General features: G+C 44.0%; 1 protein-coding gene across 2 annotated transcripts; it reads left to right on the top strand.

The window, feature by feature from the left end:
- Positions 1-20,631: 20,631 nt before the first annotated feature.
- Cd86 (CD86 molecule) lies at positions 20,632-82,271 on the top strand. 2 transcript variants are annotated; one of them, XM_075964854.1, is made up of 6 exons: positions 20,632-20,786; positions 55,984-56,030; positions 66,093-66,428; positions 69,022-69,324; positions 71,787-71,933; positions 80,623-82,271. In XM_075964854.1, the coding sequence occupies exons 1-5, from the start codon at positions 20,773-20,775 to the stop codon at positions 71,927-71,929; spliced, it is 843 nt and encodes a 280-aa protein (XP_075820969.1). In that variant the 5' UTR covers positions 20,632-20,772; the 3' UTR covers positions 71,930-71,933; positions 80,623-82,271. The 2 variants fall into 2 exon arrangements, with proteins under 2 accessions (XP_075820969.1, XP_075820958.1); XM_075964843.1 differs by lacking the exon at positions 20,632-20,786 and adding an exon at positions 41,696-41,912.
- Positions 82,272-132,445: the final 50,174 nt, after the last annotated feature.

Here is a 132,445-nt window from a genome sequence, read left to right as displayed (position 1 = left end):
GTCTGCTCAGGTTTTTGTTTTGTTTTGTTTTGTTTGCAAACTAATAGAGCATAAACCAGAGGCCATAAATTTATTTTTTCACACTTGTAAAATTAATTGGTGCTCATAGGAAAACAGGAAAAGTATAATGGAAAAAGAAAAATCCCTCCCGTGTGATATAGATGCAGTTAATAGTTTCTTCATAGGTTCCCCACCCACATTTCCTCGTAGCTCAGCAACTACTCACAGATCTCAGTCAGCCCAAGACCACAGTTTAGATCTTTGACCTTGTGATGACAAGTAGAAGTGAGTGGGGACGTGGGAATGTGGTACTACTAAGGCAAAGGAGAGGAGGGTACACTGGCTTTCTGGAACCAACCAAGATGTTAATGCGGAGAGTCACATATGATCCGGGCAATGTAAATAGATAGCAAGGCATTTATTTATTTATCTACTTATTTACTTATTTATTTAATTAGTTAAGATTTCTGCCTCCTCCCCGCCACCGCCTCCCATTTCCCTCCCCCTTCCCCAATCAAGTCCCCCTCCTTCGTCAGCCCAAAGAGCAATCAGGGTTCCCTGCCCTGTGGGAAGTCCAAGGACCACCCACCTCCATCCAGGTCTAGTAAGGTGAGAATCCAAACTGCCTAGGCTCCCAGAAAGCCAGTGCGTGCAGTAGGATCAAAAACCCATTGCCATTGTTCTTGAGTTCTCAGTAGTCCTCATTGTCCGCTATGTTCAGCGAGTCCGGTTTTATCCCATGCTTTTTCAGACCCAGGCCAGCTGGCCTTGGTGAGTTCCTGATAGAACATCCCCATTGTCTCAGTGTGTGGGTGCACCCCTCGCGGTCCTGAGTTCCTTGCTCGTGCTCTCTCTCCTTCTGATAGCAAGGCATTTTACACACCTTCTCTTGCCAGGGATTTTCATTGGTTTTGTTTTCCTACCTTCTAGGATGGATTATGAAGTGTCATTAAAAGTTCAGGCGGCTCCCACCCTGTCACTGAACTGGATGTAGTCACTTCTCATAAGCACCGCTCCTGTCCTGCTTCGTTTTCAAGGGCATTCTTTTCATTGGTGCTACTAGGGTCCTTCATCTCATCCTCACCCAAAGAAGCATGCTTGCCCTGGATCTAATTTTAGGTCAGAACAACACACACACACTCACACACACATACACACACACACACACACACACACTCACACACACACACACACACTCCTGCGTTAGCCCTCTGGTCCCCTCGGTGGGCCTCTTTACTTTAAATGTTTTTTTTCTCATAGCCTCTTCTCTTCCAGAAAATAGGAAGTAGATTCAGGAAGTATGCGGCCAAAGGCAGATGGTGAAGCATGTGTAGGAGCTTTAAGATCTTTCAGGGTGGAGAGCTTCATGGCAGCAGGTGGAGGCAGTTGTGTAAGGCGAAGGCTCCATCCCCTCCAGAGATCCTCCATATGACCACTGGTCATGCCAGATGTCTGTGGCACAGAGGGATTTGTGTGGTTTTGGGATTTGGCATTGTCCTCAGAGAATTTGCAACCCTATTCTAAAGGACATGAGCTCTCATCCATTCTCATTTACCTCCCAAACCCCTCTGACCCCACCTTGGTAGGCAGATCGTTTTAGTTTTCATATAAGCAATCACTTCTCCACGGTTGTTCCATAGGATTTTAGTAGATACATAATGAGTGGGCCATGGTTTAACTACCAAGTTTTGAGTCGTGATCTCATTGTTCAGAATCATCTTTCTTTGAAACTTTGTCCATACATCATTCTGAATACCGTGTGCTTCCTGAACACTGTGCATGTACCTCCATATGGAAAACAATGCAGCAATTATTTTTTAGTTTATTTATCAAGAATGAAAATTACCCAATCCACATTTTAAAATAGAATCAGGTGAGTAAAATCACATTCCAGATGCTTGGAACCAAAGGAAGGAAATAAAAAGTAGTTAATCAAATACTAGAAGACAGACAGTGCCTTCTGCATTTTATAGAGCTAAGCTAGATGTAGCACAGTACCTACCAGAAAGAGAGTACTTAGCAAATATTTGCTTAGTTCTCTTGGTAGGTCCTGGAGGAAGTGACATCCGAGCTGGGATTGAATGGATAAACCATTGCCAGAGTCACACAACCAGAGACACCAGAATGTACAGAATTCTTGGCATGAGGAAACAGCAGCGCTGAACTCTGAGCACTCCAGTTTTGCTAGGCTACCATGTTAGAAAACCAATCACATTGCTTAAAAGGCCTTGTTTGGGCGGCTAAAGAATCATGGCTTTATATCATAGACAATGAGCATAGTGTTTTAAGTTGGGCGAGGCATGGTCAGGGGTGTATTTTAGGAAGAGAAACTTGGCAGTAATAAGAAGAATGGTGGGTAGGCAGGTGAGAGCTGCCACCTAAAATAAGGAGACCAATCAGGAAACTAGTGTTGTAGTTAAATGGGAAATACTGATGGAAACACCGAGGCCCTAAGCCAGCCATTGCTCTTTAAAACGAAGGTGAAAGAACACTTTGGCAGATAATAGAAGGCAGAACTGATAAGATCAATCAATATGCATACCAAGAAAGAAGTATAGGTGTCTGCCTGTTGGTTCTGGGTAGGTAGTGTCATCTGTAAAGGCTACACAGAGAGAGAGAGAAAGAATACCACCGTACTGCCCTAGTCAGAACAGTGGATTATCAAAATAAAAGTCCTGTAGGTTAGACACCTTCATTAGTGGAATTGTCTGAATGAGGTTGGTATGGGTTTTGAACATGACCGGGAAGGTCTGACTCATCAGGGGGTTGGGAACCTAATTACTGGATGTAACTAAGTCCAAAGGTGGTATAATCCAGAGAAAGAAATTTTAGAACACGTGTGTGTACTGTTTTCACTCTTATTTAGCATCCTATTGGATAGCAGCAAATGAGAAGTGGTAAAGACCCTGGAAAGGAAGAATGGAAGTGTTAGTACAGTTTCACGACTATCCACACAGAAGAACAAAATGAACCTGTATGTTTGATATAAACCTGGCAAGAGAGACTGCTAGAACGAGATCATTATAGTAATGTGGCTAGAGTTTATATATGCCAACAAAGCATATGTAGAAGATATTTTAAAGTAGACATTTACAATAGAAGACAACCTAGAGGTAATAGAAAAAATAACAAGTATGTAGAATACCTTAATTAAAATCTTAAGCAGTAGTAATAGGAGCGGCGGGGCTGCATTCCCAGCACCCCGGCCGCCTGCTCGGCTAGCTTATGCCCCGAAATAATTACACACAAACTGTATTCATTTAATCACTGCTTGGCCCATTTCTATCTAGCATCTTCTAGGCTAACTCTCGCACCTGGACTAGCCCATTTCTTATCATCTGTGTAGCACTGGTCTTACCGGGAAGATTCTAGCCTATGTCCATCCTGGGTCAGAGATTCATTGCGTGCATCTTCCCAGGAGCGGGTAGCATGGCGTCTCTCTGAGGCGTCTGCTCCCGAGAGGAGAGCTGTCGAGTCTGAGCTCACTTCCTCTTCCTCCCAGCGTTCTGTTCTGTTTACTCCTCCCACCTATCTTCTAACAAATGAGGGCCAAGCAGTTTCTTTTTATTTAACCAATGACCTTCCTCCATCAGTGAAATAATTTTTTTAAAGACAAATTAATTCCAAAAATGTGTCTTGTTCTTAGAGAGCACTCAGTAAGACCAAGGATTATTCTCATTAGATGTGTAAGTTCTATATCTTTCTAGTAAAAAGCGGAAAACAATTTTAAGAATTTTACAAATCATCCCTAAAACTGAATATAAATTAGAGGTGGTTAATTGGCCAACATCTATTTTAAGAAGGCAGAACCAGGGGAATTTTCTTTTCCAGACATCAAAGCCAGACAATATGACAAATGAAAACAGTGTGGTGTTGGATAAACAGACAAGGGGGACATAAAAGATTCCAGAGGTATACATGTGATACATACTTGAGATAGATGCTCAGACATTATTTGAACCATAGGTCCCTACTTAGTGTCACTGGTTGGAGAGAGTATGGGGGAGGTTCAGCCTTCCTGGAGCTCTGGTAGGGCCTACCTGCTGCCAAGAGTCCCACCATGACAGACTCCTATTGTTCTGGAACCACAAGCCTTTCTTTCAGTAAGTTGCCTTAGTCATGCTATTTTATCATTGCAACAGAAAAGAACCCACACATACATATATGTTACACACACACACACACACACACACACACACACATATATATTATGATAATTCAGTCAGAACACTATAAACTATCCAATAAGGGCTACCAGGACAAATAATTTTTCATGTGTTTAAAGAAAATAAAATGTATCTTTTCTTCATTCTGCATAAAAAAAAACCAATCCCCAACTGATTAATATTCAATGGATGAAATAAAACATTTCAAGTTTTAAGACTAGCATATGGCCAGGCAGTGGTGGTGCACACCTTTAATCCCAGCACTCGGGGAGCAGAGGCAGGCAAATCTCTGTGAGTTCCAGCCCAGGCTGGTCTACAAGAATGGGTTCCAGGACAGGCTCCAAAGCTATAGAGAAACCCTGTCTCGAAAAACAAAACAAACAAAAGAATAAAATATGATAGAATATGCATGGGACCCCAAAAAGAAGCATCATGGTTGGAATGCCTAGTGTGCCCCTGAAAGGTACATATGTTGCAGACTAAGTACCCAGCTTCTGTGGTAGTGGGATACGACTGGAGTATGATGGGGCTGACGTCATCAACGTACTAATCCACTGATGAGTTCAATGGCTTATTAGAAGATGGACAGGTAAATACCTGATGCAATATTTGTAAAGGCGGATCTTGTCCCCGGAACCTTCTCTATCTGTTTACTTCATGACTGCCAGAAAAACAGCGTCCTCTACTATGCTCCAGCCACCATGATAGTCTGCTTCACAACAACTCCAAAAGGTGGAGTCCCCTGACCATAAACTGAAGCAGTGACCCCAAATGAGTCCTTGCTATTAAATCATTTGTCTCAGGTATTTGTCACAGAAAAGAAAGAAAGAAGGAGGGGGGGAGGAAGCAAGGGAGGGAGAAGGGAAGAGAAGGAAAGGGAAGAGAGGGAGGAAGGAAGGAAGGAAGGAAGGAAGGAAGGAAGGAAGGAAGGAAGGAAGGAAGGAAGGAAGGAAGGAAGAAACCCAACTAACACAGAAAACCAGTCCCAGGAACTGAGTTGTTGCTATGGACATGCCTGACTACCAGAAGCCTTTGGAACTGGTTTCCAGAAGAAACTGGAAAAGTCTAGAGAAGTAAGCAAGCAAAAGCTTAGAGTCCTATTGGCAGAGCTTACAGAGTGGCTGGGGTGTGAGCACAGAAGATCACACTGCTAACAGGAGTGGAGACAGTAAAGACTGCCCTGAGGTTTCAGACAGAATAGAAGACGCTACTGAGAGTTGGAGCAGAGGCACGAATGCTGAATTCTGGGAAAGAGCTTGTACCCATCTGTCCATGCCCTGAGACTTGCAAACGGTGATGCACTAATTGATTAACCTGGTAGAGGGCATTTTTAGAGGAAGGAAGCATACATGCTGTCGTATGGGTTTTACTGGCCACTTTTAGCAAATATGTAATGAGTATCAGAAGCAAAAAGCAGAGCAGAGAGTTTTGAAGAACTCACAGCTTTTTCTAGAAAAGTGTGTTTAAAGTTGAGGCCAAGGCAGACATGGATATTAAAGACAGTAACACAATCCTTTGAAAGAAGTCAAGTGCCTTGTACTGGGACAGTAAGATGGATGCGTTGAGAATCAGCAAAACACCTTCTATCCCAGGCTCAAGGGTAAACGTGTAAATTTCCTTTAGAGGCTAGTGCCTCTGGGGTGCTCTGTTGGTTCAGAAATGCTTAGGAGGTTGTTGTCCCATGATTCTTTTCTCTCATCCAGCCATTCAGATACTCACAGGTCACTACACCCATGATCCAAGAAGACGCGGTTATTGCTTGAGCTGGCATCACCCATGTGATGCTGGTTTTATGAGAACGCACAAAGCAACAGTGGTGGTGACCTCATGGTTTCCACCTAGACTGGAAAGGAAAGTGTGGGAAACCAAGCACTGTGTAGGAAGGTCAGTGTCCCTGCAAGAAAACCTTGAAAGGTAATACACAAAGCTTTGACAGCGAAACCTTGCTGCAATGGAAGCCCTGGGAAGTCAGAAATGTCAGGAAAGTGGAATGTCTGCCAAAGAAAGGCACAGGAAGCAGATAATGCCATCCTAAATGAGTAGCCATGCCTAAAGAGAGAGCTAGGAAGACCCCAGCTGTGTTTTCACTTTCGCTTTTCTGCCACAAGGACAGCTATTTGTGCCACCATGTGCTCTTTCCATGATGCGCTGTGCCATCAAAAGCCCCAAATGATGCAGCAACCAACCATGGACTGGAATCTCCAAACCCCTAAGTCAAAATAAACATTTCCTTTTTAAATGGTTGATTTATCTCAATTGCAGTAATGTAAGTCTGCACAGCACTGTATGGAGTTCTCAGTTACAACAGCAGAGAGAGAGAGAGAGAGAGAGAGAGAGAGAGAGAGAGAGAGAGAGAGAGAGAGAGAGAACACAGAGACTACAGAGATAGCAGAGAAGCAAATACGCCACTCAAGTGTTTCTGTCCCCAGCCTGTGTTTCTCTATCCTCTTCTGGACCAAAACAGAAGATGTGAACGTGAATTCCTCCTATTCAGTCTTGCTGCCACTCACTGCAACCAGCTATGAGTAATCTAATGGTTCCCTTTCCAGTGCCTGTGAGCTCAGCCCTGGAACAAGGGATCGAGGGAAATGAGGGGAATGTCCACACCACCATCGCCACCACGCTGGTGCTTTTTGCTTCTCTAGCAGGACCGTTTGCTCTCAAGCCATTTTAATGAGAAGCAGCCCCTGTGTGCATATTTTCTGTGAAGTGGGAGGAGAGTCAGAATAGCTATACTCACCAGTCAGCTTTAGAACGTATGATTCATTCAGTCTACGGGAAGGCCCAGGCAAGTGTTCCAACGTGCAGAGTTGAGAATCTAATGAAGGATGAGTTGAATGAGAGAATGTCCCACTACACATCCAGATAGGGCATTCCCCAGGGCAGTCCCTAGGTGGAACACTTCCCAACACACATTTCCTAGCAGCTCTCACTAGAAACCATGGTGCCAGCTTCTATGCTGACAGAAGGGGAGAATTTCTACCCCTAAGACCAAGACTTATGATATGTAACTTTTCCCCTTTCTTGCTCCTCTACCAGGACAACATGACGTACTCCTCATATACGCCAACGGAAGTGACTCTCGGGACGTTTCTATCGAGTACTTGTGTAATTCACCACAACTCAGATTCAGAGATGTCTGGTTGGTTCACTGAACTGCCATAATGCAAAACCCAGTCCCTCCTTCCTATTCTGAAGGTAAATGTCATCTTTTTTTAAAATTAACTTTTTTATTTTTATTTATTTTTTTGAGACAGGGTTTCTCTGTAGCTTTGGAGCCTATCCTGGAACTAGCTCTTTTTTTCTTATTAATTTTATTGAGCTCTACATTTTTCTCTGCTCCCCTCCCTTCCTCTCCCCTTCCCTTCTACCCTCTCCCATGGTCCCCATGCTCCCAATTAACTCAGGAGAGCTTGTCTTTTTCTACTTCTCATGTAGATTAGATCCATGTATGTCTCTCTTAGGGTCCTCATTGATGTCTAGGTTCTCTGGGATTGTGAATTGTTGGCTGGTTTTCTTTGCTTTATGTCTAAAAACTACTTATGAGTGAGTACATATAATTGTCTTTCTGGGTTATCTCACTCAATATGATGTTTTCTAGATACATCCATTTGCCTGCAAATTTCAGCCATCATGGCTTCTTACATTATAGATTAATTTTGCCTCCGTTTATATAAATGTTTATATAAAATAATCTAGTTCAAATTCTGGGTGTGTCTATTTTGCTTAATTATCTATTCGTGAGCTCCATCTATGTTTAGGATTTATTTATTTATTTATTTATTTATTTATTTATAGTTTATTTTCATTTCTGAAGCCGTTATATTAGAATACACAAAAAATTTTAGCGAAGCTATTATTGACAGACATTAATGTTGTTTCTACTATGCGGCTATTGTGAATGATGGCATAATATTTTGTACGTCTTTCCAGATATGCACCTAACTATTTTTGTTTCTGAAGCTAAAAGTAAAAAAAAATGGGTTATTGGGTATGTGTCGCAATTTTTAGGATAGGTTCATAGATTCCACAGTCCTCCTCCCTTCAGAAGAAAGAGGATAAGTTCATACTCTCACATGTGAGCCACAGTCACTCCCTTCTAATGAACAGAATAGGAGAAGTTGGGGTGTGTTGTGTCAAAGTAGAGCAAGTAGGCATTGTAGCTGTGAGAACCCAGTTGTCATTTCAGGAGAACATTTGAGCTGATCTATACAGAAATCTATGTGGTGAGAAGCTAAGGCCTTCTGTGGATAGTCATGTGACTGAGTCATTGTGAAAGCAAAGTCTCCAACTGCAATTGAGTCTGCAGAAGAGCTGCTATCTACTGAAAACTCACAAGAGACCCTTAGCCCCAAATCATACAGTAGAGCCCTTCCACAGCATTGACACAAAGAAACAGCAGAAACATAGATGTGCATGTTGCTCCCCGTCACTAAACTGTGGAATCGTTCATTACCCATATGCTTACTGTGCACGCATTCAACCTTAGTGGACATAGCAATTTTTTTTTCTCTCAGACCAGTGTGTTTGAGACTATTTTACCTTTCCAAATACTTGGCCAATATTCAGAATCAATAGAATTGCCAATTTTGGCTCTACTGAGCGGGCAAGTTACTTACACTGTGGTTTAATTTGCATTTCCCTGATGACTAAGGAAGTTGAGTGTGCTTTTTTGGTGGTAACTGAACTTTTAGATATCACTTTTGAGATTTTTGAAGATTTAGATATCACTTGCTCCAGTCTTTTTTATCTTCCTATAAGGAAGTTTCCTATAAGGGTTTGCAGGACAGCCCTACACATAAAATAAAAATAAAACTTTTTAAAAGATCTTCTGGCTTATGTCTTGCTTTTTTGTTGTCTGACTAATACTGGTTGATGAGCTGATACTTTTATTTATTTTAAAGACATTTAACATTTTTTATTGTGTGCATGAAAACATCTTGTTGTATGTATTGAACTTATATCCAGAGAACTCATGTCAGAATATACTTTTGTCAATTAATTTTTTTTTTGAATGGTCTCATTGGCTAACCTCACTATGGAGACCAGATTCGCCTTTGAACTCACAGAGGTCCACTTACTTCTGCTGGAATTTAAGGGCATATAACACCTGGTCAGGTTTTAGAAAAAGTATATATGGAAAAGTATTGAGATTAATTCTGGCTTTATCTTAAAGATGTAAAGAGCTAGAAAGAGTTGCTCATGCCCTTATCGAAAAGAAAAGGTGTTGGACAAAATGCAAGCTAATGGAACTTCTTGAGCCCTTAAAAGAACTGAGGTCACAGAGTAAAAGAATTTAACCAAATCTGGGAAGGCACTGGTTCATACCTGGGAAACTGTGTGACCTCCTTCAGATGCCATCTAAACCAGTAACAATCATTGCCGGAAATGTACTTATTTTTAATGATTTACTTATTTTTTTTTATGTGTGTGGGTATTTTGCCCAAGAGGGCATCCAATCCCCTGGAACTGGAGTTACAGAAGACTGTGAGCTTCTGTGTGAGTGCTGGGAACTGAACCCCGTCTCTCTGGAAACGTAGTCACTGAGTGCTCTTAACCACTGGGCCACCTCTCCAGCTCCTCACCTAAAATCTTGTAATTATTACTCCAGGTTGAGTGTGGCTAGTGAGAGAGTGAGCTCGCTGGTGTTTACCCCTTGCAGTTTTGCTGTTAGAATCCTGGTAGGAGTTCACAAGGAAACTTATAGGAAATCATGAGGAAGGTTTTCCTCATTAGGCATACAAAGTTCCTTGGCTGGAGGAGAAGAAGAGTAACCACCATCCTCTGCCAACAATCCATCTGTCCAAGCTAGGCGGTGGTGGCCCACGTCTTTAATCCCAGCACTCGGGAGGCAGAGGCAAGTGGATCTCTGTGAGTTCTGGGCCAGCCTGGTCTACAAGAGCTAATTCCAGGACAGGCTCCAAAGCTAAAGAGAAACTCGGTCTCAAAAAACCAAAAAGAAAAAAGAAAGAAAAAAAAATCCATACGTCCAATCTGTCCTATCTTACCCTATGTGTCTAGGAAGAGTGCTTACACTGTTTGCAAAGACACGTGACAACATTTCCTTTGGTAATCCAGAGTCTCACTGCTGCTGGGACCAGGAAAAGGGAAAAAGTGTTTTTCCCTGAGAGAGAGAGAGGCAAGAAAGGGAGTCTAGAATTAGCAGTAAATGTGGAGGAGGGATGGGAACATCAGTGGAGGCTTCTAAGAAGCCGTGTCTGATTAAAATGGAAACCTAACTGGAGTATCAGAGACCCTCCCGTTGCCATGGCGACTACTCTAACGGAGTACCGCTGTAGAGAAGATGAGTGGAGCTGCAGCAGAATGGACCACTAGAAGCGGCGGGGCAGTCCTCTCTGTGCTAGTTTCATTTTCTGTTTCTGGTGCAAAACTCCTCACCATCGCAACTGGGGGAAAGAAAGGTATCTGAGCTTTACAGTGTGAAGGGCTACAGTCCGCCATGGGGGGGGGGTATGGTGGAGGGGGCGGCAAACCTAATCTAAATAACCCCTCACAGCTGTGTCTGAAGGCGTGCTTGCTAGATGATTCCAGATCCAATCAAGCTGGCAATCAAGTAGGCATCATAGTCTCTATTAGGGCGGACCACCCGAAGAAACCATCCTGCTGCAGGGGCTGAAGCAGAGCGCCCGCCCGAGCACAGGGAAACTGAGGCAGAGATGCTGCAGAGCGTGGAGCTGCACCACGGCCTCACAGAGAAGGGCATGAAGGGCACGACACAGTTCCACCTTCTAAGTCAGGGACCAAGTCTGAATCAGAAGGTGTTTGCTTAATAGAACACCCGAAGGAGCTGCTTTAGGAGAAGCCTGCCGCTCTCATATGCCCCTTGCCAAGTATGGGGAGCTGCTAGGGATGGAGAATGAGCTACGTGGTGCCCACCCCATCCCAAACTCCTGCTGCACTGTCACATTGAGAGCCTGCCTACCCACAATCCTCTGAAATGGTGGGGAAAGCTGTCCCAGAGGCTCGGTCAGCCCAGTCTACTACTTAGCTGGACCTGCCAACTCTTACATCTGAGAACAGCCAGGAAACCCATCCACCGTGAGGATGTTGGCCTCTGAATAGCAGCGAGGTGGCCCTGTTCACCAAACTTAACCAAGAAAAGGAGCCGGGTGGTCCTCAACCATTAAGCCTTGCAAAGGCATTCAAGTGGCCTTTGGACAGAAAAGCTTCCCCCTTCATGGCCCCTAACACTACATGGCCTATGAGAATTTGTTCTCACTCTTATGGGTGCTGCACTACACCTGTCTGGGCCCCTGCAGTGACTGACAAGTGGCTGTCCTGTTCCTGGTACCGTGTACTGCTCTGTCAGAGTGATCCTATCCCAGTGTGGCCTGTGGAGACAGAAGGCCTCCTTTGCCCTATTACTACACACCCTGCACCCAAAGTCAGCAGCTGCAGCTAAAGAAGCTATACAGAGATGAGTCTACTGTGTCGAGTTAAAGCCCACGTCAAGGCAATCAACCGAAATGATACCCTAAGATGCATCTTCAGGAAAAAGCCTTTTACTAGAAGGCCACCCTATAAAACCCATAGAGATAACATATCAGATGTCCAAATGCTATTTATTGACACCAGAACCATCCTAAAGCAATTAGCAGGGTGTCTCAAAAGAAAAGGAAACGACAACAGGAAAAGGACATTGATGAGGTGCCCCAAAATCATTCCAAGTAAGACGCCTAAGGAAACGTTTCAGGATCCAAAGGAACAGACAATTCAGCGACACCAGGAAGGCAATTCATGATCTGAATTAAAAATTGAGCACAGAGATGAGATCATTAAAAACAGAACCAGATTGAAATCTCAGAGCTGAAGAATTCCATAGATCATATTTAAAAACAAAAGTCTAGTTGACAACCTCAATAACAGCCTAGATCAAGCAGTAAGAGTTTCTGAACCTTAAGATTAGTTCTTTGAAAATAACCTGAATCATGCAACCACCTCCAATATACCAAGAAAAAATGGGATACAGCGAGAATTATGGGATTCAGATTTTTTCTGGGGAGCACTACAAAGCGGTGACTCAGAAAAAATATGCAGAGAAACCCAAAACCAAGCAGACATTCAGAGAACAGCTTGGGCAAGAAACCTCTACCCCAGTACAGTATTTCTAGAAAGATCCGAGGCTTATCATTCACTGGGGTTAACCACAGCAACAGCAAATTTAGGCTCCAACGTGAGCGTGATTCCCTCTACCACTGTCTGAACGAGAGATTTTATTCCATTACTAGGAGGAATTTTAAATTGGTGGAAGAGAAAGCCAGAAGTGAGCAGAGGATATTGGAATGACTTCCAAGGAACTTAGCTATCTCTTAGGTCTCTCATCTCAGACAAGCTAGTGAAACCAATGTCACAGGAGCTAAGCCTCAGGCTGAACTGCAATCTCGGAACAGGGTCTGGCTGGAGAAGCAGCTCATAGGGGGATGTATGCTGAGGGGCCATCTTTTCCCAGGTTCCTCTCCCTTGCTGGTCCTGTTTCCTGTTGAGATGACTTGAAGAATCTCCCTGTTCCCACTACCACAAAGCTCCAAGCCACCAGGGGAACATGGGTTGGGCCCTTGGAAACCATGACCCTGAATAAATTTCCCTCCTTTAAATTGTTTTATCATATAGTTCATACAGAAATGTAACTAAGACAGAAAACTGTTAGCAGAGAAGCAGAACATCAGTTACAGCAAAAACAATGGCCAAGAGAACTCTTGCTGTGGTGTTGCAGGCTGCTCTTGCCCATCCTAAACCATGGCTGAAGCTTCATTCTTCTGGGTCAGGAAGATGCAGCACACCTACCCCAACCCCAGTCAGATAAAATGAGTTTCAGAAAAATGATCTCTACCCCAGAACCCTTCAGAGGTGAGGAATAAAATGTTGGGGAACTGATAATTTATTTGGTTGCTAAGGGAGGCAGACATCTTTAGAGAAAATGTTAGCTCCCCTTTGAAGTACCCTGTCCTTTTGTTTCAGCTCAGACCTTTTTGGGGGAGGGGAAAGTGAAAGAAAAAGTAAAGAGCAGAAAGTAAGAAATTAAGAAGTAAAGGAAATGGCTGTGTGCTTTATGGCGGGCGGTTCCCTCAAGGTGCCCTTAAACTCCCTGCTAAATCTCTCATCATTCCCGGCTCTCTTCTCACCCTTCCTTTACAACGACCATGTTTTCCCTGTATGTTGGAAACATGTAATCTTTTTATTTTTACAGAAGATCATGGCTAAAAGTAGGTTTTTAATCTCTGGGGAGACTTTGAACATGGAATTTCGAGAAAAGGTGGAGCCGTGTGTTTATGGAGATTTACAGGGACAAACATTATGTTTTCACATTGTGAGATGAGCATGAGTCATTGGGGTCAGAGATAAAATGTTAAGGTTTGGAAATGAAATATCACCTATGAACCCTCATCCTGAGGGCTTGTTGCCAGCCGATGAGGTCTCGGACTGTGACTGATTGCATCCTGAAGGCTCTGATCACTGCTGGATTCATAGTATAATGACAGGGAGTCAGAAAAAGGAAATACAGTCTTCTTACAGGAAGTAGGCCTTCTTAGTGAGATGGCGTCTCGCCCCTTTCCTTCCCTCCCCTCCCCTTTCCTTTCCTTCCCTCCCCTTCCCTCTGTCTTGTGGGTTTTAGCTGCTACCACGCCCTGCCTTAATTCACAACTTAAATGTGGTCCAGCCAATCCTGTCTGGATATCTCTGAAAGAGTGAGCCCAAATAAATCTTTTCCCTTTAAAACATTCTTTCCAGGTGTTCTCCCCAGTGAAGAAAAGTCTGAGGAACACAGTCCCTCTGTCTACTGTCTGCATCACGTGTCCAATAATAATAACACATAGTGCAAAATTTCGGCTCCTAGCACACTTTGGTCATCTAGAGTACATTATGCCCAGTCACTGCCTGATTTTGAATTACACAGAAACACGTTTCATATGGTTAATGTTAACCACCAGCTTGATTGGATGAGATTATGTCAGGAAGGGCGTTTTCAGAAAGGAAATGAGGGTCATGGATGAGGTCCATGAGGGTCATGAGTTCTTGAGGGTCAAGACCTAATAGTGTTATTGTTGGGAAGGGGTGTAAAATAAAAGGTGTGACCTAGTTGGAGACTGTAGGTCAATGGCTGCACATTTTAGGGGTGCATCTTGCCCTGGCCTCACCCACATCCTTATACTGTTTTCTGCCCCTGTTAAAATGAAAAACTTTGCCCATTTATTCTTCCACTAGAGCTGTTCTGCTCAAGGTCGTGAGGGTAAGGAATCACAGACTGAAGCGTGAGTCAAGAATAAATTACTCTTCCTTGAAGTCGCCCCCCCCCCCCAGCATTTTGGTTAAAACAATTAGAACAGTGATTAATGCAGAGTCCCTCAGCCAGACTTTGAAAAGGTCAGAAGATTGAATGCACGTGTCTCGCTTATTTCCCCAAAGGAGGGGTGTCACTAAACTGTATTGCCCCTGAGGTACTCCAAGTCGGCCGGAGCAGGGTCCCACCCATTCATATCTTCTCAGCAGTCCTCGGGTATCTACAGTATGCTAGGTCCCATAGGTGCACCAAGGCATATATGAGAGAAACCAAAACCTCATATGTACCCCTCCCCCACAAGATAGGCACATTAGATGTGCGCTTTAGTCTTTCCCCCTGAGGGCAAGTCTGTCGCAATATCAGCCTGTGTGTGGTAATGCTGAGGGCACTCTGGAGCAGTGGGCAGAGCAATTTCCTCGTGTAGCCCTTCTCCAGAATCAGAGCTTTGCAAACATGGTCCATCTCTGTCTCTCGCCAGGGACTATTCAATATTTGGAACTTTTTCCAACTCTGTGGTGCTGGACCAAGAAAGCAGATTCCTGCGCCAATATGCTGTGAATTTTCCCTCTGGCTTTGGTGTAGCTGGGTTGCGCTCACCTGGTGTGAAGGAGCCTTTTCACTGACTTCCAGATTTCTCACACAGAGGACTGTGAACTGTAGTTTATCATTAGTTGTAGTAAAGAGGCTGCTAGTTTGTTCCCAGCCGCTTAGCCCCAAAATAATCACACAGAAACTGTATTAATTAAATCACTGCTTGTCCCATTAGCTCTAGCTTCTTATTGGCTAACTCTTACATATTAATTTAAACCATTTCTATTAATCTGTGTATCACCACATGGCTGTGGCTTACCGGCTAAAGTTCCCAGCGTTTATCTCCAGCGGGCTCCATGGCTTCTCTCTGACCCCCACCTCCTTTCTCCTAGCATTCACTTTAGTCTTCCCTGCCTACCTATGTTCTGCCCTGCTATAGGTCCAAAGCAGTTTCTTTATTCATTAATGGTAATCACAACAAAGAGAGGGAAATCCCACATCAATTAGTTTTACGTTTTCATGTAGAGTAGTTTTTGTTATTGTTGTTGTTGGTATGTGTATGAGAAAGAGAGGGGGGGCATTACTTTGGCATCTGAGTGGAGTCAAAAAACAACTTTCATGAGTTGCTTCTGTCCTTCCACTTGGAATCACCTTTATTTCCTGAGCCATCTCAGCCGGACCATGCGTGCTGCTCTTGAATGGACATCTTTGTGGGCGGAGGGAAGTTTCCTATTCTGCCAACTTGCTGACGTTGCTGTGGTCATGATTTGTATTTCCCTGATGATTAGTACTTTTGAAACATAGTTTCCACATGCTCATTGACTCTCTGTATACCTTCATATCTGTTTCTTTGTCTATTTTAAAGCTGAATTTATTCTGGATATCAATCCCTAAGCACTGCTTGTTTTGAGCAATTAAGTTTTAGGATAACTGTTTATGTAGCAATGGATGACAAACAAATACTGGAAGTTCATATATAAATATCTTGATACAAAGTTGTTAATTTAAAAAAATATTAAAAGTTATATACTGCCTGACATTTGGGAAATAATTTTATTATAGTATTTCTGTTTGATATACTATTATATTAGTCACTTTTCTTTTGCTGTAATAGGACACCATAACCAAGGCAACTTACAGAAAAAAAAATGTTTGTTTTGACTATGGTTCCAGAGGGAGATAAAAATCCATCAAGGCAAAGAGTCATGGTAGTGAGCACAGGCATAAAGGAAAACCTGGCAGCAGGAGGAGGAAGCTGAGATATCATGGATTCAATCACAAACATGAAACAGAGGGGGTGAACTGGAAGTGGGACCAGAATATGAACTCCCAAAGCTGGTTCCCAGTGACCTGTTTCCTGCATCAGATACATGAGTTTATGGGGGACATTTCTCGTCGTATCACATCCATGAATACACTAACACAGCACATACATAATCCTCCTTTAAGCATTCCTTAGTTGCCTTTAGTTCTTTGTCCGTGGGTGGAGCTCTGTGAGATTGCCCCCTTCCGTGTCAGCATGTCTATCCGTATACTTCTTCAGGTCTTGTTTAGGCAGCCATATTGCTGAGGTATCATGCAAGATGCTCCCCCGTAATTTCTGTGAGACATACTCTCACGGCTGATTTTCCCGGTTCTCTGGCTCTTACAGCCTTTTGCCCACTCTTCCGTGATGTTCATAGATGTGCGAGTTGTGTTGCAGGTGTGTCAATTCAGGCTGGACACCCCCCCCCCCCATGCTCACCTATTTTCTCTATTTCGGCCCGCTGTGTTTTCTGTAATGGTCTCAGTTGCAGGGAAGTTTCTTTGGTGAGGTGTGAGAACTGAACGTGTCTTTGTGTGAGAGAATAGGTGTTTAAAGCACAGTTTTAATTGTCTGGTTTAATGAAGTGGAGGAGGTTCTCTTCTAAGGTCCATGACCTCACTAACCTCATGTGGTTGTCTAGGTTTCCAGTACCAGGCACAATTTCCCTCTTGATGACTTCAGCGAAACAAACACTACCTTGTCCCTTCATTCAACCCCAATGGGCAGAAAACAGCAGAAAAAATATCTATAGTTCTGAGTTTTAAATTCTTTACCTAGCTAAAATGCCAGGCAAGTGTGAAATTGCTAGAAATAGACCACCAAGCTGGTAAGAAAACAACAGCCAAAAAGACTGTTGCCAGTGTTCTTTCCAAATTATTTTTAAAGGGTGCATTTTGGGGAAGCTGGATGAGAGAATGAATTCTCGGAATGCCAACATTCTGGAAGTGGGGGAATGGAGAGATTGGGGTTCAAGGTCATTCTCAGCTGCATAGCAAGTTCAAGGCCTACCTCAGACTACTTGAGATACTGTCTTTTCTTTTTAAGGCCCCACACATTCCGGAAAAATTAAGGAGAAAGAAAGCTCATTAATGACAGCATGATCCTGGTCTGACTAATGTCTGAAGAGGAAGCACTGCAAACAGAAGGTTTTACTAACTTACATAATACACCTTAGGCTGATGTATTCCACAATGCTGGCATCCATAAATCTCTTTCCGGTGCTTCCTCTCTCTGGTTTATACTTTGAACAATTTAAACAAAGACAAGAAACTGCGAGACTCGCTACTTGGGCAGATGGGAGATTACACAGGAAAAATATTAAATATTGCCGGAATCATTTTAAGTACATCAATGTTCCTCTTTTTCAAATAGTTTTTACCCAGGCTCATCTTGTCCGCCAGGCAAAAATATGCTTTTCTCAAAAAGGGAACTGGGGCTTTGTGGCAGTCCAGGACTTAATGACAACTGTCACCCTGTGCTGCTCAGTGGAGCTGCCTGTTAGATGCTGGTCCTCAGATGGAGAAATGGGGATGAAGGCTGTTTGTAAGTCAGGGATGTCTCCCTTTGTTATGGGAATGAACTTGAATGACTGGTGAATCCCCGGAAACAAACATTTACATCCTGGCATCCTAAATCTTTCTTGCCTCTAACAGGCTTAGCTAAAAGACCATTTACTTTTGGAGTATTTTGGAGACAGTGCTTAAATTCTACTTTGTGTGACTTAATGTCTCCTAAGCAAATCTACTAATAGCCTTTATAATATCATTCCTGTTACTTTCAATCTCTTCTGCATCGTGAGAAGCACACAAAGTGGATTAAGATTGAAAGCCTTAAAATGAAGAAGCTGGAGTGGTACCCAAACAAAACTGTGCTAAGTCTTAAAGCGGGGCTGGGGGCGGGGGGGATAGTTGTTGTAAAATGTTTGAAGTAAGCTATCTATGTCATTTTAATGAAGCTTGAAAACAGCGTGTCAACGTTAGCTGGAACAAAGAAGCAAAATCTTGTTTTCTTAAAATAAATATGTAGGAAAGTTATCTTAACTTCAATAATTTCATCTAGATTTGAATATTTTTTTAAACTATGAAGATAGTGAAATACATTTGAAATAGAATAAAGAACCATATTATTTTTATTTACCCATAATTGTATACATGTAAGTCTACATGTATATATATACATATATACAGTTGAAATAACAATACACCCTACAAGAACCATAAACTGCCTAACAAAAACCCCAATGATAGAGTGAGAAACCCCCTTCTAGTTGATCAGAGCAGTTCAAGGAATCCCAAAACAGTGTAGGTTGTTGCTGCTGCCTTACTGTCTTTCAGAGGTTGAATAAAGGTAAGTCTCTATTGCTGAGAACACTACGCACATCAGACACAAGACTCAGAAGACCCTAACTAAATTATGAACGTCTGTTCTCTGAGGACCAGCTGTCATGGGTTCAAAGGTGCTATTAATGTTTCCAGGGAGGGAGGTAATCAATAGTCTTACAGAGCTCTAATGCCTATGAACCATGACAAAGACCACATGGCCAACTGACCAGTTTTGTCTAGATAAGAATCCACTTCATAGAATTCTCAGTAGAGGAATCTCAAATGGCTGAGAAGCACTTAAGTGTTCAACAGCCTTAACCACCAGGGACATGCAAGTCAAAATTACTTTGTGATTCCATCTTACACCTGTCAGGATGACTAAGATCAGTAACACAAGTGACAGTTGATGCTGTCAAGGATGTGGAGCAAGGGGACACTGCTCCATTGCTAGTGGGAGTGCAAACTTGTACAGTCACTATGAAAATCAATATGATGGCTCCTCACTCATAAGTGGATATTAGCTGTTAAGTAAATGATAATCACGCTACAATCCACAGACCCAGAAATGCTAAGAAACAGGAGGTTCTAAGGGGGACACATGGACCTTCCTGGGAAGAGGAAGTGGAGATTTTGGTGGTGACTGGAGGTGTGGTAGGGATGGGAACAGGAGGAATCAGGTGGAGGAGGGAGAGACAGAGGAGGGCAGTACAGGGAGAGACAACTGGAAGAGGGGGCATTCATGGGGTGATGTGAAGGCCAAGTGCAGTGGGAACTTCCTGGGACCGATGAGGATGACTCAAGTGAGGGTTCCTAGTTGTGGAGGATAGGGAGCCTGAACCCACCATCTTCAGTAACCAGGCAAAGTTTCCACATCTGCCTGCCTGCAAGATGTACTGGGGGGCAACAGTAGTTCAGAACTTGTGGAAGTGGCCAATTAATGGCTTGTCTAACTTGAGGCCTAAGCCCTGAGAGGGAACCCATGCTTGACACTCAGGAACCAGAAACTTGATGGCTCAGAGACCTAGGGTAGAACCAAACACGGCTGACAAAAAAAAAAAAAAAAAGTCAATGAGTTACTACCTAGTGATATTCTGCTATATTCATAGATTGGTGGCTTGTCCAGCTGCCATCAGAGAGGGTTCCTCTGGTAGCGATGGGAGCAGATTCAGAGACCCACGCCCAAAGGAGCTCAGGGAACCCTGTGGAAGGAACAGGGAGGAAGGATTGTAGGAGCTGGTGGGGTCAAGGACACCAGGAAGGCACCAGGAGAACATGGCCTACAGAATCAAGCAAGCACGGCTCAAAGGGACTCACAAAGACTGCAGCGGCAATCATGGGGCCTGCATGGGTCTGCACCAGTCCTCTGAATATATCTTGTGACTGTTTAGCTTGGGTTTTTTTTTGGGATCCCTAACAGAGGTGGTGGTGGGGTGTCTCTGACTCTTTTGCCTGCTCTTGGGAGCCTTTTCCTCTGGCTGGGTTGCCTTGTCCAGCCTTGATTTGAGTCTTTGTGCCTAGTCTTATTGTAACTTTATTGCTGCCATGTTCAGTTAAAATCCCCAGGAGGTCAGCTCTTTTGTGAAGGGAAGCTGGAGACTGGGGGGGGGGGGGGGGGCTGAGAGGTGTGGAGGGAGGAGAGGCTTTGGTCAGGATGTATTGTATGAAAGAAGAATACATAAAAACAGAAAAGAAAAAAAATAGCACTCATTAAAAAAAAAACAAAAAAAAACCCCACTTGGTAAATTTTGTTTTGGCTGTTTTAGCACAGTTTCCAGACAGTGTCTTTGTTCATTCAGACAAGAAAACTCTATCTTACGTAGTTCCTGCAGCCTATTGGTTTCAGTGTCCTGGGCTTCCGAGTTTCCCTTGAACATCGTGTCTGGAACCCAAGGCACTGAACTGTTTTTTAAAAATTCAAGGTTTAGACCCAAATCAAATAATCTACAAAGCAAGGAAAGGGTTAAAATATCTTCCTCAAGTCTAAGAAAAGAGGAAGAACTCTTAAGTAAAAGTCAACGGGGCACACAGTCATTGCTGAGGAAGGCAGAGGAGCGAGCAAGCGCGTAAGAGTGACTTTTTGGGGGCAGCCACAGACTTGAACAACTGGACTCGCGGTGGGCTTGTGCCAGAACTTTCAGATGCCCCAAGATGGATCCCAGATGGTGAGTGATGGCTTCTACTCTTTGTGCTGTGGCTTCTAGGTTATGACCTCAGCGGGAGGCTGAGACTGGAGATATACTCTCGTCTCTGTCCTTCCTGCCAGCTGCCCCAAGCTCTCAGGAGCAATGCCCAAGGGTGGCCCAAAGTGAGAGCCCCAAGAAACGAGAGGGTAATTTATTGAAAAGAGTAACTGGAAAACGTTCCTTTTTTCTTTTTCCTACAATCACTCTGTTTCTACAATAAAAAAATAAGGGGGGGGGTAAATGCATAAGCGTTGTGGTGAGAAATTAGAAGCAGATTTCTTTTCCTTCCTTCTTTCTTTCTTTCTTTCTTTTCTTTCTTTTTTTTTTTTTTGTACATCAGAGTTGTTTGGTCAAATAGAGACTAAGACCAGATAAAAGGAGAAAGGTCAAAGAAAATTTAGAGGAAGGGCATAGCCAGTTCTGTGAATGCGTAGGTTCCACATCCATGGACTCAGGGGCCAACTGTGAGCATCTTTCCATTTAAGACAGAAATGTAGCTGGCCTACAGCTGTGCTTATACTGAGTGGGCACAGCGCTCCTGCTGTAGCTCATTTACATGGTATAGGCATTGTATGTAATCTAGAGATCATTTAAAGTATGTGGGGGTATGCAAATTACTGCCCCTCATTTTTATTGGAAACTTGAACGGCCAAGATTTTGATATTTGTGAAGATTCTTGGGGGGTGACAAAGCACAAGAAAAAAGAAAAACAAAGCAAAAAAAAAAAACAAACCCTGAGACACAGGCGACTGGGAGGAACGACTGGTTATGTACTGTGTTCTTAACTAGAGTCTTGTATTAATGTCACACTTCACAATGGTGTCCAGACAGACAGTATAGAATGTTCATTAACAGCTGAGTAGAGAAAAGGGAGAGGACTCTCTCAAGGCTACAGAGCTCTCGCCTGCTCTGCCGTGGCAGGTTCCCAGGACATGGACTTCCTGGAGGGAAACATGCCTTCCCTTCTCTTGCTCAGGCAGCTGGAGACATCATCATTTGCTCCCCTTTATTGTTACAGCGTTTTGATGTTCTCCCGGGTACCCCAGCATTTACTGGTTCGAGAAGGGCCTTTGCTGCATTGGGTTTCAGAAGATTAAAGACTATTTTCCAAGTAAAACTTATTTTCCTCTCTAGGAAAAAATTTTAAAGTTTCATGCGTATGTGAAAAAATTTCAGGATTCTGAGTTTTCGTGGAGCTGTAGGCGTGATCCCTCTGAATTGTGCTGATACTGCCTGCAGATGTCTATACAGTCACAGGCCTTCGTCTATATGGTTCTTGTTTAAGTCGTTCTTTGTTTCAATGCCCCAAGCCCGTTATGAGCAATAAATAGTGTTGAATCTTAGCAGAAATAAAACTGATTTAACTCATAGGAGTAAATTATCTTTTTTCTCTGTCAAGGTGGCAGATGTTAAATTTCACAAACAAGAATTTCCCCATGCTTCTAAGGAGAGAGAGCTATATATCTTTATTGCCCCCATGGCTATGTACTCCTGGCTAATAACCCACCAAATACACTAGCTATCCTTTAAGTTATATGCTGTCTAACAAAATGGTCCGTCTTTTAGGATGCAATAATATATGTCAATAAAAGTTTGATGATATAAAAATTGTTCATGCCATTTTTATAATGAGAAAAACCATAGGAACAATTATTTGAAAATAAATGTCTATTTATGAAGCCTCCATAATGGAAATCATGAATTTATTTTTTTAAAAAAAACCTCTATTAAAGAGCAATCTCTAATATGCTCAGCTTATGGGGGAAAGTAGAAGGCATGGTGCTCTCTGACCCTTTGGTAAACGACACTTGCGTGTGTACAATATTCATTAGAAGCATGGGAGGGTTTACCTTTTACTGCACTTTTAACCGTGAAGCAAGTCTGTGGGAAGAAAATCAAAGCTGATTTTTAAAAAAAGAAACCAAGAACTACAGTGATTTTGTTTTTGTGTCTGTGTCTGCATTCACTCAGAAATGGTGCGAGTCCACGGCTAGGGCTCCAGCCTTTTGCTTTGAATTGTGCTTTTCTGGTTTTGGTGGTTGCTGGGTATTTGAATACCAGACCCCACATAGACACATCTTCTGGCTCTGGGCTTGGACAAGCTGCTCAGCCATTCTAATCTTCAGTTTCTTCCAGTGTGGCTGACAGTGAAGTCGTGTGTGGGTGTGAGGTTTAAATGTGATGTTCTATATGAAGTGCTTAGAATTTTGCTTTAGTAATTACCTTTATTCCTCACTTTATTGTTACTGTTATGGTTAAGAAACAGAAAGGAAATTATGTATCAAAGATTAAATAGCCATATAATGACATTCTTGGGACTAGAATTCAGGAAGCTTGGTGTCCTAAGTCCTGTTGTCCCTCCCCAGGAGTGTTCAGTGTCCTTGGAGCTTGGTAAGACAGTCCCTAGCTGTATTTCTAGAGGGCAGACCTGAAGCAAGCTGGTCCCAAGGACAGTGATAGCCTCCATCGAGTGGCTGGTTCCAGTGGGAAGCTGAACACTGGGAAAGGAAGCAGAGGGCGAAGAGGGTGCAGGGAGAAAGCGTGAGCAGAGGGTTAATGGAAGACAGGAAATGGCTCAGAAACTAGTTATGGCAGCATCAGAGCAGAAAGGACGAGTGAACACTGGGATCCACAGGATTTGGTTGGGCTTTGTTTGTTCTGGTTTTGTTTCTTTTGTTGTTCTTATTATGGTTTTGTTTTTGGAGACGGTCTCTTTACCTGGCCCTAACTGTCCTGGGACTGACTGTGGAGACCAGGCTGGCCTCAAACTCACAGACATTGATTTGCCTCTGCCTTCTGAGTGCTGGAATTCAAGGTGTGTGCCACCATGCCAGGCTTTGTTTTTGTTTGTTTAGTTGGTTGGTTGGTGTCTTGTTTGTTTGTTTTTTATGTGCATGGAGGCTAGAAAAGGGAGGAGAAGATACAGGCGTGTGGTAGCATCCCTTATAATGGAGAACAAAGGCACGGAGTGAGTTTGGGGCATGGAGACAGGAGACTTATGAGGGGTTCATTTGCTCACAGGGAATTTGAGCGGCTAGATAGAGATGCCTGCATCGCACACATGTTAGTGCAGGCCCAAGGAAGACCTGGGGCAGGGTAGACACTGAGAGTCCTTAGCATAAGTAGAATTGGTAGTCGAAATTCTCATAGGGGTGAGTTCTCAGGGAGCAGGCTAGCGGGTTTAGAAGTTTCGATGGAAACTGGAAAACCTTGACAGGGAAGAAGATAAGAAAGAGCACTCTAGAATGAACACAAAAGAGGAGCTGGGAAGTTGGAGTAAACCAGGTCTAAAGTGGGTATCGTGGAGGCCGAAATGCAAGAAGAGAAGAGCAACGATGTGTTCACGGAGGGACAAAGCATATTGGCCAAAATTCTGCACTGAGCGATATGCACATGAGCTGTAATGGAGAAGGTGATTCCAACGATTGTGTTAAGGGCCCTCCTCCCACCTCTCAAGCCACATGTTGAAATCTAATCCTTCACTATCTCAGAATGTGACCATATTTGTAGATAGGGCTTTTTATGAAGATAAAATAAAATGGGGTCATGAGAGTGTGTCTTAGTCTAAGTTTGTAAATGAGGCAAGGAAATTTGGGTAGAGAAACAAACATTGGGGAAGAAAATAAGCCAGCTAGTCAAAAAGAGCAGCCAGGAGCAGGGTCCTCCCTGACAGTGCTCAGAAGGAGCCAACACAGTAGATACCTTCATCTGGTAGGTTTGGATTCCAGAAGGAAAAAAGGAAGAAGAAGGAAGGAAAAAGAAGGAAGGGAAGGCAGGAGGGAGGAAGATGTATTGTTTCTTTATTTGGCCTTTGCTACTCTGTTACCACAACCCTAGCAAAGGAAGACTCATGTTGACAGTGAACAGTGCAGCCCCGGAAACTGAGCAAGCGCGTCCGAGAGATGGGTGAGACACTAGAAAGGGATTAGGTCGTCTCGGAGGACAAAAACATTTCACCAAAGAGAAGGTAGTCTCGGTGTCAAATTCCATGGAAAGGTGAAGAAGTAGCATGACCAGGAGGATCCAGACTCTCAGCGGCCTTTTCAGTGTTCTCGGTTGCACAGGGAGCCTAGAAAGGGGAGGCAGCCCAGAAGGACGCCTTCTAGAGAAAGTTTGATACAAAAATAATACCTGACCCCTGAGCAAACTGCACAGGGCTGACACAGGGTTGGGAGCTCCAGAGATAGCTCAGCAGTTAAGGGCACCCATGCCAGGCAGCTCACAACCACCAGTAACTCCAGCTCCAAGCAAATCTAATACCTCTGGCTCTGAGTACTCATATGCTCGTACACACGGATAAACATGATTTAGAGTAAATCTTCATAGAAATGACATAAAGTCTTCAGCTGGACCTGAAATACCCTATTCCCACGTTTACAAGCTAAGCAAAGAACACAATCAATAATTCCTTTTCAACCCAAAACTGATTTGGAAAGGATTTCAGAAACAAAGGAATGTGTACAGCTACCATTTCGCATGGTTGGTGTACCGACACAGATTCTGGACTGTATTGTGGTGTTTAAAGAAACATGCTTATCTGAGGCTTCTCGAAAAAAGATTTTGGTGGTCAAACAGGCTTAACTGAAACCTCAGGGAGCGTCCATAGTTTATATCAGTAAGCAGACAGAAAAAAACACAATAGAACTGGAAGACAGAAGTATGAAATCATTTCTTGGAAAGCTTCGAACAAAAAAGAATGCCTGGGCCAGATGTGGTGGCCCAGGCTTTAACCCCAGCACTTGTAAGGCAGAGGCAGGAGGATCTCTGTGATGCTGGACACTTGACTCTATCCTGGTGAGTTCTAGGCCAAATGAGTCCACCTAGTGAGTGAGACCATTTCAAAGAAAGTCCAAAATTTGGGATGGAAAAGTGGCTACAGGGTTAAAAGTACTTGCTGTTCTTCCAGGAGAACTGAGTTCAGTTCTCAGTCCCCATATCAGGCAGCTCACAGCTACCTGAAACTACAGTTCCAGGGAATACAGCAGCCTTCCTGGCTTCCTTAGAAGTACTTGCACACACCTGGTGACAGGCACACACACACACACACACACACACACACACACACACACCAGTAAAATAAGTCTTTTAAACAGGAAGCATCTGTACTAATAGGAAACCTGATTATCATAGATCCATATCGTTCAGGTTCAAAGTATTCAGATTTAATGAGAGTAAATTTCTAATAAAAATAGAAATGACTGAACATGTGGTTATGTGAGCTGGTTAGTAAATGACAGCCCAAAACTGGCAAAACTGGGAAAACCTACAACACTCAAGAAGGTAATCCTAGTTTGTCCTCCCCATCTTACAGTGAGTTTTCAACCAACTAAACAAATATTTATCAAGAATCTGAGAGTTTGAAAGCACCAGAGGAAATACATACGAAATGAGTGGCCTTTTATTTTATAGTGTAATTGGAAATAGAAGCAATTATAGAATGGCTAAAGAAACCCAATGGAGTTAATTATTCAATAGGCAATATCTCTCTTGCAGGTCTCTGTCTCTCTGTGTCTCTCTCTGTCTCTCTCCCTCTCATGTGTTTGTTAGGTAGGTGAGTCTAGGCTTAGATCCTTGTACCTCTACCTCTCAAGGGCTGGAACTCCAGAACTGTGTCACTATGCCTGGCTCTCTACTCACTTAGTTAAAAAAAAAACAACAACAAAATAACAAAATGTTCATCTTACCAAAAATTAAATAAATAGCAATCAAACACTATAAAGACATTTTCATTCATCAGCCAGAACAGTAAAATAAATAATCCAATTAGAAATAGACAAAGCATATAAAAGGAGAGTCCTCCAAAAAAGACAAATCACCACATGGCAGGATGATCAGAATTATTAACTCTTGTTGAAATGAAAGTTAGCGCCGAAGCAAACTATTATCATGTCTCTATTAGTGTCTTCAAAATAAAAAAAACAAAAACAAAACTAAACCAGCCACTGGCCCCACCAGTGCTGGTAGCATGCAGAGAAACAGGACCGTTCTGTTTGGGGAGGGTTGAAATGACACAGGCCCATATCTTTGATGGTTTCTTACAAATATAAACACACTCCTACTCCATAACTGTGTGACTGCAATAATTGCCGTTTATCTCAGAAAAACGAAGGCCTGTGTTCACACAAGCATTCACACCAGGTTTATTTAAAACAGTCAGATTCAAAAAGAGAAGGAAGAAGACAAAGAAATGGCTCTTAGTGTGAGGAGTTAGACAAGCCTGGTACATGTCCACCATGGAATAACACTCAGCAATGAAAAGGGATGAGCTATTTTTACACCCAAAAACTCCGATGAATCTCTAAGGAATTACCCTAAGTGAAATGCCAGTCCCCACGTTACAAGCTTCTTCTTCCACTTACCTGCCATTGTAACAAACAGAGACAGAGACCAGATTGGTAGTTGCCATGGTTATGGAGATGTGGAAAGTAGAACTGGGGGCTACTGGGATACACGGTTATCAAAAGTAAGCACAGGATACTCAGGGGGATAGCATCATTCTGTGTCTATTAAATATTTTGTTAACAGTTTTTTAAGCTGTGTGTGTGTCTGTGAGTGGGTACGTGAACGTGAGTGCAGGTGCCCAAGGAGATCAAAGGTAGAGTTGGGTCCCTGGAACTGGAGTTGCAGGCAATTATGAGCCTCCTGACATGGGTGCTGGGAACCTAGCTCAGATCTAATGCAAGACCAATGCACCCCTTAACCACTGAGCCATCTCTTCAGCTCCTTGTTCTTGGCAATGGCACTCATTACATGAGCCTACATTACCGATGTGATAGAACTGCATAGCATGTCACACAGAGAAAGGTGAGCATGTGTAACATTGGTGACATCGGAATAGGTTTTGTGAATTGTTCTTTGTTGAGTTCCTGGCTTTGACACACTAAAAGTCACTTCCATTAGAAGACATCGGAATAGGTTTTGTGAATTGTTCTTTGTTGAGTTCCTGGCTTTGACACACTAAAAGTCACTTCCATTAGAAGACACTATCATTAGAAGTAATTGGTGGAAGAGGAGGTCTAGGAAAGAGAATCTTACCTATAATCTAGAAAGGACACCAGCTGACCTCCTAACTGTAGACATGAGGGAAGGCTAAATGCAGGTGAATACGCTGAGCCAAACCACAAAGCCACCTAAACTTCATTTAGTAAGGTGGAATGCCCAAAACATTGAAGTAAAATCCTGCCCCATAATCGGGGACCCTGTTAAGATTTTCAAGAATTGCTTATGAAAATCTGTTTTCCGCCTTTTGGACTTTAATATTTACATCCGCTTCAAGGTTCTGTGAGTGCTGGCAATCACTACAGCTGAGCTAATGCCTCTTAGTCCCTTCTATACAGTTTCAGAACTCACTAGTAATCCAGGCGAGTCTTGAACCTGTAACGTTCCTGCCTCAGGGCTTCAAATATCTGAGATTACAGGCTGTTGGATGTGTGTCCTGTGTTCAGCTCTCTGCTTCGATCTTGTAGTGACTTTTAAGCGTTAGTTCCTATGGATGGCTATACCCACATTTCTACTTCAGTTCTTGGAGACAGATGAACAGCCATTTTATATGCTATCAAAATGTGTATGCCTTGCTGTAAGTTCACCTCCGTGGAAGCTCGTTAAATAATGAGAAACCAAGAAACAGATTTATGTACAGAACTATCACATCATTATTTAATATAATAAAAACCAAGACTCAGCCTAAATGGTTAATAGTGTTTAATAATTGATGGATGGATCCAAAAATTAACCATGAAGCGGAAAGTAACATTTTAATAACAGAAGATGGCACGGACTACGTGACGCAGATACGGAAGCGGCAAGCATGTCACAACTCAGTGTCTGCTTCTAGACCGTGCAGTTATGAAACAAGGATTCTTTGACAGCAATTGCCAAATCCACAGTAAACTTACATCATCCTGCTAAACTCAGGGCAAGGTTGTTTATAGCAATCTTGTGGTCAGACTGGAGAGTTGGCTCATCGATTAAGAGCACTTGGCTCCCCTTCCAGGTGACCTGGATCTGATTCCCAGCATCCACAGAGTGGCTCACAACCATCTATAACTGCAGTTCCAGGAGGTCAGACAACCTTCCTCTGACCTCAGGCACCAGGCACATGTGGTATGCAGACATCCACGCAGATAACACACCCACACCTATAAAGTAAAGGGAAGCTTTAAATGTAAAGTACTTCCACAGTGAAGGTGAGCTTCTACACAGGACTGGCCATCAAAGACCCTGAGATGCTCGACGTGAGTGTGTGGGTCTGTGGTTTCTGTGGAGCCTGTGAGGTGTGAATGGCAGAATCTGCATTACCCCTGCCAGTCTGCCCCTCTCCAAACTAGCCTCCACACAGTTGTCCTGTGTGTAAGGACAAGGCAGGACAGCCTGGGCTTGCTTTTCGGGAGTTAGAAAGGTAAACATCATAAACATTTGATGAGATGCCCTGACTTTTACAGACCGGCTCACTCAGTGTCTGGAAGGGTTTGCTTTGGCCTCTGATACTGGTTTTACCTTGACCTCTTGACCTCTGTCAGGGCAACAGGGATCCGAGGGAAAATGAGGGAGTGTGAAGGAAATGGTTTGGAAAGATCAGTGGGGCCAGGCTGCAGTGAGTCAGGACCAGAAAGGTGGAGGCTGAGACTGATTGCTAATTAGTTTACTCAGTAATGTTGGGGGAATTGAGGGTGAATCAGACAGGGATCCTGTGTAGAAGCTACGGCCACTCTACAAAGGGCGAACACCGGAGCTGACAGCTCTTACTCTCTGGCAGGAATAATATTACTTGATACAATATCATGCTATCTTATTTAACCTTCATAACTGCGGATGTTGTTTCCTAGTGGTCACAGGTAAAACTTCAGTCTCGAACATCACTAAACTATTAGTTCTGTATGTTATGTAAGATTGGTGTGTGTATGCATGAACATGCGTGTATATGCATGTACGTGTGTGTATGTGTGTACATGTCTGTGTGCCTGTGTCTGTGTCTATGTGTGCCTGTGTCTGTGTCTATGTGTGCCTGTGTGTCTGCATATGCCTGTTGTCTGTCTGTGTGTGTCTGTGTCTATGTCTGTGTGTATGCCTGTGTGTCTGTGACTAACTGTGTATGTCTGTGTGTCTGTGTGTGTCTGTCTGTCTATGTCTGTGTGTCTGTGTGTGTATCTGTGTCTGTGTCTATGCCTGTGTGTGTTGGGGAGGGTACTTCTAACAGCACAAAATATTATGGTTATGTGCAGAGATTTGAACTCAGGGCTCAGGAAATGGTTTAATGGGTCAAGTTCCTGTTGTGTAAGAAAGAAGACCTGGATGTGATTCCCTGTGACCATGGAAAGCCAGCCATGGTGCATGCCTGTAATCCCAGTGCTGGGGAAGCAAAGACAGGTGGATCCTCGAGCGTCCTTGGCCATCCTCAGTCTAGTGGGGTCAGTGACTCCCAAGTTCAGAAAGAGACCTTGTCTCAAAAATTAATATGGAGAACGGTTGGGGAAGACACCAAGTGTGACGTCAGGCTTCCACATACGCATACATACATGTACACAAAACATGAGTGCTCACGTACACAGCACACATACCCCCGCCATGGACTAAGTGGCATGAAACATGCTCTGGTGACCAAGCAATAGGGACAGGAGCCGTGAGAGAGCCAGTAGTCTGGGACAGGAACAAAATTAGAAAGAGAGTGGACAGTAAAGGCCATAGCTAAGAAGTGGTTCCCAGACAGTCATCAAAATTGCAAAATAAAACAAAAGCCTTCATTAAAATTAATGGCCAATGTTTCTTGTAATCTAGAAAATCCACATAAGCCTGAATCCTGCCCCCCCCCCCCCGAAGGATTCGAGTGTCTGTAGCTACAGGCCATATTTCCCACAGAGAATGCAGTCAGTCAGTAGAGCCTGCCCACCTTCAGTGGAGACAAGGGCTCCACACCCACGTGGCTGCTTCCACCCGAGTGTATGACTTTCTTAGACTTTCTGTACATGCATCTAAGAACCTTCGAGTAGAGAGCAGGAATAACCACTAACCAGGGCAAAGCAGGCAGGAAATCTGTCAGAGACAGCTGCACACACGTCAGGATCCAGTCAGACCACCTCCTCAAGGGAGTCAGCCAGGCTCTCCTCTGAGATCTCTGCCCTGGAAGGAAGTGACTTGGGGGTGGACAGGAACTAGAATGAGAAAGCAGTGAAGGAGGTGAGAATTGGAAAGAAAGGGAGAGCTCGGAAAGCAGAGATCAGAATAGTGAACATGCTTGGCCTGGCTGATTCCTGGTTTCGTTTCCAGGCTTCTCTGACTTAAATGTTCATGACCGTCAGGGAAAATAGAGGTCAGGAAAGAGGAGTGGAGTAGGGGATCCAAAGCCCAGACTCGTAAATGCCTGTAAATGTATTTTTACATGAACTTACAGTATGGTCTATTTACTTACTTACTTATTCATTTTTGGAGGGTCTTATTCAGTTCTAGGGGGCCTTAGGAAATATTTCCTCAGATTGAAGGACATTTACACAGGTTGTTACCTTCTCTGAGCTACAGTTTCTGTGTCTGTTGGAAAGCTGAGTGGCTCCAGACTTCGGAAGGATAAGGAGAAAGTGAGGGAAAGGTGAAGCATCGAGGGTGGGAGGAATGCGATGGAGCACGTAGTTTCTGTGATGCCCAGGGCCCATGCTGAAAACTCTCTGTGGTTGTCACCCCCCAATCCTGGCAGCTGCCTAATAGCTTAGATCTTTTCCACCAACGGAAAAGAATTTATGATCCAGCTGCCAGCTCAAGGTGGCACAAATAGTAGGCAGAATAAAGGGGCTCGTTTGCAAACTGTCGAGCCATTCAGCAATCACGTAACAGTTTAAAAAAATAAAAAGTATGATGTCATCTTTCTGTCGCTCTGACTCGAGTCATATAGCATGACGTGCTAGCAGTTAAAATAGACCCAATCCCATACCCTACTGGCTGTTTGAAGTCACAGGTTGTGGCTGTGGCTGTGTCTAGTAAGGGAATTAGCATCCTTGAAAGTCAGTTTCCTCACATGTCAAACATTTTACATTCATGATGAAGATGTCATAAAGAACTAGAGGCCTAGAGTAACAGCAGGATGCCCACCTTGTTGGTTGGCAGAACCCCGCCTTCCATCAGCAGATACACTGAGCCACATTCTGGACCTACGATTATGTATCGAGTAGCATGAATCCAAAGGGGAGAGAACAATGGTCCCCACCCTGTGGCTTGCAAAACAAGGAAATTGAACCCAACAAGAAACTGTTGTGACAGGTGAATAAATAGTGTTGTCTGAGTGTGAGGGAGACCCAGATATCCTGAAAAGAGTGGATGAGGTCAACAGAGGCCGCAGGGATAAAAGATCTTTCATTATGAGGGCAAGGAAGGGGTTCCAGGCATGAGGGCCTACTTAAGCGACAATAACAGAGGCAAAAAGTCTTCACGGGGCCTGGAGGTCAGAAAGGAGCAAACACAGGACATAACCAGCAGGTACCTCGTAGAGGATGATTGATGAAGCCAGAAAAGTGAATTTGGGTTTAGACAGTGAACAGCACTGAGGGTCTCGCTCAGAAGAGGGACCTCACTTATGAGGAACAAGGAACAAGTCATGTAAGCAGGGAAGTTTCATGGCCAGGAGACTGATGCCATAGTCCAGCAAGAAGTGACGAGGAATCCAAAATTAACCAGTAATGGATTAGAAGTTGGTGACGAGGGGGAAAGGAGAGGAAAGAGTGACGTCAACACAATGCATGCGAGCCAGTGTATGAAAATGACCCCCCACTCCTTCCTGACCACAGCCATCCCAACGGACCAAAACAAAAACAAGAGGACCCCTCTTTCAAAAATAATCTCTTTTGTTTGCATGCAAATAGGCCAGGCATAGTGAAAGTGTAACCTAGATGCCGTGTTTGTCTCCAGTCCGTGACACACAGTGGTCATATTGGTCCTTCAGCATCTCGGCTCTGCACATCCCAACCGTGCCATTCCGTGCAGGGCTCATTTCGTATTGCTCTCGGTCTAAAGAAGGCGGGAAGTGAGGCCCTTTTCAAAGCCAGTGTCACGTGGGGTGATGTTGGGTTTTACCAAGAAACTTTCTTCCAAGTAGCATCATCTGTTAGAATGTTCTAGATAGAGAAGGTACGGGGAGTAGAAAGGAGTTTAAACAGGATAGACAGACAGACAGACAGATAGATAATACCTCAGTGGTCCTACACTACTGATTTGAAATCTAAATCAACCTTTTTTAAAAAAAAATAGGTTCTGTTCTATGTGCCCGATCTATTTTCTTTTACTTTGCTGTGCACGTCTTATTTAGACTTTTGCACAAACATTTTGCATGAGGTACTTTCATCAATCCTTCGCTTCCTCAAATTTGCACTACACTGCCATTTGCTAAAATGTGTTACTTTTGTTATGTGCGCTCTGCCTTCCTTTGCAAAGACAGAAAAATCATGGACCAATGTCTTCCAGCAAGTTTGACATTTAGAATATTACCTCATTCTGAGTTTTCTAAAAGACGGCCCCAGGGAAACGGCAATTTCTTCTAATATATACGCCAACAGAGCACTTGGCATTCAGAGCCTGGGTTTCTGTGTTTCCATTTAATGTTCTCAGCTAACGCTAAGGTTGGAAGGAACGTGGATGTAGGATCAGGTATTTATTTTGAATTCTAGAAAGTGACCTCGTATTGCTTTTTAAACAGTCTGTATGTGTTTCATTTGTCACAGAAAGATTTTATGCTCTTTGCCAATGACCAGGCCACCCTAACTCAGGAAGTCCTAGGACAGTAGACACTACTCAACAGCAGAGTTAGGATATACAGTTGTTAAAATGGTTAAAATGGAAGGTGAGTTAAGGATCCTTCCATCCGTCTTGGCCCCGCGGCTCCTCTCTGCTTTGTTATGCACTGCCTCTAGTTACTTCAGCTGTGCTGTGAAGGGAGGCCATAGCTCCTGGAGAAGCCATGTCTTGAATGAGGGGAAACTGAGTTGTGACCTAAACAGCCTAATTAGAATCCACTCTGTGCCTTCAATATGGTATTTCGTCTGCAGGATGGTGGATCTGACTGAAGCTGAGCGTGTTGACAATTGCCTGATGGTCAGCTCCTGACCTTGCTGGATGGGTACAGGGTCTCCTGTGTTTAACTGCAGGCCCCCAAAGGGTAGAGAACCTTTCTTTTCTAGCAACCGTTGAGCCTAAGGCCAGAACTTTCTAATGGTACAATGACATATGTAATTTCAAGTATTGTTGGGAAATGGAAAATATGGCTGATATACAGAGGAATGGAGAGAAATCACATATGTGTGCATCTGCGCATGTCTCTATAGCAGTTTACCCTAGTTCCTACGCAAGACTGATACCCGGCCAGCTCTGTCCACGCGGTGTCTGGGTGCCCAGTAGGCAGGCAAGATAGGAAGGGTCCTCTGATGTCTTCTTACAGTACCCTGGCCTCCAGTGTCCCTGGGGAGTGGTGATCCCCTCATTTCCCCCCGCCATAATCCTTCTCAACCCCAGCCTCACTTCCCTGACCTTTGGTCTGTCTTCTAGTCTCCGCAGACTTCTCAGAAGCCCCTGAGTCCATTTTGCCATGTCTTCACCAGACGGTAGCCCTCTGTCAGCCCCTGGGTGTTGGGATCATGAGCTCCCAATCCGCTGTGGCTGTTGTCACCAGCCTGAGGTCCACCCCGGCTGACCTCCTTCATAGTCTCTGTTGCCTAGAGATTTAACTATGTCTCTGCAGATACATCAAGCCCAGCAGCACCCTGTCTAGAATGCGCACACCGCATGGCAACTTCCATCCACTCGACAACATTGCCATGTAATCCCCTTTTGCCTTAAGTGAATGATGTCTTCGGTTCACATACGTGTGGGCTGTTGTCAAAGTCCAGACTTTTTTTTTCTCCAAGTATTACGTGGTGTGAAGAAATAGTCTTTGCACTTGAAAACGCCCCGCAAATATCCCATGCTGCTCTCCTGTCTGACCTCCCCCTCGCCAACACCCAGGTGACTGTGTCCCTGGGCTCCAGGTTTTATGTCAGAAACTAATAAACTACACCCGAAGAGATTAATAGACCTCAGCTCTTTCCTAGCACGCATGAACGAGGGCTGTAAATTTGCATCGCGAGAAAGTGTGTAAAGGACACCCTAGGGCAGCTAAGGAAGCAGAAAGGCCTGGGAGGAAAGTGGCCTCTGTTGCAGCTTGTAAGAAAGGCGATCCCTTCCTGCCTCACTGACTCACTGGTATGACAAACTACTGGGGCTGAAAAATATTGGAAAAGAAAAAAAAGAAGGGAAACTCAATGCTTTTAACTGTATAAAATGTACTCATGGTACAGACCAAGACTGCATCCCGCGCCTGGCCCCCGAAGAGCAAAGAAACTCACTCTGTTTCTAAGAATGCTCCTCCAGAGGGGGAAAATAATGAAACTGGAAATTTTCATTTTTCTTAAATTTACCTGGCCTATGGAAAACAGTGAATTGTTTTCTCTTTCGCGTACTTAAGGAATTGGCATTAAAAAAAAATCTGTTTCTGCACCAGAAGTATGCATAAATTAGTAAAAGAGAAGCTATAAATACGACATTGGAGATTTTTCTCAGCACCGCTGTCTGCATGGCATTTTGGTGACCAGCGTGGGACATGGGGAAGTGAACCTTTGGACTGTGAAGTTAATGCTAATTCACTTTCCCACTAGTGTAGGAGCCCTCTGAAATGTCACATCATTAATTTAGTTGCTTTGCCAGGAATCAGGGTTTGTGGTTAGTGTGTGTATGTCTTTAAATTAATAGCCTTTATTTTTAGAACAGCTTAGATTCATTTTTTTTTGGTTGAGCAGATAGTACAGAGAATTCCCACCCTCCCTGTGTCTACCAGGCACCCAGCTTCCCCCATTGCTGCCATCTTTAGTGGGACGATATATCTGTTAGGACCAGTAAACATATGCTAACACATTAGTATTAGCCAAGTCCACACTTTAGAAGACTAAGTTTCTGTCTTTGTGTTTTTCATGGTTTGAGCAAATGTGTACTGCCATGACCACTCTTATGCTATCATACATATGTGTGCTGTTTGTCTATCCCCTACCTTTGCCCTACTTTGATGGTTGCTCTGGCAACCACCAGTCTCATGTTATAATCTCCATGTGTTATCTTCTTCAAGATGTGATGTTATTAGAATTATATACTATGTAGTCTGCTCAGACTGGCTTCTTAAGTTGAAATCCTTTAAGTTTTCTTCATGTATTTCATAACCTGGTCACTCATTTACTTTCATTAAAGCACATTCCATTACAAGGATGTAGAAGTTGTCTGTTCACCTACTGAAGGGCATTTTTCTTTTTCATGTTGATCACCTGAATGTTTTCTTTGAAGTAATCTATTTAAGTATTTTTTTAATTTTAAAATTTATTTTAATTTTTAATTATGCGTGTGAGACTGTGTGTGTGTGTGTGTATCAATGCAAGCGCCACCAGAAGCATCAGATATCCCTGATGCCGGAGTTACGGACAACTGTGACCTGCCTGACACCAGTGCTGGGAAGCAAACTTGGGTCCTGTTGTTTCCAGTGTTGAAGCAGTTACAAACAATGTTGCCATAAGCTTTTGTGTGTAGGTTACTCCTGCTGGTGTTTTCCGTGTGATTGTCAGCTCATACAACAGAAGCGGGGGCAGTTTTTAAGAGCTTGCTAAACAGTTTCCCAGCCATTCCTATCATTTGTGTTCCTGGGAGGAACGAGTGAGCACGCCTGTTTATCCACAGTCACCAGCGTTTGGTAGTCTATGGCTTTTACACTGTCGTCATTCTGACTTACGGTTCTGTAATGGGGTGGGCTGGCCGTCTTTGCACATTTACCACCTCTATACCTTCTTTGGCCAGGTACAGTGTCAGAGCTTTTGCCCATTTTGACATTGGGTAGTTTGTTTTCTTGTCATGGTATTTTAGATGTTCTTTGTGTCTTTTGCTCAGAGCCTCTTCATCATATAAGTGTTTGGTGAATATTTTCTTCCCACTCTGAGACTTGTGCTTTCTTTCCCCTCTCAATAGTGCACGCTTATGCTTTAAGGAGAAAGGCTTCCGTGTGTACAGGCACAGTAGCAGGGAAAGGAAAATCCGCTATGAATGTTTTGCATGTTGTCCCAGAGGATAGGAGGTTGACTCATCCGAGTTTCACTAAAAGAGCAGAGTTAGGTCCTGGGGATGGTGACAGCTACCCTGCTTTATTAGCTTGGGTAGTGGGGAAGAGAGTTAGAGAACAACTCAGCTCTGAGCTGCCTTGATTTGCAATTGAGAAGAATTCAGAAGGGGGCAGTGAAGAACACCAGCTGCTCTTCCAGAGGTCCTGGATTCAATTTCCAGCACCCACGTGGTGGCTCACAACCATCTTTAACTCCAGTCCCAGGGGATCGTTTCTACACAGTTTTCTGGCTTCTGTAGGCAGAACACACGGTACACAGACATATATTGAAGCAAAACACTACCATATAAAATAAAAATGAATAAATCTTTTTATTCTTGGGGAAAAAAGAACAGTTCAGGAATTCTGTCCACAGACACATTTTATTGCTCTTGCATAGGTGATATTTTGTATAGAGTTTAAATTCTGTACAGGAATATGAGTATACATGAAGCAGACATTTCCTAAGTATGTGTGTGTTACTTACTGGGATTGAACCCAGGGTTTTTCACATTCTGGGCAAGTGTGTGTGTGTGTGTGTGTGTGTGTGTGTGTGTTATTGGGATTGAACCCAGGGTTTTGCACGTTCTGGGCAAGCACTTCGTCACTACACTACACCCTCAGCTTTACTTACTCTTTTTTCACTTTTTAGTTTGAGACAGTCTCACTAAGTTGCCCATGCTGGTCTTGAACTCACTCTGTACCCAGACAGGCCTTGAAGTTGGTATCCTCTTGTCTCCAAAGTATAGACGCCCAGTTCCTTGGTTTCTTTTAATTAAGTGTAAACCCACCTCTGAACCAGCACTTTTTCCCTTGGGCAGCAGATTCCACTCTACTGTTCACCCCAGGGGTTCTTTTCTCTTTTGTTCTTTTTCCTTTCTTTTCATTTTCTTTTTTCTCAACTTCTCACTGAAAAAAATTCCAAGAAGTTTGCTTGGTTTCTGATGAAGGGCCTTGCCTCCTAGTTTGTGCTGGTTGCTATGGGGATGTGAGAACCTGTGCTCGCATAGCCCACCGTGGTCTGATGAGTCTGGCAGCTCCCCACCCTCCCCATGCTGATGGTGATGATATCTGCTGAGGCTGCAGCCCTGAGCTGGAGCTATTGCCTCTCTAGGTATGAGTCACCCACCGCTCAGGAAGTCATCACCATGGGAGCACAAAGGGATGGGTATTTGTGTGCTCATTGCCCCTATGGCCCATGTACTAGGATGATCACTACCCCTATGGCCCACACACCTTTCCCTTGTCTTCTCTTTCCCTTGCAGTTAAACGGAGGAAAGATGGTAGCAATGCAGATCCACCTACAAGAATCATCTATCCCATGTGTGTTCATCGCTCATGTCCCCTTGCCTCAGCACCCATCTCTGTATCAAGGATGCTCGGCAAACAAACAATAATAAACACCGCAATAAATACCGCTATTATAAGTATTTATGGGAACTACTCCGTTCTGTATTGAAACCATTTCTACCACCATCAATAATCCTTTTAGACTGTCTTCCATCACAGGCCATGGCAGGTCACTTAGCAAACATGGCTAAAATGGGAAAACGGACCTAAATATTTGTTTGGAAGTTCTAAATGTTTTCAGGTTTCTGGCTCTGTCACACAGACTAGGTCTCAAGTAGATACTCCCTAGAGGCCAATCTCTTGGGCAACGATTGGGTGAGGACCTCTGGAAGCATGTTCCCTGTACCTGCCTAATGCCATCTCTGGTTCCTCTCCACCACTGCTTGTCCTTGTAGCCTTGACTTTATCTGAGAATATCTGGGAATGAGGAGGTGGAGTAATCAGGCAGAAAGCAGCTTCCCAAGGTTCCAGTAACTTCTTCCTCGCCAAATGCAAGGAATTGATCATCCAGCCCAGCCTTCTGTCAGTGTTCTGCATGGTTAGCCACGATTTCTGTGCCGCCCTTTTCACCCTTGCCACTGATGACAGGGATGGGAGCCAGAGAAGACTTCTGATTGGCTGAGAGCTGGCCCTAAACACTGACACATAGACAAGAGGGATGAGGGGGCAGATACTGACCCAACGCATTCAAAGAAAGTCATGTTAAGGCAGCCCCCGTCACTGTGTTCACATAAACATGAGCTTTGACTGATCAGGGATCTTGCCACTCTGCACTGATGAGTCCACTCTGCTAGAATGTATGCTGTTCTTTCTGGAAAAGGGTGCTGATGGAAAGATGCTGGTGATCGGGGTCCTAAAGACCACATAACCCATGGAGAGTGGCTGAGCCAGAGTTCCCGTCACTGGCTGAGAGGAGGAACTACTGAGGGATTTTGTATATGTTTTCAGCTAATCTAAAGCAGTCAAATGATATAGTCTACAAAGCAGGACAAGGACAAGCATTTACATGGTACTTATGGAGCCAGGGCTGAGGAGCAGTAGTGTTGGGATTGTTATCAAAATGACATTTTCATCCAGCTCTCTTAACAGGTGTCACGTCTTCTAGTTATGGCAAGTAAGAAAGCAAAGGCTAGACATGCGTCCATAGAGGTGACATAGAAAGACCCTGACTTGGCAGACTGGAGCTGTCTCTAGGGTCCCTCATAGCCTCACGACCCCACTTCTTAGAGTGAGAGGATCCTACGATTCTACCGTGTCCCTCTGCAGCCGCCCACTTCCTCACTCAAGCATGTCGTCTAGTCCCTGTAACAACCCCACGGGAAGAAGCTGGTCCTAGGAGGAACTGGTGCATGCAGATAAAAGATGTGGAAGGAGGGAAACAATGGGACAACCTCTTAAAAGAGAACGAGACCCCGCCCTAAACCAGCATCTGTGTTGAGCACCATGTGTATGCCATCCAGTTTAATCCTCAAGGCAAGCATATTTAACACAGCATTACATCTGTGAGAACGGCAAGGAAGGTTAAAACTCTGGTGAGAACACATATTAGCAGCACAGCCAGGATGCGAACCTGGGTCTCAGGAATTCCCAAACCCACTGTAGTGTGTTATTTTTATTCATTTTTTGTTTTTAATAAATGATACTGCTTTCTAAAAAATTAATAATAATAAAAAAATTGAAAATAAATGCTCTTAAAATAAGTTAAAAGAAAAACACACCGCATGGTAAGTTGTATGAAGAGCTACAATGGCAAAAGTTTGATATTCAAAATATTTTGATGGAGCTGGTAATGAAACTCAGTGGACAAGTGCTCGCCTAGATTGTGCAAGGTCCTGGATTTGAGCCCCAGGAAAAGAAATTTTGATAACAGTGTATTCAGTGTAACCTACCTTGTGTGTGTGTGTGTGTGTGTATTATATAACGAAGAAATATATTTATTTGTTTGTGTATATGTGTGTGTGCACGCGCACATGTTTGTGAAATGTCAGATCCATTGGAGGTGGAGTTGCAGGCATTTGTGAGCTGCCTAATATGAGTGATGGAGTTCAGACTCCAGTCCTCCAATAGAGCAGTAAGTGCCCTTGACTGCTAAGCCGGTTCTCCAGCCTGCATGTTGTATTTTGATTGGTGAGTTTATGGAAAAGAAGAACACTTGAAAATTAAGTGAAATATTAAAGAATTCCCCTGAACTGTGATAAGTGGGTAATTTTTATGTGCTCCAATAAAGAAACCACACGGACCTTTTCAAATCAATGGAAATTACGACTGTAAAATCCAGAGGGCACCTCCCCCTCCAATCCCAGTATAGTCCATCCAATAAAGGATGTTTCTAAGATAAGTTAGGGAAGTGACGACCCGCTGTGAGTCAGGAGCCAGGCCCCAGCAGAAGCTGGCTGTGAGCAGTCCTGGACTGAAGGTAGCTGGGTTTTCAGATCTGTCTGGGAAGACCCATCAGGAGCTCTATTAACAGAAAGATGGTCTCTGTGGAAAGTTCAGAGTAAAAACTGGGAAAGGTTCAGACGGAAATGAGAAAGTAATAATAAAAACGAGTTAACTTTGTGGTCTACTCCAAGCCAGGTGAGTCACCTGTAAGTTTTACCACCAAACCTCATTTGTTTCTCATGACCAAGCAGCAAGGAAATTTATTTTCCTGGGGGTGCAGCCAGAAGTCTGACTCCAGGATAGCCAGCGACCTGTCTGGAGTCCAGGCGGCAAGCCAGGATTTGATGGGGGACTGCCCACCCCAAACCCACACTTCTTCCCTGATTCAGCCCTTAGACAAGGAAGGACTTTGACTGTTTCTGCAGTCCTGCAGGGGTCACCGCTAGTCTCTAAGAAAGCTGGTGAGGCTCGTTCTATGGAACTGCCTCTGTCCCAGGTTCACCTCCGAGGCACATAGTGTCTCATCCAACCCCTCTGATCCAAACGCTTGGCGGGGGAGGGGCCAGGCATGGTGGACAGAAGCAATAGAAACATTCCGGAGTCACACAGGATAAGATTCGGCTAATCTAGCAGCGAGAGTGGTGTGTGGAAACCGGCTTCTAGAAGGATCTGTGGAGAGGTCCTACGAGAAGCGCTCCTCTGCGCTCTGGTTGGGAGTGAGACTGCACAGACCGTAGTTGTCAGCCGCGGGCTTCACAGATTTTACTCCTGGGACTCTCGGCACATTGGGAAGGTGTCTGTTGTGTTTGTGAAAGGGGCTGTCTTTGGGGTTTTCCTCAGGGCTTTACACTTGCTGGCTCTCCAAGGGCAACGCTTGTAGTCATTCTCGTCAGTGGAAATGCCCACCTGCCAGCAGAAGTTATCTGGAACCAAGCGCGGACACAGCCCCTGTCTGTGGTGTCGCTCTCTCTAGTCACTTCCCTTTTCTCTACCTGAGCTCGTCCTCAGTCCTCTGCTTATTTCTCTCCGCACACGGACTCCTGGCAGCCTGGGGAGCTGACAAGGCTCCTTTTACTTTTTTTTCTTCTACTTTTTTTTTCTTTTAAGCTTCTACCTTTTTTTTCAAGCTCCTATAGTCTTCGGGAATGCTGCTGTGCTTGTGTGGGTGGTCCCTGAGAGCCGCGGTGGAGAGGCACTGGTGACATGTATGTCCTCAAGACATGTGCAGCCTGGTGAGCACGGGAGACAGAAGCTACAGCTGGGGCAGATGTGCGGAGGTGGGCAGTCAGCTGGAGAGGAGATGGGTGAGAGAGGGGAGAGGGTATGTGCTTCAACCTTAGGCAATCACGCTTGAGTTTCTGTCTGTCCACATCAGATGTGGGCCGTTACAGAAATGAGTCTCCTCCATCCAGTTATCCGCTGTCATGAGCCAAGAGACAGGACAGGCAGGAAATGGAAGGTACCACTTACCGAATAGCTGGCAGCTGCTCTTGGTTTGGGGGTGCTGGGGGTTCCCAGCTGCTCTGCTGTAGAGCACTGGCTCTGCCGGAGCTCCTATACCGGGGCAATGAGGCAGGAGGAAATTCCCAGTCTCTCTGCAGTGGCCTCTGAGCACGGATTTGACTTTACTCTGACAGGCCCAGAAATCCTCTCCCTTCTTCCTTCCCATCTAACTGCCTCATCTCAGCGTTAGAGACCATTAGCTCATTTGGGAGCAAAAAAAAAGCTACTCTTAGGTCGAAAAGGGGTCCGGGCAGCGGTTTGATGCGTTCCTCATGCTGTCTACACATTTGCATTTATTTGCAAATAGGCTTAAAATATTGCTTCCTTTAATAGCAGTGTAAGCTTCTGGAGAGGCAGGTGAAAGACAGCTTTTGGCTAAGGGAACTTCCCACTCCTCAAGCTATAATGATTGAGAGGAGTCGCCCGGTCTTCTTAGATCAAACTCTCATCTCAGGACTAAAATGAGTATCTGTCCGTGCCCGGGAGGTGGTTCTGTATCGAGTCTGCTGCTGTACACACTGTGGATGTGATTCATAGAGACTTAAATGAAATCTGTTTTGAATATCAGTTCATTTGTGCATTTAACATATGCTTGCTGGCTTCATAATATGTCCTAGTTATGGGGAGTATCAGAGGAAGTTATATTGCTGAAGCTTCTAGCAGGAAGGTGATATTAATCACAGGGACACCACCATCAGGTGACAAGGAAATGGTTGTGTGTCTGCTCACTGAAGCCACGTCTAGCGCTTCGGGTATTTTATCATCCCTGGGTGGAGAGGAGAGTTTGATTTTATGGATCTGCTGTGGACGGGAAGAGGGAACAATCCTGAAAGCCAGGCTACTGAAGCACACCGGCTTCTTCAGGAGAAAAATCAAAAGTTCAGAGGCCGTGTTTCAAAACGAGGCAGAAGTGGGAGTCGGGGGCGGGGAGTCTCTGAGATTGCAGGGGACTGCAGCTGAGAACCCACAGGAGGACCATGGAAACATATCTGACACGGGCCAGCAGGAGAGGGGGAAACTCCCGGGAAGTCCTCCAGAACTCGGGCAGGTGTTGGCCACCCACCTTTCCGAGCCAGGCAGGTTTGATATTAGAGACAGAGGGAGGAAGAATAGGACCACAGCTCAGACACACACCTTTTACTGAACCCTAGGCCTCCTCTCTGCTCTCCTGTGGAAAGTTCTTTCTGAATGATATGGTAGGCACTCTTAAAATCAGCCTGAGAAATAGACGCCATTTTGAACATGAGTAGAAGGAGGCAAAGTGTGCTTTCCGGACATTGTACCTCCTGCCAAGGTCTGGAGCCCTGAACCATGCTAAGTGTCCTTCCATTTCTTGTCTTACAAACCACGCAATTCCCTTCTGACTTCCACGTCTCAATTAGATAGATTAGCTTGGACTTAATTCCTGGCAGCTAAATGCAGATTCTCTTTTTCTCTTCCACATGGCGCTTGTTTCGTATAGGGGTTTTCAGAAACTGCCTTGTCCTAAGGAATGAGTAATAGGGAATCCCAAGGACCGGAGTGCGCTGGAATATCATGGTGCATAGCATGGGGGAGAGGGGCTGTCCCATAGATTGTGCCCTGACAACATTGGTTTTTCTATCTGACCGTGGTTTTTGTTCCAAGACAAAGAGAAAGGGGCTCCCCTGGATGCTAGGATGAGCAGCTGCATAGGGTGAGTCTTGTGGCTCTTATTCCTGGCAGGCGAAGCTCTTGAGTGGCTGGAAGAGACCTAGGGAAGTAACTGTGGCGTGAGTTCCCCTTGGCACTTTTTGGCAAAAAGGGAAAACTGGCTTTGACAATCCATTAATACTTTGCAAGGGGGATGATCCCTGTCTCAGAGAAGCCTGAGTACAGATACAGCTAAGAGACCTAGGCATCTGTCTTATACCAAAACTTACTGTGGGGGGGGACAGGAACAACTAAATGATATTGTCATGTGCCTTCTGGGCAAGGGAGGGGGAAGCAACCTACATTTTAGTAGTTTAACTATATCAGAGGCGAGTCAAAACATCTTTTTGTTGTTTGTGAATCTGGTAACGTTCTTAGTGGGCAGACATACTCTGCTTCTGAGTGAGTGAAGAAAAGAACAGCTAAAAAAAGGAAAAAGGAAAGCTAGATGAGACAGTTCTCTACAAATGAGAGGCCAAAGGCGATTTGCTCCAAGGGGATAGGGATGCACAGACACATGAATAGATGATGCTGTCGGAGCTAGGAGACGTGACTGGGGAGGGAGATGAGAGGACATGGAGCTCAGGCTGAGTGACAGTAGCCATGGTCGATTGTGTCTGACTCTCAGGTGGGTGCCCTCTGGACCCCAGGGAGCATTTGAGTTGCTGGTGAGCATCCTGTGCACTCAGCCCCTCCCTCTCATGCCCAGAGTTCCTGCACTGTTAATCTCTTCATTCAGGTCCGTGAGCCTTTTAATCCCAGTCACTCTGACAGCATCCCGCTTTGCCCAGGTCACTGAGAGGCTGTTTCCTTTAAGCTTTCGTGCATTTTTTAAATTTTTTTTTTTTTGCTGTCCTTCCCTCCTTCCTTCTTTCTGCCTTCCTTCCTTCCTTCCTTCCTTCCTTCCTTCCTTCCTTCCTTCCTTCCTTCCTTCCTTCTGTTCTTCCTTTCTGATCTATTAATCCCAAACTTGCAATTTCCTCTTTAATCAGATATGAATCCTTTATCTGACTTCCCAGCCTTGTTAAACTCTCCTGCACTATTCACAGAAACTAATTTCTCGTTATTTGTCCAGTCTCTCCCCGAGTCTAGTCAGCTTTAAAACAAAACAAAACAATTTTCTGTAAAGAATATGGTCATTCTTCCATTTCCAAACGTCCTTAAAAGCTAAGGCCATTTCTAAGGGCTGAAAGGGTTGATCAGGGTCTCTGAGGTTAAGTACACTGTCTGCTCTTCTAGAGGACCCTGGTTGTATTCCCAGCACCAACATGGCTCACAACTACCTGCCAACTACAATTTCGGGGAATCTGACGCCCTCTTCTGGCCTTTGAAGGCACTGCACACATGTGTTGCACAGACTTACCTGCAGTCAAAATACCTGAATACATAAATAGAAAACAATAACTTTTGCACAATTCAAGTGATTTTATTTGTTTGTGTCTCAGAAGCTTGTCAAAGCAATAGTGTATTAGAGGCAAATGCTCCCAAGATAAAGAAATGATGATTTGAAGTGATATTTACACTATTTACCCTGATCTGATGATCATTGTTTATTGTTTAATTGTTTTAAAATACCACATTGTGCCCCGAAAATATATATAGCCATTATATTAATTAAAAGTATAAGACTGAACTAAGAGTGTAGCTCAATGTTAAGATGCTGTACAAGGCCTGGGAACCATGCCCAGCACTGCAGAAACAGCAATTTGAGGGGGAAAAAAACTCAAAAAAGTATTATGCAAATAAAAACAAATACATTGAACTCAGGTACCTGCGTGCATCAAGACTGCAGGTGTGGTGTTTAGCCAGGTGAAGCTATCAGCATGTAAGAGTAGCTTGCTGGCAGTTGACAATGGTTCTTTGGTTTATATTAGGCGTATGTGTAGGCTGCCCTGTGTGAGGACTGCTCCATACAGTGTCTTGGAAAGAGTTAGTGGAAGCTTGCAGAACCCTTCAAAGACATAGCAGGTGGCAACCTGGTCAAGTTCTTGAAAATTAACAGTTGTTGATGATAAAGGAGGAACTCGTGAACTATGCCGTGGCTCAGCCCACAACCTGCATAAGTGTCAGAATGAGGGGTCACCTCCACCCCTCATTGATGGGATGCCAGGGGTCATCTTCTATTTTCTTTTTCCTGGAGATATGATGAACATCTTGGCTGTGGATTTTAAAGCTACAGAGCTCAAGCACACAGCAATTCAAGAATCCCCTTGAAGTCTCTTCCATATCATTAGTTTGAGCTGCTTTGGTGATAGAGCGCACACACCTCAGAAGAAAGTCCTGACTCTGATTGTGTCTATTAACATGTCCTCATCCCCTGGCGCTGAAATCTGGCTTCCGGTAACTTCCGGCTGTTGGAACTGCTTGTCCTTCAAGAGCTGTCAGCACCTGCCTTCCTGCTGGAGGCCCCTCACTATTGGCCCTTGGCGGTCACCAACCTGCAGCCTTCTCTTCTCTGGGTTCACTAACCAGGTCTTTGACTTGGTCCTCATTTGCATCAGTGCACTCTCCCCTGGTGAATCGCCTGCCCTTTCACTTGGTAAGCCCAACTTCTGCCGGTGTCACTCAAGCGCAGCCCTGACCTCGCTGCACAAGATGCCACAGCGATGTGGTCTGATTATCACAGATGACATTGCTCCGATGCTAGTTAAGACAGAATTCATTTGGTTCAGGGTGTGGCTCAGTGGTGGGACACGTGACAAGTGTACCTGAGGCCCTGAGTGCCATCGCCATCCAATGAAAAGGACCTAATTAGTGCTGATTTATGTAGTCTATCGTGCTGATATTGTATAGTTTGTTTGCATAAGGTATTTCTCTAGTGCCTGCTGTTCTACTTACACAGCTGTTATCTTAAACCTCTGGTTTAGGTCTTTATGCTAACCCTGATGGCACATTGCATTCGGGTCTCTCTTCTTGGATTTCATGAATATTCAGTTGATGAAATTTCGGTTAATTTTGTGTCATTTGCATATTTCAAAAGAGTCATGATTTCTATTGCTTTTATTTTCACTTTTAGTAAATATGTGAAAATAAAACTAAATGAGAGAGAGAGAGAGAGAGAGAGAGAGAGAGAGAGAGAGAGAGAGCCAGTCCTTTAGTGCCCAGAGTGCTGTTCATGTTTTGTCAACTTGACACAAGGTAGGACATCTGGGAAGAGGTTCCCTCGGTTGAGAAAATAAGTCCATCAAGTGGACCTGCAGGCGAGTTTGTTGACTAATGATTGACGTGGGAGGCGGCCAACCATGGGAGCCTGCGCTGGGAAGTGTGTGAGTGTGAGGAGCGAGCAGGAAGCAGTACCCTCCCAAGTGCTCTCCTTTAGGCTTTGGCTTTGGGTTCCTGTTTCTGCCCCTACTTCCCTCCCCGAGGGGTGCGATTGTGACATGCACACCAAATAAACCCTTTCCTCCCCACGTTGCTTGCTTTTTTTCTATCACAGCAATAGAAGGCAAAGTAGGATGCCCAGAGAGATATGGGCTGGCTATGAATGAGTTGACTGTTGAGTGAGTGAATGAATGAAATCAATGAATCAATTAATCCTTTCTCATCTCCCACCCTAATCCATCAATATATCCAATTTACTGTAGTCAACTATTTCTTGATCAACCCACTTCTCTCTCTCTCTCTCCTTTTTTTTTAAACCACCCAAGACCAAATTGCTATCATTTCCACTTAAACAATTGCAGCGGCCAACTTAGTAGGCTTCTTGCATCTCTCTGACTCCTCTATCATCCATTTATTATACAAAAAAAACACCTTTTTTGATGTAAAATTTTGTTTATGTCACTCTGCTATAATTTTTTGGGGTGGACATGTCTGTCAGGACAAAAGATAGATCTCTAAGTGACCTGTGAAGCTACTGTATTCTGGCCCATGCTGAACTCTTATTACTTTTTAATTTTATTTAAATAACTTTTTTTTCATTTATTTTACACACCAACCAGTTTTCCTCCCTCCTCTCCCCCCTCCCCTTTCCCATCTGTTCCCCTCCCTATCCCTCCTCCTCTATCTCCATTCAGAAAAGGGCAGGCCTCCCATGGGCTGCCACAAAGCATGGCACCTCAAGTTGGGGCAGGACCGAGGTCAAGGTAATCCACCACTGCTGGCACCCATTGGCCACTAAAACCTACAAGACCCCATGCTGGACTCTTGAGCCTTGTCTCCCACCTGCCTGTGCTTCAACCACACCGACATTCTCTAATCTTTTGTTATTTGCTGCTGGTTTTGTATTTCGAGACAGGGTTTCTCTTTAGCTTTAGAGCCTGTCCTGCAACTAGCTTTGTAGACCAGGCTGGTCTCGAACTCACAGAGATCCGCCTGCCTCTGCCTCCCGAGTGCTGGGATTAAAGACGTGCGCCACCACCTCCTGGCTTCTCTAGTCTTTTCTCAGGGTTCTCGCTGCTTCCGTGCTTTTAAGTGATGCTGCTTTTGTTCAGAATCCTTTCCCCGCTTCCCACGCCTCCCAACCTTTCCCCTGGTTAGCACCTCTGGATTTGTTTTCTTTACAAGTACCTTAGGAACTTTCCCCAGAGGCACGGCAGACAACAGTGGCTATTTTACTCACATAGTTATGTGGGTCAGGAGTTAGGACGGTGGGGAGGAGTCTCCCATCCTCCACTCATCTGACAGAAGTAAGCGGGTGACATTTTGGAAGGCTGCACTCTGCTAGGACTCTTGACCCAAACTCACACGTGGGCTCTCTGCCACTGCGGTGTCCGGATAATGGACCATTTTACATGGTGGGCTCAGATGCTTAGAAAATACATTCTAAAAAGGACATGTAGGAGTTTCAAGGCTTTTCCTGACACTAGTTTCAGAATCCAGGGCACATTTTTTTTTAAATGCTGCATTCTATGGGCCAGCCTTAGAGTCAGAAGTCATTAAACGCCACATCTTCGGGAGAGGACACCAGAGGACAGGTGACCACGTTGAGTCTACCATATCATCCTTCAAATCTCAGTGTAAACAAGTTTTGTGGAAAGTTTTTCAAGCATCAGAAACCTCTCTTCTGTTGCACTTTTCAGAGTAAAAATTTTGCATTTGCTTATGTTTGACAATTATCTTGCTTCTTCACTAAACTGCACGAAGGAAAGCCATTTCTGACTTTGCTCACTGTTCTGCCCTCAGCACTTACCACCATGTGTGACTCAATGAATATTTGTTGAAACACACGAGTGTTTGATCTTGATGGCGGCGATTCCATACCGCTCCTAAACATGTCTATGTCAGGGCCTTGGTAAGAGAGGACGAAAGCACACGACTCCAGCAATGTCTATTCTCTATGGTTCAGAAACTTCCTATCAAAAGAAATAACCTCACCCTGTTCTTCACAGAGCCTCAAAGATAATGCTAACTGCAGTAAGCTTGTGGCGTCAGCTTTGGGGACTCTCTGAAGCACTCGGTATATTGTGTCACGCTAGAGGCAGACAGAGGCTCCAGCAATGGACATCCCTCAGGATCTCTGTCCATAGACATACATGGACATAGAGCAGTGGCTGGGCCCTAGCACGCTCGAGCTGTCAGACTTGGTCCTTCCTCCAGTGGTGGCACCTGCTGTTTAGCTGGGAGCAAGAATACTGTATACTCTAGAGGAAGCTGAATGCTGCCACTCCCTGTCATGTTTTTTAATTTGACTTATTTGCAGACACTCTGCCTTCTGTTTCAATGTTATATGAGGGACCCAGGACTGTGATCTTTATATCTCCCGAAACTTTTACAAGGACTTTAATGCCAAAGATATTCCATAAACATTTGCCCAGAGGACTGTGTGAATGAACAGCCTTGCTGAGACAAGAGCCAACTTAGCAGCATTTCCCTGGTACCCCAATTATCTCTGTATTCGAGATGAAGACTTTTCCAATGCTGTCCTCCCAATTTCTCACAGGGAAAATTTTCAGAATTTCCCCTTTCAGAAGAATGTGGTTCTTAGTGTCACCTTATCTCCTGTCTTCTGCCTCAACTAGATCTCATTTACTCCTTCAGAACTGAGCAGATCCCTTTCCTGTTTCCTGCTTCCTTTTCCCCAGAATCTCTGCAATGTGCCTGTGCTCACAGCCTGGCCCAGAGGGGTTGCTCAAGCAGAATCTATGGAATGAGTGGCCTATGAGGACAAGACCCCCTGATGCAAACAGATGATTTAACTCCATCCCATCCCATCCCAGGGGATCCCCAAGGGTCTCCTAGTGGTTTTAGGGTATGTTCTGGGAGTGTGGTGCCCCCCTTTGCCCCACCAGATTCAGAATCTTTTTTTTTAACCATGCACGATTGAATCTTGCTGGCACTTTTACAGGGGCCACACTGTGTTAAAGAAAGGTCAGAAGACTTAGATTGGTTTAAATCTCAATTCTGCTGTTAGCAGGTACATGGCCTTGAAACATATCTTCACCCCTTGAAACTGGTTCTTCATCTGTCTCACGGGGATGAACCATCTCACCTTGCCGTGAAAATCAACAGGGCAATCCGTCATTCTTCTGACCATTCTTGATCATGCTTTCTGAAAGGCCCAGCACACAGAGTCAGTGGAAATGGTAGGGCGCTCTGGTTTCTAGAATGTGACTCTTCTTATGTGAACCCTATTCCTTTTTAAGTTCTTTACTAGCTCACCCACCTCTCAGGCCTTATTCTGCTTCTAGTGACAGAAATCTGTCAGCGGATCCCCCATAAATTCTTAGGTTCTTTCCTTTCCCACTGCCTCTGCTGAACGCTCCCTCTGATATTTTCCATTTCTTGAGCCACCTGGCAAAAGTCTTAACTGTGTTTGAAGCTGGGGGCAGTTCATTTCTGGGGAAGTGACATTTCTGCTCTTCTAAGCCAACAAGAGTAGAGGAATGGTTTCCTAACCTTCATACACACACATGTGTGCACACACACACCACGTGTTCACACACGCTCACACACACATGCACAGACACACACCCTTCCTAACGGAGGGTTGTATCCGCATTTTAGGAATGGACACTGGAGGTGTCTTCCAGTGTTTGTCAGGCTGGTGTGAAGTCTCCACATGAGCATTAGGGGTGCTTTCCTAAAGAACCATGACTGCCTGGCAGGCCAGGGTGTGTGGAGGGAGAAGATTGCTGTCCTCAAGCCCCTGAAGGCCTTTTGCTGAAGCACAGTGGGCTTCTTGTAGGTAGTTTCAAAAATAAAGCCAGCTGGGCATGGTTATGCAAGGCTATAATCCCAGTACTTGAAGGATCCTGAGTTTGAAGCAAACCTGAGCTATAGAGCAAGACCCTCTTTCACATCCTCACCCTGCAAAAAGCAAAATACACTCAACAAAACTGGTACCAATCAATGCAAGGAAGTGCAGGAGGCTGTTGCTTCGGCTCAGGGAAAGACAAGGCTTCCAAAGGGAGAGATTTGTATCAACCTGGACTTCCTGGGCAGGGGCAGGGCTTCGTCCCACCCACTAAGTTATAGGAATCCATTTGTTCAAGATTCCCCAAAGCCATTAATGCAGATGTTCCCAACCTTCCTAATGCTGGGACCATTTCATACAATTTCTCATGTTGTAGTAACACCCAACACTAAAGTTATTTCCATTGCTACTTCTTAGCTGTAATTTTTCTACTGTTATGGATCATTAATATCTGACATTTGCAGTGGTCTTAGGTGACCCCTGTGATAGAGTTATTTCACGCTCAAATGGGTTGCAACCCACAAATTGAGTGCCACTGCCATCACGGTTTTATGTGATTATTTGAGTTAAACTAGTCTGTTAAATTTATAACAAAGCATAATTTGACTTTGTGTCTTTGTTTGTTTGTTATGTCGGGCGGGGAAAAGTTCTTTGTTTAGGTTACAAGTCGGGTGGGGAAAAGTTCTTTGTTTAGGTTAAATGTACTGATTTTTTCTGGTCTTAAAACAGTCTCCTGTAGGTAGGAATTCAGAAGGAAAGAGGCCCCAGCCTTCAGATCCATGGTAAATAGGATGATGTGAGTGACTTAGTGTGAAAAGTTGGGACCAGGTTCCCAGGCTTTGCCCTAAGACCATGTCAGCTGAGTTCAGCAGACAATGCTAAACCTATTGCCCACACTGGGTTGCTCTGCCCACCCTTACTACCAAGGGAGGAGCAGTTCCTACCTCAACTTGATGTTCTGTGTTTTGCTGAGACCCATGGGAGGCCTGCCCCTTTCTGAACAGAAACAGAGGTGGAGTAGATGGAGGAGGGGCAGAAGGGAGTAGAGGAGAAACGGGAAACTGTGGTTGGGATGTAAAATATATGAAGTTAATTAATTCATAATATTAATAAACCCCCTAAAGTCCATTACAAGAGGGAAGGAAAGAAGGAGAAAACTACTGGGCACCAGACATTTGGTTCATATATCGAACATCTACTATTTTAGCCACTGATAGTTTTCTATATGTGAAAAGCTCTTACAGTTCAGCAAGAGAAAGCCAGACTTAATAATAATAATCAATATGATGAGCACATGGAATAAGAAATAGGAACGTCTTAATCATTTGATAGGATGCTCAGATTCATGAGAAAAATTAGTTTTGAAATGACAGTGGAAACCACTTCACCTCAACAAGATGGCTTAGACTTTGAAAAACATATCAGAAGAGTGTTGGTAAAGAGGTGGAGAGGTCAGCCCCTGGGTGCCCTTGGTGGGAATGTGAACGAGGGCTGCTGCACGGTGGTTCCTCAGAGAGTTTAAAATAGAATTTCCATATGACCTCCTCTTCCACTTCTCGGTGTTAAGTCTAAAGAAGTGAAAGCAGAAAACTGGGAAGAAACGTGTGTGCCCACGGTCAGAGCTGCGCTCCTCACGGGTCTCAGAAGGTGAACGTGATTCAAGCAGCCACCTGCAGAGGAGCTGATAATAAGCCAGATGCAGTGTGAGCGTCTTTTAAAGTATGGAAATTCTGGCAGGGGCGATAATACGGATGATTCCTGATGGAGGGATCGCTACGGCACTGAGCTAAGTAATACTGTAAGATTCCCACTCACATCTAAAGAAGCCGGATCCATGACCACAGAAGGTGATATCGGAGAGGACGACTGAAGGGAAGAAAGGACAACCACTGTTTACTGAGTCCAGAGTTTCTATCTTGCAAAACGAAAAGACTTCAGGAGATAAAGGCGTTGGTGATTCCACAATGTGTATCTATTACATGCCACTGCACAGTTGAAAAAGATCAGTCCGGTAAACTTTGTGTGTGTTTTACCACATCTAAATGCAATTTTTAAAAAATTTCAGTGAGAGGCCTGAGGAGCTAGGTTAACGGAACACTTGCCTGGCATGCACACAGCCCCTGGGTTCAATTTCCAGCACTGCCAAAAATTTATAATGATGTGTCATTTTAGCCTGTGGATGGTACAGATCACAAATTAGGAAACGAAGAAATAAAAAGTGTGTGAGAATAAGCAGCCGCCTGTTGGTGGAAATTTTAATCCATAAGCGGGGGGTGGGGAGGGGCAGCAGGTCTATATCCGTGGAAGCTAAAATGGCATTATCTTTAGCTCTTGGTCAAGCAATTCTCCTTCCCAGAAAGAACCAGTTTCTGCAGGTCGGGGACTGTTCGGGTTTTTCATTACAACAGAGCATTGGGAACAACTGAAATACCTGTCAAATGACTATTGGTAGCAAACAGACTAGAGCGGAATAATACGCAACTATTAATATGAGGGAACTAAAAAATATGGCTATAAAATTATCCTCAGTCTGGTAGCACGTGTGAAAAGCTATGCACCACACACTACTATTTGGGTTTTAAAATGAAATAGGAATGCATATGGATCTGTGTTATTATTTTGTTGTTCTTTTGTTTTGGTTTTTGTTTGTTTTTGTTTTGTTTTGTTGGGGTTTTTTTGTTTCTTCCTTTCTTTCTTTTTTTTTTTTGGCTTGGCTTTTTGTCTAAAATAATTCTAAGTGAAGGCAAGAAACTGCAAGAGGCGACAGTGATCATTCCAGGCAATCTTTGGAAGGAAGTTCGATGGCCAGGGACCAGAGCTGAGAGAGACTTGCTTCCCACTCTTTATCACAGGGATAGCTAATAACGGCTGCCCACTTGGCAGAATCGAGGGTCGCCTAGGAGACATGTCTGAGTGTGTCTGTAAGTGAGTTTCTAGACTGGGTTAATTAAAGTAGGGCAACCCATCCTAAGTGTGGGCTACACCACTCTGCGGACTGGGCTCTCAGACTGAATAGAGAGGAAAAGGCTAACCGAGCACCAGCCTCTCTCTGCTTCCTGGCTGAGGGGCCCATGTGACCAGGTGCCTCCAGACACCAACCCCATGCCTTCCCTGCTACCCTGGACTGGATCCCAAAACTCTGAGCTTTTTTGTCAAATGTTTTGTTGTGACAACAAGAAAATTAACAAAATACATCACCTTTACTTTAACACAAACAAACAAACAAACACACCAAGGTCTCACTATGGACCCTTGCTAGCCTAAAACTGTATGGGCCAGCCTGGCCTAGGAATTACTGAGATATGTGGATGTCTACCTCTGCCTCCCAAGTGCTGGGATTAAATTCATGTATTATTGTGCCCAAGAATCACCTCTACTTTAAAATTTTTGTGCTGTGTGCAAGAATAATCTCTAAAAGTTCTTAATTAAAAAATTACAATCTACAGGGATTAAAACATGCACATACAGACAGACACAAGACACACAGACACGCACACACACCCCCAAAAAAACCACATTTTAGCCCATTATTCTGTGATAAGCGCCTTAAGAGCAGAAGGAAGGCTGCACACACAGCCTCAAGGATGGAGAATGGCTTTAGACAATCCACTCTCCAAGGAAGAAATTTCTGCCATCGAGCAAATAATAGCATTTCTTCCCTATTTACCAGTTTCCTTTTATGCACAAAGCCAGGTATTAATCCACCTGCTTGTGCGCCACCCAATACAAGGTGGCATATTTTCTTTTCTTTTTTTTTTTTAAACTTCTGCCTTTGTTTGAGATTTTATTGCTGTTAAGAGACACCATGACCTTGGTAACTCTTATAAGGTAGACATTTAATTGAGACGGAGGGGACTGACAACAGTTTCAGAGTTTCAGTCGATTATCTAGTCCGGAAACATGGTGGCGTGCAGGCAGAGGTGGTGCTGGAGCTGAGACTGTTACATCTTGCAGGCAGCAGGAAGGTGGCATATTTTCATAGTACGCATTTAGCATTGGCTTTGTCTTGGGATCTGCTCCAAACCGCTGTAACTAGCTTGTTTTCCCACCATTTTCTAATGTCGGCCCTTATGCTGTGTTTCCTGTAAGCCCCGCAGTCATCTTGGTCTATGGGGAGTGGGTGAGCAGAGAAGCAGGGAGAAAAGGGGGGGGGGGCTGGATGTTATAAGGCCACGTGTGACACTTTCCTCGGATAATCTTATGGATGAAGCGGATGTACCACGGCGTAATTCTCGAAGTGTGGCCCGGGGAGTTGTTAAACTTAGGCTTCATCTCAACTGCCTGTCAGATTTTCAGTGCACAGTCCAGGAACGCGTTTCACGAGCTCTCCGGGCGACGTTTGTGCACACTAAAGTTTGAAAACCCCAGGAAAACCAAAGGAACTTTGATTTTACTTAAATGTCTGTGCTCCTTCGCATCCCCCCCCCTCCCCGCCCCGCTCCCCCACCCTGCACTGTTCGAGGAAAAGGAGGAGCTATGCTCTAAGGCAGGTTGTCCCACAGCCTTATCGCACATCAAGTGCTTCTTGCTAATGCCACTCAGTCCAGATCAGTTGTGGGGAGGGTGGGGAGGGCCAGAGAGCACTATTTTACGACTTCGTTCTGGAAACCAGGTCTCTGCCTTTGTGAGACTTGGCCATCTTATCTGCCCTCGGAATTTCCTGAATCTGGAAAGGAAGATGAGAGAGGAGGGAAGAAGGAGGTGGATGTGGGTGGAGGCCTCTGTTACTATGTTTGGAAGCGGCAGCTAGCTTTTCTGCCCGCAGTTCTGGTCAGGGCCCAGTTGCATGGCCAGCCCCAACCGCAGAGGAGGCTGGGTAATAAGGCCTGTGTGTGGAGCTAAGGGTAAAACCGGCTGCCGTGAGTGTTCAGCATTGATTCCGCCACACCCCGGGCCGCAGGAATTCCAAACGCCATCTCTAGGTCGTGCTTTGGTGAACGGATGTTCTCTGTCTCACTTTCTAACTAAGCTGTATCTTTTCTTTTTAACTCTAGCACCATGGTATTGGGACTCCTCTTTGTGACCGCCTTTGCGCTCTCAGGTAAGAACCTTTTTCCTGGGTAAAGTCCCGGAGGCCTTCTGCTGTCTCCCAGTAAGTCGGACCTGCAAGCCCAGGCCTGAGAGTTGGTGGGGTTTGCTCAGCACTGACTCGAGTTGCCTAAGACTCCATAGCAAATAACTTTCCTAGAGACCAAGGAAGGGTCAGGACTGGTGTCTCCAGACTGGGCATATCTCTGCCCTTACATCAAACCCCAGAATCTGTACACTGCACAAGGCAGAATGCCCCAACCAGGGCTTCTGGGGGCCTACGGAAGGCCACTGCAGCGAAGCCTTTGATTTGGTTCCACCTGTACAGACTCTGGTCTTTCTTTCCCTATTTCCAGGATTCGCAGGGCCCTGGGAAACAGCTGGTGAGCCTTATAAAGCTTCTTGATGTACCGCTTCCTGCTCACACCCGTCTCCCTAAGCCTGTGCCTGAGTTCATACTGGTCATGCTATGTGACTCTGGGCCCCCAGTTAACCATGCCGGCCAATGCACCATGAAGCATGCCTCAGGGTTCTGCCTTGCACAGATACCCCCCTTTGTAAACCTATAAAGACCCCCAGAAGGGCCCTAGTGCTCCATTACACAAGTCCTGTGACTTGGAAGAAATGAATAAGATAACCACAGTTAATTAAGATTACCTTTCCCTCCCCCACAAACAATGGCCACCCTCCCCCTCCCCATCACAGTCTCCTCCTGCCGGGTGACATTTTTGCATTTGAATTGTGTGATCTTTTTCTTAAGAGGCCCCAAAGTTTAGCTTTGTAAGGCCTCCCAGGACTCAGCTCTTCTCTGGGATGCATTCATCCTGCCACTCAGTGCTGTTGACCCACCCTTCCTGTCACTCATTTTTCTCCACCTCAGTTCTCAGAGAAGCCTCCTCAGTCTTGGCGACAGGCCAGGGTACCCGAGCATCCTCAGGCCACTCCTGACCATCTGGCCTCTGACTAGCCAGCTCAGCCACAAAGCCACCTCTTTCATAATTGTCATATAACAGACCCTTGGCCACTGTACCCAGCCCTGGCTGGGCGAGGAGGAGCTGGGTTGTGAACAGATATTCCCTCACATCTCAGCGGGTAGAGACGGGCCTTTTGTGACTTGTGGTTTCTGCTTAGCACCATAGCTTTCTGAGGCCACCTGTCTGACACCTATTCATCAGCAATGTAGGAGAACAGTAGCTGTCTCCTGCCAGGGCCAGTGACCTGGGGTCTCAGCTTCTGGGGAGGTGAAAAGGCAATGGGCACACACACACACACACACACACACACACACACACGTATCACAGAGGGGGGAGAAAAAGATAGGTTGTGCATGTGTATACATGAGTATGGGCACAGGTGTTCATATCTGCATGTGTGTATGTGTGCATGTCTGAATGTGTCTCTGTGTGTATGCATCTCTGTGTGTGTATATGTGTGTGTGTCTGTGTATGTATCTCTCTGTGTGTATGTATCTGTATATGTGTCTGTGTGTATGTATGTGTGTGTCTGTGTGTCTGTGTGTGCACTTTATAAACTGTGTGTCCTGACTGTTCTGAGCACTTTATGAAGAGCAATTCATTTAAAAATCCCAAGAACTTGCTGCATTAGCTCTTGTCATTATTCCCCATTTTAAGACAAAGTCCCTAAAGTACAGAGAAGTTTGAGTAATTGACTCAAGATCAACACAGCTCCTAATGAGAGAGCCCAAATTCATACCCAGCAGTTCAGGTTGAATGTCACTTCTCCTGATTCCCGCTCTCAAGCTCCCAAGGCAATGAGCAGCAGGCTCTGGTTTTTTTTTTTTTTTTTTTTTTTTTTGGTTTTGGTTTTCTTTGTGACTCGAATAGCTTTGGTGGATGATATTGCTTCAGTTTCGTCCTTTCTTGCTCACACACTACCTCCTTCACATCCTCCTCTTATCTTAAACCACACCTCGGATGTCCTTAAGGTTGAGGTTAGCCCTGCCTGCCACAGTGGCCAGCCTAGCTTTTGTGACCCCGAAGAGAAATGCCCTGGAGACAAATATTCAGTGGCAGTTTAACCGAGACACCTTCGCTGTCCCCAGACTTTCTGGCTCTGCCCTTTGAAAACAAGCAAGTAAAGTTGAGAAACCCATCAAAACCAAAGGCAGGTGTTATTTTGCTTCTGACCCACTTTGAAACTGTGTGGAAACTCCTAGCTCCTCAAAAGGGAGGTGATAGCTTTGAAACTATAAGAAGAAAGAAAAACTCTTGCACAATAACTGATTGGGTTTTATGGTGGTGAGGGGATGTGTGTAAAGATGCTGGGGAAGAACAGATTTAAAGAGGGTAGGAAAACAGCATCAGCCACCAGAACATGAACTTGCCAGTTCTTCACTCACCACTAAAAGTAAGGATAAAGCAAAGAGTCGTCATCCATTTTTCAACCTTTCATTTCTTAGCTAGCTTAATCATTTATAAGTATACTTCTTTAATTTGTTTTCTGAATATTGCAAACATGCATACAATGTGCCTTGGTCATATCCACCCCACTCCTTCTCTCCAAGCCCTCAGCCCCCTCTAAAATACCTCCCATCTTCCTCTCAACTTTGACTATGCATACATGGGACAGCTGTATGGACCACCCTAATCCCCAAGGCTCAGCGAGCATCACCAGAGAGAGGAGGGATGGGAGGGGTGTAAGAGCCAGAGGATGGGGAGGAGAACTGTGAAAGGCTGGCCTCTGGACGTGACATGACCGCTACACACGTGAATTCACAGAGACCGTGCATATCTGCACAAGACCACCACAAGATCAAGAGAATTAAATGTAAGCAGAGATTGTGCTTTTGTTTCCCAGTCGCCTAGACCCAAACAATCACACAGAAACTATATTAATTACAACACTGCTTGGCCAATGGCTCAGGCGTATTTCTAGCTAGCTCTTACATCTTAAATTCACCTTCTTTTACTAGCCTATGTATTGTCACGTGGCAGTAGTGTTACCTCATTTTCTACATCTCATTTTCTACATGTCTTGTTTCCTCGGCATCCAGCTGGCATCTCCTTGATTCCTCCTTCTCTCTCTCTCTCTCTCTCTCTCTCTCTCTCTCTCTCTCTCTCTCTCTCTCTCTCTGTTTGGATTTCCTGCATGGTTTTACTCTGCTAAGTTGTTGGCCGAAACAGCTTTATTCATCAGCCAATAAAAGCAACACATATACAGAAGGGCATCCCACATCAGTTAAAAGTTTCATCAAGGAGCAGGGAGGAGCTCATCCCTACCCTAGCTGAAGAGCTAATGGCAGTTGATGGCTACTGAGAGAGTCACTATTCCTAGGATGGGGACATTGGTATCTATGCCCCAGTGAATGACCCACATTTGTGTGCATAGGAACAGCATTAAATGGACCTAGAATGTGTTATTAAGTTCAAAGCCACCCACAAGAATTTTCCAGGTTCTAGGGTTCTCATTTCTGTTCTCGTTTCTGAACGACACCTGATTCAACAGCAAACCTGGAGTGGTTGAGTCTTTCTTCGCTTAAAGATGTACACAAAACAGTCTCACACTCTGATCCAGTGCGCTGTGGAAAAGAACACTGTCTTCCTCCAGGTTTATGCAGGTTCTGGCCTGGATGGTTGGATGAAGTAGCATCTGTGTGTTTGTTTGCTTTGGACTCCTACTTCCCGTCACTGCTGACTGGGCACTGAAATAGGTACCTGGAATGAACTAACAGTTCACACCTATTGTACCCAAAGAGTCACTTTGCTCGGTCACTGCCTCAGAACCTTTTCAAATGCACCTATCTTACTCAGTCCTCAGTGTCTTACCCCAGTTAGTCATTCATAAAAACATGTTTTTAGTGGATCCCAGAGAGAATGAATGAGCTGTCAGACAGGAGGAGGGTTGTTGAGGATTAAGAATGGAAATTGGTAAGAAAGAGTAAGGCTCCCTGGTGAGTGGGCTTCCTGGGAACAAACAAGACCTTGAGACTGTGGTTTTTCTTTTTGAGAAAGGGAAACTTAATTCTGTTTTTTAAATATGACCTGGGATTTGGCCCCGTTGGTTTCAAACGTGTTTGCGGCATCAAAGGCCGATTTCACACTAATTTAAAGATCTTTTGTGTATGTGTGTGTGTGTGTTTTAATAGATTGTGTACTGTGGGTATGAATAGAAAGGAAAATAAAAGGACAAAACAACAAAGCTCATGAACTGGGTTTGTAGAAAGTAGGGGAAAGGAGGGATTCTAGGAACAAAAATGGGCAGAGAATTGAGGGAATTTTTGTTAATTGTCGACTGTAGAGAGGGAGAAATGTATGCTATCAAATAATGTAAAATGATCCCATCTCTCAAAAGACTGAGACACAGAGCCCTTTGAAACCATGGCCAACCTTTGCTCTTTAGGAGGGGAAAATTAAAGAGAAAGGACTAAGGAGGAAAGAACAAGCGATACAGGGCAAGAACAAAAACCACACTGGCCTGCTAAATAGGCATTAGATACCAGAGAGGGAAAAGAGGATGTAGGAGGTGAGGATCCCAGTGGAGACTTAGGTATGATGAGGCCCTAGAGTGGGGATTCAGTATGGAGTCTGTCCGTATGCCTTCCCCAACTCGCAGAAGCCTGCCTCACTCCTTGCAGCTCTTCTGTGTTGGGTTCTCCTGTCTAGGTCTTCCACTGGCTGATTGGATCATAGATGCTGGTCCAGTCCGTTGGAGAGGCTTCACCTGTGGAATCTCAGATTCTAGTCACACCTCTGTCATCCCTTCAAAGTGGGTCTTACCCCATGTGGTCCTTTCCAGTTTCCCATGTACTGCTGGGAGTCTGTGTTAAAGTTCCCCTCTATGTTGGTTCCATCAAGTTTGCAGCTCCTGGAATGCTGCATGGTCCTGATTCAAGGTCTGTTTGTTTGTTTTTCTCCCCTGCTGCCTGATAGTATTCTGCTAGCTAGAACTGAGTGTGTAGTCACCTGGTACCTGCTCTGAACTTCCTGAGTGTGATTTATGAAGGATCTCAGGACGCCAAGATGGCAGGCAGTGAAGTTCTTTGTGGATAATTTAAAGATCTTAATAGGCTTTATTTTCTCATTCTAGCATCACACATCACTGTCCATTTGAGAGCGTAGGCCCCTGCCCCTCGCATCTATCCCAGCCTCCAGGCCTGGTCTGGACTCCAAATCCCAGCAGACCAGGAGCTGATCCCTCCGTGGGGGTGGGGTCAGGACCACTCCCCAGGGTATTTAGGTGATCCCCCAAAATAAGAACATGTGGTCTCCCTTTCCTCCTCCCAGGGGTAGTGTTTTCCCTGCGCCCCGGTTTCCCCTCGGGGCCACCTGAGAGGGCAGATCTCCCATTAAACCTGGATATTTCTTAAATTGGCTTGTTTTGATTTGGCTTGATTGGAAATTTTGTGTCGGCAGGGAGTTTGTGTTAGGAAATATTCCTAACAATCACTCCATTCCGTGAAATAGAATAGGCATCCCTAAGGGCTAAGCAAAAGAGGTTGGTTTCATGGAGAGAGAAAGGCTGGAAAAAAAAAACCCAGAAACTGAAAACGGGGTTGGCCATTGCAATGACATTTTCTTGCAAGACGGAGAGAGAACAGTAGAAAACTAATGCGCTGGGTGATAACAGATTGTTTCATGTAAGATGTATGGTGCCTGCGTTAAGGGAGCCTCCCTGTTGTGCTGATGAACTAGTCTGAGAAGTTTGGATATCCCATTCTCCAAATCTCTTGGAAAGTCAGGTAGCAAGGTGGTTTGGGTTTGGCGGTGTGGGATGTTAGTGTAGGTGACCCTGTTTTGATTTTTCTAGCCGTGGAAAGGAAAACACTTGTAACCCTTCTTGCATGGACCTTCCTTGCTTGTAAAGGGAAACATAAAAGACAATGACCCTGAGGCCTCCAGGTAAATCAAGATTCCTTTTCTGACAGCCCTTGTTTTTGCTTCGTAGTCAGCCACCACCCTTGGCTGTTGTACCTCTGATCTCCCATGCAGCGTGTGTGTGTGTGTGAGTGTGTGTGTGTCTCCTGGGCATTTCCTGTAGATAATCTGATGATGACGGGTAGAATGGCATTGAGCAGGAGAACCACTCTTAGAGATGGGGATGAAGATTTAAGAGGAAGAAGAGAGCATCCTCTGCTTTCTAAATGAAAGAAATGAAAGTGTCCAGCAGGCCACTAGGTATGGTGTCCAGAACTCCAGGGAAAGCTGTGCACTGCAGATAGGTTATTGAATTGATAACTGCACTAGGTTATTGAATTGGTAACAGATTGGATCAATCTGTTAGCATTTGAATCAATGGTCATCCAGAATAAACCCAGGCGTGAGAACAGCCACACGAGCCAGGGCGTCAGCCTGAGGAAGTTCATTCCAGTTAGGCTGGATGCCAAAACTGAGCGACTTTTGGTGGACTGGTCAGATCGGGAGAGGACAGGAAGAGAGAGGACAGGGATGCACTGGTGGGGGCTGCTAACATCTTTTATTGGGAACGCTTCATGAGAGATGGGCTTGAGCAGTGGGGTGGGGAGAGGAGGTGTTTCTGCTCACTAGGGGAATCTAACTGAAATGAAAAGCAGGAGCAGCGGGACCAGTTTGAGACGAGCCGCATTCAGAGAGATAGAACATCCCAAATTGTCTGTTCAATGGAATTATTTCCTCTAATGGGGTTCGTCCGCCCAGTATAAGATCAGATCTATAGATCCAAAGCCGTTTCTTCAGTGTGAGTTCTTCTAAGGTAACAAGGCCTATTTACTGACCTGACTGGTGAGAAATGGCTAAAAAGCTGAATTATTTCTGTGCTCTTCAGTATCATCACAACTAGCCATATGTGACTTGTTAAACTTAAATTAATTAAAATGAAATGAAAAAATTCAATTTCTCTCTCCAGCACTGCAAAACTAATCCGGTTTCTCTTAGTATGGCTCAAGGATTCAAGAGCCATTATTCAAAACCAAATAAGAGTTCTCTCGTCTCAAAGCATTCTTCTGGGGAAATAATGCAGCGTGGAGTCAAGACTGAGGTCTAAGAAAGCTAACGCCTCGATGAAAGGAATAGATAAGAGGCCGCTAGTGAAGCCTGGAGGAATCAGGTTTTGGGTGGAGATGAATGTGTTGAGACCGAGGTCTGAGGAGCTGAGCCTCAGATGACACTGCTCGGGATCATGTCATGGTAGACGGAAGGCTTCTGAACTTGTCTGTGGGTGAGGGGCTTTGCAACTTTGGTACACGGTCATCAGTAGACTCATGGTTGATGGGCAAACTGGTAGATCATCTTGGCAGTTATGTTGAAACTTGGTTAGAAAGAACAGCCTTGAATATAATGACAAAATCCTCCTTGAATGGAGAGGTAGTACTCAATAATTAATGGCTCACAATCAGTGAGATGGGTTAGATAGGTTAGATAGTATAGATCCTCTAAGTGGAGAGGGGCTGCTCAAAGTCCCTGTTGATGGAGCCAGCAGCATCTGGGGGCCACATGGAGTCATTTGCGTAGATCCAGATTTCATGGAAAGAAAGGGTATATTTATTGAAGAGATTCATCAATAGTGGAGTCTAGTACAATGGAACAGGGCTTCCAGCAAGCCTAGAAAAGCTTTAGAAAAAAGACCTTGAGCGTAGTAACTGTCGTGACACGAGGGAGAGATGATTAAAACACGACCTGAGTCTGGGGTAACAATCAGGGAACGCTGTCGTTCTGGTGGGGTCACAGACTCAGAGTTCTCAGACCGTGAGCTCCGTGTGGCATTCAGATGGTTTCCTTTAGTTTTCGCGGTCTCTATTTCCTGGTTGGGGGAGTATATGGCTGAATCCCTATGTGCCTTGCTCCTGACATCATCATAGCAATCGGTCACAAGTAAATCCAAACCATTTCTGTTGCCCAAGTGGTAGAGGAGGGAGGGATTGTCAGTGATTTCCACCAATGGAATCCCAGGGAGTTCACTGACTTAGTGGCCCCAAGCTCTGGGGACCACAGCAGGGGAGGCCTGAAGCCACTGGGGAAAAAACAGACCTGGTGTCAAATCTTCCCCATTTGGTCACAGTTAAGAGGATGTTCTTCCTGGTTCAGAGTGACATCAAGAAAACCAGAGTCTGGTGGTGAGCTCAAGCATGTAGACAGTGAATTACTTTCAGTTCCACTGAGGCTACAGAGCGATTCTACCCCACGGGGAGGAGAAGGGGTTTGGAGAGGGTGGAAATGAGTGTGTTCAGGTCTGCATCTCTGATTTCCTCCATTTCCCAAATAGGAGTTTTTGGTAAGAACGCAGACTCTGATTCAGATCCTGGGTGGAACCAGAGAGTCTAAGTTTCTGACCAGCCCCCAGATGAGGCCAATGTCTTTGGTCTACTTTGTATTTGTAAGTAAAGAGGAAACGGAGCTGAGGAGGAAGTCTCAGTTATCTTCTGGAGAAGAGGACAGTGTCGGAGAAGTCGCACTTGTCTGTTAGTAGAGAGGGCACGTAGAAAGCAAAGTCGGGGCCAGGCGGTGGCCGCAGAACATGCCTTTAATCCTGACTGCTTTTTAATCCCGCATGCTTTTAATCCTGCACGTTGGGAGGCACAGGCAGACAGATCTCTGAGTTCAAGGCCAGCCTGGTCTGTAGAGCTAGTTCCAGGACATCTGGGACTACACAGGGAAACACTGTCTTGAAAAAGGAAGGAAGGAAGGAAGGAACTGTGAGTTTTCATAGAGGACAAGAAAGCCTGTGTGTAAGGAAGATATAAGAAACTCAGGGTGAATTCACTTCCAGCTGGAGAAAATGCGGTTGATAGCTGAACAATAATGCCACCCCACCCTATAGCTGGTCGACGTTTCAGCTGCCTGCTTGGTTTCTCTATCATCTGCCTGGAACCACATGACAGAGTAGACCCACACCAGAATGGGTTCTGCCCACACCAACCCTCGCAGCACTATGAACATTTACAGTAGGTGGCACTCTTGCCTCGTGCTTGAGAAATTAACAAAGGTGTGACAGAAGGGCGGATGGAGTAAACTGTCCTCAGGGCCCAGTTTCACTGGTGTGGGAACTCAGGGATTCCCCTCTGCCTCCAACCCATACATGCATGTTTATGTCACTGGTGCCTGGAGCATCCCCTGAGACCTCTCGCAACCTCTCCATCCTAGGTTCTCACGGTGGTCTGCAGGCAGTTCAGTTTTGCCAAGTGCTACCTGTCTATTTATGTTCTATATAGAGAGGCCCACGGATCAGGTCAATTTAACTTGCCCTGCATCACCGACACTCGAATGGGATCCCGCCCATCCCTGCCTGGAATCCTGAAAGATGAATGGCTCTTAATGTCTTTATGCAGAATCTTCTCCAGTCTGCTCCCCGTGGCAGCTCCCAAGTTCACGGGGACCAATAAGAGCACCCTCGCCTCACCCTTCACCTCTCAGCTACCTCTGTTTGCTTTTTCCTTGCTGAGTCCCAAGTAGCTTTGCAGCCCAGAAAAGCGTCCTACAAGCTGGCTGATGCCAGCATGTCCTTTCTCCGAACTTTTCCAGCATGTTCCGTTTAGGTTATAAAAGTTTCCAGAGGCAATGCTGCCTGGGAGTAGCAAGTCGGTTTCTCTGGGGTTTCTCCCATGTGACACACCTCCTCATCTTCCCGCTTAGAGTTCACTCCCGACATTCTACTCACATCTTTAAGTGCTCTGACCACCACAACCTCTCAAGAGTCACTATATCTATATTTATATCTATATGTGTGTATATATTACAGTAGCAAACCAAAGCGTAGGAGAATAGCACGGGACAGGAATGGTTTAGGGGGATGGCTTAGCAGCTATGGAAGCCTGTGACAACCACAGTAGTCACGGTCAATATTCTGGTTTAGAAATCCACAGAGTGATAGTGCCGGAGAGAATCCTAGACTTTACTTCAGACCGCCTCCTTAATCAGGAGAGAGAACTCGGACTCACAAAGGCCACAGTCTGCACACTGGACCAGTGGAACGAGAGCAAGGGTCGAACCCAGATGCCCAGCATGGATGCCCAGTTCTAGATGCTAACATCCATCTGTCCAGTACCATCGCTGGCAGGAAAGCTGGAGGCTGGATGCTGCATGGGGAGAATGGAATTTCTTCCTTCTTGTTTCTCCTTCCCTAATTCTCGGTTTCTCTATTTTAGATGCCGTTGCCATGAAGAAGCAAGCTTATTTCAATAGGACTGCGTACCTGCCGTGCCATCCTACAAAGGCCCAGAATATGAGCCTGAGTGAGCTGATAGTATTTTGGCAGGACCAGAAAAAGTCTGTTCTGTATGAGCACTATTTTGGCAGAGAAAAGCTTGATAACGTGAATGCCAAGTACCTGAACCGCACAAGCTTTGATGGAGAAAACTGGACTCTAGGACTCCACAATGTTCAGATCAAGGACATGGGCTTGTATGATTGCTTTATACAAAAAAAGACACCCAAAGGATTAGTCATCCTCCAGCAGACATACACGGAACTGTCAGTGGTCGGTATGTGTCAGTATTGTGTTCAGATGGTTGGTCTGCTCGCTGAGACTGTAAATGAGCAGAGACACTGAGACCAGGGATCTGACGGGTCAAGGGCAGAAGAGAGCCATTTCTAGGAAGTCCATCTTAGAGACGGTGGGGTCCGAGAATGGGAAGCAGAAAGCCCTTTCTCTTTGATGGTTTGCTTCTTGGGGATCAGTGAGGATTCTCTCTAGAAAAAATAAAGCTAGCTGAACAAAAGCGACACAGCCAGAGGAAAACAGTGGATGCTGTGGCCATTGCATCCACTTTCTCCTTTAGTCTGAGATTTTCTCACCCACAAAACCTGATCTGGGGGCTGAGGGATCACTTGGTCTATAAGATGCCTGTCGTACAAGCATGACAACCCGAGTTTGGATTCCCAGAATTCATGGAAAAGGCCAAGCACAGTGGCACATGCCTCTAACCTCAACACATGGAGGTAGGGAATGGAGTGCCAAGACAAAAGGCTCCCTGGTTCTGCTAGGACGGCCAACCTAATAGGATCCATGAGCGTCAGGTTCCGTGGAAGACTGTCTTACAACATAAGAAAGAGGGAGAGTGATTGAGGAAAGATGTCTGATGTCCACCACCACATGTGTATAAAGCACACACATGCATGCATGCACGCACACACATGCACACACGCACGCACACACATGCACACACGCATGTGCACACACACACATGCACACAGACTGTGGTCTTTAACTCCTACCAAGGGTGGCAGCCAACTGATGTGGGCTTTCCCTTCAACTTTTCATAGATTATTTGAGTTATGTCTGCCCAGCAGACAGAAGGAAAACTAAAGAGAACCCACAAACCAACAAGTCAGCTTCTCTGTTTCACCAGGCTTAGGATTGCCTGCATCTCACTACAGGGAAACGAATCTATCATTTGAGTGCGTTATATTGTTTTATTTTTGTAGATTCTGTAGAGATGTTTGTAACCACCACAGTAGATTCAGGACACTTCCCCCCACTGAAAAATTCCTTCAGGAAGTTCCTTTTGGAGCCATTCTCTTCATCCATAGCTTTTGTTTGGGTCGTAGAGTTTTGTCGTTTTGAGACTACCATACACCCGGAGCTGAACATGTGTATTTAACCTTTAAGGCTGACCTCCTTTATTCAGATGTTTTGTGTTTCACCTGAGGGTTTCAGAAATTTGGGAGCACTTTTTTTTTTTAATTGGTGAAGTATGTTATGCCGTTTACTATCCAGTCACTGAAAGACACTGGGCAGTTTCCAGTTTGAAGCTGTTACAGATCGAGCCACTGCAAACATTGAAGGGCCGGCTTCTGTGTGGACCTAAGTTGTGTTTCTCTGGGGTTTCAGTTAACTAAGCACTAGGTCAGTGTATAGCAGTCACCTTTGGGGAGACAGGGTGTTTTAGGTGGGGCACAGACAAGCTCTGAAAACCAGCTGTCTATTTGTTATAATGTGTATTACTGCTACAACTTAATCCATGACTGCAAAGGTATTGTTGATGATGCTAGACAGAATCTGGTAACCCTCAGCAAGCCTTGGCAGGATGTGCAAGGAGCTTATCAATATTGCAAAATGCAAAGAAGATGGCATGCTAATGACTTCCATTTTAGAACCAATACAGTGCATTAACTTTTTGGTTATGAGTCTAGCCTTTAACAGCTGAGCCATCTCTCCAGTCCCATACTGAATTATCCAATTAGTGTGTAGAATCTGCAAACACCCTAAGTGAGAACAACAAGGATTTGGCTGGCTAAAGGCACAGTTTTCAGGTCCAAGATCTATGTCCCAGTCCACTTCAGCCCAAAGTACACAAGAGAAAACAAAGGTGAGAGTGGATTGAATTTGCCCCCAGATGGATGAATTCTTATAGAACAGTAGTTCTCAATCTTCCTAATGCTGCGACCTTTTAATACAGTTCCTCATGATATGGTGACCTCCAACCATAAAATTATTTGCTGCTTGATAACTGTGGTTTTTCTACTGTTGTAAATCATAATATAAGTGTCTGACGTGCAGGATATCAGATATGCAGTCCCCAAAGGGGGTTCACATCCTACAGGCTGAGAACCGCTGTTATAACGCATGATGATGATACCACAGCAATCACGTCAAAAACCAATAGTCTGAGTTTGTAAACACAAAGGCCCCACTTCTTATTCTTATTCTTAGGTTCTTAAAGATGGGACCCAAGGCATGCAGGGACCGTAAACTCTGTGAGTTCCTGGTGGAATCTCAGTTCCTTCCCTGGGTGGAAAGTTGAGATGCTTCCCCATGGCAATAGAGGCCCTGTAGTCTGAGCGGACTGCCACTCAGACTCCACTTCCTTTAATAGGGCTTCACTAGAGACCTTGCGAGATCATTTTAGCTAGCCTGTCTCTCAGAGAGTACTCTCTTGACTGGGATAAGGAGTTAAGTGTGTTTCTTGAAAGACAAATGTAGGCTTATCAGGTAGCCATCACTGTAGGCTGAAGCCCACGCCTTGAGAGCACCAAGTGAGCCCCAATTAAGGAATTTGCTGTTAGTTATTTGCCGTTCCTTTGTAAATACATCTGCATTTAGACTGACTGTTTCCATCTCTATTCTGCCTCCAGCTAACTTCAGTGAACCTAAAATCGAGGTTCAGTATAAAGACAGGAATTCTGGCATAAATTTGACCTGCTCATCTGAACAAGGTTTTCCAAAACCTACAAAGATGTATGTTTGGATCATTAATTCGACTAATTCAACTAACGAGTACAGTGATGAGATGCTGATATCACAAGACAACGTCACAGAACTGTTCAGCGTTTCCATTAACCTCTCCATCCCATTCCCTGACGATGTGTGGAGTGTGACCGCCGTGTGTGTTCTGGAAACCGAGTCAATGACGACTTCCTCCACACCTCAAGATATAGGTAAGGCTGCTTCCCAAGACGACTTATTTCATGGGGAGTTAGGTGGAAAACATTTTAGCCCAACCTCTCAATGTTCACCGCTTGCAGGAAAACCTTCCGGCAGGCCACTAGAAAGGACTCAAATAGAAGGCTTCTGCTACCCCTGCATGATCCTCGGCCCACGAGTCTATGAATCTGGGCTTAGCCCTGAAAATGACCCAGACTTTGGAGTTATTCTTGAATGAGATATTGTAGTCAGAAAATAGAAGATATCCCCTAACAAGAAGCCTTCGATTGAATAAAATGCACACATACATGCACACACACACATGCGCATACACACATGCGCATACACACATGCGCGCACACACATACGCGCACACACACATGCGCACACACACATGTGCGCACACACATGCGCACACACACATGCACGCACGCACGCACGCACACACACACACACATACATACTATGTTAAACCTGCTTCCCAACAGTACTTACTGTGCATATGGAATCATTCTAGGCGTTGTCCAGTATAAGACTGGAAACACAAAGATGGAAGATACCTTCTAGTTCTTAAGATACTTCCAAGAAAATAAGAACTCAATGGCATACATACATGATAAACTGAATTTTTAAAGATGAAATTCAAGTCTAAATTATAGTTTGTAGAAACAATTGCCTAAATTTAAAACAAGCTGATGATCAGCTCTGAGAGCCTTCGGAGGCGGGCAAGATCTCTGGAAGTCAGATAAGCCTTCTGAAGGCACTAGAGCCTTACCACACTGCAAAATGGATTACTGGGCTCGGTAAATACAATGGAAAAGGGGACGGGGTTCTAAATAAAAGACCCTCCGATTTGCAGTGACTTTCTGCACAGAAATATCATGAGGCAGCAAGTGTTCTCCGCTGATGAGAGGACCACAGTGAATCAGTTGTATCCAATAAGAAGCAGGAAGTATTTTTAAGACAGACTTAGTGAAGGAGAGTTTGTAGCATCTTCTTGGTATGTTTCTGGCTTCCATGCTGATGGAACAATAACAAAAATAAAAGGTTGAAACTCAGTCCCAGCTTTGTCCTGTTGAGAACTAATCTATGCCTGTACCCCACTTATGAGAAGCAACCATTCCTTCTAGAATGAAGGCACCTTGTACCCACTTGACCTCCATCATTGTTTATTTTGAGCCTGATCCCATCCCCCAGTGATCTGCCTTTTGTTTCTATAGTCCCTTCTCCAGCCCTCTCCAGCCCTCTGATTTGCCCCTTGTGGCGCCATCCCTCCATCCATTTCTTTCTGCATTCCCTGGCTTTGCCTCCTCCTTTCTCCTTGTGCCTCCCTCAGTAGCTTGGCCTATGCACATACTCCTAGAAGCATCCCCGTGACTAGTGCCCACAGCCAGGTTTACAACTAAACCCACACTGCCTTTCCTGGTAACTGATTTCCTTTTACTCAGATGTCTCTCTCAGTCACTGAAACGGCCACCTAGCTGTCCCATTTGCTTCTACTGCAGTATAGATGACCATATAGATGACCTAAGTAGTGCCTGAAGCTCAGCACTTTTGTGTGGACACTAACATCATACCCCACCCCCTCACCCCCTTGTCCACAAATGAGCAGGGATGGATCAGCACCATACACGCATCATGGCTCACCTCTACTTGGCAACTGTATAGAACTTCCCCAGATACCACCTTCAGAAACCCTTCTGCTCTGGCTACCTCAGCAAAAGGGTCCCCAACCTATGCTTTACTCAGAGATAGGTTACCCACTGAATCTGAGTATCAAAAGGTGGAAGTCTTCCAATAAGAAGCATAATCCTCCTTTATTGGAAATTCCATACAGGTTCGAGTGAGACAAACGGGGACACACTCAGAAGGTATTAAATATGATCCATGGTGCCAATAATTCTTCATTTCATTATTCTAGGAACAGAATGAGTGCCTACAAATCGCAGCTAAACTATGGGAGATCTTCCTCAGTTTTCCTAGAATTTAGGATTAAACAAAAGAACTGTTTCTGTAAATGTCTATAACGTGAGCCACTCAACCTTCCATCAACTTCCCGGACTGCAGTTAGGCATTCCTATTCTAGGAAGTAATTCCTGGCCTTCAGGGATCTGATTTTCCAGAGAATGAGGAAATTTCAAAGGCTTTCTAACTCAGGAGGCATGCCAAAAGGCAGGCTGATGAATCTCCGGGCCACCTCAGTGGAAATAATAATCAAACACTTTGAAGTAGCTGCCCATGAGAAGGTTGTTCAATTTGCCCAAATGAGAGGTGATCTAGAGACTGACTTCAAGATGATGGTGGATGGAGGGACCACTACCAGGGGACTTTCTAAGCCTCCTGTTGTTAATTTCAGTTTCTTAAGACCCTAAAACTCAAAGAAATGGTGGAAAGGAAGGAAGGAAGGAAGGAAGGAAGGAAGGAAGGAAGGAAGGAAGGAGTTTCTTACTGACTGAAAACTTGTGGTCATTTCTAGTTCTTCCAAGGTCAGAATCCAATCAAGACGAAAGGAAATCCTGGATTGCAGCTGTTGTCACTGGTCTGATCATCTTCATACTTGTGCTAGTCTACCTGAGAAATAGATACAAGAGGAAGCAGGAACGGCCTGGCATCTCTTAGAAAGGTGACGAGTGTCTCTGTCCTGTCTGAAGAGAATCAGTTACAGTTTGTTTGTAATGAACATACAAGATGAGGAGGTAGCTCGGCCGTGCACTGTTACATAGCATATATAAGCCAAGCCAGTCTCCGATACTGAAAAAAGTGTTTTAAAATGAGACTATGAAACAGTGGGTTTCATTGTGATGCTCGCACGTGTGTATCCTGTACTTTGCATACATTCAACTCCCCATTGTCATTTCTTGCCCCCACCTCACACCAATGACCCTCTTTCTTTCTGACAATCTTCCTCTTTTCAGGAGATAGATGACTGGTAGATTACACATGAGAGAAAACATATTATAGTTGCTTTTTCTGAGTCTGGCTTGTTTTGTTTAACATGATGGTGTCATTTCCTTTAAAATGACATCATTTTGTTCTTAACAATGGTTTAATAAAACTTTATAGTACATATATATTTATGCATGTATATAACTAATGTTTTTTTTGCTCTTTTTTCTGTTGATGGTTCTATATTTTGACTACTGTGAATAGTGACATAATAAATGTGGTTTGTGTGCCAATATCTTTGTGGTGTGCAGACTTAGAATTATTTGGTTATACACACCAGGATAGTATAAATGTGTCACATGGGAGTTCTATTTTTAGTCTTTTGAGAACTTCCATGGCAGTGGCCACGCTAATTTGCATTTTCAGTGTATAAACCTTTTCCCTTGCATTCTTTCTGTCATTTGTTTTCCTGATGACAACCATCCTTAACTGAGGTGCCATGGAATCTCATTGTCGTTTTGAATTATATTTCCTTAATGACTAAGGATGTTGTAGTGTGTGTGTGTGTGTGTGTGTATGTGTGTGTGTGTGTGTGCTTTATTGATAGGGTTCTTTGAGGGTTTCTTTTATATTATATTTTTAAGTTTTTATTTATTTTTGAAAATCTCCTATGTGCACAAAAGACAATATTTCTTGATCTTATCCATTCCTTACTTCCTAACTCAGTTCTCCTAGAACTCTTCCCATTCTTCTCCTTCAAAGTCTGTCCTTATATAATTTATTCACTTATTAACCCACTGAGTCCAATTAGAGGTGCCCACATACACATAGGCATGGGGTCATCCACTGGTGCACAGACAATGTCCACTGCCTCACTCCTAAAAGTAAGTAACTCTCCCTTCAAGCCATCAGCTGCCAATAACTTCTCAAGTCAGGGTGGAGCCTCACAAGCCCCTCCCCCGTTGATGATGGAAATGTGACTGGTTTGATCACCACAGCTGCTGTGAGCTCACACTGCAAAGCCATGTTGTGTCCAGAGGACAGCATCTCACAGCCCTGCTTCCCATCCTTTGGCTCTTACATTCTTTCTGTCCCATCTTCTGTGAAGTCCCCTGAGCTTGGGGGGTTAGATGTAGATGTCTCATTGATTGCTTGACATTCAAAGTCACCTATTCTCAGCACTTTAAACAACAATGTGCCTCTGCCTTAACCACCACCCACTGCAATAAGAAACTTCCCTAGCCAAAGTTGGGAGCAGCATAAATCTGTGGATAGAAATATAACTATTTAGAAGGCAGTTTGATAACGGAACCGTTTAAAAGAACAACATCAGTAGACTCTCCCCTAAGCCCCGTGACCCCCTTCATCCTGTGTACAGCCCTAAGTATGCATTTCCTCCTGCAGAGCAGACCTCAAATCCAATCAAGACCAAGAAGAGTCTTGCCACAGTGTTTACTAGTGGGCATATTTGGTCTGGAAAGCATGTAGGGAGCAGCACTAGACAAGACCATTGATGACGTTTTTCCCCCCAGCACCTTCTGGTAGGCACTATGAAGGCCATTTGTCAGGGAGAAAGTTTCCTGGGCAGTTCAAGATTGTTGTCTCAGTGTCTTGCAACTCAAGTATGTGGTGTTGTCAGCAACAGAGTCTTTACTCATGCTGATGAGCAGCTATGAGCAACAGCAAGAGCCTGGACTGTTTAGGGTGCTCCTAATTTCTTTATTTCATTCAGCTTTGGGGGCTTGTTTCTCCTCTGTGAGGTGTCTGAACATGGCTAGAATTATTGGAAGTTCTTTCAGGCTGTTTTCATTAAAGGCATACTTATGTGGGGGATTAGCCATTCATGCATGAGATGTATTCCCTTGTTTTTGGGGGTTGCTTTTTATTCTGCACCAGGACTTAACAAATTTGAAGTCATTTATTGGTTTACACCTCCTTCCTTTTCTCCCCTCACCCCCTTTTTCTTTTTTGTTTGTTGGCTTTTTTTTTTGTTCTGGTCATCTTTCTCTTTCAGTGGAGGTGTTTGCAATGTTCAGCGGAAGCCAGGGCTCCCTCCCTGGTTCATGTGGCTGTGAAGCCTGTGTTCCTGGAGGAAAATAACGGGGTTCTTTGTGTATTTTAGGTATGAATTTTCTGTTACATGTGCAGTTGGCACAATTTTCTCCCATTAAGTAGGCCGTCTCCCCACTCTGCTGTCTGCTTCGCTGTCCAGCAGTCTTTTCGTTCTGTGGGGTTCCACTTCTCAAGCCAGACTATCATTTCCTGAGCTAAAGGGTCCTTTTTAAAAAGTCCTTGTCTGGCCCTTATCTTGAGTATTTGCCCTACATTTTCCTCCAAAGTATTTGTCTTAATTAAGTCCTTCACCCATTGTCAGTAGATTTTCTTTACAAGGTGAAAAGCAGAGATCTAGTTGTGGTCATCTCTCTGTGGATATCTACCTCTCTGGGCACCATTTATTCTCTTTTTCTCTAATATATGTTTTTGGCACCTTTGTAAAAATTTTAGATGCCTATAGCTGCATCTACAGGGCTAATTTCTCGGTCCTCTTTTCTATCCCGTTGGTCTATATGCCTATATATGCAGGTCGTGCCTGCATCATTCTGTTTCTGTAACTGTGGCTTAGATAGTATAATTTGAGATCAGACATTGTAGTATGGTTCAGCTATTGGGGGTCTTTTTTGCTTCTATATCAATTTGATGATTTTTTTCTATTTGTATGTAGAATATCATTGGAATTTTAGTGAGACTGAATTGAATGTGTATAGTGCTTTTGGTAATATATCAATTTTTCATCACAATTTTTTGGTCACCTCTCAGCATAGAAAATCTTTCCTTCCTTAAATATCTTATGTATAATAAAATATATCTTTTTGTCTTCAATTCTTTAAACTTCTTGTTTTAGAGGTCCTTCACCCTCTGAGTTAGACTTATTCCTAGGCTTGTTGTTGTTTGGTTTGTTTTTTTGCTATTGCCAATTGAACTCAATATGTAGACCAGGCTGACCTCAAACTCACAGAGATCTCCTTGCCTCTGCCTCCCAAGTCCTGGGATTAAGGATGTGCACCACCACAACCCTGCAAGACAGTGACTCTTTGTTGCTTTTCCACCATGCACTCTAGGTTAGCTGGTCCATGAGCCTCTGGGGATGCTCCTGGCTCCAGCTCACATCACCCCACAGAAGCATCAGGGCTGCAGATGCTCCTGCTGCACATCTGTGCTTTACACGGCTTGTAGAAATTTGAACTCAGGCCCTGGTGCTTGCACAGCAAACACTTTGCACACCGAGCTGTCTCCCCAGCTCTGGTGCCATTCCTTATGCCTTATCTACCTTGTCTATTATACGGCTTTTTATATTCTAGGATTTTTTAAATTTAATTTATTGGATTTTCATTTCCAGCATTTGTATTCATTTTTTCTTCAAAATCTGTTTGCTTACTGAATTTCTCATATATGCTGTTGACTTTCTCCTTCACATCCTGGGTTGATTCCATTGCATCATTGTTTATTTGTTTATGCTCTCTTTGAGCTCACTAATCATTTCATAAGGAGACTTTTCAATTATATGCCCAGCCATTGGATGTCTTTGTGTTCACAAGTTAAGAAGTCATGGTCTTTTGGAAGAGTCATGTTACCTTGTTTTTCCCCTTGCTTCCTTGCTATGGTGTAACATCTGTTGGGATCTGTATCACTTCTGATTTTATTTAGGTGTTTGCTTCGTGAGCAGCCTTTCCTCAAAGGCTCAATCTCTAATAGCACTTAGAGAGAGTTAGTCATAGACATAGAAACAATCTCTAGAGTGGAATGATCTGTTTCCTAAGTCTATTTTCACAGTGGAATAACCAACTTGCAGTCAAAACAAAGGACATATGGAGTAAAAAAGTAAAAAGAAAAAAAAAAACATGTTTTCTCCATAAGGCAACCAGAAATATTTGCGACTAGATAAGGAAGTCAAGGATGTTATATGTACATGTAAGACAGGAGTTGGAAGAGGATGTAAAGAAGCTAAATGTGTGTGTAAGATGATCACACTGAACTATGTCATCAAAGGCAGAGGACAGGAGAGGGTAGCACCAAAAGAATGTGACAAAAGTATTGATAGCAAAAAGTTGGGTCGTCAGTTATACAGGACAATGAGTTTGGTCAAAGAAAGGCTCCTTGACATCTCCAGAAGGGAGACATACCGTGGAAAATCAAACCATGTGGATATGTGATGCTCATGAACTTGAGTTCTGTAGTAACTGACCTGGCTTTATGAATTCTTCTGCTATTGATTATGATAAGTAAATTACTACCCTTTTCCAAACTTCTACTTTTTATACTTAAAATTTTATATTATCTTACAAAATATTTATTTATTTTTATTTTATATGTATGAACATTTTTGCTTGCATGTATATATGTGTTCTGCATATCTGCCTCATTCCCTTAAAAGCCAGAAGAGATCCCCTGGAACTAGGGTTACAGGTAGCTGAAAGGTGAGTTTTGGGAACTGAATCAGGGACCTCTGCAAAAGCATCAAGTGCTCTTAACTGCTGAGTCACCAATCGAGAACCTCCATATGTTATCTTATGTGGCAAAAAGTCACATGAGCTGCAGAAATTTACTCACGTAGCTTAGAGAGCTATGCTAGGAGAAGGAGGAGGCATAGGAGGTTTGGGAAAAGCTCAGTCCATCATTATTGGCTTTGAACTTGGGAAAAGAAGGACATGAACCAAGGAATTTGGATCACTTCTAGAGGCTAGAAATGGTCCTCACTTGATAGCCAGTCAACTAAGAACTGAGGAGTTCCGTTTACAGTCTCAAGGGACAGAATTCTGCCAACAGATGCTGGAGCAGTCATGACCATCCTCATTGACAATAGGAATGGATCCCCAAATGGATTTCCTTTACATATGACACTGATCTACTTCTCAGAGGAGACAGCCTTCAAAGTAACTAACTGGACATTGAAAGTTTTGTTCAGTGTTTGCTAATTGTGTCTCAGTTATATATGTATATTTATCCTATTTAGGTCGCTTAAATTAATAGAAAGGAATTACCAAGTCTATACAGTGATTTCTACCCTGCTCGTCTCCCAGATTAATAAGAAAGAAAAGGCAGGTGAATGTATAATTCTGTATTATTGTTTTCATCCTTTCTGAAGTTACCATCTCAGTTTGTCTATTTGAGGATTTGTTTGACTGAAAGAATGTTCATAATAGTGCTCACAATGCCAACAGCTTTTACAGTATGCCTCCCTACAGCTAAGTGAGAAGTGTCTACAACTAAGGGAGAAGTATCTAGGTTCACATAGCCACAATTTTTTTAGACAAGTTCTCTTTAATTCAGGCCTTACTACGCTGGACTTAGAGATCTACCTCTTGAGTCTGAGACTAAAGGCGTGTGTGACCAAACCTAAGGAGTTATAATTTCTCTTGAGTCTGAGACTAAAGGCGTGTGTGACCAAACCTAAGGAGTTATAATTTCTCAAAGGACAAGTGCCTTTTCCCAAGTGATTCGTTTTTCATCAGCATTTAAACAGGAACCTCCACAGCATTTAAAAACTGAAAGTTAGTGATCTCATCCTGTTTCCATTTCAAAATACTGAAGTTACCATCCATTCCAAAAGTACGGGTCACACATTGTGTCTCTTGATCGTCGGCTTTCGCTTTTAAAGCAGGGGCTTTCTTGTAATTGTGCTGACTTTGTCATGGGTATAAAAAGATCATTTGATTATTTCATGTTCTATATTTATCTGGGTTACTATACCCAGCTATAAAACACTATGTTTTTTTTTTTGAAAACTTTGAGCAATAATAAAATCTAATTAGATTTAGAGAGTTTCTGGAAGCCCTAATAAGAAACAGGTCAAATGCTTCGGTTCCTTTGCATTGCTCTAACAAGATACCAAAGGCTGATGCCTCAGAGGAAACTGTTGTCATGGTTTATGGTTTGGAGAGGAAAAGCCCAAGATCAGGCAGCCACATCATGCGGCACCGTGACCTGCAGATTGCGTAGTGTGGTGGGAACAACGTAAGAGCAGCGTGTGTGGGTGCGCTTGTGTGCAAAAGAAAGACCAGAGAAAGGAACAGGCTTCATAACAGCCTGTGTATCCAGTGCCAATCGCTGAGACCCAACTCACTCCCAAGGTACTTTCTAATTCTCCCACGTGTGGCTCCTATGACCAAATTCCCTCCAATAAGGTTACCTACTTGTCCTTATCCCCACATTGTGCTTCCAAGCGCATGACCTTTAGGGGTGATGCCACGTTGAAACCAGGGCATCAAATAAACCAAGAATGCTTAACCTGAGAATAGGCCTGTTCTCAAATACCCAAAGGAGGAGCTGTCTCTACCTGCAAAGACCAGACTCAACATTGTACCCAACATGCATCTCAGCAAGCGAAGATTACAGATGTGAGGAAATAAGAGGAGCCTGTCTAAGCTCTCTTCAGATTGTACAGAAAAAAAAATGACTTCTGCTTCCTCCTAACTGCTTCATGAATTGCTTCCTGCCACAGACAACTGGAAACCAGACAAAATGAGAGTGAAACAATTGTTTCGAGACCTTGGGCATCAGCAACAGAAAGATACAACTGTTACTTAGAACAGCATGTGATTATTCACAGTTCACTATCTGTAGTCAGTGAGCAAGCTCTGAGAAGGAAGGGAGATTCCTGTTACCCCAAACTAGGAAAACAGATCAAGAAAGGAATCCTAAAAGAATCTCATATGAACACTGATTACAAAAATCTTAACAAAATAAGAAATTAAAGTCTAGTAATATATTACGAATATATTACACTGTGATAGAGTAGAACATAGTCTAGGAAAGAGGAGAGTTGAACATTCAAAGCCCCAGAAGTGATAGTCATTAACAAACAGACTAAAAGAAAACCCATGTGGTCACGGCAATGGATATGAAAAAAGCGTTTGACAAAATTAATTAACACCCATTCATAATTTTAAAAGAGAAAGAAAATTTTTTATGAACTAGGAATTCAAGGGGAATATCTGAAAACCACAAAGGAAATCTACCAAATCGTTCTGATCACATCATAGTGATAAAGGGCAAATTGCTTTTCCCCTAAGACTGGGAGGAAGGCAAAGATGCCCATGGTTACGGGTTTTGTTCAGCATTTTGCCAGGAGTCCTAGCCAGTGTGAGAAGAGAAAGGCTTACAGATTGGAAAGGAAGGACAAAAAACTCCATCTTTGAGGCAGATAACATGATTGTGTCTGTAGAAAGCCTTTAAAACTATTAAAAGGCTATTAGAACTAATAAGTAAGAGTAACAAAGTCTTGCAATGCAAGGTCAAAAACAATTGAGGTCAATTATATTCTATATACAACAATAAACAAATACTGAATAAATGTTTAAGTACAGTTTCTAGGATCATCACATAATAATAAGGCGTTGTTGACAATACATTCAACAAGACAAATGCAAGTCCTAAAACTCTAATTTACTATGAACAGAAACTGTAGACACAAATAAATGGAAACATGCACTGTGTCCAAGGATTTGAAGACAAAATGTTGTTGATGCTATTTTCTCCAAATTGAGCAATGGATCAAAGCAATCTCAATCAAATGCCTGGGAAGACTCATCAGTAAAATTCACAGGCTGGCTCCATAGAAATATGTAAGAATGCAGATAATCCACAGCGGGCAAAATGGTTTTGAAAATGTAGATTAGTGGATGTAGGCATGGTGATAAAGCCTTATACTAGCACTCAGGAGGGGGAAGCAGGAGGATTGAGCTTGAGACAACCTGGGCTACATAATAAGAGCCCTATCTCAAAAAAAGACACTTATCAATCTTTCTGCTAAAAAAGTTTAAATCTTGTCCATGGATATACTTCCATGCAGAGATGGCCATTTTTAAATATGCACATACGTAAAAGAGAAGTTTCGGGAAGTGTTCAGGAAGACTCTAGTACAGACTGAGTCACAAAACATATAGCTATCCACCTGGGTAGGGGAAGTAGACAAGATTGCCAGGCAAAAAATCGGGATCTTAAGGGTGGGGTGGGAGGGGGTAAGGGGAGATGGGGAGAGAAAAGTGAGAAGGGTAGGATGGGGAGAACTTGGGGCAACGGGATGATTGGGATAAAGGAAGGTTGGATAGGGGAGAAGAGAAGCACATATCTTAATTAAGGGAGCCATCTTAGGGTGGGAAGAGACTTGGACCTAGAGGGGCTTCCAGGTGCCCAAGGCAAGGTCCCCAGTTAGTTCCTGGAGCAGCTGAAGATAGGGAACCTGAAATGATCCTATCCTATAGCCATACTGATGAATATTTTGCATATCACCATAGAACCTTCATCTGGCGATGGATGGAGATAGAGACAGAGGCCTTCGTACATCTTATGTTTGAAATCTAGCAAAAGAAAACGGTCCTACTGTGAAATCTCACTCAGTCCCTTGTCTTTCTGTTTTGTTTTTCCAGAATAGAGATCTGTGTACCTGAAATCAGAAGCCCAGCATTGTTCAAAATCCAAAACCATCCTCAGATGACCTAAGAACTACACTTGATTAAAGAACACAATTCAACATAGTGTCCATACTTTATCCCTTTTCCTTTCCAAGTTTTTGGACAACCTCTTTGATTTTCCAGAAAACGAGAGACTATAGTTATTAGGGAAGGCGGAGATCTGAGACTCCCTCTGGGTGAAAAAGTTCCCCGTCATTCCAGCTCTGTTTCCTGTGCCAGGAGCAGACACTAATTCTGTCTTGCTTTGTTTGACTTGGCTCACACTCAGGCCCAGTGCACTGAAATGGCTCCGTGCTGGGGAATGACTTTTTGGATCAACGTCTCCCACTGCAGATCAGATTCCTCTCCTAACTTTGCATAGTGCCTTTCTATATGGAACCTCTTGTTGTCGGAATACTGGCTTTTCTCTGTCTTGAATTCTAAAGTGATAGCCCACTTCATCCTGTATCCTTGGATGAGAAAAAACTACCTCTTCAGTAAGAATAGGAATGGTGTATTTGATGACATTGTTTGATGTTTTCATGTTAGTATGTTAAAATAGAAAAGCGTGTCTACTATAGTAGCATAATTACTTTGCTTTAGAAAAAGTCCAGCCACTTATAAAGAACACTCATCCCTCTGTCCAGATCAGTAATAAATACGATGACCAAAGCAGCGCACAGGTAACAGCACAGAATTCACAATGCTGGGAGATCGAGAAAACCAGCAATGGAACCATCCATGGATCCAGGGACCTCTCCTGTCGGAGCTGCTGCTGATATTGGGAGAATCCACCCAATCAGCCAGCATTTAACAAGCTTCTGCAGGCAGCACTGAAGAAAGCAAGATGTACTGTATGCCCTGAGTCCCTCTTGAGAAAGATGGGATGCTGGCGGTGATGGTCTGGGGACAGCTGTGCAAGGCCAAGACAGCAAAACACTCAAAACAAGAGGAAATCAGTAGAGTCCAACCGACAATGCTCATAGAAGGACTGACGATCTCTCCAGCCCTTGGACAAGTCCAGAAGCCAGAGATGGATGGTATGTCGCAATGGATGTGGACAGAAATTGCCTTGGTGGTGAACAGTCTTTTGATGATCCCCATGCTTCATCCAACTGGAGACAGAGTTCGGAAGAAGAGCAATCACTGTGATGAGATGAGGGAGGAAGACTAGGACTCTTTCAAGTCACGGTTTGAATGGAATTAGGAAAAGCAGAAAGCACAACACCCCGAGGGTACCCTAGTCTGCAGATGTCCCAGCAAGCATGTGTTGGCCTTTCAAATAAGGACTAAGAGCAACTGATGCTGAAGACAAGGACAGGAAAACTGTGTATGGGAGAGAAATAGCCTCGTAGAAAAGTGGTAGGACGTGGTGTGTTGATAAGTCACGGAGTAATCACCATCCAAGCTTAAGGAGAACTTTGGGGAGTCCAAGCAATAAAATCTGTTCTTCATGTTTTCCATAAAGGGCCGTGGAGGGCTGTAGACTGTTCTGCTGCTGAGAGGCTCATGCTTGTAATGCTTCCATCCATATGTCTTGCCCCTGCCTGTGCAGGCTCTTAGGACTGACTAGTTACTAACATGTTCTGCACAGAGTAGATTCCAATAAAGTTTTCTGGCTTTTATTCATGTTTACTTTTTTTTAAAACTTCCACATCAGTAGTAGCATTATGGGCTAATGTTTCTACTTACCGTTTACCTCTCTGTGACTAAAAGCCCTGTATCAGGGACCTCTGAGTACCAGCCTCAATGTCCCATCAGGGTTCAGAAAAAGACTCACAGCAAGCACAGAACTTAGAAGGATCTGAGGGCGAAAATGATCTCTCCACTATGTACTTTTCTGCATCAGTTTCTTTATTCTTCTGCTGGTCTCCTCCTGTTCTGTAAAGTTTCCTGTTTATACACACACACGAAACAAAGGCAGTTCCCCGAGCTTGAACATCCCTTTATCTCTGAAGGTCCCAATGTGATCTATATGAAAGACCCTTTCCTGACTGTATGTCCTGCTAAATGGAAGATAGTTGCAGGAAGGTGGCGTCTAATGTTTCTCAGGGAACAGAATGGAGATATGGCTGTGGGAACCAAGGTTTATGGCTACATGGCTAAATTCTCTCATTGGAGGTCTCATGGGGTAGGGAGAGCCATCCAGTAAGCACCAAAGAAGAAGGCGGGCTTTTAAATGTCCCCAGTCCTTGTGGGACAAATAGATCCAGTTATGAAGCAAGTCCCAGTATACATTCTATATACCAGAACTATATAGCTGAATGAAGAGTCATCTGCCTGACCACCCACAGATATCTGTGCCCATAAGATTGAGAAGCAAACATGGGATTACATATGCACATCACATGAGATTACACACTACAGTGCAGGTATTGGGGAGACACCAAGCCGCTTCAGCAAAAGCGATCAACAGCTTTTAGAGTCGATGGTCCTGCAGACCTTGTCTGGACAGGATTAATCCTCCATCAGATAGCCATGTGTCTGCTGGGTTGACGTCTGAACACTAGTTAACATCTGCTTCTCGTGCTCAGACTCCTCCCAAATCCTCTTTTCCTTTCTTCTCTACACATTGTACAAGAGATGAAGCCTGTGTTTGCCTAAACGTATCTCTCCACAATGAGACATCTTTAAAAACTGAGTAAGATTGACTTCCTGAGTCTCAGTAGGGAACCTCAGAATAAGGAAACAACACTTACTTTTTGCCTTGTAACTTTTCATACTGAGAAAATTTTAAACTATGACCCTATGTGCATGTTCAGCAAAAACTTCATGCAAAAAAAGGTTTCCTGAAAACACCCTGATTTTAAAATAATAATATAAAAAATGTATGCCACACAAAAATAATGTGAAAAAAAGCCAACAATATTCCATAACAGGAAAAAGTGTCTGGATTATGTGGGGCAGGGGGAGGGGAGGCAGGGCTGTGTCTTGCTTCCTCATCAGGGGGACACAGGTACTGTAGACAGTCCCAAAACACAGTTATCTGAAGTCTCATTGAAACACACCTTTCAGTGAAAACATCTCTCTTTGTATATTAAATTCTCTAGACCTGTTGTGCTGCAAGTCTGAACGAGATGGGAGGGAGCAGGGAGTAAAAGAAGAGTTGGCGGAGGCCATCAGGAAACCCTACTAGCTAACATTGCCTGTTTGTCATGTGCTCGGTTCTTCCAAGCCTTCTAAATTATGGTTGTACCCAGTCCTCAAGACAACTCTGAGATCCAGGTCGTGGGATAGTGTACCCATTTTGCTCATGAATACATCTAAGCCCAGAGATGTCAGGGTAATTTAGTATCTGTTGTTAACCCTCTCCTGCTTAGTCCCCCACCCCCTGAACACACACTCCCATGTTCTCTTTACTCTGGCTCTAGACGAGGTGGCATTTTGCTTGTCTGGGTTGACAGCGTATCCCACATCCTGTGCGACATAACCTCAGCTCCTGGAGGTGGCCACTCCAGAAATCAGAAGCTGCGGCTACAGAGGCACACGAGGCGATGAGTAAAAGGAGCTTTGGTCACAGGGAAAGTGAAATGTCTTTGCTGTTCCCCACCACTCCCTCTACCCCCACACTTGTGAGTCTGTTGAAATCTGCCCTTCCTCTCCCCCCCTCCCCCCGCCATGCTGAGGTCACTTTCACCATGCAGCGTCCTCCTGTTTCCTAACCTTAGCTTGAAAGCCAAGAGTCATCTTTGATGCCAACCCTCTGACTTCTCCCTCAGAAGCCTCTTCCAAACCTACCCTCCTGCTCACCACCAGGTCAGAAAGGGATTTCTCCAGCAGGGGCCCTTTGTCTACTCGGTCCAAGAGCCATACAACTAATCGGTCTGTCTCTCTCACTGGACTCTAACCAAAATGCCCAAAGGAATGACATCATCCTCTCATTCCTTTCTCACTAGCCAGGCCACTCTGTTCTTACAAGCCTTCCCACTGACACACTCAACCTCCTAAATTGTGTGTGTGTGTGTGCATGGGTTCGTGTGTGTGTGTGCATGCACACATGCATGTGTGTGTTCATGTGTGTGCAAGTATGTGTGCATGTGTGTATGTGTGTGTTCATGCACATATACACCCTTCATTTGGGCAGATTTGGCTTTATAAGACACTCAAAAGAAGACAGAAGTTCTTGCTAAGATGGCTAAGAAAAAACTCAATCTCACATGTGACCTTATAGCAGCTGTGGTGTGGTTACCTGCACAACATTCCAGCATGTATGGGTAGGGTGGGCTGAGGCCCCACCCCTAGTTGAAGAGCTATGGGCAATTGCTGGTTCCCGGAGGAGAGAAAGGGGTTTTTCTTTGTGGGGGTGGCCATTGGTAGATTTTCCAGGTTCCAGTGGATGATTTCCACTCATGTGTATATAGAAAGCATTAATTAGACTTTGTGTATTAAAATAAATGTATAAATAAATAAAATAAAAAAGGCACATGACAACAAAAAAGAAATGGTCGTGTTAATATAATTTCTTTATTCAAACAGATCTGGGTTCAAATCTAAATCACCTTGGATAAATTACTCAACTTGTTCGTCTATAAAATGGAGTAATGGCAAAACGTTTTACATCTTATTGTGTCAATTGTCAGTTCTGTCACACTGTTGGTGCAATAGCTAGCTTCAGTCTGTCCCACTGTTGGTGCAATAGCTAGCTTCAGTCTGTCCCACTGTTGGTGCAATGGCTAGCTTCAGTCTGTCACACTGTTGGTGCAATGGCTAGCTTCAGTCTGTCACACTGTTGGTGCAATGGCTAGCTTCAGTCTGTCACACTGCTGGTGCAATGGCTAGCTTCAGTCTCTCACACTGCTGGTGCAATGGCTAGCTTCAGTCTGTCACACTGCTGGTGCAATGGCTAGCTTCAGTCTCTCACACTGTTGGTGCAATGGCTAGCTTCAGTCTGTCCCACTGTTGGTGCAATGGCTAGCTTTAGTCTGTCACACTGTTGGTGCAATGGCTAGCTTTAGTCTGTCACACTGTTGGTGCAATGGCTAGCTTCAGTCTGTCCCACTGTTGGTGCAATGGCTAGCTTCAGTCTGTCACACTGCTGGTGCAATGGCTAGCTTCAGTCTGTCCCACTGTTGGTGCAATGGCTAGCTTCAGTCTGTCCCACTGTTGGTGCAATAGCTAGCTTCAGTCTGTCACACTGCTGGTGCAATGGCTAGCTTTAGTCTGTCACACTGTTGGTGCAATGGCTAGCTTCAGTCTCTCACACTGCTGGTGCAATGGCTAGCTTCAGTCTCTCACACTGCTGGTGCAATGGCTAGCTTCAGTCTGTCCCACTGTTGGTGCAATGGCTAGCTTCAGTCTGTCCCACTGTTGGTGCAATGGCTAGCTTCAGTCTGTCCCACTGTTGGTGCAATGGCTAGCTTCAGTCTGTCACACTGTTGGTGCAATGGCTAGCTTCAGTCTCTCACACTGCTGGTGCAATGGCTAGCTTCAGTCTGTCACACTGCTGGTGCAATGGCTAGCTTCAGTCTGTCCCACTGTTGGTGCAATGGCTAGCTTCAGTCTGTCCCACTGTTGGTGCAATGGCTAGCTTCAGTCTGTCACACTGCTGGTGCAATGGCTAGCTTCAGTCTGTCCCACTGTTGGTGCAATGGCTAGCTTCAGTCTGTCCCACTGTTGGTGCAATGGCTAGCTTCAGTCTCTCACACTGTTGGTGCAATGACTAGCTTTAGTCTGTCACACTGTTGGTGCAATGGCTAGCTTCAGTCTCTCACACTGCTGGTGCAATGGCTAGCTTCAGTCTGTCCCACTGTTGGTGCAATGGCTAGCTTCAGTCTCTCACACTGTTGGTGCAATGGCTAGCTTCAGTCTCTCACACTGCTGGTGCAATAGCTAGCTTCAGTCTCTCACACTGTTGGTGCAATGGCTAGCTTCAGTCTGTCCCACTGTTGGTGCAATAGCTAGCTTCAGTCTGTCACACTGCTGGTGCAATGGCTAGCTTCAGTCTCTCACACTGTTGGTGCAATAGCTAGCTTCAGTCTGTCACACTGTTGGTGCAATGGCTAGCTTCAGTCTGTCCCACTGTTGGTGCAATGGCTAGCTTCAGTCTGTCACACTGTTGGTGCAATAGCTAGCTTCAGTCTGTCACACTGCTGGTGCAATGGCTAGCTTCAGTCTGTCCCACTGTTGGCGCAATGGCTAGCTTCAGTCTGTCACACTGCTGGTGCAATGGCTAGCTTCAGTCTGTCCCACTGTTGGTGCAATGGCTAGCTTCAGTCTGTCCCACTGTTGGTGCAATGGCTAGCTTCAGTCTCTCACACTGTTGGTGCAATGACTAGCTTTAGTCTGTCACACTGGTGGTGCAATGGCTAGCTTCAGTCTCTCACACTGCTGGTGCAATGGCTAGCTTCAGTCTGTCCCACTGTTGGTGCAATGGCTAGCTTCAGTCTGTCACACTGCTGGTGCAATGGCTAGCTTCAGTCTGTCACACTGCTGGTGCAATGGCTAGCTTCAGTCTCTCACACTGTTGGTGCAATGGCTAGCTTCAGTCTGTCACACTGTTGGTGCAATGGCTAGCTTCAGTCTGTCCCACTGTTGGTGCAATGGCTAGCTTCAGTCTGTCACACTGCTGGTGCAATGGCTAGCTTCAGTCTCTCACACTGCTGGTGCAATGGCTAGCTTCAGTCTGTCCCACTGTTGGTGCAATGGCTAGCTTCAGTCTGTCACACTGCTGGTGCAATGGCTAGCTTCAGTCTCTCACACTGCTGGTGCAATGGCTAGCTTCAGTCTCTCACACTGTTGGTGCAATGGCTAGCTTCAGTCTCTCACACTGCTGGTGCAATAGCTAGCTTCAGTCTCTCACACTGTTGGTGCAATGGCTAGCTTCAGTCTGTCCCACTGTTGGTGCAATGGCTAGCTTCAGTCTGTCACACTGCTGGTGCAATGGCTAGCTTCAGTCTGTCCCACTGTTGGTGCAATGGCTAGCTTCAGTCTGTCCCACTGTTGGTGCAATGGCTAGCTTCAGTCTGTCCCACTGCTGGTGCAATGGCTAGCTTCAGTCTGTCCCACTGTTGGTGCAATGGCTAGCTTCAGTCTCTCACACTGCTGGTGCAATAGCTAGCTTCAGTCTCTCACACTGTTGGTGCAATGGCTAGCTTCAGTCTGTCCCACTGTTGGTGCAATGGCTAGCTTCAGTCTGTCACACTGTTGGTGCAATGGCTAGCTTCAGTCTGTCACACTGTTGGTGCAATGGCTAGCTTCAGTCTGTCACACTGCTGGTGCAATGGCTAGCTTCAGTCTCTCACACTGTTGGTGCAATGGCTAGCTTCAGTCTGTCACACTGCTGGTGCAATGGCTAGCTTCAGTCTGTCCCACTGTTGGTGCAATAGCTAGCTTCAGTCTGTCACACTGCTGGTGCAATGGCTAGCTTCAGTCTCTCACACTGTTGGTGCAATGGCTAGCTTCAGTCTGTCACACTATTGGTGCAATGGCTAGCTTCAGTTATCACCTTAATGTGGTCTAGAATCTCTTGGGAAGAGTCTGAGTAAGAGATTGCCCACGTTGGGTGGCCTGTGCAGACTGTCTTAAATTAGTTATATGTGAAGACCCAGCCCACTGTGGGCAGCACTGACCCCTAGGCAGGGGCTCCTGGGCTGTGGAAGAGTGGAGAAACTGAGCAGAGCCCAAGTGAGTGAGCAAGCGTGCATGGATCCGTTTCTCTCCGTTCTTGACTGTGATGTGAGGTGACTGGAGCCTCTGCCTCTTTCCTGCCCCAATGAACTGCAGCCTAGCACTGTAAGCCAAACTAGCCCTCCTCCCCTAATTTCCTTTCTCTCAGGTTATTTTATCACAGCGACAGAAATAAAGCTAGAACAGCGAGGGATCTTAAAGAGAGGCTCCGGCTCCGTGGGTTTCCTCAGTGTCTACCTGTTCACTCCAGGAGATGTAAGAGCAGAGTGCCATGCTGTCCCTCGACACATTCCCAGGCGTTCGGTCTTATAGCTAATGTCGTCAACAATATGACTTTAAAGCTAATGTTTTACCAATCTTACTTTCCCCTCTCATTTATTAGGAAACCATGATGCTACTAGATTTAATTGGCTTATACTATCTGAGTTGCCAACCACTTATGTTATATCTCAGTTTTGAAATACTTCTCACCATTTGTCTGTTTGTTGCAGTCTTATTTGTGGTGTGTGTGTGTGTGTGTGTGTGTGTGTGTGTGCGCGTGTGTGTAAACAGGGTCTCTCACTAGGACTGGGAGTTCACTCATTTGACTGAGTCGTCTGTCCAGAGAGCCTCGGGGAACTTTCACTTTATCAGCACTTAGATTATAAGCACATAGCTGCTAGGACCATTTAAGCATTTTTCTATGCAGGTTCTAGGGATCCAAACTCAGGTCCTCAGTTTACATGGTAAGCATTTCACTTACCAACTAAGTTATTGCCTCATCCCTCTGCTTTTCTCCTTTTTAAGGGAAAGTTTAAACACAATAAATTCTAGCCTACTACACATCACACTACCGGCAAGAGTGCTTATAGTTGACACCATGTCCTTGGATCACAGAACATCTGTACTAAGAGGTTCTAGTCTCTGGACTGAGCTCCCAAGGTCCCAATGAGGAGCAGAAAGAGGGAGAACATGAGCAAAGAAGTCGGGACCACAAGGGGTGCACCCACCCACTGAGACAGTGGAGCTGATCTACTGGGAGCTCACCAAGGCCAGCTGGACTGTTACCGAAAAAGCATGGGATAAAATTGGACTCTCTGAACATGGCGAACAATGAGGGCTGATGAGACGCCAAGGACAATGGCACGGGGTTTTGATCCTACGCAATGTGCTGGCTTTGTGGGAGCCTAGCCAGTTTGGATGTTCACCTTCCTAGATATGGACGGAGGGGGGAGGACCTAGGACTTACCACAGGGCAGGGAACCCTGACTGCTCTTTGGACTGGAGAGGGAGGGGAAGAGGAGTGGGGGGGAAGGGGAGAGGGGTGGGAGGAGGGGGAGAAGAGTGGGAGGAGGGGGAGAAGAGTGAAAGGAGGGGGAGAAGAGTGGGAGGAGGGGGAGGGAAATGGGAGGCTGGGAGGAGGTGGAAATTTGTTGTTTTTTTTTACTCTCCTTTTATCAATAAAAAAAATAAAAAGAAGAGGTTCTAGTCTCTATCTCAATGTTATCCTTTTCCGCTGAGATCCTTGACTCTCTCCATCAGCCAACATTTAAAAGAGCTTCAGGTTTCCAAGGGAAGCCCCTGAATTCCTTACTCTAGAATATGTCTTCCCTATTTAGATATATACACAAACACAATGGATTGTTTTTATAAACAAGTGTTTCTTGATGAAAGCATTATGCTACGATTATGAAAACACTCCTTTGAAAATAGACATGATCTTGGTTTAGAAAGTGGCCCTCTACCCTGGCCATGTTGCCAGCTCGACTCTACTTTTTGCTTGTAGCTGTGGATTCTTTCCTCATGATTTGATTGTGTATACACCTTTGATTCCACAATTCCACACTGTGAATTTATGAGGTCCCTACATGACCAGAATGGAGAGAGAGAGAAAGTTATTCCTATACTCTGTCTGAAATGGAAGCAACGTGCAGAGTGTCCAAACAGCCCTGCTAATATACAAAACAGGCAAGACTAGAACAGAAAAGTGATCACCAGACAGCAGAGAAAGACACAAGCAGGACTAAGTCCTTGTCACCCTCACGATGTCTGTCGCTCTGCTCTTCCTATTAGCAAGGAGAGCGGGGAAAATGGGCATCGAGAAGTGTGCGTCAGATGCAACAGTGCCGTGGACCTGACTGTGAACTTGGTCTCTCCGGCTCTGCTTTCTTGTTTGTGAAATAGTTAATAACACCTGCTTACCTCATGAAGACAGAGGTAATCCTGTAGATGTGGTCAAGTAGTTAAGTGGTAGAGTGTTTTCCTAGCATGTGCAAGACCCTGGGTTTGGTCCCCAGGACTGCTGGGGACCAACAACAAAAGCCAGGACTATAGTTTAAATAGGGAGAAAAGGAAGTAAGGGGAGAGGTGTGTAGGAAAAGAAAAAGAGAAAGAGCCTCGTCCAAAGAGCAGTTAGATCCTTGTTTCTGCAGGGTGGGGTTGGGGGTGGTGGATGAGCTTCAGCAGAGTGAAAACGAGAAGAAGCCCATATGTAGTGAGGATTCATTCATGTTACTCAAAGCCCAGACGCTCCAGGCCTTACTTCTGAAAGCCAGAACTACGCCCATAATCCCTCTCACATCAGCCTCACATGAAGTCCGTCTCTCAGCCCCTCAACCAGGGATGACTCACGAACTTACCACACACTCTGCACTTTCCCGCCCCCCACTGATGGAGGCCATCTTCCCAGGATCTCTTAATCTTCCATTTGTCGATTTTTTCCCTCTGACCTCTAAGAGGATCTACTTTTCTGTTAAAGTGACAGGAAGCTCTGTTCTTACTAAACGGAACATAAATTTATATTTAGTAACTACGTGGCTGAAGGAAAAGGAGAAGTATCCCGAGGGCAGAAGCTGTTGGGGAAGATTTTAGCAGACCATTATCTAGAGGGAAGCCATATTTAGGGCCAGGGGACTCAGTTAGGCAGCTGGCAGAATTAGCCTAAAAAAGAACAGAATTCCTGTTAATGAGCTAAGAAAAGCCCCATGGCACTTCCACAGGGATCTGAGTACTTAAGCTTGTCAACCTGAGAAGGGGCCAGATGGACGTCATGACCAAAACAGATATGAAGAGGTGTCAACAGAAACCGGATAACCCAGGTGGGGCTGGCAAATGGGACATAGAGTAAAAAACCATGCTCTTTGGTTTGGTCACTAAGGTGAAAAATAATGTTTGGTCTATCACAGATGCAGCCCAGAACTAGGGCAGGTGTTAATATCAGGCCATCAGATAACCCGTCAGGAGTTAAAGGACCCTCAGACACACACGGCAGGGCAGGGCATAGGGCCCAGCTTCTTCAGATCCCTGCCAACCACACATACACCCACACATTATTATTAGAACACATCGGGGTACTGGCCCTGGGCTGACTAGAACACAAACCAGTTCTGTGCTGTTCCGACCAGTCCACCTGCCACTCTTTAAGCACACACTTCAAATACTTGCCCCAGGCTCCGGACCTCCAACCTCATCAAGAATACTCAGGCTGTGTCCTTTTGACGGGAAAACATCGGATCTATCCTACCGAAAGAAAGTGGGGAGAGTCAACTCCAACAAATGAGTTCTTTCACGTCTTCTCTTTGTCCGGATCTACTCATTTTTTTCTCCAATTTTCATCGTAATTGTCGGACTCCAAGACTCTTAAGTCTAAGGGTTATACTTAAGACTCTTGCTAGCAAATTACCAAGAAAAGGGGAGGGGAGCAATGCCACCTTTAGTGTTAAAAATAACCCTCGTCCAAACCAGCCATGCATATTAAGATGCATGAATGTCCCCAGGGCTTAAAGAGCTCTGGTGGGGGAAAAGGGGGGAAAGGGTGTTGTAAGCATTATTAAACAGAGGGCAGATCAGTGAGTCTTGAGAATTTCGCTCTTCCCGATAATAAAATGGTTTGTTTGAAACAGGAAATATATGCGTAAGATACAAGGAAAATCTTAATCTTTTTTTTAAATTTTTTTATTGAGAAAAAAAAAAGTTTCTGCCTCCTCCCAGCCTCCCATTTCCCTCCCCCTCCTCCCGCCCTTCTACCCCTCCCCCCAATCCTCTCCCCCTCCCTTTCCAGTCCAAAGAGCAGTCAGGGTTCCCTGCCCTGTGGAAAGCTCAAGGTCCTCCCTCCTCCGTCCATGTCTAGGAAGGTGAACATCCAAACTGGCTAGGCTCCCACAAAGCCAGAACATGAAGTAGGATCAAAACCCCGTGCCATTGTCCTTGGCTTCTCATCATCCCTCATTGTTCGCCATGTTCAGAGAGTCCGGTTTTATCCCATGCTTTTTCAGTCACAGTCCAGCTGGCCTTGGTGAGCTCCCAGTAGATCAGCTCCACTGTCTCAGTGGGTGGGTGCACCCCTCGTGGTCCTGACTTCCTTGCTCATGTTCTCCCTCTTTCTGCTCCTCATTGGGACCTTGGGAGCTCAGTCCAGTGCTCCAGTGTGGGTCTCTGTCTCTATCTCCATCCATCGCCAGATGAAAATCTTAATCTTTAGGGGGAAGCGTTGGAAATGGTAGTCACATCGTTTTGAATCTAAGAGACGGCAGAGTATCATTGTCACCATCACCATCGTTGCCATGAGCAGCAGTGCTGAGCACAGAGCTGGATGCTACGTGCCTAAACAGCTCTGCAGGAAGCTAGAGAAATGGCAGTGTCCTTGCCATTAACCACACTTACAGCTCTGGCAGTGGACCTGGATTTGTCCCCAGAACCCACATAGCCAGAACCACCTCTAACTCCAGTTCCTGGGGATCCAATACCCTCGTCTGGCCTCCATGGGCTCCTGCATGCACGTGGTGCTCATAGACTCATACGATTGAAATGAAATGAAATTTATGCCCTGGCATTGTGAAGCATGCATACCCGTATATGGTAGTTCTGCTGAACTTGTCCATATTGGCTTTTATGGTCTAAGCTGATGAGGTCTCTTCCTTAAGAAGACACCAGGTCTCATTAAAGACAGTTGTGAACTACCAGCTGGCTTCTGGGAATTGAACTCAGGACCTTTGGAAGAGCAGGCAGTGCTCTTAACCACTGAGCCATATTACATAAATCTTAGCTCTATAGGCGTCATCTTGGTGAAAAAAGAAGAAAGCTTTCACTGACCTTTAGAATCTTCTAAAGTCATGTAAGAAGAACAGGTGTCCTAGTGAGGGTTCTCTTGCTGCGACCAAGAGCATTAGGGAGGAAAGGGCTTGTTTCACTTCACAACTGTCAGGACACATTCCATACCTGAGGAACCTCAGGACAGGAACTGACGCAGAGGCCACAGAAGATTGCTGCTTTCTGACTTGCTCCTCACGGCTTGTTCAGCCTGCTTTCTTCTAGCATCCAGGACCAACCAGCTTCTGGGAGGCACCACCCACAATGACCTGGACCCTCAATCATCAATCAGGAAATTGTACCCCAGACTTGCCTGCAGGCTAATTTGGTGGGGAAAGGTCTAATTAGGTCTCCCCAAACAATTCAAGCTTGTGTCAAGTTGACATAAAGCTAGCTTGTACAAGTAAGGGAAGCAAAAGGAAATAAAGATCTCAGTAGAAAAACATAAGGAAGACTGTGGTGTGGCTCAATGATACTGCTTTTTTCTGGCTTGTACCATGTCCTAAATCTGATGCTATACAGAAAAATTTTTCCTTTTCATTTTTATTTTAACTAAGAACAGAAGGAAACCTAAGGGTGCAGCAGAACATGGGAGCAGTGTTTGTTGTCTGGAGTCAGATGAGGAAGTACCAACTGGTTCCACGGTGAGAGAGTTGTAAGTGATTATGAGGTAAGGGGATGTCTAAGTTAGGGTTACTATTGCTGTTATAAAACACCATGACCACAAGCAACGTGGGGAAGAAAGGGTTTATTTAGCTCATAGTTCATCATTAAAAGCAGCGAGGACAGGAACTTAAGCAGGGCAGGAACCTGGAGGCAGAAACAGAAGCCATGGAGAAATACTGCTTACTGGCTTGCTCTCCGTGACTTGCTCAGGCTGCTTATAGAACCCAGGATCATCAGCCCAGGGGTGAAGCCTCACAATGGGCTGGAGCCTCCCTCTTAAATCATTAATTAAGAAAATATCCTACAGCCAGATCTTTATGTTTTTTTAATCCCTGCCACAGTTTCTTCTCCCTTCTCTCCTCCAAGTCCCTCCCTCAACGCCTCCTTTGTTCCCACCCACGCAATCCACTCTTCCTCCCTTTCTGTCTAGGAAAGGGCAGCTCTCCAGTGTACATATGTATTTTTAAGACTAGTCCTTCTGAATGTGGTTGACAGTTGGGGCAGACTGAGGGGCCACTGACAGTGGCACTGGGATTTGTCTCTACTGCATGTACTGGTTTCTTGGGATCCTATTCTCTTTGGATGTAAACCTTGCCCAACCTAGATGTAGTAGGGAAGGCCTTGGACTTTCCACAGGGCAGGGTGCCTTGCCCTCTCTTGGGATTGGAGGGGGATGGGGTGAAAGGGTGTGTGGAGGGAGTGGGAGGGGAGTGGGAGGAGGGGAGGGAGTGGGAATTTGGATTGGTATTTTTTGAAGTAATAAAATAAAATAATAATAAAGACATGTGTTTTTTTATTATGAATACAGTATTCTGCCTTCTTACCTGCATACCATATCTCATTACAAATGGTTGTAAGACCATGTGGTTGCTGAGAATTGAACTCAGGACCTCTGACCTCTGGAAGAGCAGGCAGTACTCCAACCTCTGAGCCATCTCTCCAGCCCTCTCCAGTGTATATTTACAAAGCAAGGCATATCAAGCTGCAGTAGGGTTAAGCACCTCCCCATGGGCAAAGCAACCCAGAATGAGGAGTTTTCCCTCATTTTCCCCACTCCCCTTCCTTCCTCCCCTTTTCACTTCCACACCTGCTCCCCATGCTCCCAATTTACTCAGGAGATTTTGTACTTTTCTCCTTCCTAGGCAGATCCATGTATTTATTTCTTATGGCTTTCTTTATTGTGTAAGTTCTCTAGGGTTGTGGGCTGTAGGCTGGTTATTATTGCTTTTTTTTCTAGTTATGTTCATTTGTCTGCAAATTTCAAGATGTCATTATTTATTTTTTTACCGTTGAGTAGTACTCCACTGTGTAAATGTGCCATATTTTCCTTACCCATTTTTGGTTGAGGAGCATCTAGGTCGTTTCTAGATTCTGGCTACTACAAATAATGCTGCTATGAACATAGTTGATTAAATGTCCTTGTGGTATGATAAAGTATCCTTTGGGTATATGCCTAAGAGAGGTATTGCTAAGTCTTGAGGTAGATTGTTTCCTAATTTTCTGAGAAATTGCCATACTGATTTCCAGAGTGGTTGTACAAGTTTGCACTCCCACCAGCGATGCAGGAGTGTTCCCCTTACTCCACATCCTCTCCAGCATAAGTTGTCACCAGTTGTTTTGATCTTGGTCATTGTGCCAGGTGTAAGATGGAGTCTCAGAGTTGTTTTGGTTTGCATTTCTCTGATGACTAAGGATGCTGAGCATTTCCTTAAGTGTTTTTGAACATTTGAGATTCTAGCTAGAATTTCTCTGTTGAGAGTTCTCTGTTTAGGTCTGTACCCATTTTCTTTTATTGGATCATTTGTTCTTTTGATGTCTAGTTTCTTGAGTTCTTTGTATGAGTCCTCTGTCAGATGTGGGGTTGGTGAAGATATTTTCCCATTCTATAGGCTGCCATTTTACCTGGCTGAATGTGTCCTTTGCTTTACAGAAGCTTTTCAGTTTCAGAAGGTCCCATTTATTAATTGTTGCTCTCAGTGTCTGTGCTACTGAAGTTATATATAGAAAGTGATCTTCTGTGCCAATGCATTCAAGGCTACTTTCTACTTTCTCTTCTATGAGGTTCAGTGTGGTTGGTTTTATGTTGGGGTCTTTGATCCATTTGGACTTGAGTTTTGTGGATGGTGATAGATATGGGTCTATTTGCATTCCTCTACATGTTGATATCCAGTTATGCCAGCACCTTTTGTTAAACATGCTTTAGTGTTTCTATTGTATAATTTCAGCTTCTTTGTCAAAAATCAGGTGTTCAAAGGTATGTGGGTTGATATCTGGGTTTTCAACTCAATTCCATTGGTCCTCTTGTCTGTTTTTATACTACTACCAAGCTGTTTTCATTACTGTAGCTCTGTAGTAGAGTTTGAAGTCAGGTATTGTGATGCCTCCAGAAGTTTCTTTATTGTACAGGATTGTTTTGGCTATCCTGGGTTTTTTATTTTTCCATATGAAGTTGAGTATTGTTCTTTCGAGGTCTGTGAATAATTTTGCTGGAATTTTGATGGGGATTGCATTGAATCTGTAGATTGCTTTGGTAAAATTGCCATTTTTACTATGTTAATCCTGTGTATACAAGAGCATGGGAGATCTTTCCATTTTCTGATGTCTTCTTTGATTTCTTTTTTCAAAGATCTAAAGCTCTTGTCATACAGATCTTTCACTGTTTTGGTTAGTGTTACCCCAAGATGTTTTATGTTATTTGTGGCTGTTGTAAAGATTGATGTTTCTCTGATTCTTTTTTCAGCCCATTTATCATCTGTATATAGGAGGGATACTGTTTTTTTTTTTTAATTAACCTTGTATCCTGATACATTACTGAAGGTGTTTATCAGTAGTAGGAGTTCCCTGGTGGAATTTTAGGAGTCACTTAAGTATACTATCATATCATCAGCAAATAGTGAAAGTTTGATGTTTTCTTTTCCAATTTGTATCCCCTTGATCTCTCTCCCTCTCCCTCTCCCTCTCCCTCTCCCTCTCCCTCTCCCTCTCCCTCTCCCTCTCCCTCTCCCTCTCCCTCTCTCTCTCTCTCTCCCCTCTAGCTAGAACTTCAAGTACTATATTGCATAGATAAAAAGAGAGTGGACAGCCTTGTTTTGTTTCTCATTTCAGTAGGATCACTTTGAGTTTCTCTTCATTTAGTTTGATGTTGGCTATTGGCTTGCTGTATAATGCCTTTATTATGTTTAGGTATGTTTCTTTTTTTGTTTTTTTTTGTTTATTTTATTTTTTTTAGTTGTTGAAAAAAAAATTTCCACCTCCTCCCCGTTTCCCATTTCCCTCCCCCTCCTCGCACACATCGCCCCCTCCCCCACTTCCCTACCCCTCTCCCCCTCCCCCCCACTCCATTCCCCCTCCCTCTTGAGAATGAAGAGCAGTCCAGATTCCCTGCCCTGCTGGAAGTCCAAGGTCCTCCCACTTCTATCCAGGACCAGGAAGGTGAGCATCCAAGCAGGCTAGGCTCCCACAAAGCCAGTTCATGAATTAGGATAGAAACCTAGTGCCATTGTCTTTGGCTTCTCATCAGCCTTCATTGTCCTACACGTTCAGAAAGTCTGGTTTCATCCCAGTCCCAGTCCCGCTGGCCTTGGTGAGCTACTAATAGATCAGTTCCACTGTCACAGTGGGTGGGTGCACCCCTCGTGGTCCTGACTTCCTTGCTCATGTTCTCCCTCTTCTGCTCCTCATTTGGATCTTAAGAGCTCAGTCCAAGCCGGGCGGTGGTGGCGCACGCCTTTAATCCCAGCACTCGGGAGGCAGAGGCAGGCGAATCTCTGTGAGTTCGAGACCAGCCTGGTCTACAAGGGCTAGTTCCAGGACAGGAACCAAAAAAGCTACGGAGAAACCCTGTCTCGAAAAATCCACAAAAAAAAAAAAAAAAAAGAGCTCAGTCCAGTGCTCCAATTTGGGTCTCTGTCTCTATCTCGATCTATCGCCAGATGAAGGTTCTAAGGTGATATGCAAGATATTCATCAGTATGGCTATAAGATAGGGTCATTTTCAGGTTCCCTCTTCTCAGTTGCTCAAGGTACTAGCTGGGGACATCTCCCTGGACACCTGCGAGTCCCTCTAGAGTCAAGTCTCTTGCCAACCCTAAGATGGCTCCCTTAATTAGGATATATATTTCTCTGCCCCCGTGTCCACCCTTCCTTTATCCCAACCATCTCATCCCCCCAAGCTCCCCCCATTCTCCCCTTCTCACGTTTCTCACCCCATTTTCCCTTAGCCCCATGCCACTTCACCCCCAAGTTCCCAGGTTTTGCCCTGCAATCTTGTCTACTTCCCATATCCAGGCGGATGACTATATGTTTTTCTTTGGGTTCACCTTCTAATTTAGCTTCTCTAGGATCACAAATTATATGCTCAATGTCCTTTATTTATGGCTAGAAACCAATTATGAGTGAGTACATCCCATGTTCATCTTTTTGGGTATGAGATACCTCACTCAGGATAGTGTTTTCTATTTCCATCCATTTGCATGCAAAATTCGCCAAGTCATTGTTTTTTACCACTGAGTAGTACTCTAATATGTATATATTCCACACTTTCTTCATCCATTCTTCCATTGAAGGGCATCTACAATGTTTCCAGGTTCTGGCTATTACAAATAATGCTGCTATGAACATAGTTGAACAAATGCTTTTGTCATATGATAGGGCATCTCTTAGTGACAGTGTCCTTTGCTTTACAGAAGCTTCTCAGTTTCAGGAGGTCCCACTTATTCAATGTTGTCCTTAATGTCTGTGCTGCTGGGGATATGCGTAGGAAGTGATCTCCTGTGCCCATATGTTGTAGAGTACTTTCCACTTTCTCTTCTATCAGGTTCAGTGTGTTCAGCCTGATATTGAGGTCTTTAATCCATTTGGACTTGATTTTTGTGCATGGCGATAGATATGGATCTATTTTCATTCTTCTACAGGTTGACAACCAGTTCTGCCAGCACCATTTGTTGAAGATGCTTTCTTTCTTCCATTGAATACTTTTAGCTCCTTTATCAAAAATCAGGTGTTCATAGGTTTGTGGGATAAAAATCTGGGTCTTTTACTCTATTCCATTGATTGACTTCTCTGTTTTTATGCCAATACCAAGCTGTTTTCAATACTGAAGGTCTGTAATAGAGTTTGAAGTCAGGGATGGTAATGCCTCCAGAAGTTCCTTTATTGTATAAGATTGTTTTAGCTATCCTGGGTTTTTTGTTTTTCCATATAAAGTTGATTAATGTCCTCTCAAGTTCTGTGAAGAATTTCAATGGGATTTTAATGGAGATTGCATTGAATCTATAAATTGCCCTTGGTAGAATTGCCATTTTTACTATGTTGATCCTCCCAATCCAAGAGTAAGGGAGATCCTTCCATTTTCTGGTATCCTCCTCAATTTCTTTCTTCAAAGACTTAAAGTTCTTGTCAAATAGATCCTTCACTTCCTTGGTTAGAGTTACCCCAAGATATTTTATGCTATTTGTGGCTATCGTGAAAGATGATGCTTCTCTGATTTCCCTCTCTGCTTCCTTATCCTTTGTGTGTAGGAGGGCAACTGATTTTTTGGAATTGATCTTGTATCCTGCCATGCTACTAAAGGTGTTTATCAGCTGGAGGAGTTCTTTCCTGGAGTTTTTGGAGTTGCTCATGTACACTATCATATCATCTGCAAATAATGAAAGTTTAACTTCTTCCTTTCCAATTCGAATCCCTTTGATCTCCTTATGTTGTCTATTGCTATTGCTAGAACTTCAAGCACTATATTGAAAAGGTATGGAGAGAGTGGACAGCCTTGTCGCGTTCCTGATTTTAGTGGGATGGCTTTGAGTTTCTCTCCATTTAATTTGATGTTAGCTGTCGGCTTGCTATAAATAGCTTTTATGATATTTAGGTATGACCCTTGTATCCCTAGTCTCTCTAAGATCTTTATCATAAAGGGATGTTAAATTTTGTCAAATGCTTTTTCAGCATCTAATGAAATGATCATATGGTTTTTTCTTTCAGTTTATTTATATGATGGATTACATTGATAGATTTTCGTATGTTGAACCAGCCCTGCATCCCTGGGATGAAGCCTACTTGATCATAATGGATAATTTTTCTAATGTGTTCTTGGATTCGGTTTGCCAGTATTTTATTGAGGATTTTCGCATCGATGTTCATGAGTGAGATTGGCCTGTAATTCTCTTTCTTGGTTGAGTCTTTGTGTGCTTTTGGTATCAGGGTAACTGTAGCTTCATAAAAGGAATTTGGCAATGACTTTTCTGTTTCTATATTGTGAAATACATTAAGGAGTATAGGTATTAGGTCTTCTTGGAAGTTCTGGTAGAATTCTGCATTGAAACCGTCTGGACCTGGGCATTTTTTGGTATGGAGGTTTTTTATTACAACTTCTAATTCTTCGCGACTAACAGGTCTATTTAGATTGTTCACCTGGTCCTGTCTAACTTTGGTATATGGTACTTATCTAAAAAAGTGTCCATTTCTTTAACATTTTCCAATTTTGTGACATATAGGCTTTTGTAGTAAGATCTAATGATTTTCTGAATTTCCTCTGTGTCTGTGGTTATGTCTCCCTTTTCATTTCTGATCTTGTTAATTTGTGTATTCTTTTTCTGCCGTTTGATTAGTTTGGATAGGGGTTTATCAATCCTGTTGATTTTCTCCAAGAACCAGCTTTTTGTTTCATTGATTCTTTGGATTGTTTTCTGTGTTTCTATTTTGTTGATTTCAGCCCTTAGTTTGATTATTTCTAGTCTTCTACTCCTCCTAGGTGAGTCTGCTTCTTTTTTTCTAGAGCTTTCAGGGGGGCAGTCAAGTCTCCAATGTGTGCTTTCTCTGTTTTCTTTAAGTGGGCACTTAGTGCTATGAACTTTCCTCTTAGGACTTCTTTCATAGTGTCCCATAGGTTTGAGTATGTTGAGTCTTTATTTTCATTGAATTCAAGAAAGACTTTAATTTCTTTCTTTATTTCTTCCTTGATCCAGGTGTGGTTCAGTAGTTGACTGTCCAGTTTCCATGAGTTTGTAGGCTTTCTAGGGGTAACATTGTTGTTGAATTCTAACTTTAATCCATGGTGATCTGATAAGACACAGGTGGTTATTAATATTTTTTTGTAACTGTGTAAGTTTGCTTTGTTACTGAGTATGTGGTCAGTTTTTGAGAAGGTTCCATGAGCTGCAGAGAAGAAGGTATATTCTTTCCTATTTGGGTGGAATGATCTATAGATGTCTGTTAAGTCCATTTGATTCATTACCTCCCTTAATCCTCTTATTTCTCTGTTAGGTTTCTGTCTGATTGACCTGTCCATTGGTGAGAGAGGAGTGTTGAAATCTCCTACTATTAATGTGTGTGGTTTGATGACTGCCTTGAGTTTTAGTAATGTTTCTTTTACATAAGTGGGTGCTTTTATATTAGGGGCATAGATATTCAGGATCAAGACTTTGTCCTGATGAATTGTTCCTGTTATGAGTAAAAAAAGTCCCTCTCCGTCTCTTCTGATTGATTTTAGTTTGAAGTGGGAGTGATTTCTTTCTAATCTGTTGCTTTCATTGGTTAATTAATAAAGAAACTGCCTTGGCCCATTTGATAGGCCAACCCTTAGGCGGGTGGAGTAAACAGAACAGAATGCTGGGAGAAAGAAGCTGAGTCATGGTAATCACCATGATTCTCCCACCCAACATAGCCACAGGTTAAGATCTTCCCTGGTAAGCCACCTTGTGGGCTACACAGATTATTAGAAATGGGTTAGATCAATATGTAAGAACTAGCCAATAAGAGGCTGGAACTAATGGGCCAAGCAGTGTTTAAAAGAATACAGTTTCTGTGTAATTATTTCGGGTATAAAGCTAGCCGGGTGGTGGGACGCAGCCCGCCGTTCCCTACAACCGTCAACTTTGTTAGAAATTAGTATGGCCACACCTGCTTGTTTCTTAGGTCCATTTGCTTGATAAACCTTTTCCCAGCCCTTTATTCTGAGTAGATGTCTGTCTTTGTGGTTGAGGTGTGTTTCTTGTAAACAGCAGAATGTTGGATCGTGTTTTGGTATCCAGTCTCTTAGCCTGTGCCTCTTTATAGGTGAGTTGAGTCCATTGATATTAAGTGATATTAATGACCAGTGGTTGTTAACTCCGGTCATTTTTTCTTTTCTTTCTTTCTTTTTTTTGGTAGTAGAGTTTGTGTGTTTCCCTTCTTTGAGTTGTGCTGGTGAAGGGTCATTAGATGTCTGAGTTATTGTGGGCATTGTTGGACTCCTTGGGTTGTGATTTTCCTTCTATTACTTTCTGTAAGGCTGGATTTGTGGCTACATATTGTTTAAATTTGTTTTTATCCTGGAAAATTTTGTTTTCTCCATTTATAGTGAACGAAAGTTTGGCTGGGTATAGTAGTCTGGGCTTGCATCCATGGTCTCTTAGTTTCTGCAGTACATCTATCTATGGCTTTCATGGTTTCTATAGAGAAGTCAGGTCTAAGTCTAATAGCTTTACCTTTATAAGTAACTTGGCCTTTTTCCTTTGCAGCTCTTAATAATCTTTCTTTATTCTGTATGTTTTGTGGTTTTTTTTTTTTTGGTCCAGTCTATTTGGTGTTCTGTATGCTTCTTGAAGCTTCAAAGGAATAACTTTCTTTAGGTTGGGAAAGTTTTCTTCTATAACTTTATTAAATATATTTTCTGGATCATTGAGCTGTACTTCTTCCCCTTCTTCTTACCCCTATAATTCTTAGGTTTGGTCTTTTTAGTGTGTCCCAGATTTCCTGAATGTTTTGTGATGAGAATTTGTTGGTTTTGCTGTTTTCTTTGATCAGTGTGTTTATTTTCTCTATGGTATCTTCAGTGTCTGACATTTTTTCTTCTATCTCTTGTAATCTGTTTGTAGTACTTGTCTCTGTAGTTCCTGTTCGTTTACCCAGATTTTCCATCTCCATCCTTCTCTCAGTTTGTGTTTTCTTCATTACTTCCATTTCATTCTTCAAGTCTTGAACCGCTTCCCTTACCTGTTTGATTGCTTTTTCTTGTTTCTCTTGGTTTTCTTGGGTATCTTTGAGCGATTTATTCATTTCCTCTACCTTTTTGTTTGTAATCTCTAATTGTTTATGGCAGTTTTTCACCTCCTGTTTAAGGTCCTCTATTATTTTCATATAATTCACTTTTGAGTCGATTTCTTCTAATTCTTCTGGATTAGGGTGTACAATTCCTTTTATTTCGGGATCCCTGGATTGTGGTGATGTCCTGTTGCCTTTCAGGTTGTTGGAGGAATTCTTGCATTGGCGCCTTCCCATCTCTTCCTTCAAATGGAGCCAGAAGAGGCCTGGTGTCTTGGTCCAGACTTTGCTGTGACTGACTCTCTGGGTTTATCTCCTCAGTGTAGAAGCAGGAACCGTTCCTGTCCAGATGAAACTCCTCAGCACCAAAACATGGACGCCTCATAATCCAATGACCCACGGACAAATGGGCGAACTTAGGGGGCAGGGCGGGGTCGAGTAGAACACAGGAGACCCTGCCGGGCAAGCTGAAGGTACCCGCGCTCCCTTTGGGGGTCCTTGAGGCCTGCCCAGTATGCAGGCACTCACCTCTCTGGGTGGGTAGCCTTAGTGTAGGAGCAGAAAACTGTTCCTGAGCAAAGGACCTTGCAGATCACGCAGGCTTGGGGGTGGGGGGTCGTGTGTAAGAAAGACAGCCCTTATATTTTTGGTTGTGAGCCTAGCCTTTAACGGCTGAGCCATCCCTCCAGGAAAATAAAAAAAAGAAAAAGAAAAAAGAAAGAAAGACAGCCCTGCAGAAGGAGCTGGGGGAGGGGGGTTTGTGCTCTCTTCCGGGACAATCCGCCCCTGGATAGCACACACTCACCCGTCCAGATGGAGCTCCTCAGCACCTAAACAGTGAAGCCTGGTAGCCTAATGAGCCGGGGACAAAAGGAAGAATGTGGCAGGCAGAGCGGGGTCCAGTAGAGCACCTAGGTATGTTTCTTGTATTCCTACTCTTTCCAAGACCTTTATCATGAAGGGATGTTATATTTTGTCAAAGGTTTTCCCAGTATCTAATGAGATATATGATCATGTTCTTTTTTCTTTCAGTTTGTTTATATGATGGATTATGTTGACAGATTTTCACATGTTGAACCATCCCTGCATCTCTGGGATGAAGCCTACTTGATTGTGGTGGATAATGTTTCTGATGTGGTCTTGTATTTGGTTTGCCAGTATTTTATTGGGTATTTTTGCCTCAATGTTCATGATGGAGAATGATCTATAATTCTCTTTCTTAGTTGTGCCTTTGTGTGGTTTGGGTATCAGGGTAATTGTAGCCTCGTAAAAAGAGTTTGCAATGCTCCTTCTGTTTCAATTGTTTGGAACAATTTGAGGAGTATTGATACTAGCTCTTCTTTGAAAATCTGGTAGAATTCTGCCATGAAACCATCTGGCTCTGGCCTTTTTTGGTTGGGAGACTTTTGAGAACTGTTTCTATTTCCTTAGTGGTTATAGGTCTATTTAATTTGCTTTATCTGGTCTTGATTTAATTTTGGTATATGATACTTATTCAGAAAATTTTCCATTTCTTTTAAGTTTTCCAATTTTCTTTAGTACAGGTTTTTGAAGTATAATCTGATGATTCTCTGTATTTCCTCCATGTCTCTTGTTATGTATGTCCCCCTTTTCATTTCTGATTTTGTTAATTTGGATATTCACTCTCTGCCTTTTGGTTAGTTTGGATAAAGGTTTGTTTATTTTGTTGATTTTCTTGAACCAACTTTTTGTCTCATTGATTCTTTGTGTTGTTTTTGTTGTTCCTATTTTGTTGATTTCAGCTCTCCATTTAATTATTTTCTGTCTTCTAGTACTTTAGGGTAAGTTTGCTTCTTTTTTTGTTCTAGGGCTTTCAGGTGTTCTGTTAATTCGCTGCTGTGAGATTTTTCCAGCTTCTTTATGCAGGCGTTTAGCACTGCTTTCATTCTGTCCTATAAGTTTGGGTGTGCTGTATAGTCATCTTAACGGAATTTTAGGAAGTCTTTAATTTCTTTATTTCTTCCTTGACCCAATGGTGATTCGGATAATCATTGTTCAGTTTCCATGAGTTTGTGGGCTTTCTGCAATTAGTGTTGTTGTTGAATTCTAACTTTAAGCTGTGACAGTCCAATAAGACACAGGGGGGTTATTCCAATTTTGTATCTGTTGACGTTTGTTTTGTTACCAAGTATGTGGTTGATTTTGGAGAAGGATCCATGAGGTGCTGAGAAGTCTTTTCTGTTTGGGTGAAATGTTCTATAGATGTCCGTTAATCCCATTTGAGTCATAACTTCTGTTAGTTCCTTTATTTCTCTGTTAGGTTTCTGTCTGGCAGTCCTGTCCAGTGGTGAGAGTGGTATGTTGAAGTCTCCCACTAATGAATGGTATGTGAGGCTTGATGTGTGATTTAAGCTTTAGTAATGTTTCTTTTACAAGTGAGGATGCCGTTTTGTTTGGTGCATAAACGTTTAGAACTGAGACTTCATCTTAATGGCTTTTTCCTGGGATGAATATGAAATGTCCTTTTTCATCTTTTTTGACTAATTTTAGTTTGAAGTCTATTTTGTTAGGTATTAGGATAGCTACACCATATTGGAAAATCTTTTCCCTTCCCCTTACTCTGAGACTATGTCTGTCTTTGTAGTTGAGATGCATTTCTTGCATGCAGCAGAAGAATGGATTCTGTTTTTGTATCCAGTCTGTTAGCCTATATCTTTTTAAAGGCAAATTGAGTTCATTGGCATTAATGGATATTAGTGACTATTAATTGCTAGTTCCTGTTATTTTTGTTTTTATTGGTGGTGGTGGTATGTGTATGGGTTTCTCTTCTTTGGGATTTGTTGGTGCTGGATTATCTATTGCCTGTGTTTTTGTGGGTGTAGCTAACTTCCTTGGGTTGGAGTTTTCCTTCTAGAGCTTTTTGAAGGTCTGGATTTATGAATAGGTATTGGTTAAATCTGGTTTTGTTGTGCAATAATCTTGTTTACTCCATCGATCATGATTGAAAATTTCACTGGATGTGGTAGTCTCGGCTGGCATCCGTGGTCTCTTAGTGTCTGCATAACACCTGACCAGCACCTTCTGGCTTTTTTCTTTCTATTGAGAAGTCAGGTGAAATTCTGATAGATCTGCCTTTATATGTTACTTGGCTTGTCTCTTAAAGGGACAGGGTACCCAGGTGACAGGCCAGGCCAGCAGATTACAACAGAGATAATGTCAGGTAACTGTTGAGTGATGGTGGGGGCTTGGAAAGAATTGTTCCTCAAGGAAGACAGAGTTATGGATAGCCGTTTGACTTAGGAATCAGGAACTGTTTTCAAGGGGAGAGTAGATTTTTAGGAAACTGGTACCTGTCACTCAGCTGGGGAAGATGATCCCAGAGCCCCTGCTTCTGTTTCTCTGAGCATTTTTTGTGTTTGCTCCAATGCAGCTCACCTTAAGAGAAGCTGTTTGAGCTTGCTTGCATCACAAGTGCTGGAAGCAGTCTCCAGAAGCAGAGATTTTCAATATTATTATATGAGATGGGGTGTTGTTCTCCCCTGCTGTCTCCAAAGAGTCCCAGGGAGATGGGACCAAGCCAAACTTAGATAGATGGGATTGAGGGAAAGTACTAAAATGAACGCTACTGGTTCTCGCCCAGGTCCACTTCACTTGGCCAATGCAGCCGTCCCCCAGAGGCTGAGTGTTCATGGATAACCCACAGCTCCTTCCCCTCTGAGAACTGGCCTTGGTCAAACAGGGAGCTTCTCCCTTAGGCTTTTAGTCTAGCTTTAAAATTTGATTGTGTTCATTATGACTTTTTTGAACTGATTTGATTTATTCAAAATATTACATTAAAATAACATCCTCTTGATTACTGGGGTGTGGGGAGCTCACTCAAATGTTATCGTGTTCTCTTCTCCCTGGGCTTGGACCTGGTTAAGGAGCTGTGCTCCAGGCTTCCATTACCCCTCTAAGGGCAGACTTCAGCCAATGATTAACTAACGGAGGGGTACACAAGGTCACCCCTTCTGCCTCAAGGTAGGGCTAACTCTGGTAGAACTGCCATGCTGTAGCTCCACCCACAGTCAGGTGCCCCTGCCAGTCTCCAGCTAGGATCACATTCTTGATGAGTTTTATCCCTGCCTTATGGCTGCCTCCCTTACTCCCTTGCCCGTAGCTCAGTCCACAGGCATCACACAGATAGCATCCCCTTGAGCTCTGCTTCTAGGAGAGCTTACCTAAGAAAGCTGACGTCAGGTGGAGTCCTACTAAAGAGATGCTATGCGTGGGGCTTTGTCATTGACTTTTGAAATGGATGTTGGTGCTACCTGGATGCAATGTGTCTTGGTTTGAATGTATGTGTCCTCCCAAAACACATATGTTGAAACCTACCATCCATAGTAATTCTTGTTAAAGGTGGGGGTTTGGAAGAGCATGAGTGTTATGCCCTGGTGGACAGGCCTGGTGCTCTACGAAGGAGGTTGAAGGTAGTGCCATAGATCCTTGTCTTTCTGCCTTCTCCCATGTCGGGACATAGCAAGAAAGATTCTTGTTAGGACAAAGAGCAAGCTTTCAGCAGACCTGCAATGTGCCAGTCTCTTGAACAGCAAGCAATGGGTCACTGCCGTTTACGAGTTACCGGTTCTGAGGTGTTTTGTTATAGCGGCAGTGACAGACTAAGACACCACGGTAGAGGATCTCTAAGACATTGACCTGCAGTGAGCTGTAATGGGATGAAGTGTAATGGGATGCTGTAATGGGTGCAGTACCCTTTAAAGAGAGTCTCTGAACAACTGGCCCAGGGTACTGCCTAAGCCCAACCACACCTGAGGCTAAATACATCTCCTTTCATGGAAGAGGACCTGGGTATCAGCCTTGTGGCAGCTCCTAGGAGATTACTCCATGTTGATAGGTTTAGAAGCCATGGTCTAATCAAGGTATATTTGAGGTGTTGGAGGGGAAATGACTGGAAGGTAGGACTATGGAATTAGAGAACTGTTGGTGATGACCACTGACTCTGCAGAGAGGAAACGGATCACAGAAGACTCAAGTGAGAACATGAACGTTAAGGACACTGGTTCCCTGCAGTGGGAGAGCAGGCATCCTCAAGGATGGGGCTGAGAAGTTGATAAGAATCTTGAATTTCCCCAACCTCTGGCTTCACAGAGGAGGCAAACTTCCTGTTGACAATAGGACAAGTCTATTGTTTTAGGGCTCTAAAGTGTCAACTGAGCCAGTGCTCTGCAAATACATTTGCCAGATATGATGTGGAACATCCTGTTAAATTTTAATTCTGGATAAACAATAAACAATGAATAAATTTTAGTGCCCTAGTCTTTTATATACTGTATTTTTTAATGATTTATTTATTTTTATTTTATGTTCATTGGTGTTTTGCCTGCATGTATGTCTGTGAGAGGGCGTCAGATCCCCTCAAACTGGAGTTGCAACAGTTGTGAGCTGCCATGTGGGTGCTGGAAACTGTGGAAGAGCAGTCAGTGCTCTTAACCATGGAGCCATCTCTTCGACCTAGTATACTTTATTTTTATTTGCTGGCTCTGACAACTTTATACACTTACCCTCTTCGGGGGCTTCCCCTAGCTCCTCTCTGGATACCAGGCAGAGATCAATGCCAGGAGAATCCAACTGGGGATGGGGGTGGGTGTGAGGCTTGCTAAGGAAAGAGGAAATATGCAAGCTCTGGTTCACATCCCTGGAAGGGAATCCCCGGGGCTGCTGGATCAAAAGAGGCACAACAAATGTCTGAATGAGAGGCTTACCCTGGCAAGGGCTCTAAGTGACAATTCCAGTACACTGTTGACATAACTCTTTGAGGAGTAGAATAGAAGAATGCCCCATGGTAAGTGAATTAGAGGGCCCAGAGTGGTCCATTGAACTCAGCAAAGAAAGATGAAAGGGAATTGGGGTTAGGGAATGCTTTGATGACTCAGCATTCTCTAGAGGGAAGATGCTTCACTAACCAAGCTCTCTTTAGGTGTGGTTGATGGATGCTCTTTCTAATGTCAATGGGAATCATAGTATCATGGGATACAAGGTGCAGAGGTAGCACCTGAGTGCTAGAAATAGCATAACCTGTGGGCTGGGCAGAAGCTTTGGACAGTCTCAGAGAACAAGGTGTTTCTATGGGTAAGGAAATGGGCAGCTATCAGGATCCTGCTTTAAATATATAATCATGGGGGAGGGGACAGAACAGGAGCAAAGAAAATCAAGGTGACGTCATCAAGCTACCGTCATCTTGATTTTGTGGATACCCCTTGTTTAATTTGTCTTACAGCCTGTGCATCCACCCTGAACATTCATTTAATCTGCCCAGTTTCCAGTTTTATGTAACAGAATCAGACCATCTGTTTCCCCGTTTCTTCATGGGGTGAAGAAGATGTCATGAGACACACTGTACAGCATCTTCAGACTGTATCCATCCACATCCTACTCTTGATTAACTGTCTTACACAGTTGCCAATAACCCCAAGCTAAGAAGGGTCTGCTCCTGGTTTATTAGCTTTTTTTAAATTTGTGTTTTTATTTTATTTTATTTACTTGTGTGAGATATGCCTCTGTGTGCACATTTCTGTGTGTGTGTGCATGCTTGTGTGTGCACATGTCATAGGAGATGGTGATGACTTTGTCTCTTCTTTTCTATTCCTTGTTTCCTCCATTTTCTAAGATGTCCGCTACAGTGTTGACTAGCAAGGACAGGGGTATTAGTTTCTCTTTATTTTTAAAAGAAATGCTTCTGATGCTCACCGTCATGCATGGGGTAGGGACCCTTACAGATGGTATTTATCATACTAAGATTATTAATAGTTGAAGAATTTTATGTGGTTATTATAATTTTATATTGAATGTGAACATGTTTTCTGTGTTTTTACGTGTGATTTTTATGCTATTCTGAAAATATGATAAATCATACTGTTCCTGAAGTTTTTCAACGTTATGAAATAAAGTCAACTTGGTCTTTATCCTTTTTCTATGTTTTTGGACTTGGTGTCAGGGTTTTGCATCCATTTCCAGAGAGATTATTTGGTAATTTCCCTTCCTCCGTTCTGTATTGGCACAGTTTTGATATCAATGATGCATTTGTTTCTGGTAGTGAGTTGTGGGCATTGATTGACATGTCTTTGTGCTTTCGGGAAGACTTTAGTCATTCTGGAGTCTGCACTAAATAGTGGTTAGACCCCTGACTAAGCCGCCTCCACATAGGGTTTATTTTTAGGAGAGTTTTTGAATATTGATTCTTTTTCTTTGGTAGCATAAGGTAATTTGAGGTTTTTTTTTTCCTTTTTGAGTCGTTTCTAATTGTTGTGTTTTTCTAGGAACATTTCTATTTCATCTGAATTTTCAAATATATTAACATAAAATTGTTCATATAATCTTGTTATCATTTTAATGCAGGCAAGACCTGTAATAGCTCCCTTTTCAAGCATGATGTTAATTATTTTTACCTTTCTTTCCTCCCTCCTTAATCTCTCTGTCACGCAATCCTTTAATCCCAGCTAAACATTCTCAATTTATTGGTCTTTTCAAACTAGAATCTTTTGGCTCCATCGCTCTCTCTCCATTACGTGTCTGTCTCACGCGTCATTAATTTCTGCTTGTGTATTTATTACTTCTTTATGGATTTGTTACTTTCTCATCGTTGTGACAACATACCTCAGAAAAGTAACTCAAGAAAGGAAGGGAGGGAGAGAGAGAGAGAGAGAGAGAGAGAGAGAGAGAGAGAGAGAGAGAGAAGGAGGGAAGGAGAGAGGAGAAGTCTATTCTGGCTCATAGTTTGAGGGTGCAGTCTGCCATTACAGGACAACGGGGCAGCAGGAACACGAGGCAACTGTTGCACTGCATCTGTCACCAAGAAGCAGAGGGACAGGTGCTGGTGCTGCATTGCTTCTCCGCTTTCTTCAGTCCCAGCAACTGCTGGTGCCACCCCTTTAGGATGGATCAGTTGATCCAGTTTAGAAACTCCCTAATGGACAGCCAGAGAATTTTGTCACCTACGTGATGCTAGATCTTGTCAAGCTGACAATCAATATCACCCATCGCAAATCTTTCTCTTGCCAGCTTGAAGCTCAAACACATCACGTTTCAACCATGACTGTCCATCCCTTGTCTCCACTGGCTAATGGCCCTCGCCTAATGCGAAAATGTATTCAGTCCAACTTCAAACATTCCCACAGTCTTTATCAGTTCCAACAATGTTTAACAATGCTCATCTGAGACCCAAGGCAAACTCTTAACTGCAATCTCCTATGAAATAAAAAAGAAGCCACACACTTCCAATATACCATGGTGTGGAATAAACTCTGAATTCCAAAATGGAGACATAAGGACATAGCCAGAAATGGTTAAGTCCAAAATCCAGCAGGACAAACACCAAATCCTGCGGGTCCAGGTTTGTCATCTGGGGCTTGTGATGAGATCATCTGGAACCCAAAGGGTATGGGGAGCCCTGCCTCTCTAGCTGTCTCCTGCAGCACATATAATCTCTGTCTTGGGCTGGCACTGCTCCGTGCCTACCACTCTCTGCAACAGATGTCCCATGTCCCCTTCATCTCCAACATCCTGGGGTCTCTACTTAATATTAAGCTTCATCTTCACAACTTTACAAAATGTCCCCTCAAAGCCTCGATAAAGTGACTCTGAACCAGACACACATTGCCTGGCCCCGGTGACCTTCAGAAACCTTGGTACAAGCTACCGTAGCCACCTCATCCTTGTATCTTTTATGCCTATGAAGCTATGTATAATGCTTCCAAGTTCTGATACCGGAAAATGTAGTCCAACATATTGTCTCTATGTGCTGGCCCCAGAAAATGCTTCCCAAATTTATTGTTCTGTTTCTTGTGGGGTTTGGAGGAAGAGCCTCCAGCAGCAGCCACATCCTCTTAAACTCTATCCTGTCAGATGCCTTTGCAGCTTCACAAGATGAAAACGTTGATGGGATCTTGCCCCTGAGGCTCCCTTTCTACTACTACCCCAGCACCAAGCATGCAAAGCTCTCCCTTCACTGGGATCCCATTTCTTGAGCGACTGCAACTTCTTTCTCAGTCTCTGCATTTTATGAAACTTTAAACTCACTCCCCCAGCCCCAAAATTGCACATTTTTCCTCTGTCTGCTCCATTCATGACTCCTCTCATTATAAACCAAGAGCCGTAAGCAGAACTCAGGACACAACCTGAGTGTCATTCTGTCTAGATATTTCCTCCTGCAAACAAGCTAGCCCACTCAAGTTATTAGGACACAGGCAGAATGCAGTCAGTCTTTGCCAAAAGATAGCACGAATTACCTCTAGCCAATGGGCCCCTGTTCCTCTCTGAAATCTCAGACCTAGTTCTCTAGGCATTTTTCTCTCTGAATTCTTGTCTTCTCAACTCCGCCCAGAATGATTTATTAAGTTCTGCTTACAACATGCTAGGTATTTCCTAGGTTGAAGGTCCAAACTCTTTCACACGCCCCCGAAAACCATTTCCAAAGGCCTGAGAACTTCATGGTAGGTTCATCACAGACACAGCCCCACTCTCTAGTACCAATTCTCTTTCCTTCCTCTTTCTCTCTTTTACATAGTTATTCTCTTTCAATCGATCTTATTTATCAATCTTAAGATTATCTTATCTATCAATCTTAATATTAATGAATCTATTATATTCAGACTTTTTTTTAATGTTCTACTTAAAGCTGTCATCCCCATCCCCAGGGGGTGGAAAAAGCTGCCTTAACTCTAACCAAAAGGTGTGTTATGCAGCATTTTCACTATTACTCACTTCAAAAACATTTTCTAAGTTCCCTTGTGATTTTTTGTAGTACCCATGGGATTTTTATAATTGTGCTTTGCATGTGTAAGTATATAGAGATTTCAGATGGGCTGCCTCTAGTTTTCCAAGGCCTAGCTTAACTCCACTATGGTCAGATGACATGATTTGCATGAGTTCCAGCCTTTCGTTCTGTTCTGACTTCTTTACAGTTCAATATATGAGCAATAGTTTTAATATATTTTTTATGGGGCCGGGCGGTGGTGGCGCACGCCTTTAATCCCAGCACTCGGGAGGCAGAGGCAGGTGGATCTCTGTGAGTTCGAGACCAGCCTGGTCTACAGAGCTATTTCCAGGACAGGCTCCAAAGCCACAGAGAAACCCTGTCTCGAAAAACCAAAAAAAAAAAAAAATATATATATATATATATATATATATATATATTTTTTTTTTTATGGGCTTGAGAAGAAGTGCACCATACAGTCATTGAAGATTGTGTTTTCCCAGTGTTTATTGTGCCACATAGTAATTATATCAGTAAATGTTTGCATTGTTATTGGGTTCTGGTATTGTTAGTCTATCCATTGCTAAGACAAGTTTCTTAATTAAATAGAGTGTTTTTAATTAAAATATAATTTCATCATCTTTCCATTCCTTTTTCTTCCTACAATCTTTCTCCTGTACATGACCCCTTTGCTCTCTGTCAAACTCATAGCCTTTATTTTGTTCATTATGGTTAAACATATGTAAACACATGTATTAATTTCTAAATATATAAATATAACATTCTTAGTTCATGTAATGTTATATATATGATTTCAGGACTGACAATTTGATATTGATAAACGATTTAAGGGCTCTTCCCTAGGGAAGACTGCTTCTCCCACTCTGAATATTCCTTAGCTCCATGTAGTTCTTTCTGTATGGAAGGGGTCTTGTGAGATTCCTTACTTCCATGTCAGCATCTCTATTGGTGTTGTTCTTATTCAGGTCTTGTTTAGGTAGCCATATTGTTAGGTTATCATGGGGAAAACCTGCCTGTCATTTCTAGGAAATACAATCCCATAGTGGGTTTTCTGTTCCTCTGATTGTTACACTCTTTCCCCTCCCTCTTCCTCTGTGATCCCTGAGCCTTAGGTACAGGAATTGCTTGGTACAGGAATCATTTGTGCTGGGCACCACAAGGCTACTTGTTCTCTCCTTTTGACCAATGTGGTTTTCCCTTAAAGGTCTCTTTCTGTGTTACAAAGAGACATTTCTTAGATGAGGGCTGAGACATTTACTTATCTGTGGGTATAAGGACAAATGTCCAGAGTGTAGTTAGGAATTATGTTGTTTTAGGAAAGTGGTGGCTGTATGTTCTCCTCTAAGACCCATGATTTCATGAGCCCTGAGTAGTTGACTAGGTTTTCTGGTATCAGATATGATTGCCTCCTTCTTAAGCAAACCTTAAGTCCAATTAGAGAGCTGTTAGGTACAGCCAAGATACGTGTGCTACTATTGCAGCTGTAGGGATGCTGGGCTGTGCTGGTCTCGTCAGTTCCCCATCATAACGATTGGCTGCCTCCCTCCCTTGGAAGCTTGCTTGGCACTCCATGGTACCATGCTAGTCTTCAGGGAGAGAGACATTTGTCTTTCTGTGTCTGGGTTATCTCACACAACGATATTTTCTTATTCCATCCATTTACCTGCAAATTCCATGATTTCATCTTTCCTGACAGCTAAATAATGTTCCATAGTGCACACATGCCACATTTTTATAATCTGCTGGTCAGTTATTGGACTTTAGGTTGTGGCTATTGTGAAGTCAGTGCTGATGAACACGGCTGAGCAAGTGTCTGTGTATAAGGATGTCAAATCTCTTGGGCAAAGGCCAAGGAGTGGTACAGCTAGATGGCATGACAGATTTACTTTTAGCTTTTGACAGTTCTCCGCACTGATTTCCAGAGTGGCTGTGCCAGTCTGTGATCTCACGAAGTTAATGAGGATTCCCTTCTCCCTGAATCTTTTCCAGCATTTGTTTTCAGTTGTTTTGTTGATTCTTGCCATTTTGAGCAGGGTAAGATAAAATCTCAAAGTTGTTTTTACTTACATTTTCCTAATTGCTCATGACAAAGAACATTTTTCTTGAAATAGTTTTTAATCATTTTTATATCTCTGAGAGAAGTTTTTTAATCTACCGCTACGGTTACGAATCACCTTATTATTGTAATTCTGCCCATTTCTGCTTTGTATATTCTGAGAAAATGTAACTAGGTGCATTTAAATTTTAGTTACATTTTCCTGGTGAATCGAGTCTTTTCCTGCAGCCTTATTGAGTAGTCCTCACTGCACCCATTAATCCTTGTGCTTTTAATTCTACTTTGTGATGTTAATGCACATTTTTATGCTGCGAACAAAAATATCAGCTCTGAGAAGGGGAAGTGGACACAAAAACCCCCCTCTAGACAAGAAGCTCTCTATAAGTAACATCTAAGAAAAGGAAGACCGGTCTTCTTTAATGGAGCATCTCTGGGTATCTCAACCATTCTTGAGGGCAGGCCTCCTGCCCAGGGCTCGTTGACCAACACAATACAGACTCTGTGTTTTCACATTTTTTGTTTTGTTTCTGTCATTTTTTTTCTCTTACCAGGGTTTTTGTTGTTTGTGTTGATTTTCATTTCTTGTTTTTGGGGGAACTGGGTTTGGTTTTTGCTGAGGAGATAGTAAAAGAACACAAAGTTTGGTTGCTACAGAGGTGGAGAGGAGGATGTCAAAGGAGTTGGGGGGAGAATATGATCAAATACTCTGTATGGAAAATTTTAATTAAAAAGCATTCGGATGCCATGACTTTTTTAGTTTTTTGGGCTTTTGCTTTTAACTTACCAGTATCTTTATATGTTTTAGATGTGTTGAACAGCTTATTTTTAGTTTTTATAAAACTAATGATCAATTTGACTATACGCATTCTAATTACTAGCACGCTTCTGTTTAATTCTTTCATTTTATTTAGTGCTTATTGGTCCCACATGTTATATATGTATTTTTATCTTTCTTCTTACCTTCTTCTAGATTGTTTTCCAGCATTCCAGATGTGTCTTTATTCTGTGTAAAATAAAATGTTCTGTCTCTATTAAAGACTGATGCACACATTATGACATGCAAAGTTAAACTTTAAGTATCTTCAGTTAATCACTATGTCTTTTTATAAAATATACAGTCCAAAGAACATTTTAATACTATTGAGGCCACCAACTTACACATTCTTTTCCCACGTGTTTCAGCTTTAGCACGTACCCACACCTTTGGACTTGCCACAGATTGGCAGCCTCCACCTCCTCGTTTCTTTCTGCGGTGTAAACCTTGTCTCTGACATCATTCACTTCCATATGAAGCATATGCAGGACAGTTTTTTCTGATGAAGGTCAGGTATGGGGAAACACCCTCTATTTTAATATATTTAACCTTGTCTGTAGATAATAAAATTTCATGTTGGCAGATATTTCCCCCATATTCAAAATATTCCACTGTCCTTTAGCTTCCCATGATATCTGGAAATTAACTGATAGATTATTGCTTTTAAAAACAAACAAACTTACTTTTTCTCTTTCTGACTTCTTTTCAAATCTTTTCTTTGTCATCGGAGTCCTAACCTTTTCACTATTGTGTATCTCTGTGTAGGTTTCTCTTTGCTTATGATACACATAGTACATTGACCTTCTTGAGTTAATATATGGTGTTTCTTTTCCATTGTCAGTCAACAATTTCCAGTGTCTCTTAGATATTCTTTCTCTTTCTACTAAAGCAGTTCAAATAACTCAGAACTTGCCGTGTTAACCTTCTTATAAACTTTAAAAGTTTTATCTGGTGTGTGTGTGTGTGTGTGTGTGTGTGTGTGTGTGTGTGAGAGAGAGAGAGAGAGAGAGAGAGAGAGAGAGAGAGAGAGAGAGAGAGAATCCATGGCCCCACACTGAAGAGGGGGATCAAATTCAGATCATCAGGCTTGACTGCATGTGTCTCTACCACTGAGCCCTCTGGCTGATCCTCCTACTTTTTTTTTTTTAAATTTCACATATATTTCCCAGGTTTTTCTGTCGTATCTTTTAATTCATTCCCTACTGTTGCCTGTGTCGAGCTTCTACTAAAAATTTCCATGGAGTTTTCTTTTATCTTTTATAAGCTCTGCAGGTTTTTTTCTCATAATTTTAGCTTCCTGTTTCCTGTTGACGGTTCTTAGTCCATTTGAAATACTATAACAAAACACCACAAACAAGATGGCTTACAAACAACAGAAATACAGCCCTCACATTTCTGGAGGCTGTGACACCCAAGAGCAAGGTTCTGGCAGATTCAGCATCTGATTGCAGCCTGCTTCCTGGTTCATAGATGACCAGCTTCTCAGTCTGTCTTCACAGCAGGAGGAGCTAGGAGTTTCTCTAAGCTCCTCTTTGTAAGAACACAGAATCTTCTCCATAAGGGCTCTTTCTTCATGACAGTCACCTTCCAAAGTCCTCTTTAAATGTCACTGTTCTAGAGATGCAGACATAGTTGCTTTATAGATAGTAACAGATGTCCCAAATCTTGGTAAGTATGTCTGTGAACCTTGGCTTTGTTTTTTTTTTTTTAAAAGCCAAACAACAACAACAAAAAAAACCAAAAAAGACATTATTCTTTATTTATTCTTTGGAAATTTCATATCATGCATTCCAATCCTGCTCCTCTTCTGGTCCCTTCCTATCTGCACCTCACCCCGCAGTATGCCTCCCTCCCACAACTAGTTAAAACCAAAACAAGAGGGGGAACACTTAACCTCCTCCATTTTCCCAACACTTCTTCATTCATCCTAGTGGCATCGGGAACAGCCGATTGTCAGGCAGTGTACTCCTTTTGTCCAATCAGCGCTACCCACAAAACGTTTCAATAAGTCATTAATCTTGTTCAAGGCCTCTGGTTTCTGGAGCGCCGTCAGCACTGGGCAGGACCCTCACGGAAACTCCTCTTGGATATCCTGTTGTTGCCCTAGTCATGGAGATCCTGCAGTTATCGGTCTGTAGGACCAGTCCATTTGCGCGCTCTAGCAGGTCAGAGATGGAGCAGCTGTTAGGGTGGGCCAACCCAAGGCCCAGGATGTGAGTCTGGGTAGTAGTCAAGCTGGTTGGTCTGGGTCGTTGGGACTACACCGTCAGATGCGGGCCAGAGCCTGCTCCCCTAGGCCCATGCCATCGGAGGCCAGCTCTCCCAAACCCATAGTGCAGGGTGGGGCCATCTCTTCCCTGAGTGCTGGGATCAGCTCTCCCATGGGGGGGGGGGTGAGGGCCAGCTATCCCGGGGACAGTGAGTGACAGGGCTGATTCAGAATTGCTATTGGATTTCAACACGTTTGGTTCCTATGACCCCCTGTGGCCACACGAGTCATGGACCCAGACACGGTCCGCAGCAGCAGCCTGGGCCTGGGGCCCCTATATAGGGCTGAGCAGGCCACTCGAACTGATCTGACCCACATGATGGCGAAGCCCTCTGACACCAACATGGCCACAGGTGGCGGCCCAGACTCCTAGCATCTGCAATGCCTTTGATGGTATCACGAATCATGGACATCAACACAGACTTTGGCTGCTGTAGGGCTACGGACGCAGACGACACCATGTCCCCTGTGGCAGTGGGGCCCATGGACACCAACATGGCCATAGGACACAGCCCAGACTTGCGGCGTTCATGAGACCCCTGTTGGCACCACAGGCCACAGACGTAACAGACCCGGATGTGGTAGGACCACTGAGTCAGACATGGTCCCATGCAGCAGCCCAGGCTTTCATGTCACCATGGCTCCAGGTGGTGGCCATGTCTGTGAATCTTGCTTCCTCTTTGCACATGGCTGTCTTTGACTTTGTCTGCTCATCATTCCTGATTTTATAGAAATTGTTGTAGATCAGAATGAAAATTCCTTCTTCTGGAGTGGAGAGGGTCCTCACCCAGTCTACAGGAAGCCAAGATCATGGATGGAGAGGCACAGGGTTGGCCTGAGGGATGGGAACTCCAGTTGCATAACCATGCTACTGGAGCTGGATTGTCTCTGGTTCACCTTATCCCCAAGGAGGTAATCCTGAAATTGTCACCTGCATATTTTCCCTGTGTTATTGTTTGGCTTTCTGTTAAAACCTAAAGAAACTGAAGAAGTAACCATGTACTCTTACCCTCCCCCCGCCCCCAGTTTATCTGTCACTCAAAAGGCAGTGTCCCTGGGACAGTGCTTGACAAAGCACTTACCATTTAGGAACATAAACTCAGTGCTGTCTTTGGTTCCTGGAAGTCTTAATCACTTCTTCTACATACAAGGAAGGTCTTTTCAGGATTCTCAAGGAAAAGACAAACCTGCTTCTATAAGAACAATGCCTTTATTTAAAAATGAAAGCATTTTACTAAATAAAGCCTTTGCTAAATACAAATGCCACATTTATGGTATCAACTATTATATTAATTTTCACAAAATTGGTGACTTAATACAAAAAAATTATTCTCTGACATTTTTGGAGGGCAGAAGTTCTTTAAATTTTTTTTAAAAATGTATTTGTGCGTATGTGTGTATGTCCACATGTGCCATGGCATGTACATGAAGTCAGAAGAGAAGTGTGGCAGCAGGACCATGCTCCTGACCAAGGCTCTGAGAGCCAATCCATCCTTGTCCCTTCTGACTTCTGGTGGCTCCAGGCATCCCTCAACTTCTTTAGTCCTCATGACCTTTTCTATGTCTGTCTTTGTGCCTTCTGTCACTTGCTAGAACTCTGTCATTAAATTTTTGCTACCCACACTAATGCAGAACTGTCTTCTCCAGAGGACTGCACCTCCCAACTGTGCTTGCAAACATCCTCTTCAGGACAGGACCAAATCCGCACGGATGGGGATTAGACATGCCCAAATGTTTTTAGAAGTCACCCAACCCTCCCCACACCATCTTTCCTCTGCAGTAACTGGCTTCTTCTTATTTTGAAAGTGTGGTTTTAAGGAAACACGCCTGCTGAATATGAGCTGCTTCCATGGAGGTCGAGACCATGCCATTGGCATTTGTTCTTTTGCCCACAGCTGCATGCCTATTTTCTAATTTAGGGTCCAAATGATGGGATAAATTTGATTTTAATCGCTTTATGTTTCCACTTAAAAAACACACAAAGACTTGAAGTCAGTTATTGACATGCACTTAAAGTATTGTTAATGGCTGTCCTTGAGTGTGTCTCCTTGGCACACAAGCAAATTTTTCTCTACATTATTGACAAGGAGAATTACTAGATAAGACTTGATAGGGATTTTTTAAAATGAGTATTGCCAAATTGCCTTCTGTATTAACCACTTTTCTATTACTCTGCCAGAACACCTGAAATAATCAACTTAGGGAGAAAAAAGTCTTATTTCAGACGATGTTTTCATAGCTTCAGTCTATGGCTGCTGGTCCCTATGGTGTTGAGCCTGTGGTGAGGAAGAATAAGAAAACACAAAGTCAAACTGCTCATCTCATGGCCAGGAACTGGAAAAGAGAGGCAGAGCAATGGATGGGGTCCTGCTAGCCCCTTCAAGAGTATCCCCCCAGGGATCACAGATATCCTGATCCACCTCAGAGCTTTCTAAGTATCACATGACAGCAGCTCTCTTCCTGAGGGGAGGGGGCACTAGCAGTCATTTTGTAATGGCCAGGATAGAAATGGATGTTACTTGACCCTACGCTTCCCTGAGGACCAGTGAATTCCAGCTCCAGTTCCATGTCAGGGAACCCTGATGTTACTTCTTCCTCCCATGTTTCCCTGGTGAGTTCTCTTTACTGGCTAATTTGTAAGAGTTATTCTTACTTATACATGCTATAAATCGTTGGCCTGTTATATGTCCTTCAATCACTTTCTTTCACAGAGTTGCCTCTTAGCTCTGTTTGTGTCACTGGGTGACATTCTCAGGTGTTAAGTTTCAGTGTTGTAAAACTTACCAATGTTTCTCTTACTTGTTGTGGTGGTTTGAATGAGAAACTCCCCCCCCCCCCCATAGGATTGTATGTTTGAATACTTGGTCCCCAGTTAGCAGAACTGTTTGGGAAGGTGTCTCAGAGTTTCTTTCTTTCTTTTTTTTTAGTTTTTAGAGACAGGGTTTCTCTGTGGCTTTGGAGCCTGTCCTGGCACTAGTTCTTGTAGACCAGGCTGGACTCGAACTCACAGAGATCCGCCTGCCTCTGCCTCCCGAGTGCTGGGATTAAAGGCTTGCGCCACCACCGCCAGGCTCAGCGTTTCTTTTGCTGTGAAATGACACCATGACCACGGCAGCTCTTACAAAGGAAAACATTTAGTTAGGGTGGCTCCCTTACAGTCTCAGAGGTTCAGTCAATCATCATCATGGTGGGACATGGTGGCGTGCAGGAAGACATGATGCTGGAGAAGGAGCTGAGATTCTTACATCTTGCAGGCAACAGGAAGTGAGCTGTCTCACTAGAAATAGCTTGACCATAGGAGACCTCAAAGCTCGCCTCCACAGTGACACACTTCCTCCAGCAAGGACACATCTCCTAATAGTGCCCCTTCCTTTGGGGACCATTTTCTTTCAAACCACCACAGCAGGATTAAGAGGTATGGACCTATTGGGGAAGGTATGTCACTTGGGCTTTGAGATGTTAAAGACTCATGCTGTTCTCAGTCTGTCTGTCTGTCTGTCTGTCTCTCTCTCTGCCTCATGGTTGTGTCTCGAGATGTGAACTCTTACCCACTGCTCCAGGGCCATACCTGCTGACCTGCTGCCATACTCCCTGCTCTGATGGTCTCTAACCCCCAGAAACTCTAGGCCCCAAGTAAACGCTGTCTTCTATAAGTAGCTTTGGTCATTGTATCTTATGAACAGAACAGAAAAGTAACTAAGGAAATTCATTTCATCATCACATTAGGAAAGCTTTCTTTGAAAAAATATGAATGCACTTCACCAAATTCAGAAGTCACTCAGGGGCAGCCTTTCCCTGTAATACCACGCTGAGTCTCTCTCCCTCCGTATCATTATCCACCCCACATCAGGCTTGCATAGCTTGTGAGGTGCAAACCTTGGTTCTTTACAGGAAGACATAGCTGCCATCTGCTCATTTATTCAATTAATGCTTACTGCGCACTTCCCTGTGTAAGACACAGTAGCATGTCTGTGCCTGCAGAAATGCAGCCGAGGGTGGAGGAGACCAGGCTCTGTCTTCCCTGTCGTCAATGGAGTCAACTGGGATGAGCCTACACCAAGCATGTAAGATGTCAGTGTGGCTGTTCCTGACACACTGCATCAGCGCGACAAAGAGGACACAGTGCTGTCAGAGAGAACGATGTGCACCTCCCTCTGTGACAACCCTCTTCTTTCCATAGTCTACTGCCTGACCTCTCTTGCTTTTAAATGGTGGCCACCAACATACCATGTGTCTGGCTCCACTCTCTTCAGAGCCATCTGACCCTAGAGGATCAGCTCCAGGCTTGACTGCATCCCTCTCTCCCAGGGTGGCTTGCTGACTAAGCATGGCATGAGTCACTCTCTCAGTAAGAGACCAAGTTCTGAGAAACTGAGACAACCGCCAGGTGACAGAAACATCAAACTCCTGGCGTAAGGGATTTGGAGCATGTAGGGGTGGAAAAAAGGCCCTCTGGAGTTCTCAGATAAACCTGATCCAGGTAGCATGCCGGGTGCTAGATGAACTAACAGATAACGAAGTAAATAAAAGCGCGTTCTGAGCGCTGCTAAGAACAGCGAGTGTGAATGCCTTCAGAAATCCCTTATAGTAATCATAGCAACATTGTTACAAAACCAAACCGAAATATCTGAATTCTGAATAAAACAGGACAGGGAATCTGTGAATCCACACATTGCCTTCTAATTTATGAAAGGCAAGTCCCCATATGCCACAAGGTTTATGACCTTAGAAGAAACTAAAGCAGCAGGTGAAGGACCTCCCACAACTTCCTCCTGCTGAGGTCCAACAGGAGTGGCCAGCTCGCTGCTCCCTGGGCTGCATGTCTTGGGAGGTTGTTTAACCTCCCTAACTCTACCTGTTTCTCTGCCTGGGGACACTGGAAACAGCGATGGTCTCCCTGAGTCTTTCTGAATGCTCAACACATGATAAGTATTAGTTATCAAACTTTTCATTACCCGGCTTACTGCTTAGCACAAATGTAGGTGGCCAATAGAGGCTTGATTGCTTGATGCGGCTGTGCTTCCATTTGGGGGGGGGGGGCTTCCTCAAAGAGTAGGATACAACTCCCTAGTGAAAGCTGATCTCGGCAACTTTGCAAAGGCTCCCAGATGCCTGAGATGCGTCCCGCAGTCTGCAGTCCTGAGGAGTCCACACAGGAACCTGAGTGGAAAGGAGACCTCTGATTTAGGTGGCCCTATAAATTGTCCACCTTCCTAAGCAAAGAGCAAACAACGCTGATTCTTAAGTCATCTAAACATAACGGTAAGACTTGAAAATAAACCTCCTCGGCCAAGCGTAACTAAAAGGAAAGTTCAATCTAGCCACGGATGCTTCATCACCCAGCTGCCCGGCACAGAAGGGTGCCTCGCACCGGCTTTCCCAAACAAGACACCAACACGGTGCTAGGCCTCACACCCGAATCCGGGAGGGCTTGAGTCCACTCTACTTTGACTCTTCAGTTCCGTCGGCCTGCTTTCTCTCCCTCCCCCAGGTGCAAAATCCCAAACCAGTAACTGTCGGATGACGTGTGACCTCTGACCTCTTCCCCATGTATTCAGTGATGACGTTAGCTTAGCTGGTGCACACTGCTGTGGGGGCCTGGCTCTGAACAACCCCCAGCCCTCAAAAGGTCAGAGCATGGAATACCAAGGAATTTGAAGAGAAGGCGTAAATCCTGCCAATTTTTCTACCTGAAGGGATAAAGTCTGTTCTAGAAAAGAAAATAAATAAAAATTTTGATGACCTCAGTTAACAGCTCATCTATAAAACTCAAGGACAGATGCTCAGAGAGGAAAAGAAGGCTGGAATTTTTCTCCTCCAAAGTATCTTGGCAGTATTAGGGAAGGGAGTTGGCTATTTCCAATTACAATTTCCTTAGCCATCATTCAGAAACAACTTTAAAACCCAAGGACTGGGTCAAATGAACACTCAGAAATGAACATATTGCCTCCCAGTTAAGGTCAGGCCTGCTACAGTGAGGTGCTTAACCCTGGGGCCACAGCTGCGAGGTGAGATGGAAAAACATAGGTTATAAAAATAGTCCTGAAAAAGAAAAGCTACCTTCTTTCTCTAATCCCAGAAGACATTACCCTGATAAATAAGGAAGCCCTGCTTATTAAAAGAGGCTTAATAAGATTGCCCCTCAGATATCCTGGAGACGCTGCCGCTCTCCTCTCCAGCAAACGGTGGTGGGCAACCTGGGGTCACTTCCTGCCCTCCCCTGAGTGCTGACCACAGCCTGTGGACATGGCTGACCAGGGCACAGGGCCACATGACTCATCTTTCTCCCACCACGTAGATGTGAGGACCTCACCCGTGTCTCGGGGAGGAACAGTTATGGTTCGTTTGGCCTGATGTGAACCTAGGACAGCGTGAAGCTCAGGGTGGAGAATCCGACTTCCTATCTTACCCGTGGAAATGGGCTCGACACACAGCCCCATTTAGTCTCAGAATGCTAACACTCTCCTGACTAAGACGGCCCAAACTGAGGATGTCCTGGGCTCAACACACAGCCCCGTTTGGTCTCAGAATGCTAACTCTCTCCTGACTAAGACAGCCCAAACTGAGGATGTCCTGGGCTCAACACACAGCCCTGTTTAGTCTCAGAATGCTAACTCTCTCCTGACTAAGACGGCCTGAACTGAGGATCGCCTGGACACAGCAGACGGCAGAACTCTGTCCCCTCAAGCCAGGCCTGACCCCAGAGAGAGCCAAGCTCTGGCAGTGCACAACAGCAATGTCATTGGCGATGCATTTCTTCAACTTGAAGAGGGACATGATTCTGTTCCCTGACACGGGAAAGACACGTGGCTTTCTTCACAGTTGGCACCAAAATCCCACTGAGGAAAGGCAACAAGCAGTTCGAACAACAGAGAGCAGCCTGCACTCGTTTCAACTCTGTTTTCTAAGTTGTTTTTCAATCCTTCACTTTCCTATTCCCTAATGCTTAGTAAGAATATGGTGCAGTCACATGATTAGTGATGTTATATGGCCTGAGACATATGTGGAAAGGCGATTTTTGTCGATGTATAAATACAATAGCGTCTATCATGTTTGCAAAAACCTAGACAGTGTAGCCTGCAACACTCCTAGGCTACAAGGGAAAGGTTATTGCTTCAACCTTTGTAAGGCTGCAAACCTTTGTAGATACTACTGTACTGGGTAGAGGCAATTGTAATGCAATAATAGCTACTTGCATATCTAAACGTAGGAAAGGCACAGTAAGAACAGGGGGCAACAGGAATTTTTCAGCTCTTATAATCTTACAGGATCACAGTCACATATGCGGCCTGTTCTTGCCTCAAATGCTGCTATTCTATATCCTATGGGCATCACTACCTCGTACTCCCGAAGTCCAGGGGAGCAGAAGAAGAAGGGTGGCTCCTGCGAAAAGATGGAAAAGAAGGCAGAGGCAGCTGCCGATGCTGAGAGGAGCAGCAGAAGCCAAGGATGAGCAGAGAGAGAGTCAGTAGCTCAGGCCGATGGAGAGGAGCTGACCAGTGGGCAGGGCGGCCCCAACCCTGCTTACCAGGAGCCGGAAGATGAGGAAGCAGATGTGGGCAGTCAGCCTTGGCGCCTTTTTACCGAAAGAGGCTTTCTTTCCAAATGGCGACCATTGAAGTTCCAGTATTTTCTCACTGTAGCTGTGGCAATAACTCATGGATCATCTTCTTTTCAAATATGATCCCCCAAAATAATACATCATCTTCCTAAGTACGATACTCCTCAGCGGTAAGACGACAGTCTGTTGGACAGATTTTCCATGCTTTAGTGGACGCTTACATTATACTCTTTGAGAAATGTATGAGTTTTGCTAATAAAGATAATGACCTGAGAACATTTCTAGGAAAGAAACTTTTTATCACGATTAGGGTAATTTTATCTCAGTAATTTGGCAGGAAGAAATTTACCATATCAAAAGCTATGGAAGCTTTGAGTCTTTAATAAATATTGCTAAAGGAGTTTCCACTTTGATTAGCAGGAATAGGAACCCCCATTTCTCTATTCATGGAAAATTCTCTAGGAAATGCCATATATACTGGGCAGAAAGATGTTCTATGGTTCAAGCCTCTTAGACACTACATTCTTAAAGGTGACGTTACTAAGTCAAAATATACCCAAATTTGGACTTTGGGAAGACAATGTCAAATTTCCTTTTGTAGTGGTTAATCTCAATTGTCAACCTGATGAGATCAAAAATCACCTGGGTATCAGACCTCTGGGCATGTCTGTGGGGGACGATCTCAGTGAAGGGACAAGAGAATCCAAGACCATGCCAAGGAAGAACAAAATTAGATAATTTAGTTCACTAGATTTGTTATAAAGCCACAAAAAGTGTAATATTTTCATTTAAAATAAAAACAGACAATAGTTCAATGGAAAACAACAGAAAACAGTGGATTTGGCTGTTTCATATCAGAAGTGCCACAGAACACTAAGAAAAACAGCATGTTCAGTAACCGGTACTGAGTTCACTGGATTTTTACTTGAGAAAAAAAAAGGAAAGTTGCTCCTAGAGAAATCAGTTCTAGCTGTATCACAGATCTTACAGGCAAAAGAACGGGTTCCTAGGAGACAACAGAAGAGAAATACTCTTAACTTACATAGGCAGAGATTTCTCTTTTTTTTATTGATATTTATTGAGCTCTACATTTTTCTCTGCTCCTCTCCCTCCTCTCCCCTTCCCCCTTCAATCCTCCCACAAGGTCCCCATGCTCCCAATTTACTCAGGAGATCTTGTCTTTTTCTACTTTCTACTTCTCATATAGATTATATCTATATAAGTCTCTCTTAGTGTCTGCATTGCTGTCTTTCTCTGGGATTGTGGTTTGTAGGCTGGCTTTCTTTGCTTTATATTTAAAAAACCACGTAAGGCAGAGATTTCTTAAGCAGAACCAAAACAGAGTGAGCATCAAGGAACAGAAGGACAAATTGTGCCCCAGGAAGACCAGTAGCTTCTGCCCATGAGAGGGTGCCAGGAGAGTGCATGGGTTTGAGGGGCGATAAACACTTGGGGATCAAAGCATAAGGGTTATGTATGAGTCCAAAGCTAACCTACTGAGTGGGGGGCTTATGGTCTCAGAGACGCTATTGGTAACATTGCCTTTCAAATAAGATGAGTCTCCCAGTAAGTTTTCAGTGGAAAATTTAAGGGGCCAATGATATCTAATTCCTAGGGATTTAACGACAGACTGAGTGATCTGGGCAATAATAAAGAAAGAGCCATAATCACTTTAAAGAGAGCTTGGGAGGCTAAATCGAGGGATAATTTTAATGACCAAAATTGGGGTGTTCCAAGGTAACAGTCAGGAAATTAAAAAGCCCATTACAGAGGAATTTATTGTTTGAGGACTGAACACTCTCTGGGGCCTCAGGTTAGAAAAAAAAAAAAGATTGTTCATAGTTAAGCAAAGTCCTTTACTTGATTCTAACCAGAGTGGCTATGGCCGGCCTACCTGTCAAGTCAGTTCCTGGATACATATGAGGGCTGAATCACTTTTGCCCTTCTTAAAATACAGTCTAGCCATTTTGTCTTTTTGCTTTCTGTTACTCCTAAATGCTTTACTCTTTGCTGTTCTTTCCTGCTGGGTGTCTTGGCGACCATGTAGGTGGCTAAAATCTAACCTTTCATTTTTGCCACTAAGGTCACTTGAGACACCCTAGGGGTGATTTAGGAGGCTCAATCCCACAGTGCCTTTGGGTTTTCCTTTACCAGCTGGGCCATCTGCAGGGATGGGTCAGGACCTGCTGACAAGTGGCTTCCTTTGGAAGAGCTGAGAACATTTTCCTCTCCGAGAAGCCTCCTCTTTGCAGAATGCACACTGGCTAGTTGACAGCTTCTTGGGTTGTCATGACCTCTCTGATAAATGATTAACTGGATCTTAGGACTTTTCTAGAAGTTTCCCATCATCCCCTGGGACCTGGCCAAACTGAGATAAAGGCTAAAATATTGACAGACTCTTGGCCCCTTATACCGGTGGATTTCAACCTTCATCATGATGCAACCCTTTAATACAGTAAGTTCCTCAAGGTGACCCCCAACCATAGAATTATTTTTATTGTTACGTCATAACTGTAATTTTGCTACTGTTGCAGCAATGTAAATATCTGATATGCAAGCCTAGGAAAGGGTTGTTTGACCCCCAGTTTGTCATTGGCCTCCAAGAAGGCTAGAAAGCTCTCAGGCCAATTATACCAGTCTTAAGGAAGGAATGGAGATTCAAGACCTACCCTTTGTATAATGCTTAGATAAAAAATGGATAAAGAGAGACTTTCAAACAAATCTTGACTCTCTTAAGACTCAGTTTCTCAAGTAGCTAAAAGATTGACAAACTCAGTAGAAAATACAAGTACTTGTTTTGATCAAATATAATAAAATCGTGTTCTCTTGGCCAGTTTTCTGCAAAGGTGCTTAAAATGAGATCAGCATTTTAAGAAAACCTTATTGTTTTACATAGAAAATCAGGCTCCAATTCTACATCAGTGTGTTATATTTTGGTCTCAGGAATGTTTAATGGTCAACTTAATCATATCCACACCGTCTTTCTTTTTAACCTTTGCAGACTTTCTTAAGAGATTTACTAACTTGGTTTTGCTCTTATTTCTCTCTATTTCTATTTTGAAACAGCTTTTTGTGTTTAAAACAAAACTATTTTACCATATAAAATCCTTTCCTATCCAAAAGTATTTTTCTTGTATCTGAAATATATTTTTATGTCTATAACTTTCTGTATATTTTTCACACACTTTTGTTTAAATTTATGGTAGTGGTGGTGGGTAATGATGGTATTGGTGAGGATGATGGTGGGGTGGTGATGGTGTGCTTGCGTGCGTGTGTGTGTGTTTGTATGTTGCACTGGGGATAAAGCCTAGAGCCTTGCACATGCTCTATCTAGCATACAAGCATTTTACCACTGAGTTTCATCCCTAAACCCTTGGCTTCTGGAACCAGAACTTCACTATGCAGCCCAGGATGATCCTGTCTTAGCAGGGTCAAGACACATGATCAAGACAGCTGGCAGAAGAGTTTATTTGGGACTTAGAGTTTCAGAGTGTTAGAGTCCATGACCATCATGGCAGAGAATGTGACACCACGCAGCCAGACATGCTACTGGAGCAGTAGCTAAGAGTTCACATCTTAATCCACAAGCAAGGGGTGGAGAAAGTCTAAGTAGGAACAGCTGGAGCCTTTTGAAACCTCAAATTATGTCCTAGTGACACATCTTCTCCAGCAAGACCACACCTCCTAATCCTTCCCAAACAGTTCCACCAATGTGAGGGATGAATATTTAAATATATGAGCCTGTGGGGATCATTGTCATTCAAACCACCAAGACCTCTAACTCTTAACCCTCCCTTCTCTGCCTGTTGAATGCTAGGATTGCAAGTGGGCTCTTTCCCTGACAGCTCTCAACCCAACTGCAGTCTTTTCAAGCCATCGGTATGATTTAAAGAAACATCAAGAAAGGAAGGAAGGAAAAGAAAGAGAGGAGAGAGAAGAAAGAAAAGAAAAATAGAATCATAAAATAGTGGATATCCTGGGTGAGAGAGAGGTGAGTTCCTTGGGGAACAGAAATCCCAAAGTGATGCCTCTCTTGAGAGGTAACTCCTGAAGAGAGTGAAATAGCAAGGGGGAAGAGAGTTCCAAGCCAAGACAGACAAAGGCAACACCTCTCAGGCAAGAGACACATTCAGAGATCAGAGAAGATCGGTGTTATGGTGGAGCCAAAGGAGGCTGTAAGATGAAGCCAGAGTGCTAGCTGGAGCTTTGTGAAACTGACCTTACAGGAGGTCATTCTCATCGTGGCAGAATTTCAAGGAGAATGACCTAATGCAAGTTAAATGATTCTTTAGGAAGAATGGTCAAGGGACTTTTCTACCACAAAGACTATGTTGCCAAGAATGAAGTTGCTGGTGGGAGAATTGGGGAAGAGGTTGGTCCTGCGTGTGTTTTGAAAATATAGCCAACAGGACATGCAGGCAGGAAAGCTCGAGAGAGGAAAGGAGAAGGGACAAGGATGGCTTAGCAAAGTGTATGTGTATGAGGTATATGCATACGTGCATGCACGTCCATGTGTGAGTGCAGGCGTGAGTGTGCCAGTGGATGTGGAGATCAGAGACAACTTTGGGTGCCGGTCCTTATCTTCCACCTGGGTTGAGACGGGGTCTCTTGTTTTGCCACTTCACACACCAGGTTAGCTGGACTATGAGCTTCTAGGCATTCTCCTGTCTCCACACCCTATCTCACAGTGGGAGCACAGGGGTTGCTGCTGTGTGTTACTATGCTCAGCTTTGCACAGGGTCTAGAGACCCAAACTCGGGTCCTAGCGTCTGAGGTGCCGAGCACTTTCACCCACTGGGTCGTTTATCTCTGCAGCCTGTCTCTGGAAAGTCCTCCCTAACCTGAAGAGCTTCCTGAGAGCTGAGCACACTTCCCTTGGATGCAGCCAATTTCTGCCAGTGGAAGGAAACTGCAAGCCTTTCCATGGGGCTATGGAAATGTTCTGTTCCTTCACCTGCCAAATGAGCTCCTACGGGCCAGTTTCGGGCAGTCGGGAGCTGTATTTAGTAAAAACAAAATCAGTTTCTCTTCTGCTCTCAGACAATAATCCACCAAGAAAATCGACCCCAAAAGGTGTGAGGTTCTCTCTCCTCGGTAAGCAGGCAATTCCTCAGCAGATTCCTGCTGGGTGTTCTCCACTCAGTTCCATTCTGATACTGTTCTAGTTTGCTTTCTATTGGGATAAAACTTGACCACAAGAAACCTGAAGGGAAAAGAGTTTATTTGGCTTTCAGGTTACTGCCTATGGTTGAGGGAAACCAAGGCAGGAACTCCAGCAAGGCTATGGAAGAACACTGCTTACTGACTTTCTCCTTTCTTGTACAGCTCAGGTTAACCTGCCTTGAAACCTGCCTATAGTCGCTTCTATATCCAATGCATTAAGGGGGTTCACACGCTTAGCACGCATGTAATAGACAACACATAAGCAATTCAATATCACAATTATTAACCCTACTAATCCTAATACATAAAACCCAACTCCTCATTGTGCGCTGGACTGCTGGAGCGCCGTGCTCTGGTGGTGACATTCGGAGGATCTCAGCAGCATATCAGGGCCGTGGTGAAGATGAGATACCTGTCTTGCTTCTGCCTCTCTTTTCATCCCTGTTCAAACCTATCTCCCGTTCGATCCTTCTGATAGCCAGATGTCCTAGACTATCAGTATCGACTGGACACAGAAGGGTGGGGGTCCTTCACGTGTGGCAAGATTACTTTTGTTACCAAAGTTACTGGGTGCAGCCTTCCCTTCTGGCAGGGCCAGATGGGTGTGGCAACCTCCAAGTGGGCAAAATGTTCTCTTAATATTTCTCCTTAATAATTCTCTACTTCACACAGTTTTCTTACTTAATTTTCTATTTTCCAAAGTATACTTATCCTATATTTTCTATATTATCCTTATACTATATTATTATACTTATCCTTATACTATAGCTTTCCTACTTTACCTACACTACAGATTCCTCTTTTTTTACTTATTCAGAGGGATCTCTTTCCATGCTAATTCCAGATCCGCATGGCTGAGCTGTGGGAGAAGGACAACTTCACCCCTTGTCCTTGCTAGGTGCACAATCTCCTCCAGAAACCTTTACTCAGAGGCTTTTGAGCTCTGCCCTTTCAGCTCCTGCGGTGCCCTCATTACATAGCAGGATTGCTCGCAGACTGGGTGGGGACCAAGGAGGCCTGTCCAGATTCTAAAGACCTATCGTCGGATGGGAGAGCTAGAAAGTTCCTTGGTGTCAACAAAAGCTAGGAAAACGTTAGAATTTTTGTGACCTGCCTTGAGGAGGAAGTTACAAGGTAGGAATTGTGGTTGAGAAGCAGTTTGTATCATAAATAAGAGCCCAGGTGATGTTCAGGCTATCCTAAGCATCAAAGCATACAGAGCCATAAAGCAATGACAATGCATGTACCTAATGAGTTTTCAAACCAGACAGTTACACAATAAACATTCTCTGTTTATTTAAAGTGCTGAGAATCTTGTGTACCTTTTTTATTTTATAAAGCACACATAGAGGGATCCAAAGGGTTAGAGAACCAGCAGGGGAAGCTGCCTTAGAATTAACAGAGACTTCTAAGGTACAGCCTGAGGACCAGAGATGAGGATGTGCAAAAGGGGGTGACAGTCCTTGGGTCCCTAGGGATGGTTGTAAGTCAGGATGCACCAGAACAAGGTGTAACTGGGAGCTACAAGATTGGAATACAAACAAACACTTCAAGATTTCTAAATCCTGCCAACGTTTCTTTCAAAAACAGTTACCTTGGAAAACAGCTGCTGGCTGACTGTTAACTACGCAATGGTTACACTGTGCCACAGTTGCCGCTGCTGCTCAGATTGCTGGGAATTTTCCTTCCAGCTTTGTCCTCAAAGGGAGCTAACATAAGTGACTGTAAAGTGTGTCTTTCTAGAGTCAAGTCCCTGAAAAGCTCTGCTGCGGAGACTCCGATTCTCTTAGCTGGCAGGAATAAAAGCCTCTACCTGTCCTGTGAATTCTC

This window comes from Microtus pennsylvanicus, chromosome 1 (genome assembly GCF_037038515.1).
Source record: "Microtus pennsylvanicus isolate mMicPen1 chromosome 1, mMicPen1.hap1, whole genome shotgun sequence".
Lineage (NCBI taxonomy): Eukaryota > Metazoa > Chordata > Mammalia > Rodentia > Cricetidae > Microtus > Microtus pennsylvanicus.
This window is presented reverse-complemented; position numbering and strand designations above follow the sequence as displayed.

Coding starts and splice junctions, on each gene's coding strand:
- Cd86 (XM_075964843.1), top strand. CDS start 41,884: ATGTATGTCCTCAAGACATGTGCAGCCTG. Junction 41,913..55,983: donor CTCAAGACATGTGCAGCCTG/GTGAGCACGGGA, acceptor TTTTAACTCTAG/CACCATGGTATTGGGACTCC. Junction 69,325..71,786: donor CTCCACACCTCAAGATATAG/GTAAGGCTGCTT, acceptor GGTCATTTCTAG/TTCTTCCAAGGTCAGAATCC.